The sequence below is a fragment of the Cimex lectularius genome, unplaced genomic scaffold, assembly GCF_000648675.2.
Source record: "Cimex lectularius strain Harlan isolate CLEC.00 unplaced genomic scaffold, Clec_2.1 scaffold47, whole genome shotgun sequence".
NCBI lineage: Eukaryota > Metazoa > Arthropoda > Insecta > Hemiptera > Cimicidae > Cimex > Cimex lectularius.
The window spans coordinates 1,691,028-1,835,206 of record NW_019392686.1 but is presented as its reverse complement, the minus strand read 5'-3'; the positions used below and the strand labels follow the sequence as shown (position 1 = coordinate 1,835,206).

The window sequence follows — 144,179 nt, the reverse complement described above, 5'->3', positions numbered from 1 at the left end:
TGAACCATTTTTAATCCAGGATGTATAGGGCAAGCACGCAATCTCAGAATTATCCCTTGAACTGAGAGGTCAGGATGGCATTCGCCTTCTTCAGCGATTGAACAATAATTCTCACCTCTTTCATCCACCCAGAGGGACTGAAACTCAATACTTTGGGAATCATGGTACCAAAGGGTTGTACATTATGCACGGGGCAAGGGGTGCAACCTGAAAAGGTGAGCCTCGAGGATTTCCTTTTCTCAATCCAGATCCCATGGCATATTTCCTTAAGACATTTCCTAACCTTTGGATGCAAGGGGGTTCCAGACAAAGCTTAATGGTATAGCCTTGAGAGCATGGTGAACTCTCTTAAGCACAAGATGTATTCGTTGGCTATATATCAGCAGGCGGGCAGCAGGTGCTCTATCAGTTAGGGTACCAGATCATGTCTGTAACGACAAAGGAGGTGAATAACCAACTGAACTGAAGTAGCACTCAGTTCCAAGTTCCAAGCCTGGTAGCACACTACATGGGATTGGTATCATGGCCCACTGGCAGGTACTTAGAGTAGAGCCTGTTGTCCAATGATATCCTTATCAGCTTCCTTTACCGAAGGCAGTGTTCCTCTAGGGGCTGGTTAGAAATTCACTACACACAAAACCACAGCCAGAGCGTATCCAGTAGTTCCGACACCTCCTCAGAATGAGCAAGTGGGAGGTCACCTGAGTCTAAGGATAAGTGGCTTCTACATCAAAACTCACAGGATTAACACGAACCACTTGTGAGCATGTTGTTGCTCCTATCATAAGAATCTAAACATATGATAAGGCCATGTGCCAGGTGCGCACGCAAAACCCCATTGTCCTTCTGATGACATTGTGACCCCAAATGGGAAATAGTGTCAGAGCTTGGTCTCATTTGTCCCATGGCCAAAGTTGGGTAACTTGGCTACCAACAGCTGTCATTTCAGCCCCAAAAATAATTTTTTTAATCCAAACTCACACACTCATTCCTAAATATCCTGTCACCATTTACATATATAACTAACCTAATTGAGGGTCAATGGAGTAGTCAATATTTCGCCACTGACCCTCTCACACCACCTATTCACACCCAATACTCTCAACACATACTAGGTGACACAAAACAATACATCTATCAGTAGTATATACATAAAATAACTATCACTCAACCATAGCTCTCATGGAGGTATTCCTACACACTCTTTATATGGAACCAAGGAATGAACTCTTTAATTAAGAGGGACATATCAAGTTTTTTTTTTACATGGGCTTTGGCACAAAAAAAGTGGCCGTGGTCAACCTCGCATGGCCTATTCTTAATCGAGTAAGGTTGGTCCCACTTTTACAGTTCAGCTCCTCCGAGGACCATCTATTGACAGTGCACTTGGTATATGAGTTTTCCTGCCAATCCAGCACAAAAAAAGTGGCCGTGGTCAACCTCGCATGGCCTATTCTTAATCGAGTAAGGTTGGTCCCACTTTTACATTTCAGCTCCTCCAAGGACCATCTATTGACAGTGCACTTGGTATATGAGAGTTTCCCTGCCAATCCAGCACAAAATTACTTTACGTAATATAAAAAATTTGATTATTTATGTATATTCTACTAACTTAAGCCTAATTTTTGGGTAAAGTAAAACAACAATCAAATTGAACAGACTACTTTATTACTATTAAAACATAAATATACAATTAAGACTAGGTAACAAACACAATTTGCTGCATTGTAAAGTTTAGTCTAAACATAAATGTACAATTAAGACTAGGGAACAAAAAATGATGATAGTTTAAAGTTTGATGGTTTAGATTCAGCCTTAGAAACATAGCAGTCCGATGGTTATCCATACATTAAGATGATAATTTGTTGTTAATAAATAAATCGTTTATACCATTGTAGACGACTATTTCATTGTCCTCTTGAGTTTCTTTCCAGTCTGTTTCGGGCAGTTTCAATCCAAGAGGGTCTTCAGAACCAAATAGATCCATCAGCCTCGAAGGATACGGTATATTGTCGTACATCAAAAAATCTTTTAATAATTCAATTTCTGACTTCGAATCCGATTCATCTGTAGAGGGCACAAGAATGGACATTGGCTCTTCTGTCTCTTCTTCTTTGATATCCCACGGCCTTTTCAAACCTTGTCGCCTTTCTTTATGAACGGCGTTGAGACTTTCTTCAATACAATTTTCTATAGGATTGCTTATTTCATCTTGAGAAGTGGAGGTGAAAAACATTTGTTTGTCACCAGGCGAAATCGTTTCTTCGATTAAGGCATCAGAAATGTTATCTTGAGCTGTGTGGTTGTTTTCCTGGGCTTTTTGTTGTACTTCTTTTATCTTAGCACATAGGTTTATATCGTTCCTCTCCGTGTCTTTGAGCATGAGTGGCACAGAGCGTCTAACATTGTTGTTAGGACGTATGAGAGAAATGAGAAACTGTATGAGGCTGTTTATGAGCTGGGATTGCTGTTGCTGCTTCTGGCGTAGGATGGAGTGCTCTCTCCATAACGCGTCCCTTTCGATCTTGTTGGCGGAAAGCTGCGTCTCGACCTCCTCCTGACGAGCACGCATCTGACGGATTTGCGCTTCGAGACTGGAATCGTTGGACCCTTGAGGGTCGTCCTCCTTCTCCTCTACGGACCTGCATTTCGAACTGATTTTCCTCCTTATCTGGAGCATAGAGCTATAGTCGCCCTTGACGAACGAAGGGTGTTCGAAAGCCAAATAGACGAAGAAGGATTCTGGGTTAGACACCCTCCTGAAGCCGTACTTATTCAGCTGCCTGGTGAAACTGGAAAGATTGTTGTGCTTGTAGTACTTTGGAAGTAGCTCGGATGTAAACACGATTTGATCCTTGATGATGAAGCACTTTCCGTTTTCAGACCACGAAATTACTTCTTCGGTCTTTTCATCGCAAACCATGTGCCACAATTTCTTCAAGAACGCAGTAACAGACATTTTTACGAGCGGATTATTAAAGATTAAACTTACTCCAAATTCCTAGAGAGTAGATTAAAGAGAGGAGGTTACTAACTGGCCAAACAAAGGTAGAACAATTTAACAAAAAGGCAACTAACTTGCTACCTGACAACTTTTCTTACAAAATAGACGAATAATAAACGAAAAAATATCACTATATACTTAACAGCCCTGAATATTTTAAAAAATATTACCGGTTTCGGTTTTGTGTTATTAATTGGCCTGAATTATAAAAAAAAAATAACTCCTTTCCAAGATCACTATAATCGACAGATTTTATGGTTCAAACATATTTTTCCACGGGCCTTAATTTTTCTCCAATGCTATTTCAACGGCAAATGGTTAATTAATAATAAAATCATATTTACTGTCTTCCTGCTTTTATCAATAAAACAATGATTATCCATTCTATAGCACTTCATAAATCATATGACAATACTGTTAATTTTTTTTTTAAATTATAATAATGAGAAGTGTTGACGATATTAAAACCAATTTTAATATTTTATTTTTGTTCTGGTATAAATAACAAGTAAATGTCAAGTCTGATAAGTCAGCTCCTGTTTCCAAGCATACCCAAGATTTCATCAGAAATTGATTGACAAAAAAAACATTCACATCTTTTACTTGTACAATAATTAGTAGTTTTTATTTTTAATTTGATATTCTATATTGTCCTATTGGGAATAAATAAGCTCTTTTCCAAAGAATACTCAAGGATCAAAAATTTTTTTGGCTTTGTGAAAATCACATCTGCTGTATGAAGAATCTGACATTAGAACGCTTAAAAAACAAACATTCGTGTTTTTATGTTGTTCAGTAATTAGAAGCTTTGTTTTGTTGTTAATTTGAAATAGTTATAATTAGGGTAAACAGCAAGTAATTGTCAGGTCTGAGAAATCTGCTGTTCCCAAAATTTTATCCAGAATTATTTTGCAACATTTTTATCTTGTGCAGTAATTAGTAGTTTTTCTTTTATAGTTAATTTGAAATAGTTATAATTGGTGTAAACAGCAAGTAATTGTCAGGTCTGAGAAATCTACTGTTCCCTAAGATTTCATCCAAAATTATTTTGCAACATTTTTATGTTGTTCAGTAATTAGTAGTTTGTCAGGTCTGAGAAGTCTGCTGTTCCCTAAGATTTCATCCAAAATTATTTTGCAACATTTTTATGTTGTTCTGTAATTAGAAGCTTTTGTTTTGTTGGTAATTTGAAATAGCTATAATTGGGGTAAACAACTAGTAATTGTCAGATCTGAGAAGTCTGCTGTTCCCAAAATTTTATCCAAAATTATTTTGCAACATTTTTATGTTGTTCAGTAATTAGAAGCTTTTGTTTTGTTGTTAATTTGAAGTAGTTGTATTTGGGGTAAACAACTAGTAATTGTCAGGTCTGAGAAGTCTGCTGTTCCCTAAGATTTCATCCAAAATTATTTTGAAACATTTTTATGTTGTTCGGAAATTAGTAGTTTTTCTTTTATTGTTAATTTGAAGTAGTTGTATTTGGGGTAAACAACAAGTAATTGTCAGGTCTGAGAAATCTGCTGTTCCCAAGATTTCATCCAAAATTGGTTTACAAAAATACAAACCTTCACATCTTTTTCTTTTTCAATAATGGTAGTGTTTTAATATGAAGTACATAGTTGTGTTCTATATATTTTTATTCTATCTGAGGTTAATAACAAGTAATTGTCAGGTCTGATGAATCTACTGTTCCCTACAAGTTCATCCAAAATTAGTTTTCAAAAATACAAACCTTCACATCTTTTTCATTCATGTTGATTGTTATTTTGAAGTAGTCATATTCTCTCCATTTTCTTGTGATTCAAGTAAACAATATGCAATTAATTGTCAGGTAGAAGAAGTCTGCTGTTCCTTATAATTTCAACCAAAACTAGTTTATAAAAATACAAACCTTCACATCTTTTTCTTTCACAGTGATTGGACATTTGTTAATGTGATGTAATAATGTTCTATCCATATTCTTCTAATTTGAGTAAACTTACTACATGCAATGAATTGTCAGATCTCAGAAGTCTGCTGTTCTTCAAGATTTCTTCTAGAATTAGTGTGCCGGAAAACAAATCTTCCTAACTTATTCTTCTTAAATAATTGATAATTTTGTAAATATAAGTCGTCATATTTTATTGTCAAAGTAGATGATAATGTGGACTCTCTAATTTTGTTCTATTTAGTGTAAACCATGGGCACTTGTCAAGTCTGAGGAACCTGCTCATCCCAAGCTTAAGGGAAAAAATGTTTCCCACAAAGCAAAGATTCGCATATTTTTCTTGTTCAATAATTAGTATTTTTTAATATGAAATAGCCCTATTCTATCCACAGTTGTTCGTATACCATAGCGGAGCTCCAGGTTTATCTTGTTTTGTTTTATTTTTCCAATCAGCTTTCTTCAAAAATAATGATGATGCTGATGATGGAAATCTAAGAAGTGGAGCTTTCTGGCTTATTGTAGTTTTCCTAGTTTAATTGACTTGATTCTTCTTTTCAGAAGTATTAGGTTATTGACTGTCTTTGCTACAATTTATTTTCCTGTGTTTTCTTTGTATCCTAAGTTCTGTTGCTTTGCATTCATTGGTGGCTTTTTTTTCTATACTCATTGCATAACCTACAAATGAGATCATCATTGCCTATACCCATGTTATATAGATGCCAGTGACCAGTACATAGTCCTAACACTCTTCTGAGAGGTTTCTTTCTAACTGTAGAAATTAGTGTGCCAGTTTTGGTGAGGGATGTTTTAACATAAGCTTACTTTATCCTGCACCTGTTATCCACTTCTCCTTTTGTCTTTTTTATATCCAATCTGAGATGGTTTGTGTTTTTCATCCCAAATATAGATTCAGGGCCTTATATATGATCTTGCAAATCCTCCTTTTGTCAATTTGTCTGCCTTTTCATTACCCAAAATTCCTTTGTATTCCAGTACTCTTGATATCATGGTTGTTGCGTTTTGTAGATTTTGAATGCATTCACTGACTAATTTTGATGTGATTTTTTTACAGGTTAATGCTTTAATTGCCATTAATGCTTGGCTATCTGATCTTATGAGGATTTTTTTATTAGTATGACTTCTTTTAAAATCTTCTGCACAAGTGTTGTTGGGATGTATTTCATTTTGAAAAGCTGAGGTATACTTCCCTAATGAGTTCAATCGCTCATATTTTGAGCTTGTACAGAAAATGCCTGATCCTTTGTTTTGCATCTGTATACCATATTATTGTATCTGATTCCCTCCTGAATTTTTCTTCTTTGTAGTAGTCTGTTGAGACTTTATAAGATGTTGTAAAGAATTGAAATAACTAAGGTGGGGGTGAGCAACTCAATGCTTGAAATCTGAACAGCTGTTAACATCAGTTTATGAAGAGAACAGCCTTTCAACAAAGTTTTATCAAGAATGTTTCCAAGATCATGTAGCATGGTACCCATTTTTAAGAATATATGATAGTTTTTACGGCTAATACTTGTTTGACGTTTTCTTAACATTGTTCGATGAATTCTCAGTTATTTGATCACCACCATCCTTTTCACACATACAGGCAAACGTGGTATCTTGAGTTTACATTTTAGCATGCTATTATTATTATTTAATTTTTAAAGGCGTAACGGCTAAGGTCATTTTCATGCTCTATCATCCAAACCTTCTATCTTAGTGGTCCACTTGACCAATTAATATCATTCAATTAATTAAGGTTTTTAGTTGAAAAATGGCAAAAAGGAGGGAAAATTCAAAAGGTGGGGTTGAGATGGGAATTTGGTGTCCGAGTGGATCGAGGTGACGATAGCTCAGGTGGTAGAGTAGCGGTGTATCTAGCCAAAGGTTGTGGGTTCGAATCCCGCTCGTGACACTGACTTTTTTTTCTCAACTAAAAACCTTAATTAATTGAACTTCTATCTTAGGTAAGCTACATCCCTTCTGAGTGCTACAAAGCCCTGATCCAAACATTAAAAAAAGCTCCAAAAAACTGACTTCACAGGTAACATCATTAGAAAACCAAGAAAAAATTAAAGTTGTAAGAGATATAATTTCACGAATGTTTAACTCTCTCTTGTCGATTTCTAATATTTTTTTTATATACACAACGATGCTACTTTGTATCCAGGAAAATTGCTGCATTTTCTTGTATCTAAAAGGTTGTAAGAGGGTATAAATAGGTAGGGGTTTGGAACAGAAAAACATTCTTGGTCCATGTCAGAGATTTTGGGCCTTTCGTCCCACTGTGCGTCGGTGGCTGCAAGGTTTAGTCTTTGTCACGGCACTCATCACTGTAAGGTAAAGGTCCCGGGTTCAAATCCAGCGGCCCTGCATTTGAACCCGACATACTTACAAATGGTTTTTTTTTCAAAGACACTGGCACCCTGAGGGTTTATATGACCTCTGCTGTCGCGAACGCTCGTAAAAAAAAAAAAAAAAAAAAAAAAAAAAAAAAAAAAAANAACCTAAAATATGCTTCCCGTAACCAAAAAAAAAGGTTTGTTTAAAGAAATTATAACAAACAAAAAAATTGAAATTTTTGGGCTGGATCAGCCAGAGGTATTTTTTCCCTGACTATGTGGGGTGTTTCCACATAAAAACTTGCACATCCGCTGGATTTTATCCAAAGTTAACATTATTACAACTATTATAAAGGGTCGCCTCTCTTCTTTCCTATGTCATCAATATTTAGGGTATTTGTTGTTACAAGAGAGAAAAATAAGGTTGAAAAAGAAAATTCGCTTGTAAAGGTAACATCCGTAGATGGAATTTTTTGCTAAAGTTATCACAGTTTTTGTAGTTTTGCTTAAAAAAATACCAATCATTTATGGCAAAAATTTGAATTTATTTTTTTGATTTTCTCAAAAATTTGTATTCACAGGTTTTGCGGTCGAAAATATAAACGATATCCAGCACATTTTTCTCATAATGTACAAAATGAAAAAAAGAAAGAAATCTTGCACACACAATTCTCATTCAAACACCAGCAGACAAACATTCAATGGTATAACAATTTGGGAAAAGGCCTAAATTTATAAATAACTTTATAAAACTTTATAAATAGCATGCTATTCTTTAGATTTTTTTTTTTTTTTTTTGTACAGTTTCCTCTGTCTATTTTTGGCCACTATGTAACTTGATCGTGGGGTCTGACAAAAGGTATAACCATAAGGTCTAAGATTTAGTCGCCAAGTTTTTCTAGTATTTGGCATACCCATTGTGCCTTTAAAACATGGTTCCCTTATGTTGCATTCCATGTTAACCTAGGCAAGAACTACTCCCAGATAAGTAACTTCTTTGGTATTCTTTTTTTTTTGTTTTGCAAGATTAAAGCTGTAATATTTTGCTTCTTTTTCCTGGAGAATGGCAGAATTGTTGCCTTAGAGGGATTTATATTTAGACCCTTTTCCTGGCGCCATTTCAATGTTAAGTTTAAGACTTTTTGCAATAATTCGAGAAGAGTCTGGTCGATTTGCTTTTGATTATTATGACAATGTCGTCTGTGTATCCTTGTATGTAAAAGCTCGTTATGGTTAGCTTATGTAGGAGGATAAGGAAGGCTGGAAAAGCCATATACAAAAAATAACAATGAAAGCTTATCGGATGTGCAATATCCTCCATTGTATCTCTCATCCCAGAATGGGCTCGGATATAAAAGTCAGCTTAATGTTTTATAAAGCGAACATAAGATTAGTTCTCGACTTTGGCTCCATTTTCTTTGGAGAAGTACCCAAAACGACACTAAATAAACTGGATATCGTCCAAAATAAGGCCCTCCGGATATGCTTAGGAGTGTTGCCAAGTACCCCAGTGGATGCAATGAGGGTGTTATCCAATGAACCCCCCTTGAATCTACGACGCAAACTTTTGGCGGGAAGGCTTCTGACCAACCTGATGGCGAGAAAATCAGAACTGGTTGGGAGAATATCCACCTTAACTCTCCTCACTTTAACACAAAAATACTGGGGGAAAAAGTCAATGCCTTTGTTAGCAGAGGTATTTACGGATATGGCACCAATACAAGAGAAGGTGGAGAAAAACAGTGTTCTGCCGGCATTCCAAGCGGAATATGTCACAAAATTTAAAAGTCCCGATGTTAAATTATGCAACAAAAATAGCCAACACCCAGCTAGCATAGCAAACCAACTGTGTTGGTCCGAATTAAAGACCAGTTTTCCAAATGGACACTACATATTCACGGATGGTTCGGTTACAACAAAGGGAGTAGGTTGTGCTTTTTACGATCCCAAAGCAAATCTGAAACCAATGTTTCGACTGCCAGATAATCTGTCAATGAACTCTGCAGAATTGGTCGCAAGATTAAAGGCACTAGAATATGCGAAACAAAAACAAATTAGACACACGGTGGTCTGCTCAGATAGTAAGAGCGTAGTGGATAAACTAAAAGGGAATGAGAAGGGTTTTATCACGGAGCATTTACTAATGAGAATTCTCCAGTGTATCCAAGAAATACAGTCGGATGGGCTGGAAGTTTCATTAGTGTGGATACAAGCGCAAATGGGGATAAAAGGTAATAAAATAGCTGACAAATTACCCAAAAAAGCAACGGAGTCTGGACTCACATTGGCCATACCAGTTCCAAAAAAAGACATAAAAAGATCCCTACATTTGACTCTTCTCGTGGACTGGCAATTGACCTATTCATCCGCAGGAGCAGGCCAATTTTTCAAAAGAATTTTCCCCTTAGTAGGACGAGAGCCTTGGTACCGTGGAGATTACTACGACAGGGCACAGACCACGACCATAAATAGACTGCTGAATCATGGGCTATGTGGCAACTATCTCAATAAATAGGGAAAAAGGATTCACCTCAATGCCAAGTGTGCGGTTGCGTTGAAGATCTCCAGCACATCATAATGAGATGCAAGAAGCAAAGAAGAAAGAAGTAGCATCTTAGGAGAAGATATTAACTACGAAATTCTTCTTTCCTCATTCACCAAAACGACATACAATAAACTGTATGATTTCTTGTGCAGTGCAAAAATAAAAATATAACAAGGGAAAATAAGTTTTGTACATAAAGTTAATGTTAAAGTTATAATACTTTTATGGTTTGATATTTGACATTTGCTTTTAAATTCAACCAAACTAGAAATTATTCTACAAGACTTTTAATTATGTTTATTTTTGGTTTTTCTTGACTTTTTATATTTTCTCCATAATCAATTCACGCGAATAAATACAGCACGTGTCTATTTGATTTTGTGCAACTGAATTTCCCTATTTGCTAAACTTGGGCTCTAACGAACGGTACAAAACGAAAATAAAAACTGGAAAGTGTGTCAGCAAGAAGCAAGAAAGGGAAGGAAGTCCCCTCCAAACTGAGGCCCTCGAGTTCAGTATTTCATGCACCTCCACGGAGATGGTACGTATTTCTTATTTTCTTTCGACTTGCCGTAATTTCAAACAGGGAATTTCCTCCGGATCTGGACAAATTCAACAAGAGTCTTCTTAAGAATTCGAGGCCGAGATTATTCAGAAGTTAAATATTCAATTTGAGCAGTTCCCGGCGCCTTAACATTTACTTACTTGATTTGGCACTTATTTTATTTATCTGTCAAGTACTACTTCATGTCAGCTACGAAAGCTTTTTTCCTGTCTCAGGTTTTGCTTAAGTTAAGTGCTCATATCCGGATTCTTTTGGAAATTTTCACTCTTTCGGCCCTTCAAGGAATCCCGTCGAAACAATTTCTGTTTTCCATTATCCGATCGGCAACGTTAAACGTTATTTATTCTCACAAAATTTATTAAATATTATTATTTATTTATTCAATAGGGAGTCGTTGCAGTGGTGTCTGATGATCCGATCGGCAGAACAAATCACTGGAAAAATTTCAGTCGGGGTCCCTCACACAAACGACATATGTCCAGGCTCAAGACGTTTAAAATAATTCGATCTATATTCAAAGAAAGTATATTTTTATTTAATTCAGAAACACTTTCGCTTCAATAATCTAGGGATTGTACACAAACAATATTATATAAAAACAATTGTCTTGAAACCGGATTAAGAGCTATTACGAAAATGGAAAAACCAAGTTTTATAACGGATCATTGTTCAGAAAGCCAAAATATATCCAGTTGTAAAATTTTCGTTTTGAAATCTCTTGTGCAACCAGCTTATATGACACAATTGCCTATAAACGTCTAAATTCCAAAATCTATTCTAGAGAGAAAGTTATGATTCAAGTTTCTGAAAAAGTCACTAGTTTTCGTGATCCGCTTGACCAATTAATATCATTCAATTAATGAAGGTTTTTAGTTGAGATAAAAAAATCAGTGTTACGAGCGGGATTCGAACCCACGACCTTCGGCTTGATACTCCGCTACTCTACCGCTTGAGCTAGAATTCACGATAGCTGCTCATGACACTGACTTTATCTCATTTAAAAACCTTCATTAATTGAATTTCTGTCAAATATTATAATTTCCATTGTAAAACTTCTATATTTTTAATGACGCTTTAAGTTGAATTTTGAGCAGTTTCAAGTTGGTCAAGAATTTACAATTTGTCGAAAAATTCTATGTACGACTTCTTCTTATATATTGTTGCATAACATGGCCATAATAATGATAATCGTCTTGAGAATGGGGATAACCTGCGAGTCGTAGCCGGAACGGGCCGAGATCTCACATCCGGAGTGAAAATTTTTTCTCGAAGACAATTTTCATCACCCGCCTTCGCTTTCTTCCGTGTTTTTCGTAATAATTAGAATTATATTCCAAAAAATGTATCGTTTTGGATGTCTTGTACTTTGTAATATAAACTGACGAACAGATCGCAAGCACAAAAACTACTAAGGACCACAAAACTCTCGATTAGGGTTTTACTTTTTAACATTGACCCCAAAATTTTTGACTAAATCATTTTTCATTGACCGGAACAGATAATAATCTAAAGAGGTAAATCCGGCGGATAGCCTGCACACTATTATTAATTAATAGCTTTTAATCTAATCAGTCAAATTAAACATTAATAGTTTCAAATTAACCCTTTTTAATTTTAAAATAATTCGTTTGATATGGTAGATGTAAATCCCTATTAAAAAAAAAAAAAAAATAAAATAATTGTGCTCTTTGAATACCATTAAATAATATAATTAAAATTAAAAATACGAAATTGATCATAAAAACAAATTATTCTTTTTGTAATTCGAGAATTTTTAAATATAAAAAATTAGCCTCTAATAAACCATTAACCATAACTCACATTTCTCAATTAAAAAAACAACCGTTTTCGTTAAAATTTTATTTCATATAATTTGTGATGTTAATTGTAAATAATTTTCATGTGGTTTCTAAGCGTCCAATTATTTTGTAAAAATCTCAATTTAAATGAAGAAATATTTTCTTTTATATTTAATTTTATATGTTTTTAATTTTTAATTTTAATTAATATTCACAAGATTTTCTAAAAGTCAAATTATTTTATATTAAAAAAAATTCAAATATACAGGAATTTTACGTTTCTTGTTTATATTTCATACCATCCAGGTTTTTTAATGTTTTAAACAAAGGGTTAATTTCAATCTTAAAGCATTAATATGAAATTAAAAGAATTGAAAACAAGTTAAAAAAAGATTAAGTTGAAATGAACATAATGTTAATTTGAAGTTTAAAAGGATTAATTTAAAAAAGTTAAATTAACATTACACGATAAATTTAAAAAAGTTAAATTAACATTAAAAATGGTTCATTTGGTTTAATTTGTAAGGGTTAATTTTTGGTTCAAAAGAGATAGTTTGATATTAAAAGTGCTTAATTTGATGAAAAAAAGCTATATATTTAATTGTACATAATTTTTAATGTTAATTGTGTGTGTTGTCAAATTATTTTATATTTAAAAAAATTCAAATATACAGGAATTTTACGTTTCATGTTTATATTTCATCAAGGTTTTTTAATGCTTTAAAGAAAGGATTAATTTCAATCTTAAAGCATTAATTTGATATTAATAGAATTGAAAAGAAGTTAAAAAGGGTTAATTTGAAATTAAAATAAGGTTAATTTGAAGTTTAAAAGGGTTAATTTAAAATTTAAAAAAGTTAAATTAACATTAAAAATGGTTCATTTGGAATTAAAAAGGGTTAATTTTTGCTTTAAACGATGGATTAGTTAGAAATTAAAATAATTTGGATTTAAAAATGATATTTGGATGCGAAAAGGGTTACTTTAGTGGAAAAAAGAATTGATTTAAAATTAACGTTGTTGACTATAAAAAGGGAATATTTTTCGGAAAAAACCTATGGGGTATGTATTTAATTTTATACAAATTTAAATTTTAATAGTAATTAATTTTCATATAATCTTCTAATAATTGTTATTAATTTATAATAAAACAAAATTCTTAAATATACAGGAATTTTACTTTACATGCATTTCATACCATAGTCTAAGTCTATTATGCTTTAAAGAAAAGGTCAATTTGGAAATTAAAAAAAAAGTTATTTGAAATCAAAAACGGTTAATTTGAAATTAAAATATGTTGATTAGAAGGTAAAAATAAAATAAATAAAATAATCATCTCAACCACATATATAAAAATTATAAATCAAGCTTAAAAAAAGGTTAATTTGAAATTAAAACTGGTTTTGGTGCGAAAAAATGGTTCATTTTGAATTTAAAAAGGTCAAATTTAATACTAAAAAGAATTGATTTAAAATTAGTTGACTATAAAAAGGGAATATTTTTCGGAAAAACCTATGGGTGTATGCATTTAATTTTGTGCAATTTCAAATTTCAATTGTAATTAATTTTCATATAATTTTATAATAATTATTATTAATTTATAATAAAACAAAATTCTTAAATATACAGGAATTTTACTTTACAGGCATTTCATACCATGGTGTAAGTTTGTTACTATATGGTATTAAAGGAAATGTTAATTTGGAAATTTTAAAAAAAGTTTATTTGAAATCGTGTTGATTAGAAGGTAAAAATAAAAAAAATTCATTTCAACCACACTATGTGAAAATTATAAATCAAGGTAAAAAAGGTTAATGAAATTAAAAATGGTTTTGATGCGAAAAAATTGTTCGTTTTGAAATTAAAAAGGGCTAATTTAATGGCTAAAAGCTCGTCCTTGCCTGAAGTTCATTTTTTTCTCTTCACCATCGAATTAAAAGTGTTTATATTTTTGAACTTTTTATTATGTTTCGTGGTTCGCTTGATCAAATAAATTCTTTTCAATTAATTAAGGTTTTGGTTGAGATAAATATTTCTGCTGTATATTTTTAAACGTTGTACTATGTCTGATTAAGTCAATATGTATTTTTAATTAAAAAATAATATACTATATGTGTTCAGTTTACAAAAATAAATTACTATTTTTGTATAGTTATGTAGTATACATTCACTAGTTTTCGTGGTCCGCTTGACCAATTAATATCTTTCAATTAATTAAGGTTTTTAGTTGAGATAAAAAATCAGTGTCACGAGCGGGATTCGAACCCACGATATCAGTGTCTCGATCCACACGGACACTAACTTCCCAATCCTTTTTAAAAAGATAGTTCCTACTCACAGTAAGTTGTTTTGCAACGACCGGATTTCGAGCCTTTTAGCTCATCATCAGTTTGAAGGACTTCTACTGAAGAACTAGATTGGTTTGAGAAATTTGAAATTAAAAAATGTAAAATTGAACATGGTGATAAATGCATTAATAATATAACAGATTTTTATCTACCTCCCATTTTAAATATGTACATAAATAATATCAAACATCCAAATAATTAAACTAATTATTTTAATTGTTATTATTATTATAGTAATTTAATAATATTAAGTATTTACTAAAAAAAACTTTCTAAAACCTTTCTATTAAAAAAAAAAGTATTTACTAGTATAATATTTATTTGTGTTATAATTTCCGCGTATCGCACGTTCAAATTGAGCGCCATTAAAAAAATCAGCTGCTAATTGGAACGTCGCGTTGGCGGAGGTATCAGCGGTTCACTTTGGCAATTCATGTCGAGAGACGTGGTTGTAGAAGTCCTTCAACCTGATGATGAGCTAAAAGGCTCGAAATCCGGATCGTTCCAAAACAACTTACTGTGAGTAGGAACTAACCTTTTAAAAAGGATTGAACACCACACTGACTCCATCATTTATCATTTCTACTAACTTCCCATCTCAACCCCACCTTTTGAATTTTCCCTCCTTTTCCCTGCTTTTTTATATAGTATACTTTTCAAAATTTTACATTTTTCTTTCCATTTGATTTCTGCCAAACTTCCTGGCACTACCCTTGTACATAACGTATCGCATTATCAAGGATCTTTACCCTTTTAAAATCAAACCCCAAACAAACACCCAATTCTAGTTTGACCATTTTTCTGAAAATTTGGCACATAATAATTTAAAATTACAGTAGGGATGTACATACATTTGACATTTCAGTAATATTGGCCGTCAGTTCAGCTGCACTTAACAGGAAGCCGTCCCAAAATAAAAATACATACAAAATTAATAAATAACATTTTTTTTTAAAGCTCAAAAGTAAAGAACTTCGGTAATAGTCGTTGAAAGCCAGTATTTTTCTTTTTTTTAGGTTCAATGTATTTCAAGTCTAATGAAATAACCACCCTGCTCGTGTACTACTTTCTAGTAATTACTGTACTGAAAAAAAAACCTCGGCACTATTTAACCGACGCTTTTATCAATCTTTCTTCCAAGTTGATTCTGTTTATATAATTTTTTTTTTAAGGTTTGTTAAGATGGAGAAAGAAATGCTGGTTGTGACATACCGGCCGGTCTACGACGATTACACTTTCATTAGCATATTTCCAAGCCCGTACGTTGTTTAACAAAGGGAGGAGCCGATGCGAACCTTGCTAAATCGTTGAATAATGAATAAGTGTTTACCGTTGCGCAATACGGGCCGAAGAAAGTTGAAGGGCGTTGTGCTCAAGGTTCTGCGACCCTCTGGCAGCTAAGAAGCCTTTCTTTAGTCCCGGATGCTTTCACTTTCGCTTTCAGACACGCCCGCGTCCAACAACATTTCACCAGGTTTTATGCCTAGTTTGAAAGGATAACGACCTTTTTGTATTGCTTCATTTTGGTATACTGAGTGATGAACCTCTATTTGGTAGTTTCCGGTCATTTTAGTCTGCCTACCGTTGGTTTGATTTGTCATCGTATATTTTGTTCATTTCTTTCAGCCTCAATAGACGATTCAAACATTAAATTAATGTTGGAAGAACCTTACCAATATCACCCAAAGCACGTGCATATAGACATCTAATTAATATATGAAAAGGGGATGGTTGAGTTCCAGCTTAATATCCAATCTTGACTAAAGCCTTTATTTCCATACTTTGAAAAGTGCATTCCCCTTGAATTTGAACGCTTTCTTAGGTTTTAAATTATTGTGGTTGGTCTGTTGATGTTGTCTAATGATTGAACTTGCAGCTTGTTGTCTAGATCCCCCATAGGAGAGGGTGAAATGTTGAAATCAGTCTTACAAACAAAACCATCGGGAGTACTCACTAGATTTTGGAAGATTAAGTAACTTTTCTCGGTTAAGCTTAACAGTAATGTACGACCTATTATGAAGCTAGGAGTTTTGGTAAGAAAAAATTTGCTCCTTTTAACCTTTTTTTGGCCGGCGAACAGCTAGGTCATAGCCGGCACCCAACATTTTTTCTCTCTGCATTTTTCACTTGAAATTGCTCCAATCTAATGCTCACCTTATGGTTGCAATGACTTGGGACATATTTACATCACATGCCAGCATATACCAACACTCGATGTTCATTCACTCACCAATAATTACTTGCAACACGCAAATAAATACACTCATTCATCTACTAACATGCCATATTCCGCCGACGATCACTCCTTTCAGTCATTCCATAAGATTATTCTAATAAATTCTGCCTAGCCAGTGTTATGCACTGTCTTTTAATCTGGGGGTAGGCCACACCTTAATGTTTTAGTTTCTCACACTCCACCAGTATGTTACGTACTGCCATCACACTGTGGGCATCGTCTCTGTCGACTGCTTGGTGAGATGCATGTGGTCTTTGACTCTACTCCTTTTTCCATTTTGGATCTATTGGTATACCATATTAGGCCCTAGGAGGCCCTTTTTTACCTGTTCCCGTAATGATTACAGACAGGTCGTCCTAACCATTTACAGTTTAGTTACATTAAGGTCTACAAATTCAGTACGACTTTTTCTACCAGCTTTGCACATAACGCTTTTTGATTAGGGCATATGTCCAAATTGTGGAACTATGTGGTATCGTAAGCAGGCTGCATCCGGGCCGATGTTTCATCTACATAGATTCGGATTTACCCATGGTTTCTTAGCGTTTATGACCCATTTAAACTGGGTCGCAGCATAATATTCGCCCTTCCTCCTACTCAACCACACTGTTTTTGTTGTGGCTTTTTTGTACTTATTTAGCAGGATTGAACCCACGACCGCCGACTGTAGTACCACTAGGGTGCTCTACTAATCGAGCTATCGAGACTTTAGTCAACGAAACACCAATTCTTCCTCTCATAGCTGTTTTTGTGCTGTGAACATTACTGCATCCAGGAACCTCTTTTGCTGCACCGTTTTTCGTTTTCCAGAATCTTGATTCATGCTTGTTCCTTCTCAATGCTTATCTTCCTTCTCACGCATTGATTTTATTTAGTTTCTGAGAACTGTGAGTTTCTTTCTTTACTGTTTAGAAGTATGCCCAGAGATATTCGACTCTCCGTCTTTGAGTGAAAGCTATTGAAGTGCCTTTAGGATAGTAAGCATTTCAGCTCGGAAACACCTCAGTAAATATTTCTTTGAGTGTCAATAGAAGACCCAAGCATTAAGCTAATTTTGGAATATCACCCAAAGCACGTGCAAATAGATATCCGATTTACTTTTTAAAAGTGGATGGTTGAGCTCCAGCATAATATTCGACAATTTAGACTTAGCCTTACTTTTATTTACATAACTCGAAAAATGCACTCTCCTTAATGAATTTAAACGCTTTCTTAGGTTTGAAATTATTGTGGTGGGTCTTTTTAAGTGTTGAAGTGACTTCAGATATCCTGGAAATGGTGAAATGTTGAAATCTGACACACATCGACGATGAGCTTACTAGGATGATTAAGTTTTTAGACGTTATGATTTAATTTCTCCTTCCCGAGTGGATCGAGGTCACGATAGCTCAAGTGGTAGAGCAGCGGCGTATCTAGCCGAAGATCGTGGGTTCGAATCCCGCTCGTGACACTGACTTTTTTATCTCAACTAAAAACCTTAATTAATTGAAAGTTATGATTTAATATTAACAGTAATATCTGACGTATTCTTAAGCCAGGAGTTTTGACTCTCGCTACTTTTTTTAATTTTGCATCTATTTGTGTACCATATTAGAACTCTAGGAGGAGTTTTATTTTGTACCTGCTGCCATATTGATTACTTGTATTCTTAATCATTTTAGTTATAATAACACGTCAACAAATTCTTATATCGTGGTGGATCTGTTGATATCTGTGACTGAACTTGCAACTTGTTCTTCAGAGACCAACCACAGGGAATGGCGAAATGATGATGTCTGATAGACAAAACCATCGAGAATGACTAAGGTATCTTTGTATGATGGCTGGGAATATTGAATAGGTTCTGAAGTTCAAAGTAATCTATAAATTATGTCTTGTGAGTTATAAATGCTAAGAGTCTAAGAAATGTTCTTTGAACAGAGCCAAGAAAATGAGAACATTTGTGGTGGAAGAGATTCCAGAGATTTCTTAGACCCCTAGCATTTATAACTCATAATTTAGACATTACTTCGAACTTCAGAACCTATTCAAAGAACAGACTCAAGAAAGTAAGAATATTTGTGGTAGAAGGGATTCCAGAGGATAGAAGCATACGCTAGTGTACGCAAAACTAACAGCTTATAGAGAGTGACAGTGGATTCTTGATTGGTGATGCCTCGGGTATTTCGATTAATTAAAACTAAGGCTTTAAACGATTTGTTTTTTTATGAAAGGGATGTGATTACAGAAGGCCAACTTTTCGTCGAAGTTATGGAACAACTAAACGCCCCTCAGACCAACACGTCAGCAAAGTTTAGCGGTAGCGGGTCCAGACGGCCGCCCAACGTCTAATCAGCATTTCTTTAAACTAGTATAAAAACCCTAACCCCAAATATCCTTGCCTTACTCTTACGATAGCCTTTTGCCCGTCACTCTGTCGGTTTAAAATTAAACATTGTACAGTTTTGACAATAAAGTTTCTTCTTTTTTAAAAAAAAGTCTTCTTCGAGCGATTACTTAACTTCCATCATAACCCAACGATCTCTTACATATGAGACTCTAGACGGAAAGAGTGTAATTATAAGTATGAAGAAGAGTATGGAATGTCGAGAATAGGAAGAGCATTTGGAAATATTCAAATCCAAATGATTTTGGTCAACTCACTTAAGACATGAAAAGTTTCTTGAAGAAGGGAAATGTCATCAACTCTACGGATAGATAAATTTAGATAAATTTTGAGGTTATCTGTGAATAGGAGGAACTTTAGTAAAGGAGAGAATTTGATATCGTTAATAAAAATATTAAAAAGAAATGACCCTAAATGAGATTCTCGAGTAACTTCCGAATTGATCGAAATGTCTTTCGGTTCATGTAGTTGAGGACCTACCAGTTCAGTCATAGTAGGTTACCATGAACACCATAGGACTCAAGTTTAGCCAAGAAAGCATGATCAAAGTCCTTAGATAAGTGTAGATGCAGACAACTTGAAGGCCTTTATCGAAAGACTAAGTGCAATGCTGGAGTGTTAACAGATTTGTGATGTTAGGCCTATGAAGAAACCTTTTTCCTCAATAAAGGTAATATTTCGAAAATCAAAAGTCAGATGATGGATTCAGATATCTCGGGAAAAGGAGCAAGAGAGCCATTGAAGTGCCTTAGATTGGCATACATGTCAATATCACCCAAATCACATGGAAATACACACTTTTAACAAAATATGACGTGTGTTATATTTTGCATATTTTTAATTTTTTTAAATAAAAGGTGTCAACGTTTTATATGTCTGTTTCAGTGGTTAGCTCTCGTTTTACTATGGCTCGCAGCCAATTCGAGGGGAAATGTGATCGACAACAATCTGGACGTCGAGGCTGTGAAGGAAGTCGAATCTCTCCTCGCCAAAGACCCGAACTTGCCTCGGCTGACCAGGGGCGAAATTCTCTCTCTCATTTCTGAAATACGCCAGGGAAAGGACGTGATGATCGTCCTTCCTCAGAACGTGACGACCACGACGACGACGCCGAAACCGACGAGGAAAACTATCAAAAGGAGAAGAAAGCCTGTCAGGCCGGTCTATCGTCAGTCCACTACCACCACGACTACCAGCACGACGGAAAATCCGACTCAGCCTAGTTTCAAAGCAGCATCGGATAATGTTCGACCAATTTTTGTCACACCCGAATTGACGTTTGAGACTTCATCGACTGTCAAATTATCTTCGACGACTGTCAGACCTACTGAAACGACACCCGGCTTCTCGACGACGACAAAAGTCGGTTCCAATCCGGACGTCTTTGTAGCGGCGGAGTCTCTCGGACCGGACATGAAGGAGCTCCTGAGTAGCTTCGGTCTTCTTGGCCCAGTTGCCACGACGGAAAAGATCACATACCAAGGAGACGTGTCCCCCACAGTGGACCCTTCGTCCTATTCTAGGTTCAAACCGCTATCTTTTGAGTCGGAAGGCATGTCCCCAGATATGAAATCTTTCCTCTCGTCGTACGGCCTCTTAGACAACAGAAAGTCCAAATCTGTCAACATAGACCCAGTCGAACAACTCCCAGGCAAAGATGTCCTACAAGACCTCGGCGTCGCCCCTACCAAGAACAACTTCATCTTCAACCCTCGAAAACTGAGCAAGAACAATACCGAGGAACTGCAGAAGGTCAACGAGATCCTTACCAGATTGCGGGAAATTTCCGAAGGGAATGCCACCGATCTGAACAGCGAGGAGGTGAAGGAATTGCTAGCCTTGGAGAACGGTACGAGGCTGGCCGAGCAGGATAACATCGATCCTTTATCGGACAACTTCACCCTTTCTGAGTTGAAGAACGAGATAAAAAGACAGCAGCCGAACTCGACAACGGCCGAACCGACCGAACCGCCCAAGACGACTCCTCTTGACGACGACCCTGAACTCTTGTCCGGCGACACGGGTGCCGTCTTGGGAGATTCCTTCGGAGGAACCGGTGACACGACCACCGCCAAACCCAACGGTTTCTATTTTCTTTTCGACTGGAACAGCTTCATCGACGTCGGGACTGAGGACGAACCGCGGAAGGTCAACATCAATTTTTCACCGAAAGTGGGTGATCCCAGAAATTTCATCAGCGTAAAAATACCTTAGTGGAGCGATGCCGAACCGTCTTCCCGTTACTGAACTTTGGTCTGGGTTCACCCGTTATCTTCGAAATTGGGTGATCAAGTCCAGAACCGTTAAACGGATCTAAGATCAATATTTTGGTTTAGATTTAAACCTTTTGTAAATAATTGTAGATTTTATAATGTTATATGTATTTATTTGTAAAAAAAATAAAGTATTTCCTAGTTTTTCCTATTTATTAGCTTAATTTATTATGCAAAAACTTTTCCCATTCAATTTATTTCCTTTTAAATAAAACTGTTTTACCAGACAACGTCATATCTTCTTGCGCTGTTTCGAACTTTTAGCCTGTAAGACAAAAAAATTAGAAAGGACATCGACCAGGACTATAATCGTGATAAAGTAGTCATTTATTTTGACCCAGTTACCACATCAATGGGAAAATTGTAAAAATGACAATTTATGCTGCCTTGGTCGTACGCTTGCTGGAAAGTTTCTTCGATATATCGAACAAAGGCCTGCCAAACTAGAAATTAATAATTTACTATTTACCTTTGCACTGTCATTACATTGCATTTATCTATTATCTCAGAATTGTGGCCTGTTTTGGTTAGGAAGAATGTCCTTTGTTTAAAAATCATTTTTCAATATTTTAGTTGCTTGGGGAGAGGTCTGACCATTGACAACTATCATTGATCAAAAACATATTGAACTGGCACTAGGTCCGTCTAAACTCTCGGGTTTCGATGTCGCATAAACAGTTTCTCACTGAAGATGGCGCAAAGGCGTACGTTCTTCGATATGGCAAACAGAAAGCCTGTCGAATTAGAAAATAATAATTTAGTAGTTATTTTGGCATTGTCACTTCTTTGAATTTCTCTTTTATATCAGCGTTGTGATCTGTTTTGGTTTGAAAGAATTTCGATGTCATTCAACAGTTCCTCACTGAAGATGGCGCAAAAGCGAAGGTTCTTCGATATGACTACCAGAAAAGGCCTGTCAAACTCGAAAATAATGATTATTTCTTTTCTCAGATCTCAGATTTGTGGCTTTTTTGGTTGAGGTTAAATGAGTCCGCTTTTTCCATATTTTACTTGTTTGGGAAGAGATGTGACCATTGAAAACTATCAACAATGATGAAAAACTTTTGAAGTAGCACTGGGTCCGTCCAAAGCGCGGGTTTCGATGTCGCTTAAACAGTTTCTCACTGAAGATGGCGCAAAAGCGAAGGTTCTTCGATATGACTACCCGAAAAGGCCTGTCAAACTCGAATATGATTATTTCTTTTCTCAGATCTCAGATTTGTGATTTTTTTAGTTGAGGTAAAATGAGTCCGCTTTTTCCATATTTTACTTGTTTGGAAAGAGATGTGACCATTGACAACTATCAACAATGATGGAAAACTTTTGAAGTAGCACTGGGTCCGTCCAAAGCGCGGGTTTCGATGTCGCTTAAACAGTTCCTCACTGAAGATGGCGCAGAAGCGAAGCTGAAAAGGCCTGTCAAACTCAAAAATAATGATTATTTCTTTTAGTACTGTCACTAAAATAAACATATCTCAGATTTATGGTTTATTTTGGTTGGGGGGAATGACCTTTATTAACGCGAGTCCGCTTTTTCCCATATTTTTCTTGTTTGAGAAGAGTTGTGACCATCGAAAACTATCGATAATAACAATTCCTTCTTCCTCTTCCTTTGTACTATCTTTTCTTTTTAAAACCAGGGTTGATGTTGAAAAGTCGAACTGTTAAAAACACTGTTAAAAAACATCAGCCAACCAAAGATCAAACTTTAACTATCATTAACGATAAATGCTCGTCTAAACCCACGGGTTTTGATGTCCCTCAACCATCTCATTGAAGATGGCGCAAAGATGGAGTTTAGGCCGACCCAGTGTCACGTGGTTCACCGACTCGCAAAACCAACATCCACGATCACGATCAAAAACATCCAAAAAGATTGTATTTCGTCCAATACGGTTTTATAAAACAATCATCGTCGGTATGTCTTTCGACTGATTTTCAAAGCAATAATTTTTTAAAATTGGCGTTTGCCGTTTGTTTCTTTTAGCCCGGCTCGGCCATCTGGACATTTCGATCTAAGGATAAATTCTTCAGGCGTCTGCAGATTCTGTTTTTGAACGGTCGCGTCGCGTTTCGAAACCACTTTCGCCCTCGGTGAAAATAGGTCCAAGGTCGTATACACGATCTTAGCTCCTGACCGGTTTGTCGAGCGATCTTTTGAAAATAAAAATTATGTGATTGGATGGTTTGTCTTAGAATTACAACTTTTTCGTAAGATATCAAAACCTGCCAATGTCTATTAAAGCCTGGTAAGCAAATCTCTTGAAGTTATCTATAAACGAGCAATTATTTCTATGTAGGCTATATCGCACCTATATGCCTTAGAACTCAACAAATTACGAATTGTAAAAAAAATATCACTAATAAGGATATTAAAGGGATATAAAACTATGCCGCTCCAACCAGCTTGCCGTTTTGCAAGCCCAATACACTTGAAAATCAGCAAAACAGCTAAGATTTTCACATTATTAAAAGAAATGCTGCAACCAGAACTACCTAATTTTAGCTACCAATCCTTTTTAAAAAGATAGTTCCTACTCACAGTAAGTTATTTTGCAACGATCCGGATTTCGAGCCTTTTAGCTCATCATCAGGTTGAAGGACTTCTACAACCACGTCTCGACATGAATTGTCAAAGTGAACCGCTGATACCTCCGCCAACGCGACGTTCCAATTTTTTATTTTTTTTTATTTATGTTATTTTTTATTTATGTACATATTTAAAATGGGAGGTAGATCAAAATCTGTTATATTATTAATGCATTTATCACCATGTTCAATTTTACATTTTTTAATTTCAAATTTCTCAAACCAATCTAGTTCTTTCCCTTTGTTGAAACTATGTAACACTCTTGTATTTAAATTTGAATTGAAATTATGTTTTGTTTCTTTTAGATGGTCCTTAAATTCCGAAAATTTGCTCGATTTAGGCAAGTGTTCTTTTACTCTTGTTTTTATTTCTCTACCGCTTTGTCCTATATATTTAATATCACAATCATTACAATTGAGTTGGTAAACCCCGCTTTTTGCCAAGTTGTCTACTTTGTCTTTAGGTTTTGAGAGGATGTTTTTAAGTGAACCCGTACTTCTAAAAGCTATTCTAAAACCTTCTTGTTTAAAAATTTTACTAACTTTTTCCGATAATTCACCAATGTATGGCAAACAACGGAAACCTAATGATTCATTTGTGGTGGGGTGGCTGAGTCCTATTGTTGATTCGTTTAAAGTTAATTTTTTTATTCTTTTAACTAGCAACCTATCAATAAATATTTCTTGATACCCGTTGTTTTTTGCTAAGGTTTTAATAGTTTTTAATTCTTTTTTATAGTTATCAGGTGTTAGCGGAAGTTTTAACATCCGGTCTATGAGCCAAATGAAACCAGCAGCCTTTTGAGACCATGGGTGGGAAGAATCCGCTGGTATCATAGTGTCTGTAGTTGTGGGTTTTCTATATAAATCTATTTCAACTAGGTTGTTTATTATGGACAGTTTTAGGTCTAAAAAGTTCAAACAGCCATCTTTGCCAATTTCCAATGTAAAATTTATATTATGGTGTAGAGAATTAATTAGTTGTAGGAATTCTTTGAGAGCCTCTAATGTTCCCGACCATATGCATAAAATTTGGACCATTTTTTTTCTTGATAAAAATTTGGTAATTAAATACCTAAATATATTTATTTCTCCTTTTCCTCACTTTTAAATTAATAAAATTTATTCTTTTAAAATAATTGTATACATTTTTTAGATTTTATACAAAATACATTGATATTTATTGAAGTACTAATTCTTCAACTTATGCATTAAATGAAATAAAAGTGGTGGGTGTTTTTTCCAGTGAGAGCTACCCCAAACGCCTGGGAGTTTGTTGATGAACAATGTTAATTATTTAATCATTATTTTTTATATATAATAGTGCTAATTTTAATATGTAGTGAAATTTTGTTTATGGTTAGAAGTACATATTTAAATTTATTTATTTATATATAAGACACAGTTGCTTGTTTCATTTAGAATGTTTAGTTTGAAAAGATTTATGTTTTAGAAATCAATATTTCTTAGAAAATGTATTAGTTCTTTATGCAGATCTATCGGAATGCAGATCAGAATCAGAACACTGATATTGTTAGGTTAGAAAATGGACAGGAGGTGTTCTACAAGAAGAACAAAAGGTATGAAGTAGAAGGGATCTCTGCTGATTGAGGTTAAGACAATAGAATATTTTGTTTCCAAGTTTATCTGTTGTAGAGGCCTGTTCGATATGCGCTATTTTTTCCTTGTCCACTCAACGGCTGATTTGGAAGTTGTATTACAGGAGAGGACTTGACATCAGCTTGACTGGCTTCTTCTTTGTTGTACTGGCAAGGGTCACTCACTGAGTCTCTTTACTCATGGTTTTTTTTTTACTTTGAGTTCCTGACTGAAGATGGCGCAATGCCGGCCCAGTAAGTGATCCTGTGCCGGTTTAACATGAGTTCACCGATTCGCAGACTAATGACCATCATCAACTCTGTCTAATTCTTTGTCTGGCTCGCATTTTCAATTTCCTTCAGCTGGATTCTCAATTCGCTCTTTAATTATAGCAAGGCTTTGAAATACGATTTAGGCAGTTTCATTTCCTGGCAATGGGACGACTGCTCTTGTCAGAAACTTGCTTCATCCGCAGTTTCATTTCCCTTTAAGCCAATGTTTGATTGAACCCAGCAAAAACGAATCTGCGTTCCACAGTCTGTTTTTAAGTTGTCAATTAATTGTCTAGCGGCCTCTATAAAGGGTTATTTTTTGTTTTTTATGCAGTCCAAACTTATTTTGCTGTCAGTAAATATTGTAATTGTATTTATATCGCTGTTTCACTTCGTCCGTGAATATTCAGCTGCCCATTGGAACACTTTTGTTCTCAAAAGTTAATATCCGTACATATAGCTATTTTGTAAAATAATTAAAATAATATTTATTAACAGAGATTTATAAAAGGGTTTGTTAATAAATACTCTTAACTTTAGCAGATATTTATTTTTATTTTCATCACATCACAATTATATTGTTATTTTTTTTATTCTTTCAAAATTTACATTATCTTCTCTACTAGACTCTACGCTTTACACATACATATTTATTTCCTTCTTTCGCATTTTAATACAAAAAATTACTAAAAACAAATAGAAACATACAAATATGTACAAAATTACAAACTTTTCTTTTATATTTAAAAAATTGAAATGTAATTCCCTTAAACTATACAAATTGTCTTTAAAAAGAAAAATTTTCTTCTTTTTTTTTCAACAATTTGTATTTTCTTTTTTCAGTCACAACTTACAATTTTCGTTTTAATTTTGCGTAATAAAGGTTAACGTTAAGTTTATCAATATGAACTACGCTCTAATTACTCGATCCTTTTTATCTCATGGTAGTGTTGTATATTTAAAGAAATTCTGATAGTTTTTATTTTCTATATACAACAATAACTACATTATATGAAGATGAGTTAGTTAAAAGACTCTAGTGATAATCATTCTTTCATAAATGTCATCCTAAATAAATTGTAAATCTTTAATAATGGATAAATTGACCAGGTAATACTTGCGTTTTGTTTTCTCCTCTCCGCAATTGTTGAAACACGCTAGGAATTTGAGCTTTCAAGTATTTTACCCTTGATGCTTAACAGACAACATGGAACGTTTCATTCAAAAAATAAACGACATCGTTAATTATCTTTTTATAGTTTTTTTTTTTAATAAATAGACTAGACATTTTTTTCAATTCTTCCAAACTAGACGAAATTAAAAATATATTCAATTTACCTTGGTCCCCCTCCAGAATAAAAAACTTCATTTTTTATTAAAATTTATCCGTTCTGAAAATTGAGTTAAAGCTCAAAAAAACAATTAGGCATAAATTCAAAAACGAAATGTTAAAATTTTGTTTAAGGTTTTCTTTAAATAACAAAGTTAATTTTTAAGAACCTTTCCATGGTCAAATCATTTCTGTATGGAATTTTCAACAATAAATTTTTAAAAAAGATTTTTTAAGGTTGAATCGCATTTTCTTTCCATTTTCAACAGTAATCTTCTGTTTTATAAACTTTTATACAAAGATATTTTAAAAAACAGAGCCAATAAAAAGAAAAGTTAATAAAAATAACTTTATTTGAGAAAATCAATTTTGTAAAACCTCTTTGGTTGTTTGAATAAAATAAATTTGACGACTAGCATCTTGTGTTAAAAATATTGGATAAAATCTCGGTAAGGTTTGATTGCATAAATTAACTCTGGATTCTGGAAATCACTCGTTCGCGTGAATCTTCTCGGTTAAGGGAGTTGCGTCGTGGTGGCGATGCGTTGAAACGTGATTTGCGACTTCTTTTAATCTTATCTTCTCCAAATACGTCGCCAGTCCTCAGAGCCGATATGAGATCATCGAATTCACCCTTAGCACCGTTCTGGCCTTTTCCATTCTGAACGCCGTTGTGCATTCCGTTGTGTAATGCAGCTCCAAGCTGTGACTTTTCAACAGTCCTTGAATTCTTTCTTTCCATAGTCCTTTTCTTCATCTATAAAAACAATTTTATTAAAAACAAGAAAACTAATAAAAAGACATCATGCGGTGTTGAAACAAACATTCCAAATTGTGCCAATTTATTACAAAAACATTATAAAAATTCCTCTGCCCCCAAAAACATTCCAGTGATTCCTTTTCCAGTATAGTGCTTAGTCCTCATTTTATTTATTTTTTAAAAATCAATGTTTACCATTAAAGCACTAAAAACATCCGTTTTGACTCAATTTTGACTAGAGCAATTTCAATTTGAGTATTTTTAAAAGATGACATCCCATTGATCAATTTTGCCAGATCCAACTTTCTTCTTCGGGAGTGCGTGTGTCGCTGCAGCAGCCACTACGCTGTGGTTCCTCTTGCGTAACTTTATCAGCTCCCTCATCTGTCGAGCCCATTGCCCACACAGTGGTCAAAACAACAACTTATGGTACACGAATTGTCTTATATATGCATAGTCAATAAGGTAATTATGGCTAATATCTCAATGGAGGAGTATTTACCTCGGCTTCCTGCCTGGCTCGTTTCTCCTCCTCCTCCTTACGCTTTCTCCAGTTCTCATTATCAGTCCGTGCATCAGCGAAAGATATTAGGAAGGCATCAAAGATACCAAAAAAGTCGTCAGGCTGTATCGAAGAGTTGTCTTCACCAAATGTCCGAACAGCACGGTCAAACTAACCAGAATAATATCATTATTATTAATTATTTTTAAAATTAAAAAATGTGAAAGCAAGTTTACCCTTGTTTTCATATCATGAAACATGTCTTCCAACTCAGTCAACCTGCACGTTGCAACAGCGACAAAATCTTTCATCACAGGGAGGAACCTGTCACCAGGAACAACCGGTTGAACTCTCTGGAATTCCAGTTCTCTTTCAGCTTCCTTCAAGTTCACTTTGAGTTGTGACATATCCTTTTCTAACTCCTGCAGACTGTAAGCAAACAAAAAGATACATGATTGTTTCAATGATCCGATAAAAATCTCTAAACAGTTGGGCAAATTATGGTTATCATAGGCGATTATGAAACACCACTGACATAACCTTGCGGCAAGTTGAACATAACCTAGAAAATGTAGTAAGTTGTTCCTGTGATGAAAAGTGACTAGCACAATATAAAATCTGCCATTATTTTTTTTTAAACTGAGATTCAGTGTTCTACAGCACACTTCCCAAAATATAAAGCAAAAACAGTCAAAATAAGTAAATCAGGCTTCCAGCACACCCATACTAAAGCTCCTTCAGACTTCATCAACCAGAGCACACTTAGCACTTAGGGTGCTCTAGGAAATTGTTTCACACATTAAAGGACATGAAAAAAAAAAAAAAAAAAAAAAAAAAAAAAAAAAAAAAAAAAAACTATAAGACTGCAGTGGCCTTGTATTTGCCACACTAACAATTGTGGGTTTGAATCTTGACATAGCACATGAACTTTTAATTGTGAATAATATGGAGAAAATATTTATTGTAAAGTGATTTAACCCCTCGCCCGCAACACACAACAGATAGATGGACCCCCCCCCCTATTGTGTTATTACTTCATTTACTTCTTTACATGAACAAACCAGGGGTACAAAACTTATTGAAATCAAATACCAAGCAGTGTGAATTATGTAATAGTTTCTTGATCATGTATTATAAAATAAACAAAGAGATGCCATTGTCGATAGTAAGGTTAGTGACGTAGTAAGAAGCTTGACAATTTGTCTGAGGACTTTTGGTTGGAAGGATTGGATATGTTGGATGTTGGATCCTGCAACTGCCATAACTTGGCAGTTCCAGTCTGTCCAAAATAAAGTTAGCATAGCTTTGATGGTCAAGACAGATTGGGTCCTAGAAGTCCATGTCTTCTATTAACTTGTCTTTTAAGTCTTGTGGGGGGGATTCCATGTCAGTCTGCTGTTTATGTATACTCCTAAGTATTCAACTTGACTGGAAATGCAAGACTGTTTTTTCAAGGTGAACGTACACTGAGTATATTTTTCATTCAGTCTTGTCTTGGACATTTTGCACCAGTCTTCCATATGCTCAAGGTGTTCTTAGTTGAGGTTGCTTGTTAGAAGAAATAGTCGAGTCATCTGCTACGTGGATGATATTGGGATGTATAAGTAGGTCAGCAGGGTAAATGATTGGACCAAGAATGCTCCCTTGTGAGACACTGGCTTGTATCTGACTAGGTTAGGTAGGATTTCAGGATAAGCAATAAGGACTGGGAAGCGTTTAAGTGCCTGGATGCTAGACCCTATTAAAAGCATAGCTACATCTAGGAATACACCCAAGCGATACTAATTGTTCTCTAGTGCAGAGAAGATGGCGTCAACAACTCTGAAACAGCTGGATTGTGGAATGATGGAGACGGAAGACAAATTGGTGAAAGTGAATGATTTTATGAGTATCTAAGATGGGTATTAAGCACACAAAATGATTTTGAGGAGTTTGGAAATTGTTGGAAAAAAAGCTGATGGGTCTGTTGGAGAATACGTGGTTGAGAGGTTTGTAAGCATTACTATATTTTTAAAATTGATGTATTTTAGATCTGTGGCCAACATCAAAAGAAAAGTTCAATGACCTGCAAAAGTTGGGCAAATATTGCTCAAGAAAAATGGGAAATTTCTACATAATCTACCCATATTCATAAATACAAATGTTACCATAAAAGTGTTTTATGAAATTGTGTTTATTTAATATTTGTGGTATGTTGTCAATTAGGCATACACAACAAAATATTTTTCCTAAGCATTTTTTTTATTATGGATTATTACAAAAAATGACAACATGATTTTCCCCTGAAATCTTCAAAATATTTTAACTCTTGGAGGTGGCTCACAGCCATTTATTCCCTTTAAAAGAGTTAATTTCAGTCAATAAAAGCTATGTGACTCAGTAATTTGGTCATTACTGATCATTTTGGTCTGCTTTGCTCCAGCAGTACTTGGCAGACCAAAATGATCAATAACCAAATTACAGGTTCGCCACCCTGAAGACCACACAGAGAAATCATATAATGTTCGATTGAGGATATTAATAAAAAATAAAACCTAAAATATTGCCAGACTAATAATTGTGACAACAAAAAAGACTTACCTGACTTTTGCTGCTTCTTTAACATGTGGCATGTCTTCTTCAAGTTTCAGTGCATCCTTGAACTACAAAAGAAATCCAGATTTTTTGTTTTGTTTGATTTTTGTGTTATAATAAAAAAAGGCATTAAAACTTACTTTATTTTGTAAAACTTCAACTAAGTAGTGCAAAAGGGTGGTTCCTTTACATTGACTTGACTTTGTGTCAGCTAGTCGATTGAGCGATCCAAGTCTGAAGCCGCAAGCATTTCCCCTCGCACCCCTGTTCATATAGTTTCCAAGGGCGAGGACAACCTCAAGCACTTTGCGTAGTCGGCGTGAACGAGTCGTCTCCCTCGATGCTTCCATAACGGCCTTGATCCGCGGTTGGACCTCACCCGTCCAGTGGTAGAACCGTTTTTTAAAGTGGAGACATCTAAGGCGCTGTTCGTAATGAGGGATCTTTGATATTTCATAGAGAAACCTATCGGCACGTGCGAGGTTGTCGATTTCCTCAGAGTGTTCTTCAAGCAGAGCGGCTTCTTCAGAGCTTGGCGTGAACTTGAGTAGCTGTTCAACCATATCTGGTGGCAGTTCGTCCCTCGAATCCATGCTCATGATCACCCTGCGACAAATTAATTTTATATAAATCTGCATTTAATTATTTTACACTAAATCAAATCATACTTTGTGATTTCTTCATCGGAGAGTTTCAGCTTCGAAAGTAAAATGGTGCAATTTTGAGCCCTTCGTCCGTCTATTACACTAAGAATTTTGGTTTTGTTTTTTCCCAGTTGACGTAAATCTTCAATTGAACCTTCATTCTGGAAAAAAATTAAAAGCTTAGAATTTAAACATTTGACAATGAAATGACTTTCTTCAAAACAATAAAAAAAAGGGGTTAAATAATATTAAATACACGGACAAAGTCGTTATTTACCGTTAAATTTCAAATAAAATTTTTTGTTTTTCTTGGTTTACTCAATGTTGCTACAAGTAAAATTAATTCTGTATTCAAAATTTGGATAAATGAGATAAGTTTTCTACAACTAATTCAACCGTTACTTTTTTTCGTGTATTCTAATTCATTCAACAGAATAAAAATTAAGTTGAAAAAAATTTACATTTAAAATTGTATCATAAATTGGATAAAAATGGGATAGAAAATTTGAAAGATTTGAAAAGATATCGTGTTAAAAAAAAGAATGATCGTTAAATGTTTGCCATAGATCATCTATGATCATCCTGGTTTACCATTAGAACCTTAAAAAGGGAAAAGTATACACATACAGAAAAACTAACAGTTTGACCACTAAATTTGGTTAAAATGACAAAGAAAGTGAAGATGATGAGCCAGGATGAATAGAAACGATCAGTACAATATTTTCTTTAAACAGTACTCTTTCCCCTTTTTAACCATCATAAAATTAAAATGGGATCACTATGGTTTATCAACTTATAGTTATAGTGCTATATAACAGAAAAACAAAAATAAACGCTAATTTTGTTTCTTTGTCAAATCTATCTATAATTGCTATCTATAAAAATATATTATTCTATATTTAAAGAAATAAAATATGAAACTGCAAAATTATTGCAAATGATAGGTTTTGATGGTTGATAGGCAGTGGAAAATAAATCTTAGAACTTACAACCTTCTGAGATTCACAATTTTCTAAATCGTCTTCTTGACTTTTACGTTTAAACCCCTAGAAATTTTAATTATATAACATCTTCAAATATATCGATGACTTGATAAGGAATATATATGATGAGAAAAAAATCCATTTTTTTATATGTAATTTTAGATACTCACAGCAACACCGTTTTTCTGGTAGGCGCAGAAAAGGCGATCGATGCTTTCAAGGTCCATACAGTTGTAGAGCTTGGTGTCGTCCAGTTCGGTCCATACAGTACCGGAAAGTTTTGTGTCAGGGAGCTTGGACCAGTTGAACGACTTCAGTGGGTTCGACGGCTTTGGCACGTTCTTGGCTGGTCTCACTGTCTGCTGAGGCGGTGGTGGGTTAGCTGAAAGGACAGGAGGGCCGGGTGGTGCCAACGCCGTTGGAGGAGGTGGCGGCGGTGGCAATGGCGCAGCAGGAGGTGGAGGTGGAGGTGGTGGTAAATGATGATGACCATTGACCATGTTCAACCCTTCAGCCTATTTAGAACAATTCAAACAATTTAAAATATGGAAAGTTTCAAAAACCACTTATTTATTTATTTATTTATTTTTTTAATTATACCTTGGTATCATCAGGCAGGCTTCCTTCACTCAGCAACACTTCAAGTCGCCTTCTTTCCCTCTCTTCAAGCTCCAATCTATGTTGAAGTTCTGCTGCAGAGTCTTCAAGTGCCGATACTTTCTGCCTTGTTTCTAAATGTGCAGCTGTCTCTTTTTCAAGCCTCTCTTTAGTCCTTACCATACTAGCTTCTAAGTCTTCCTACAATTAATTTAAAAATTGTTTAAAGACTTACACTATTATTAACCAATGGATTTTATGATAAAATAACAAAATTTATTTTTGTACGTTTGAGTAAAAATATATTGCATACTTTTTCTTGTATCTTTTGGTCCAGCTCCTGCTCTTTCTTAGCGAGTTTGCTTGCCATTTCAGTATTTTCTTTCTCAAGCTCTTCTGCTTTTGTTCTTGCAGCAATCAATTCTTCTTCTTTCACCAACCTGGGCAAAATATACGTTTAGGATCTAAATTACAAAAAATGCAATAAAAATAATTACAATTGAACAATCTCTTTGACATTTATGTCTACGATTGACACGTCGTGGTTCGTTCCGTTGTCAGTCTGTGTCACGATTTGCTGTACAATCCTATCAAAGAGGAGCCAATGCTGGGGCTGGCTTCCGTAATCCACTAAACAAACAAATAACCATTAATATGGAAAATTTCATTTTAAAAATGGTAAATACGGACATGGAAGTAAAAGAAAATGCTGGAGTAGTGAGAGCAAATGTGGATACGCAGCGGTATGGCTAAGTTTCCTTCTTACCACTTCAAACATCGAGGTCGCACTGGTCAGATCAAAATCTTTGTCCTAAAAAAAGAAACCATTTTTTTAAATTCTAGTCTCAATTCAAATATCTAAAAGCAAAATAATTTGAAAAATTTAGCTCTATTACCACATTGAATTTTCTCTCTAGCTCTTTCTCATCTTCTTTTCTGAGCATCTCAAAAAAATCTATGTGCCTGTCAAGGTTTTGATTGTCGTGCTTTCTCAGTTTTTCAATGACGTGCTGTATCCCAAGCATCATGAACTCATAGCGAAGGTGTAAACGAAACTCGAGATTCTCCTGACCTGGCCCATAGCTAAGTACTGCATTTACAAAAGACATTATTGCCGTTTTGAGATTCACCTCATCTCGGTATAGACCAGTCCATCGGTCTAGATCATTGATGATGCCCTTAAAAAAGTAACAAATCAAATATTAATCTATAGGATGCAAATTTTGAATAAATTGTTAAATTCAAGTAGATTAAGTATTTAAAAATTAAACATTGTTAAATTATAAACATTTTCATACTTGAAATCTGCATCGCTCAGAAGTGAAAGCCTGGTAGTGAGTCATGGCATCAAGGACCTTTTTATGCCCTCCTGGCACGAGACATACAGCTCCTAAAATTTCTAACGCGGCAATTTTAGTTTTGATGTTTTCTGAACTTAGGCTTCTTGCAATAGTTTGGATTGCGGTGGGATGAGCGAGGACATGTGAACGCCCGGTTGAGTTGTTCATAAGCGCTTTCACACATCCAATGAGCGAGGTGTGTACGGTCGACTGCGATGTCGTGTAGTCCATTCCATCGAGAAGTGCCAGAAGGGACGTGAGACCGCCGGATTCAAGAAAACCCTGTACAAAACTGTGAGGCTGAGTCCTCAATGCAGTCTTCACGCCATCTAGGGTCCTCGTTGCCGTCGCCAATTGTAAATCATCAAGCGCATCGCACTCATTGGCCGGAGTAAGTGACAAGTTCTTCATTGCTTCGATGTAATTTTCTGGCAACTGTGATAAATCTGTTTGTTGTCCTTCGATATCCTAAAGAAAAATATTATTATAATTTTATAATCATTATTGTGACACTATTATAATACTTTTTTCTGACTGCAGTAGATTTGCCATTTTTTCTCCTTGGGCAATGCCAGCATCGCAGCTTTGTTTGGTGCTGTGAGGTCGAGCTCGTCAACCAGCTCAGAAAATTTGAGGTTGAGTTCATCCTCAGGAGGAATCGGCTGAGTAGGGGTGAGAGTCTGGAGGGAAAGGGTACCGGTTTGGTCGACGACGCAGTATGTAATTTCGGGCGGCTCATCGTCCTAACAACAAAAAAATAAAATAGCAAAATTTGTTTTTTTAACGAACACATTTTTAAATTAGCAGAGAAAACATAAAAAACGTTCTTTTTTTGTTTTAAATTTATCTTAGCTAACACTTATACCCAAAGTATAACCTGAAAGTTTATATGTATGGCTTTTTTGGAATACAAAAAGGTGTTTAGCTCTTTTCCTACAACACATTTATTTAACCCTGAGGAAGCAAAATACACCTCAAAAATCCTGAGAATAATTAAAGAAATGTGCAAATACTCTAAATTAATTATTGGAGAATATTTTGACATCAAACATGGACAAGGGGTATAAAACAAAGTGTAAGACTCAGCAAGATGGAACTATACAGGGAAGGAGAGAAGACACGCTTCTTCATTTTGTACATGACATCATAATATTTACAGAAACTCCTGAAACTTCACGAAACATACATGATTGGAAAAAGAAAGTCTTCAAACACCTGCAAAATGAACCAAAATAAAAAGACAACCAGACAGAGGGAAGAAAACTACAATACTTTATGGAAACCAATTATTTAGGATAGATTGAGTTTCAAGAATAGAACAGGAAAGGATTTAGCAAGAAGACCAACCATATCTTGAAAGAAATACTGGGACTTAAAAGAAATTATTAAAATAATAATATATCCTATAAAATGAAAGGTGCTGGACAAGTGAAATGTCTTATCTACAGATCAAATTACTGGCACAGAAGAGACCCTAGAAACGACTCAAAGAGCTTTAAAAGAGCCTCAGAAAGGAACTTCACAGGTACAAAGATAAAAAACTAAAGAAAAGCACAAAAATACAGCAACAGACAAAAGTGCAAGACATAAGAACACTGAGTTCAATCAGTGAAATGAAAATGGGTAGGGCATATTATGAGAGATGATAAAGATAAATGGGTAAAAGCTGCAGATGCCTAGAAATCATAACTTAGAAAGAGATAAAAGGAACAATCAAAGAAAAGATGAAAAGAAAACTATTATAACTGAATAGAGGTCCGAAGATTGTCCCCTGAGCAACACCGATAGTTATTTGTATAGATAGTTATTCAAGCTGGGAGAATTTAATGTGAAGATATCAATTTTGTTATAAGCTCAATCTTATAAAATTGTTTCTTTTTGCTAGCTCCTTCAATAGCAAAAAGTGTCAAGAATCCTCTGATTTAAAGGCAAATCGTTTATGAAAATGAAGAACAGAAGAGGTCCCAAGATTGACCCCTGACCAACAGTAATAGTTATTTCTTCAAGCTGGGAGAATTTAATATGAAGATATCAATTTTGTTATAAGCTCAACCTTATTAAATTGTTTCTTTTTCTAGCTGCTTCAATAGCAAAAAGTGTCAAGAATCCTCTGATTTAAAGGCAAATCGTTTATGAAAATGATGAACAGTAGAGGTCCAAAGATTGACCCCTGAGCAACAACAATAGTTATTTCTTCAAGCTGGGAGAATTTCTTGGATAACTCGACTGCCTGCTTGCTATTGTGTAAATATTTAAATATCAGTTTGTGGTAAGCTCAAGCCTTAATAAAATTGTCTCTTTTGTTAGCAAAATGTGACAAAAACAATCAGATTTAAAGACCACTGGCTTATAAAAATGGTGAACAGTAAAGGTCCAAAGATTGACTCCCAAGCAACACTGACAATTATTTATTCAAGCTGAAAGAATTTATTGGATAATTTCACTTCTTGTTTTCTATTGTGTAAATATGAAGATATCAGTTTTGTTATAAGCTAAAGTTTTAATTAAATGTTTCTTTTGCTAGGCGCTTCAATAGCAAAAACTGTCAAGGATCCTCTGATTTAAAGGCAAATCGTTTAAACGTATAAAAATGGTGAACAGTAGAGATCCAAAGATTGACCCTCGAGGAATAACAATAGTTATGTCTGCAAGCTGGGAGAATTTATTGGATAATTTGACAACCTGCTTTCTATTGTGTAAATATTTAAGGTATCCGTTTGTTGTGAACTCAAGCCTTAATTAAATTGTCACTTTTGTTAGCAAAAAGTTACAAAAAGAAGAAGAAGAATAAGAAATCTTATGAAAATGATGAACAGTAGCAGAAGTCCCAAGATTGCCCTGTGAGCAACACTGTTAATTATTTATTCAAGCTGGGAGAATTTATTGGATAAATATGAAGATATCAGTTTTGTTATAAATTCAAGCTTTCATTAAATTGTTTCTTTTGCTAGCCGCTTCAATAGCAAAAAGTGTCAAGAATCCTCTGATTTAAAGGCAAACTGTTTAAGAAATGACTAACAGTAGTAGAAGTCCCAAGATTGAACCCCGAGCAACACCGATAGTTATTTCTTCATGCTGGGAGAATTTATTGGATATCTCGACTGCCTGTTTTTTTATTGTGTAGAATATGAAGATATTAATTTTGTTGTAAGCTTAAGCTTTAGTTAAATTGTTTCTTTTGCTAGCTGCTTCAATAGCAAAAAGGGTCAAGAATCCTCTGATTTAAAGGCGAATCGTTTATGAAAATGATGAACAATAGTAGAGGTCCCAAGATTGACTCTTGAGCAACACTAATATTTATTTATTATTATAAGCTGGGAGAATTTATTGGATAATTTTACTGCCTGTTTGTGTAAATATTTAGATATCAGTCTGTTGTAAGTTCAAGCCTTAATTAAATTGTCTCTTTTGTTAGCAAAAGACAATGACAATGACAAGAACTCTCTGATTTAAAAACAAATTGTTTATAAAAATAGTGAACTGTAGAGGCCCAAAGATTGACCCCTGAGCAACAATAATAGGTATTTCTTCAAGCTGGGAGAATTGATTGGAAAAATCGACTGTCTGCTTGCTACTGTGTAAATATTTAAATGTCAGTTTGTTGTAAGCTCAAGCCTTTATTAAATTGTCTCTTTTCTGATTTAAAGACAACTCGTTTATAAAAATGGTGAACACTAGAGGTCCAAAGATTGACCCTCGAGGAATAACGATAATTTATTTATTGTGCTTATGTTGTAAGCTCAAGCCTTAATTAAATTGTCTCTTTTGTTAGCAAAAAGTTACAAGAAGAAGAAGAAGAAGAAGAAGAAGAAGAAAGACAAATCTTATGAAAATGATAAACAGAAGTAGCAGTAACAAGATTGCCCTGTGAGCAACACTGTTAATTATTTATTCAAGCTGGGAAAATTTATTGGAAAATTTTTCTGCCTGTTTTCTATTGTATAAATATGAAGATATCAGTTTTGTTATAAATTCAAGCTTTCATTAAATTGTTTCTTTTGCTAGCTGCTTCAATAGCAAAAAGGGTCAAGAATCCTCTGATTTAAAGGCAAATCGTTTATGAAAATGATGAACAATAGTAGAGGTCCCAAGATTGACCCTTGAGCAACACTAATATTTATTTATTATTATAAGCTGGGAGAATTTATTGGATAATTTTACTGCCTGTTTGTGTAAATATTTAGTTATCAGTTTATTGTAAACTCAAGCCTTAATTAATTTTTTTTTGTTAGTGGCAAAAAGGCTCTGATTTACAGACAAATCGTTTATAAAAGTTTCAAACTGGGAGAATTTATTGGATAATTTAACTGCTTGGTTTCTCTTGTGTAAATAGGAAGATATCAAGAAGGATATACAATTCATTACAGCATCAGTGGTATTTTTTGTTTGAAAATGCAAACTGTTCAGGCTTTATTAAATTATTTCCTGCTACGAAACTTTGAATCTTATCTAATTAAATTGAAGAGGTTCGTAAGGAGGTCAATTGACTTGATTTTTTTTTTTTTTTAAAGAAGTGGCCCCATGATGTTTAAATACTAGTATGAGTAAATTTCAGGCTTTCATGAAATTCTAGCCAAAATGGCCGCACGAATATTAAAAAGTAGTGTTAAATGAGTCAGTAATAATTAACCCCGTTTGGCCTTATTTTGATTTTTATTTTGAAGAAGAGCGAAAGTCAAATTGCAAATGGATAGTTCAGTAAATGAGAAATCATCCGCGGATGATTTTCTAAAAAGGGACATCTAGGATGGAATGCCTATGAAATTAGGTAACTAATACCAATGTTGGAAGCTCAAGGCTAATTTTTCAATCGGTTGTGTTTAGCATAATTTTTAGGTTTCTCTTTCTTTCTTATAGTTTTTCTTTGAAGTCTCCTACACTATTATTAACCCATTTAACTCTTCGCCTTTCGCTTGAAAAAAGTATCATATTTTGCCTAAGGCATAGAAACAACAGTTACTGATTAAATCAAACCTAACCCGCGTAAATAAGAAATTTTGACGTAATTTGACGACCTTTAGAATATCCGCAAATTATGGGAAATAAAGGAGAAAATTGGCCCGTGTGTCACCTTGTACAAAATCCATCGTAAACGCCCAATTCGGGCTTTCTTTACAAAAAGGCATAATGAGATAACTTGCACTTATATCCAATTATCAAATTAATGGATAATAATTAGACGGAAAATTGGTTCTGAAAAGACTCGACCGTTTCCGACCTTGGTGGTAGATCTCGCATAATAACCCCCGATTAAAGCTCGTTAACAAAAAAAGAACTTCAGTTACAAACACGTAAGCTCGGCTATAAACGCGTGTTTGGAACCAGTCCGGGCGGTAGTCTGTTGCAAATTAGAGTCTACCGATGTGTAATGAGACTGTTCCCGGTCCTGATGCTGACCTTTTTTAGTTTTTACGATGAAAAAAACTGACGCCTGACGCCGTCACAGTCACAGATTTCCTAGAAGACAATGCCCAAAAGGCACGCTCGAGACCACAAACCTCCTCCCCGGAAGTTCCGATGGTCAATGGTCAATGGTCCGATCCGACCAGTGCTGAAAACCGCCGATCCGTGTTTAATTTTTAATCCTTTATTACTTTCCATTACATGCACTACAACATCCATTCGGTTTACTATCTTTATGCTAATCAAGTAATATATGCAGAACACGTAGCAACATGAACTTAATCACTTTATATAAGTACCAGGAGTTTTTTTTATTATTTACTTGTTAGAGTCATTTAAATGTAACGGAATAAATAACGGAACTTTATCTCTAAAGTTAAAAGTTTTAATCGATAACTTATGTTCTCAATATTGTCAATTATTCTACTGTTTAATTATCTGCCTATTGAAAATTATTTCCCTGTCTCGTAAATGATTCTGTTTTTTTATCTTGTACGCCCTCAATTTATATTTTATTTTTAATAGACGATTCTCCTTGAAAAACTACCAGCCTGAGAGGAAGTAATAAAATAAATTAAAAAAAACGTTAAAAAACAGCCTCTTTAGTGAGGATCAATAAAATCAAGGATGTAAAGCCGGTCCCGAGAGTGATTTCAACGCCATAAAGACGAATGTTCTAATTACGCTAGAAGGCTCGATAAATTAAAAGAAAACGTCTATTCTATTCATCCAGCGATATCCTAGACAGAAGAAGAAATGCACTTGTAAAAGAAATTAATTATGGTCTGTGCGTTTTCCCGTGTTTATGCCCTTGGTTTATGACGGAAGTGCCTAATAAACCTCCATTGCCAGGGGAAAGTAATAAATAGGTGCCAAGATGTTTATTAGAGGATTGGAGAAATTTGCACACAAAGAAAGATAGCAGTATTTATCGAGTCAATACTATCATTAAAAACGCCGGAAAGTATAAAAAAAATTTTGAACAAATACAAAGAAAAAAGCTTACTTGTTCTAAAACAAGCAGAGACCTGATTGAGAAGTCTTGGCTTAAAATACTGCATCTTGGAGAGCCAAAGAATTAGCGAGGTAACAAGGAAACTGCTATTTTTAAAGGGGTGTTTATTTTCCATGGTAGTTGGCAACAAGGTATCTAGGTAGGGTTAAATCACAAAGGTTTACAGAATTTAAGGTTCAATGCTATGAGGTATCTAGGTAGGGATGAATCACAGAATTTAAGGATCAATAAAGGTATGGTTAAATCACAAAGGAATACATAATTGAAGGGTAGGTACAGTATTAGGTAGGGTGGGTTGTCACAAAGGGCCAAAGAATTTAATGTTAAATGCAGTGGCTTACCTCTAAGTAGGGTTAAATCACAAACGACCACACAATTTAAGTATAAATTTAGGGTAGTAACTAAGTAAGGTTAAATCACAAAGGACGACGGAATTTAAAGATAAATTTAGGGAGGTTACTAGGTAAGGACAAATCACAAAGAACCACACAATTTAAGGATAAATCTTGGGAGGTAACTAGGTAAGGTTAAATCACAAACGACCACATAAATTAAGGATAAAATTAGGGAAGTATAAGGTAGGGTTGAATCATATAGGACCACATAATTTAAGACTACATGCAGAACAGTATCTAGGCAGGGTTAAATCATAGAAGGACACAGAATTTAAGGCTACATTTCGGGAGGTAACTAGGTAAGGTTAAAACACAAAGGATTTAAACTTGTTAAAGATAAATTTAAGGAGGTATCTATGTAGGGTTAAATCACATAGGAACACAGAATTTAAAGATAAACTTAGGGAGGTAACTGGGTAAGGTTAAATCACAAAGGAACAAAGAATTTAAGGATAAATCTCGGGAGGTAACTAGGTAAGGTTAAATCACAAACGACACAGAATTTAAGAATACAATTAGGGAAGTATCTAGGTAGGGTTAAATCACATAGGAACAAATAACTTAACACTAAATGCAGAACGGTAACTAGTAGGTAAGGTTAAATCACAAAGGACCACAGAATTTAAAGATGAATTTAAGGAGGTATCTATGTAGGGTTAAATAACAAAGGAATACAGAATTTAAAGATGAATTTGGGGAGGTAACCGAGTAAGGTTAAATCACAAAGGAACAAAGAATTTAAGGATAAATCTCGGGAAGTAACTAGGTATCGTTAAATCACAAACGACCACAGAATTTAAGAATAAAATTAGGGAAATATCTAGTTAGTATCAAATAGGGACACATAACTTAAGACTAAATGCAGAACGGTAACTCGATAAGGTTAAATCACAAAGGTCCACAGAATTTAAAGATAAATTTAAGGATGTATCTATGTAGGGTTAAATCACAAAGGAATACAGAATTAAAGGAATACAGAATTCAAGGATAAATCTCGGGAGGTATCTAGGTTGGGTTAAAACAGAGGACCACGCAATTTAACGCTAAATGTACCCCAAAATAGTATGAATCAAATCCGAAAGATAGCAGCGTTAAATTCAAATTTACTTGACCTATCATTTCTGTACCATACTTTCAAATTTTTACGTTCTGTATATGGTTTTGTTACCCCTAACATAATAGAACTCTTGTTAAATTGTTTACAAAACCTGTTAACTACAAACAAATATATGAAAATATGTTCCGACTTTTCTAATTGGAATCGAAGACATTAGAATAGCTAATCGCTTTGTGTCATGGAATATATGAATGTGTGTCATATCGCATTTCGTTAGGTTCATTTATTCGTACACATATTCCGCCCCCTCGAAACAATAGGTCAACCGTTCGAGACCGCCCTCCTTTTTTCATATTCAGCCCGCAAGACATATACGCAAACGAGGTTTCTCGACGAAATCATGTGTGTCATCCCCGCCCTAAATACAGGTGCGTACAGGGAAATACACCCGGAGATCTCGTGTTGATAATATGCAATAGGAAAAGACGTACTGAGAAAAACACGCCTGAATTAATTAAATTGGATCGGACTCGTAAAGCAGGAAATAGGCTAACGGCTAAGGTATGTGAGGGTCAAGGTAAACATGCACCTACGAGATGCACCTAACTGTTATTCTAAGGTGGAATCCTGCTTTTAAATCTATTCATTAAAAATTTACCACTTATAATTCACCATCATAATCCGAACAATTTTCAACAATATATATATTACATTGGAAAACTAGAAATTAAGATATTTGGCAATAAAGTGCATTATAAATTAGAGTTTGATTTTTTTTTCTATTGTGTAAAGTTGTTTTGTTTTGTAATTCTTGTTTAGCTTAAAGGGCGAGAAATTCCTAAACCTCCTCTCACTGGACGCCTCTTGTTTATGGGAAGAGACCCTAAGGCACTTTCTCCCAGGCCTACACGTCCCCGATTATCGAATCCGTTGGGAAAAATACCGATTTGTTTTATGTTCATTGGTTTTGACAGTTGTCGTTGGGTTCGACTTGGAAATTAAGTCCTTGACGAGAACGGAATTTATTGTCCGGCGAAAATGAGATCATGGTGTCCTTACCATACTTGTTCGCGTTATTATCTTTTTTATTTTATTTAAGTGAGCTTTTAAACTTCCGCGATTGTCTTCGAGTTGAAAATAATAATAATAATTATTATTATTAATGGCCACTAAAACTAGTGAATTTAATAAATAAAAATGAAGTATTCCTTAACTAAAGTTCTCTGTGGCCGTTTCATTTGTCGCGAGAATCGAATCCTGATTACACGACATTAAAAAATGGCAAAAAGGAGGGAAAATTCAAAAAGGTGGGGGTTGAGATGGGAAGTTGGTGTCCGAGTGGATCGAGGTCACGATAGCTCAAGTGGTAGAGCAGCGGCGTATCTAGCCGAAGATCGTGGGTTCGAATCCCGCTCATGCCATTAACGTTTTTTCATCTCAACTAAAAACCTTAATTAATTGTCAGTAAATATTGTTCAATAACAGAAATATCGGTCCTTCGCAAGGAAATGAGTTCAGATTGGCATCACAAATTTAAAAAAATAGGTACATGCGTCGTACCTAATTTTTTAAATTTGTGATGCCAATCTGAACTCATTTCCTTGTTGGCGAAGGATCGATATTTCTGTTATTGAACAATATTTACTGATTTTTTTATTGGATGAATTCTCATTGGCATATTTTTTTATCGTGGCTCTAATCTGTACCGGTTTTTCTGTTCGTTAAGTATAGTAAGTAAAATTTTTTTACGAGAGTTCGCAGGTATACACCATAGTTATATCAACCCTCAAAACAAAAAAACAGGTTTTTGAAACAAAGCGCAGGGCCGCCGGATTCGAACCCGGGACCTTTACCTTACAGAGATGAGCACCGTGTCAACGACTAAACCGTTGCGGACACCGACGCCTCCCGATATTTCTGTTATTGATCGATTTATTTACTATAACCACATTATATTTTAGGGCTGAGGATGGTCAAATATAAGCCGAAATTTTGGCAATCGATAAATACCTAATCGACCTCATACCTTACCACTATCCATGCTAAATTGTAAAGATTTGCTGGTCAGTAACATCGATCTTATTAATCAACATAAACTGATTTTTCTATTTGTGATGATCCTTCTTTCATGATTCTACATTTCTGATTTCGAAAAATTGAAAGGTTCACTTTTCCTTATAAAATTAACATAACCGATTTCAATTTCAATCATGAAGTATACCTCACTAAAGCTCTCCGTGGCCATTTCAGTTGTCGTCGAGAATCCAATCCGATTACACGACATTTGAAAAATGCCAAAAAGGAGGGAAAATTCAAAAGGTGTGGTTGAGATGGGAAGTTAGTGTCCGAGTGAATCGAGGTCACGAAAGCTCAAGTGGTAGAGCAGCGGCGTATCTAGCCGAAGATCGTGGGTTCGAATCCCGCTCGTGACACTGACTTTTTATCTCATCTAAAAACCTTAATTAATTGATATATATTAATTGGTCGAGAGGACCACTAAAACTATTGAATTTGAATTATTTTCGCAAACTGTAGGAAAAAGGACACACAACGCACAAACTGACAAAATAGCAGAACATAGACGATCTTTAAATTATTTGAAACCCTAATAAAAAAATTGCCCTAGATTTTACAGCTCCTAGTTTACTTTAAACCACTTATAATAATTTAAATTTCTCAAACTTCTTTATACATTTTCCGTATATTGGGTTATCTGCTGACTAGAACAATCACAAATAAAAACTGACCAATATTTTCACTTATTCCATACAAATTAATATATTATAAAAATATACAAACGAACTTCTTCAGATAATATGTCGACCATTAATTGAAAATTTAGAAGTAAATAATTAACAGAATGTTACAGAACGTCCTGATTTTCCAAGGGGCTATTGTCACGTTGATATCACGGTCTCTGTATCCTGGTGATACAGCCTATCTAATCGTTTTGTCATAGACGAAAATAACTATGAATAATTACTGTTTCAATTTAAAAATATAATTAATAAGGTTTTAATAAAATACATTGTTTCAATTTTGTATGAATATGATTTGTAGTTTGGCGGCTACTTGTGAAATTTTGATAAGGAACGTTTTGTACGTTGTATAAAATATATTGTGTTGTTTGATTGGTATAGCTGTTGATTTATTTACGGATTCTTAAAAGGTTCATTGATAAATGCAGGGCTTCCTCTCGTGGGAGTCAAATTTTGTGAAATACGATCTTCAAATTATAATCCTACGATCAGTTATTTCACGAGAATATTCATGAGGATACTTTTCGCATGGGCCCCTCGCAGAAAGCCGGCCGATCCTAGTTCAATATGGATTCGGGGTTATTACTTTCACTGGTAGTTCACTTTCGAGCTGGAGGGAAAGCAACGGCCATGAAAACGGGCCCCGTGTATCTTTTCGTGTATCATTCGGACAAACGGATACGTCTGGGGATTTGGATTTGATCAATTTACAAAAAGGAAATCCGGTAAAAGTAGTAAACGCCTTAATTGGCCAGAAGCGATTGTGGACACGAAACAATTTCATATCCTTTCGCTTCGATTGTTGAAATTGTTTTTTAAAATAATTTATTGCGCGCAGTACGGATTAAAAACCCTTTTTCTCAGAATTCTCACAAGTTTTTAAACTGGTTTATTTGTTGTGAGTAAAACTAGATCAATGTCTTGTTTAATGCAGGTATGTGCCCTTGGTCCTCGGTTTTCCAACGCCTATAAAATCTATTCTACCCTGGCTTTATTAATAATTTTTATTACAACTGCACAACCTATTTCTTTTCTCACGGTTCAGTTCATAATCAAATAGGATGAATATAAAAAATAAAACGGATCGAGCTGTTTTTTGGAATCTGATTGAAGAGAAACCACCTTTCATTATGCCAAATTAGAAAAAAAAGTAAAAATTTTAAAAGAGAAAGTAATGCAAAGTGTGAATTCAAATGTTGGACGTGAAATCCATATAAATATGAAGATTTATTGAGGGAATTATTCACGGATATCATCAGGTTGGTAAACTTTGTATGAAAAGAAGGGACATGTCCTCAGTGATCGTTTGGAACTATTATTTTTTAGTGGACTTTAAGGACACAATTAAACCCTTTCCAATAGTTTTTACAGTTCGCAGATGTCAAATACAGAAAAAAATCAATTTTTCATTTTTTAATTTATAGTCTATACATATTACAATTGTGATCATAGCAGGGTTTTTTTTCACGCGGTCGCAGCACTAACACTAATATCAGCGCTGCATCCAGAGAACACATGCCATGAGAAACCACGCTGACAGTGTGATGATAAGAGGTAAGGATGTCTGAAGTCCATTGTCGATTGGGTTCCTCGGGATGGGAATGTGTAGAGAGGGCTCGAGCATTAATGGTTAGGACGGTCCGCGAGGTTGGTGTGAAACTTTCGGAATCGGGAATTGATCAGTTTACAAAAGGAATCACCAGTTGTGGATAGTAAGGTTAGTGACGTAGAAAGGAGCTTTGACGATTTGTCTGAGGTTTGTTGATTGGAACGATTGGATGAGCTGGATGTTAGATGGTTTCGCAGAACACCGGAGTTCCACTTCGTATGTCCAAAGTGGTCTCAGTAGTTTTTTATAAGGTTAGTTTACTGTTGACGGTCAAGACGGATTTTGGTCCTAGACGTCTAATTTTGTGTGGAGATTCTACGTCAATTTGCTGAATAGGTATCGTATTAAGTATTTGACTTGAGTGGAAATGCAAGGCTGTTTTCAATATGAATGTACACTGAGTACATTTGTCTGCAGTCTTGGATGTTGGAGTTAGCTTGTATAGGCTTCGAGTTAGAGGATAAAATTGCTATATCGACCGCGTAGGTCGTGATGACGGCATTGGGGTGTGAGGGTATATCAGCACAATATAAAGAATGGGACCAAGAATGCTCCCGTATGGGACGCCGGCTTGTAGCGAACTCTGAAGCAGGTGGAGTGAGTAGGAAGCGTTTAAGCACATAAAGCATGCCCGGGTGCCAGACCATATCAAAAGTCTGTGCTACATTATTCACCCAAGCAATACTATTTGTTCTATGGAGGAGAGGAGGTGGTATCGACAACTCTGAATCTTTGTTCGAACGCATAATTATGTGGACGAAAGATTGGCGAGAGGGAATTATTTTCTGACTGTCTAGGATGGTTTTTTTAAAACAATGGATACCAGGAACTGGAAGGGTTCTCCCTGAGCACTGCAGCTGTTCAGCTTATTGTACTTTATCCCTGGCTCCATTTTTGGGGGCTCGCAACACGTGTGAATTTGAGCCCCCGGTGTTCCTCCGTGGAAGAAACTCATGTTTGAAGTGAATAGGGACCAAATTCAGGGTCACTGAGATCTGATCCCGCCCATTCCATTGATGAGTGCCGTGTCAATTTCTTTCAACTGTGGTCACCGGCCCCCTTAGGCGTCAGAAAAAAGTCCAGAGGAGACGGTGGGGATCGAACCCACGACCGCGGGATCTATGAGCCTTAACCACTCGGCTACCGCGGCCTAGAATGGGGATTAATCGCTTTAAAATAAGTCTTTCGTGGGTTTTGGACATTGCAAGAAGAATGCTGATGGATCTGTAGGATGAATGTTCATAATGTTCGAATGTTCGCAATAGCTGAGGTCATATCAATCCTCGGGGGAAAAAAGCCCATTTGTAAGAATGTCGGGTTCAAATGCAGGTCCGCTGGATTCGAACCCGGGACCTTTACCTCACAGTGACGAACGACTAAACTGTTGCGACCACCGACGACGCAAGTTTGTGAGCTTTAGGAATGAGAACAACGACGAAATATTTCCACAAGAGTGGATAGAGTGGTGACATTTATATTGTAGTTAAGAAAACTTTTGTGATAGGTTTCGAAGGTGGAGGTAGTTAGATCATGCCCAGGCGATTTTCCACTAGTGCATTTGAGAAAACGATTAAAAGGTTTGAGGGAGATAGACGAAGAGAAAGTAGTATGCTAAGGTTATGCATTACCTGTTTGCGTGAGGGGCATCATTTATTGCCTTGATGCGGAGTAAATGTGGATTCTAAATGGGTTGCAAGGGTGGAAATAAAATCATTGTTAACGAGCGAGTTTGCCATGTAGAGAAGTATATTTTTCTCCCTGGATGGTAAGACAACGCTCCGGAAGGTCGACGGAGGCCAATTTAAAACTTTAATAGAAAAAAAAAGAGTAAAAAGTATAGTTTTATAAAAACTTAGGTACTTTTATCAGTGATCCTTTAATGTTGGAATCCTTTCAAGTTAACGCTCTATTTCTCAGAAGATTATTAAGGTATCATCATCTTTACATCAAGTCTCATCCGGGATTATCCTTGAAGAGCCAAAACCTTCATTAACTTCATCAAAGACATCACGGAATTCTCCACTAAGAGCACCTTCCTGAGAACCGATTTCCACACATTGTTACCGACGAGTCCAGCCCGGAATGCGGTTCCTACCGAAATAAACCGACAAAATGAATAAAGTATGAGACGGAAGCATAAATAACTTTCTTCTCTTCCCTGGGCCGGGCCCACCTCATAAAGGGTTTACTACCGCAAGAGGCCTGCGCGGCGTCAGTAAATTAATTTCACTTGGGCTCACGAACGAGTCAACTGTACCGTCTAAGTGCTTTTTACTTTCGCTATGATCTCATCCGAAGCTTTCTCGGGCTTCTCGTGTCCGCTAACTAGCAACCAAGCAAAAAGAAGTTTGTTTCTAAAAATAAATTTCTAATGACGGAACCGAGAAATTATATATCGCTTCTCTAACAGATATCTCACAATTTATTTTATATAGCGTGCATACATTAAAGGAAAAGATTCTTCAATTCTTCGAAGAATTCTTAAAGGATGAGAACGTTCTTTAACCCGGGGAGTGGTTAGTCATAATTTAGAGAGAAAAAATGTAACATTGTGGTCTGCGAGGTGATGAACCTGTTGTTTGACCGTCTCCAATCATCCGAGTCTGCTCTTATCCCCTCTGCCTTAGTCTTGCGGCATTTCGCCAACCTTTAGAAACGGGGCAAGCCGACGTGAAAAAGGCGAGATGAAATTTTGGAGAAACATTATGCTGAAATATGCAAAAAGAGATATTCATGAGGAAACAGACCCATCACTCGGTGTTAAATTTATTTTGTGAAGCCTACATGGTGCAATAACTGAAGCTTGATCAACATGGCTAGCTTACATTGTTGTGACAGTCAAACCGGTATTTAGCCTAACATATAAAAGAACATACAAACGAGGAAAAGCATAAATAATTATTGCAAAATATGGGATAACAAAAACAAACATAGAATCCTCCATCGCAGAATGGATCCAAACAAAACAAAGAGAGAAGTAGATAAACTCTAACGGTGCTAGACATAGTAAACTTATGATGAAACAACCCTCACCAAAACTGGCAAAAACACTGGTGCAATCGGAAAGGGCAAAACTCAGAGGAGTGGTGGGACTACTAACCGGTCACTGGTATCTGAGAAAACATCTACACAACATGGGTATATACAGCGATGACCCCATTTGCAGATTATGTAATGAGGAGGAGGAAACAGCCACTCATATCATCTTCGAATGCGAAGCAACAGCTCAATGGAGGTTAAACCTAACGTACGAAAAAGACTCAGGGAACCGAATTGCAGCAATAACAGTCAATGACCTGATACTTCTGAGAAGAAGGATTGAGTCTATTGACTAAACTAGAGAACTGGGAAGGTACAATAAGCCAGAAGGCTGCAGTGCCTGGGGAATACAAGCCCCGCTTCCCAGTATCCTTTCTACCATACCATACCATTGCAAAATAAAAATTATTAGCACAATCGTACCTTGATCAATCTGATCTAAACAGGCTCGCTAGTTGTGACAGACAAACGGAATTTTGCCGATTAATATAACCTACTAAAAGGACGTATACAAGAGGAAAAGAACAGACCAACCATTCGGTTCAAAAAAATTTAAAATTTTGTGATATAATTCAAGTTTGATCAACATGGCGAGCTAATCGCTAGTTTTGAGTCAAAACGGTATTTTGCCAATTAATATAACCTTCAGCAAGGACTGAAACACGAGGAAACGCATAGACCAGACAGGTGAAAAAGTATTCTCAGATATTGCCGTGGAGATTTCTGATCGGACTGATTTGTCCATGCTCGCTAGTTTTCTCAGTCAAAGGGTAATTATAACAGTTCATAAAAAGGACATACGAACGAGAAAACGCAAAGACGAAAAAATTATTGCCAAATCAAAAATTATTACCCAAATAGAAATTCCACCATCATGACTAGTATATGCTGAATAGTTTTGACAGCCAAAAGTTATTTTACCGATTGAATAGCCCATAAAAAGGTCATAGGTATTCGGAAACGCACAGACCAAACTGTTATTGTAAAATCAAAAATGATTAGCAAATAGGAGCTTGACGATACAGACCAACAAGGTACTACAGTAGCTAGTTGTTTCTGTCAAACGGTATTTTTTACAATTTCCATAGCCTATAAAAAGGACATACGCATAAGGAAATGTACAAACTAAACAATTATTGCATACTAAAAAATTATTAGCAAAATAATAGATTGACCATCCCTGAACGACGCCGTCTATATACACTCGCAAGTTGTGTAATTAAACAGTATCTTGCCAAGTAATATAACATATGTATGTGTGTAACATATGTAACATACATAAGAGCTCAATAGACTTGATAGAGGAATTGTTATGAGGCCTAGATAGTGATATAAGTGAAGCTTGCTTATGAATGAATGAATGAAAAAGTACTTTATTAGATAAACAAAAGAGAGTAAAAGAAAAAAAATTGTACATAACCAAAAGGCACATAACGGCAATGGCTATCAACCGTCTGCCGGAGTCGAACTATACATTTTTAATAAACAAGAAACACATTTCTTCTTAAGGAATAAACAAAAGAAAGAGAAAAAAAACTATATAAGTAAACTAAAATAACAACATATCTATTTATGCACATATAAATAACCAGGGTGTCTCTGATATATACACAGTAAAGATTTAATAATTGAAATAAAAAACAAGCATTTTCCTGTAGTTCCAGGCTTCCATCGCAAACTTTATCAGATTTAAAGACTCGGGGTTATTTAATAAAAAGATAGGTGCTCTCTCGTCAACGTGGGCAAGCCTATATGCCGTGCTCGGAATTCCGCTAAAACTGGGCATTCTGCTAGAAAATGAAAACAATCTTGTCGAGCCTGCCTGTTGCGGAGAGAGCATCTATCGGAACTATTGACTCTTGTGGAGTTATAATTAAGGTACAGTAACTCGCACCTAATTTTGAAAAATCAGCGAGCTAGCTTAATGGACGGAATTTTAGAATTTTGCGCTATGTTCAAGAAAGGTTGACTGATATTAAGGTCCTTACGCAGCAAAAACCTAGAAGAATTTTGAGCATGAAGGAGACGGATATTGTTAATTAATTTTGAGTGTAAAAGTGGCCACTCTTTGAAATTGTCCAGGGAAAAATTGTCATTCAGCTGAAATTGTTGAGCCAAGTTATTCCAGGAAGAGAACCATGATATTTTGTACTTTATGATTTCCAGCGCTGTGTTCTTAGGAAGGCGGTAGTTAGGAAGGTTTAGAACCCTGAAGACATAGGAAGTATGTAAATGTAATGTAAATTGAAACAAAAGTTCAGCTGAGGTCTCGAGATAGATCATGTAGTTAGGCGTGAAAGAAGGGAGGTGATAAATTTTACGGATAAAATAGCGCTGTAGGGATTCAATTGTTTCATAGCGCTGGAAACCCCAAGCCTGGGAAGCGTAGGACACAATCGAGCGGCAAACAGCCAAAAACAGCTTGTATTTAGCCCAAATTGAATTCAATGCATATTTTGCAATATGAGTTTTTCGCTTGAGATGACCATTGAGAGAAAGTTTAGGGGTGAGAATTAGGCCCAAATATTTATACTGACTGTTTCAATGCGAGAGCCCTTGAAGCTTGCTTATACTTGATCAATATGGTCAGCCTCTCTCTGTTTATGTCAATCAAACGGTATTTTGCCGATTGTTCGAGCCCATAAAAAGGGCATACGCTCGAGTAGCACAGACCATCCATTTGATTCAAAATTAGTGTCAGCTATTATTGCCAGGCCTAGGGAACGTTGAGATTGTAGATTGTGTTAACTCTGGCAACCTGATATCGCTAGTTTTGTCTTTCGGACGTGACAAAACTACTATTTTGACAATCGCTATAGCCAACAAAAAGGGAGTCGCGCATATCGATCATTTGGCGTAAAATTTCTGACAGATATTGTTGTGAGGCTTAGGAGGTGATCGGTAAGAAATTGCGAAATGTTTGCTTTGGAAAATTGCAGAGTTGCGAAATAAGATTCCTTGTAAGAAAAGTAATAGTCAAATTTGCGTAGGGTTTTTCCAAATTCGATATCGCTTGGAAGAATTTAAGGAAATAAATTGAACAAATATAAACAGCTTTGTATAAATTTTGGATGGCTAGTCTTTGCAGTCTATTTTGCAATACAAACCGGTCGTTTCTTCTTTCGTATCAAATGCCCTGTCTCGAGCATTGCCTATTTATTTACGCCGTTTTAGCCTATTCACAATCGGCCAGTTTAATTGAAAATCGTCGTGAAAAAAATCATTCAAATCGTAACTATAACGGAATTGCGCTACAGAGATTGTCAAGCTCTCACAAAAATGTCTTCTTTTGATAAGCTTTCCAATATCGAATGATGCATGATTACACCTTTTGGCGGAGGAGAAATAGGCCAATCAAAAAGAGAGCTGGATAAAAACCGTAGAACACATTTCGAACACTTCACTACCACGGTTGTTATGGCCAATTCTGTGTGGGAACGACGGTATTTTCCCTTTAGAAGAAAAAGAAGGAAAAAGTGTACAATGCACCTGAATTTACTTGAATTTCTTCTTGTCTTGAATCTTTTTCTCACCTGAACAGAACATTATAATAATGTCTTTTTGCTTGGTGCTAGTTACACTTATTTACAACGTAAAACGTTTGGTGTTTGAGATAGAGAGATTGATTGATCAACTCAAGATTTGGTCTTCAGGACCAATTTCAATGACTCTACTCTACTTAATCCTAACAAAACAATTTCTTTTCAGAGAGAGAGAAAGAAAAAGAGAGAGAGAGAGAGAGAGAGAGAGAGAGAGAGAGAGAGAGAGAGAGAGAGAGAGGGAGGGAGGGAGAGAGAGAGAGAGGGTGAGGGTGAGGGAGAGGAATGAAGTCGAGATTGATTGATTGATTAATGTTCAACGGTAAAGAAGGAGGAAGATATATATAAATAGAAGGAATACATAGAAAGACAGACGAAGGAGAGAGGGGGGTAGAGAGGGAGAGGGAGAGGGGAGAGAGAGGGTGTGAGAGAGAGAGGGAGGGAGGGAGGGTGAAAGAGAGTGAGAGAGAGAGATGGAGAGAGTGGGAGGGAGAGAGAGAGGGAGAAGGAGTGGGAGGGAGAGAGATAGAGAGGGAGATAGAGAGGGAGAGAGAGGGTGAGAGGGAGGGAGAGGGAGAGAGAGGGTGAGAGGGAGGGAGAGAGAGAGAGAGGGAGGGAGGGTGAAATAGAGAGAGATAGTGAGAGGGAGAGAGAGAGGGAGGGAGGGAGGGTGAAAGAGAGAGAAGGGGAGAGAGAGGATGAGAGAGAGAGATGAGGGAGAGAGAGAGGGTGAGAGGGAGAGAGATAGAGAGGGTGAGAGAGGGGGTGGGAGGGAGAGAGAGATGGTGAGAGGGAGAGAGAGAGGGACAGGGGTGAGAGAGGGGGAGAGGGAGAGAGAGGGTGAGAGGGAGAGAGGGTGNAGAGAGAGAGAGAGAGAGAGAGAGAGAGGGAGGGAGAGAGAGGGAGAGAGAGGGGGAAATAGAAGGAGAGAGAGAAAGAGGGTGAGAGAAATGGGTGGATGAACCTGTATGCCAACCGAAAAACAATTTGCAATAATCGTGTAATAATTTATTTTTTAGCAATCGCCTATTCTTAATTTTCCTAGATGCTTCGGCCCAGTACTGATAAACGAAGGATGAATTGTGATGACGTTATTTCACTGTGTGTGCATCCACCGTTAATTTATGTATTATGCAACAGAGTTTGTGTAGTACAAAATTAATTTTAAAAACCTTCAGGCAAGCACTTCTTTTAGGCATTCTTTAACCCTCGTTTTCAATATTTTTCCATCAGGAACGTCAAAATTACAAAACCCGCCTATCTTCACATAAAATCAAAGAGTTGTGGCAATCGACAAAACATGAAAGAGAGAAAATTAATGACAGCGTTGCGCGATTAATCACGTCAAAATGACGGGTATTTCTGTCCCCCAAAAGTTCTCTGCAGACGTGTATTTCTTAAAATATCTTTTCATGCATATACCTGCGTAGTATATTGGTAGTAGTATTAATTTTAAGCTCAAGTTTGACGTAATTCGTCCACTATTCAATGTTAACGTGTAAAAAAACGTGATAAGAGGATAAATCTCTCATAAAATATTGACCACGGGGGAAAGATCTGTATAAATCAGTCTTAAGCCCGCGCCGGAAAGGGGACATGGGCGAGGGACGGTGAAAAAAAGGAAAGTCGCGGATTACGTCCCCGCGGACACAAGAGTCGAAGAGAATGTGCTCCTTTGACTCCCAGCTTTCATCGGCACCAACATTCCAAAGGCGGATATCTCTCCAAGTTCAACCCATTGTAGCATGACAGAATTTAAGTACGCACCTGCAAGCAGCCGCACCAACCCCGCTTTGCTCTGACAGCAGGCATCTTGGGGCAGAGACCGCTAAGCCTTTCTGCGAGCGCTCCTACAAAAGAGGCGCCGCACCAACCACCGTCCTGAAACACAAAAAATATGATTTTTTAGTTAAGACATTTTCCTTAAGGATATATACTTTCTTTGAAGTAGTATAATTAAAGGAGGGTCAATCTATGGAGTCCATATCACTTTTGAATCGGCCTTAATGATGATCTACAATGACTGTTATGACATTTCCACAGAGAAAAGTGACAACTTGAGCAATCGTCTTCAGGGAGGAAGAAAAGGATTCAAAAGCAGCCAGCTTATGAGCCATGGAATCTTTTCTTTTTCCTTAATTGAAACGACGCGTTCGTGCGTCGATAACATCACAAAAAAAATTGAATTGTATATATCAGAACAGAATGGGACGATGGTGTATGGGATTCGAAGATCGTGTACGTGATCCGGCGTTACAAAATTGTTGCCCAAGACGACACCGGGGCTTGCGTTGTACCTAGGAGAGGAAAAAAGCCGGGCCAGGCGGCCCCGAAGAATGTCAGGACATTTAGATTTGGTCACGAACTCAGCTCGGACCCGATAATACCACGGAATCTCACACGCGTCTCCGACGAGAAAGCCCTCATTGATGTCTTGATCGAAAATTATTTCCCCGTTGACGTCCACCCACTCCGCAGGTTGGGCACAAAAACAACTTTTACCCATAATAAAAATTGAAAGTTTTATCGTCCGGGTGGATAAAGTGACGAAATCCTTTAAAAAAATCTTAGCAAGACGCGCAAGTATCATTCAATACACCCTTTCCAACCATAGCCATTAATAGCAAACCACATAGACCCAACACTGACATGTAAGTGTTAAAATGTGATTTTTTATTTTATTTATTGTGTATTACGACTACCTTCATTTTGATATCTAGTAACAGTGTATGAATAAGGAAACAAGAGTGTAGAATCTACCCACTGGTAGTACTCCTAAGTATTCTTTATTAAATTGTTGTCACTGGATAGAAGATCCCGTAGCCATCGTCTTTTTAGTCGACGAGGAGGGTTGGAAGGAATCCGTCGGGATGAGAGGATTTGGATTTGAAGATTTATAGTGGTTGGGAGGTCTGTGTAAAATTGTCGGTAACGGGGTGGATTACATCTTAGACAAAAGGAATATTTAGGTTATATGGGTAGTTTCGTTGGAAACTTAAAAGGTAGCATTAAGGATTTTCTGAGGATTATGGATTGGGCTCTTTGGATGCGTAGGATATTGGAATATTTGTCTGAACCCCACACTTCCAGTCCATAGGTCCATATCGGCTTCACTAGGGTGATATAAAGTAATGTTTTGTTTAAGTGAGGTAGGTTAGAACGTCTAGAAGTACTCTGTAACGTTTCATAACTTCTTGTCGTTTCAGTCGTGTGTGAGGATTCCACGTCAGACGTTTGTCAATGTAAAATCGTAAGTACCGCACCTTGTCCGCAGTTGGGAGGAGTATTTGACTGAAGTAGACTGGAGGAGGGATCTTTTCGCGGAGGGTGAAGGTTATGCGGATGGACCTTTTTTTTACACCATGATTCCAGTAGTGTGAGGTGTTCTTGAAGATTTCTAGCGGAAATTACTGGATCAGAATTGCTTGTATCGTCTGCAAAGGTTAGGGTGGTAGTTTGAGGATGGGATGGAAGGTCTGCTATGTACACTTGGTACAGTACGGGCGCCAGAACACTGCCCTGCAGTACACGAGCAAGGAGAAGGTGGTTTGGGGAAGACGCCGACCCTTCAATGACTCGGAAGTGCCGGTGAGGTAGCTTCGAAGGATAAGGTAGTAGGTTGAGGGAAGGATGTCCTTGAGCGAGAACAGCAAGCCCGGGTGCCATATTCGATCGAAGGCCTGGGCCATATCAAGGAAGGCCCCCGAACAATACAGTCCCAACTGTTAAAATGAGTAAAAAGATAAAAACATTTATTTACACCAAAACCGACAGAGAAAGAAGTTGTTAAAGATGGTTTGTTCGACTGATTCACAGGACAAAGCAACTTAACCAGGGGAAAAAACGAACCCAGTCAAGTAATCAGTGTTGATCAGTAGTTCATCCCCAAACGCCGACCGAGCAAACAATCAATGAAAATCGGATAAACATCTTATGCTTCTGGACTTTTCCAGTGATCCACAAATTTCAGTACAAAGGGTACCAACCGAATCAACCAGCAAGGAATAGACAACCTGATATTGCTAGGAATAGACATTGCTGCAACCTATCCTGTTTTTTTTTTCGATTTTTTAAAAAAAGGCCATTTTTAAGTATGTCGGCTTCGCATGTAGGGTCGCTGGATTCGAACCCGGAACCTTCACCTAACAATGATGAGCGCCATGTCAACGCCTAAACCATTGCGGCCACCTACGCCCCACCTATCCTGTTCCTTGTATAATTTAACAAAATACCTCGCCCAAATGTAAAAATTGCTCTTTAAGCCTAGTATACTTGGACTCAAATTTGCGAATCCTTGTTGCGGGCTGAATCTCCTTTGAATCTGGTTCTGGAGTGTTGAGATCCAGCCCTGCAACATGTCCCCCTGTATCTGGAGTGTATTGCGGGTCTACGTGATACAAGATTTTGAGTCCCATCAAAACGGGATTCAGCTTCGGTGCAACCATTGGCAAAAAAATTTCAAAATCTTGGTGTCTCCAAAAGATCGCGGTGTATCATCGTTGTTACTAAACCATTTTCGGACCCAACGGCTTTGATTTCTTTTATTTCTATTTTTAAATAATAATAACTTGTGAATTCGTAAAGGAGCGGTCAAAGATGAGGTAGTTTAGAACACATCCAGGATCACAACACTCATACAAAACCAATATGGCACCACAAGAATAGCACCACACTTTATGCCCTGTAGATGATCCGAATAAAGTTCGAAACGTCTGTAAAAATATGAAAAATGTGTTTTTGTAAACTACCTCATTCTGACCACCCTCATTTCAACAAATGAGACAACAGGTCACTAAGAAACAGACATTAATCATAACATTGACACAGAAACACCCGCAGCTTAATTCCTGAGACATTTTCTAGGGAATTGCCTATGTAGTGTAGTCGTGACATGTTTTTGCAGGGCATCCCCCAAAAGACGCGCAACAGTGTTGTTACTAAACCATTTTCGGACCCAACGTCTTTGATTTCTTCAAAGTGGTGCTGATCCCAACAAAGACGCGCCACTTTGCCCCTAGTGTAGACTAAGCTTTACGCTGACGATCTCTCTCTATATCGAACTGGTTAAACAACGCAGTACGCACCGTAGGAAGTTGCAGCCATTAGGAAAACCAATCGTAATAGAACAGAGGCAACTGTACAAATCCAAATTGAAGACGTGACCTTCCTGCGATGGTCCTGAATACGTCCCCACCTGAAGTCTCACATGCAGGATTAATATCGCCAGATTGCAGGTTATGTAGACCACCTATCTTATGACTTGTGACCAACTCCCTTCCCGCTAAATGCGCATATAGGAAGTGCACAATGGGACAAACATTTGGATGCTGCTGGAATACATAAAGGATGTAACCACCTTCCTACAATTTGGCCTCGATAGCTGTGGTTTTGGGGCTAATCGTAACAAGTAAACAGTATTGAGGGGATATTACATTTCAACTATAATCGTTATGGTTTTTATGTTGAGTTCTGACATTGCGGTATAGAGTACGATCGATTATGATGTCCGAAATTGTGACATGAGACATTCGACATGGTTTTTTTCGAGGAGGAAACTATGAGTGAGACGGGAGTGACCAATTCAAAGCCGGGATAGAATGGTTTCTTCTTTTCGGGAAGATCTGAAGGATTCCTACTGTTTTATATATTTTTTTTATTGCAAGGAGATTATTTCCCGTGGAGAGCACCTTCTCCAGACCTCTCAGACGGCCGAAAGTGACAGCAGAGGTCACTCTTTCCATTTTGTCCGCATTTTCGTTTTCGATTATGCCGTCGTGGCAAGAAAGCTATGTGAATAATGCTTTTAGATTATAGTCTTGATATTCTTGTAATTTTAGAAGAATATCCGGGTGTCGGGATTTTATGGAGATGTTCTTTATCGTGGGGAGTGGTGAGAATCATAACAGATTATTAAAGTTGCACGGGGGACGAAACAATCAAAGAAAATTTGTAAAAAAAAACACTATTTTGTTAAGGAAAAGAAATAAGTTTTCACGTCGGGCAAAATCAAAACGTTTCAATCTATATTGAATTCATAAAAAAGTCTGAACTTTACCAACTGGTCCACAAATTTCGAGTAAAATTTATAACGAGATCATAACTATTCAGTGGTGGCAATGGAAGAATAGCGTCTCTTTTTGTATTGGCGCGGTTCAAAGGTCAAAAAATATACACCTTTATAACATTTGAAATATGCCTAATGTAAGCAAGACATATGTTGAGCAATCGATGTGCTAAATGGAACTCCAAGGGGTGCAGTAGGCCATAAGTTACCTCAGCTTAGAGACAATTTGAAATATTATTTTAATTTGATTAGTAAAATAACTTCTAAGATATTCACGAGTTTCAAAAATCTTTAAAAAACTAAATAAATCATATTTTCCAATCGATAGTTACAACAGAAACTAAAGAGGCTTCATTTGAATAAACTTGGATATTTACGGTATGCCCTATCGGGTATAAAACGCCTTAAGGCAAAAGAGTTTTGTTTTGACCTGTTTTGTACACGCTTGCTCTTTGCTTTTGATTAATTACTCAAATTATTCATTTGTTAGGTTAAAACAACAAAAATATTCAAATAATCCCAGATCCATTATGAGTTTCCAGCATCCGTCCAAAAAGCACAACTATAAACAATCACCCTCGTCTTTCATCATTCTGACTTCTGTGCGACTATGCAATCTGAATGAGGATGGCAAAACGTCCAAGAAGAAAGTAGGGAAGTAAAGCAGGCTTGCACGTCCACCTACACGCTAATTAATATTCCATTTGTGTCTCGATTATGCCGAATTGTTAATTATTTATTGCAACACCTTATTAGCGATAAACTATGAAATAATCCTTACCGGCGTTTAGAATTTTATATTAATTGTAATACACAATGACACTAGTTTAAAAAGAAAGAATGTTGTCCATTGACGTTGAGTTTTATTCGTTGTATTACTTAATAATAGACGGATAGTTGGTCCGTGCATCCCCTCGGTTTTATGTCCTTCTCAAAAGTTTCTAATGATTAGCAAAACGGAACGAGAGATTAACAGATAAAATCAGCGAAATATGTTCGTCTATAGGACGCGTTTTTAGTTATTTCCCTACTTTCAGTATTTTACCTGTTTATTTCTCTGATTTTATGTCCTTCGCATAGATTCTAATGATTGGCTAAGCGAACAAAAGTTTAATTGACCACACCAATGAGAATGGTTTCGTGTCACAATCATACCAATACATTTCCTTATTTTCCAATTAATGTTCTGTGCGTTTCCCTGTGTTTGTCCTTGTCCTAGGTTCAATTTGTGGCTAAGGTGAACAAGCGTTTAACAGATAAAATTAACGAGAATGGTTTTTTTTTTTTCATATAAGTGCTCTTACTTATCTGGTAATTTTCAGTGGTTGGTCAGTGCGTTTCACTGTTTTTTGTCTTTTACATGGATTCTAATTAATGGTAAATACTCGTTTAATAGACAACTAACGAGAATGTTTTTTTGTTTTTTCATCCAAATGCTTTTATTCGTTTTGTAGTTTTCAGTGGTTAGTAAGTGCGTTTCCCTTTTTTTTGTCCTTTATATGGGTTCTAATGAATGGAAAATACTCGCTTAATAGACAACTAACGAGAATATTTTTTTGTTTTTTTCATACAAATGCTCTTATTCATTTTGTAATTTTCAATGTTGGTCAGGGCGTTTCCCCGTTTTTTTGTCCTTTACATGGGTTCTAATGAATGGAAAATATTCGCTTAATAGATAACGAGAATGTTTTTTTTTCCATACAAATGCTTTTATTTATTTTGTCAATTTCAGTGGTTGATCAGTGCGTTTCCCTATTTTTTGGCCTTTACAGGTTCTAATGAATGGTAAATACTCGTTTAACAGATAAAATGAGTTTTTTTTTTTCAAACAAATGCTTTTATTTATTTTGTGCGTGTAACAGTTAAAACCAACAAAAAAAAGTGTATAAGAATTTTACCTATTCCCCTATTTTCATTAGTTGGTCTGTGTATTTCTCTGTTTTTATGTCTTTTTTTATAGGTTCTAATGGTGAGCAAAAATGTACAAGCATGTGACAGTTAAAACCAGCAAAAAAAGTTTCTAAGAATCAGCGATTTTACCTATTCTCCTATTTTCATTAGTTGGTCCGTGTATTTCTCTGTTTTTATGTCTTTTTTTATAGGTTCTAATGGTGAGCAAAAATAGACAAGCGTGTAACAGTTAAAACCATAAAAAAAAAGTGTCTAAGAAACAGCGATTTTACCTATTCCCCTATTTTCATTAGTTGGTTTATGTATTTCTCTGTTTTTATGTCCTGTTGGTTTTAATAGTTGGCGAAAGGAGGAAGCTTGCCAAACAGACAAAACCCAAAAGAATGGATTTGCCACACACGCGTCTGTAGTTATTTCTCAATTTCACTAGCTAGTCTGTGCATTTCCCTGTTTTTAGGTCCTTTTCTTAGGTCCTAACGATTTACTAAGTGAATAAACGTTTTATTTGCCTAACCAATGAGAATGGTAGGTAGGTATTTCTCATTTTCAAGTTGTTCTATGTCCTTGTCATAGGATCTATTTTTGGCTAAGGTGAACAAGCGTTTAACAGGCAGAAGTAACGAGAATATTTTTGTTTTTTGTCATAGACGCGTTCTTCATTTCGTAATTTTCAGTAGTTGGTTGGTGCCGTTTCCCAGTTTATGATTTCTAATTAATGATGATCAGATAAAACCAGCAAGAATGGGTTGTCTCACAAACGCGTCTTTAAATCATTCTCATCATTCTCCATATTCAATAGTTAGTCTAAACATTTATCTGTTTTTAGGTCCTTTTCTTAGGTTCAGAATGGTCATCAAAGGTGGTCAAGCGTCTAACATATAAAACCATATAAAGGTTTTTGAGTACCGGACGCGTTTTTAGGTATTTCTCAATCTTCAGAAGTTGATCTCAGTATTTACGTTTTAATGACCTTTTTATAGGAAATTATCAAGAAAGTTGTTGTCTATTGTCTTATATAAATTTTTTGTGGGTTTGTGGGTTAGTTAGTTTGTAGGTTTTTTTTCATCTTTGTTTCTCTTGGTATAGAAAATTACCACACAGGTAAAAAAAAACACTTTGACTCTCGTTATATAATTTCTCGCAAGAAATACTTTTATAAAAGAAACAATTTGTTCCTGGCTGATTCCGCTCCGTGAAATTTCCCCTGCAAAAAGCAAAATGCTATTTTGTGGAATTTAGCAACAAAAGCCGGCTATTTCTCAAAGCTTCCTCTGATTGTTTCAACCTTAAGGTTAATTATAAATGTTGAAATATCTTTTTAGAAGAGATAGGTGGCTTTTATAACTCTCTTAACAGTACGACTTAAAAAAAGTACCATGGACTTGATTTAAAAGCCCCACTTTCAGACAAATCTTCCAAATCTATACAGAATTGAAAGGGAAAGGAATGTTGTTTTGTTGGAAGGAAAGTTTAGCCTTAAAATGCTCTAGTTTGGCATTTCCGATGTCCAATTGATGGTTTCAATTGGGATGTTGAGTTTGTCGAGACATGTTCTTCATACCAACATTTCTATAATTTTAAAAGACCCACCAACCATGGAGTAGAAATTTAAAAAAATACTGTAAACTATGGAAGATGTGTACGGAAATATAAATTAAACTTACCAAATAAATTTTCCCCATTTTCAAAATATAAATAATCGGACGCGTACAACCATAACGGAGAGGGAAACCGAAGTGGACCGTTCGAGAGCCGACGAGGTACTGAAGTCCGAAGTCTTCGAGGGCCACTCGGCAGGTGGAGAGAACAGGTGGGGAGTCCGGGGGCTTAAGTACTACTTTCAAGTAATAGTTAATAACTAGGCCTTATCGTTTGAGTACGTTACTTTTGAATAGAAAAAGCTCAGCATCATTAGGCTGCTGCGGACATCGACCCGAAATCAGCGCCTCGTCTTCCTCTCCCTCCAAAAAAACTCCTAAAACAATATCTTTAGTTTAAAAAATACGCAGGACGAGAAATTCTTAAAAACTACGGAACGAGAGGGTCAAGATTATATTGTGAGCTGTAACAACTAACCAACATCGAGATCGTTAATATAAAAAAACGTGAATTTTTATCAATTTCCTCAAACCTGAGAGCAAACCAAGAGTTTCTCTATCGCGTTAATAATGGATTGATCCTTGAGATCACACATTCGAGTAAATACTGGAAGACGCATCACGTCTGATCAGCATCATATAGACAAAAATTGTTCTCCTTCGTCTACCCAAAGATTTTAGCACGGAAAATCATAAACTGCCCCTGGACCCTGAAGATTCATCTCCGATCTCCTGGCTTTCCTACTGTCACATGTTCGGGATGTGAAACGCGTTTCGGTCGATGCATTTCCCTTTTTTTATGTCCTTTTTCAAGTTCTAATGGTCAGTGAAAGGCGAGTTGCCATCTAACAAGCAAATCCTACGAGAATGCTTCGACTATCACACGCGTCTTTAGGCATTTCTTAACTTTCAAAGGTTGATCTGTGCGTCTTCCTGTTTCTACGTCCTTTTAATAGGTTCTAACTGTTGAGCAGCTAAACAGGCGTTTAAGAGACAAAACTAACGAAATTTTTTATTGTTAACACGTTCTTATCCATTTCGTAATTTTCAGTGGTTAATCTGTGCTTTCCCTCTTTTTATAGCTTATAATGACTGGCGAATTGCGGATATCATGGTTTGGTCTGTGAGTCGACTTTAGACATTTGTTAATTTCAGTAGTTGGTCTGTGCATTTTCCTGTTTGTGGTCCCTTTCACAGGTTCGAATAATTGGACTAGGTTAACAAGCGTTTAACGGACAAAATTAACAAGAATTTTTTTGTGTTTTGTCATAGACTCGTTCATATGCATTTCTTTTTAGAGGTTAGTCTGTGCGTTTCCCAGTTTTTATGTCCTTTCCATACGTTCTAATGGTTGTCGAAGGTAAACAACTGTTAATAAATAAAACTAGCAAAAAATGTTTGTGCTTTGTTATAGATTCGTTCTTATGCATTTCTTAATTTTCAGTGGTTGGTCTGTGCGTTTCCCAGTTTTTATGTCCTTTTCGTACATTCTAATGGTTGGCGAAGGTAAACAACCGTTAATAGACAAAATTAGCAAAAATTTTTTTGTGTTTTGTCATAGACTCGTTCTTATGCATTTCTTAATTTTCAATGGTTGGTCTGTGCGTTTTCCAGTTTTTATGTCCTTTTCATACGTTCTAATGGTTGACGAAGGTAAACAACCGTTTAATAGACAAACTAGCAAAAATTTTTTTGTGTTTTGTCAAAGAGTTGTTCTTATGGATTTCTTAATTTTCAGAGGTTGGTCTGTGCGTTTCCCAGTTGTTATGTGCTTTTCATACGTTCTAATGGTTGACGAAGGTAAACAACCGTTTAATAGACAAAACTAGCAAAAATTTGTTTGTGTTTTGTCAAAGAGTCGTTCTTATGTCTTTCTTAATTTTCAGAGGTTGGTCTGTGCGTTTCCCAGTTTTTATGTCCTTTTCATACGTTCTAATGGTTGACGAAGGTAAACAACCGTTTAATAGACAAAACTAGCAAAAATTTTTTTGTGTTTTGTCAAAGAGTCGTTCTTATGTCTTTCTTAATTTTCAGAGGTTGGTCTGTGCGTTTCCCAGTTTTTATGTCCTTTTCATACGTTCTAATGGTTGGCGAAGGTAAACAACCGTTTAATAGACGGAAACTAGCACAAATTTTTTGTGTTTTGTCAAATACTTGTTCTTATGTCTTTCTTAATTTTCAGAGGTTGGTCTGTGCGTTTCCCAGTTTTTATGTTTCAGTGTTTGCCGAAATGTGGAAAACGTCAACATACAATACTAGCTAGTAGCTCGTCTATACAACAATAGTAACTGAGTCCGTTAGACGCGTTCAGCCATTTCTTAAAAATAAGAACCACGGTTCTGGTTGGACTCCTGACAGGGCCCTGCCACTTAAGAAAGCATGCACTGGATAGGAGTACAGACAGAAGAACCATTGTGCAGATACTGCCAAGAACAGGAAAACAGAACACGTTTTATTTTCTGTGAATGTCTAAGTAAGTGCAGGTTCTTGCAACTAGGACAAGAAAAACGACAAGATCCTACACCAAGGAACCGCTGGGAAAGCTATGGAGGATTAATAACCTGAAGCTGGCCAGTGCGTTATAAATAACGGGGAGCACAATAGTTCTATTCAGGTCGAGGTACAGTAGGCTTTGTGGCCACCTCTTTCATCCCTATCCCCCTAAGTAACCTTGATTTTTAGTGGTGCTGCTTTTGTGACTGTTTCATTGGCTTGGTGAACAAACTTTTAACAGTTAAAACAAACGATAATGGTTTGGTCACAGAGGGATCTATAAGTACCTCATTTTCCATTGGTTGTTCTATGCGTTTCCTGGTTCTTATGTCCTGACAAGCCACCAGAATGATCGAGCGACAGGTTCATCGCCTACTGGACCTCACTACAAAAATACCACAACCCAAAATGAAATTTTAATTTTTTTTTTCAATAAATAAATACTGAGGTTAAAGTTACTCAATGAGGAACGTACTAAATCCAAACAATAAAAATGAACGTCCTAATAGTAAACTTGTAACGACGTTTGTTGATTAGTTCCCTTTCATGGTTAAATGGTTGAACGAATTTTACTATTTTATGTTTATTTGTAATTGGCAGGACGGAAATTTCGTTTTTACTTTAGCCGTGTGTACTTTCTACCTGGGTTAATATAAATTGCTGCAAGGGAAGTTTTGATAGATGTTAGGGGTTTTTTCTTGTCCAGTAAGCATTTTCGGACAAGCAAATGAGTCATGGCCATTGCTCACACAACCTTAAAGGGAAGCCTATTAATGTCGAGTGTTTCACCCTGAGGACAATCGACGCTGTTTAAATTTTTGGTCGGAGAAGACGGCAAAACAGGACCGAGGTTGAACCCGGGTGGCGAATTGGTAGGTCAACGTACTCCCGGGTGCGGTCGATAAAGCACGAGATCTTACTCGACCTTTGCCCGGACCCGCGACTCGGTGGACTCGTCCGCCGGCCCAATTCTCATCGCGTACCCATCGGTAACGGACGTCTGGTTCATTTGTAAATCCGGCGTGTGACGACCACCTGACCCTCTTACGCCGGAGGACTGTTTGCCTAATGCACTTAACGGGACATAGGAAAACAGTCGAACCTGACGCTGTCCCTCGCACGCATAATTGTCAACCGGGCATACGTTTTAAAGAGAAAGTTGATCACACAGAAAACCACATTCAATAAAATCACTATGAGAAAATGAACTGACAGTCATGTTTGAATTGTACTCTGTTGTCAAGACCTAGAAAATTCCAATTGTCACTCTCTGGAAACCCTACATCGGCCACTCCAGAAAAATAAACCGCAACTATACTTCACGAGAAAATATAAGGACCATTCGTCCGAAGGGTTCAGCTTGTCATCCTCCAGAACCCCTTGTAATGAAATATTACGTAAAGTATGCGAACAGGAAATGAATTATCGATTTCCTCCGGTATGGGTTTTAAATAGGCACGCCGCAAAATTGAAATACTTAAAACCATGGACTTTTTAAAGGCTGTCAGCTGAAACAAAGGAAAAGGATGTGAAGGGAGGGCGTCAGCCGAGCAGATGTTCACCAATTTCCTCTCGACCAGATGTTCCTTAGTGTTAGTCGTCAAACCGTACCAGCTTCCAGCCGATTGTTATCATTACGACCTTTTTTTACCCCGGATCGGTCACGCTCGCGTGACGATTCAAGGGCAATGCGACAACGAAAGGGACTTTTTTTTAAAAACTAAGTCATCCCATTAAATTGAAAATCTACGAGGAAAAGGCATAAATGGAAAACTGGAAGAAAAAACTTACGTGAAATCGGTCCCGCTACACCTTTGGACAATATAAATAATATAACGATAAAGAAGGAAAAAAATAACGCAAATAGAAAATAAGAAACAAAAAACTTTAATTCAAATACCAAAACACATGATCAAATGTGGAAATTAAAAAAAAAACATCCCAAAATGAAAGTACTTTATCCATCATAATGCAAATAAAAGAAGATCGACTGTGATACTACTACACCACATATCAACTAACCGAAACATTTTCTATCTAAAAATTTTCCTGTTTTAATATTCTTACAATTCGGCCTTTTATCCAGCCTGAGACGTGTCGTTTTTAAAGCATTACCCACGCATTTTCCCACTCGAGAAGTCGGGTTAACTGTTTTATATTTATGACCCCTAAAAGAGGATTGAAATGTTATGGGGCTTTCACTAACTTGACAAATAAATAAATTTATATTCAATTTTTCTCCCCAGTACAATTAATAGATGAAGTAACCTACAATCGAGGTCACACGCAGACAAACACACACTTTAGCAAATATGAACAATATACATTAAATTAAATGACAATATACATTTAACGAGATATATCCGGAAAATGTGTACGTATTTACTGACGGCTCTTCCATCGATGGCAAAACAGGTTATGCCCTTTTTGACCCTAAACATCAATAAAGGAACAACATTCGTTTTCAACTTCAATGTCTGTTTATACAGCAAAACTAATTGTGATAGATAGCGCTCTCGATTACATACGAAAATTGGGTGATTCTAAATTTTGTATCTTCACAGACTGTCGAAGCATTGTAGAAAGGATAAATAACATTACCCCAGAATATAAATGCAGAAATTATATTTTTGCCCAAATCCGTAGGAAAATGCTTGAGACAAAAATTATGGGAAAAAGGGTGGCATTGTGTTGGGTGAAAGGGCATGCAGGTTTATGGCAAAATGAAACGGTAGACGCACTTGCAAAGGAGGCTGCAACATCAGGTCCAACCCTTGATATTAAAATTCCTAAACTTTTTGGAAAAGTTTTGTAGAAATTTTGTAGGCAAGAAAAATACAACGCATCAAATGTTGGCAATTATTACAGGTCACTCTTCCCTGAGCTTGGTTAAAACCACGAACTGTAACGGATTATTAAAAAAATATGGTGTGGCCATCATACGTCTTTTTCCGTAAATCTCACCTCTTGTTACCAAAAAGTAATTGTGAAGTTACACGGGAAAATAATAAATTAAATACCTTAAATATAATTTCAAATTAGATATTTAACTAATAATCCATTATTTTATTTTCATTATTTTCAGTGGTCTAGGGAAAAATGGCCCAAATTTAATATAATTTAACTCCAGCAGTTATTAAGAAACAAAAACATTTGACTATTTTTTTTTAATCGTATTGCAATATGTTTATGATGTTACGTTTTGTATAAAATAGTTTTTTTACGAGGGTTTGCAACAGCAGAGATCGTATAAAACCCTTAGGATGCAGGTGTTTTTGAAAAAAAGACCATTTGTATGTCGGGTTTGAATGCAGGGCTGCTGGATTGTTGGATTCGAACCCTGGACCTTTACCTTTTTTTTTCTTTTTTTTTCGTTTGTTACCATGTTGTTGTAGCATGATTCTTATATTGGACATGTCCTAGTGCTTTCCTGATTTCTTCCTCTTATTTTCTTATTCGATCTCTTGCTGTGATAACGTCTAAGTTTGTATTTTTTTTTAATATTCGTTAATGTTGGTGACTAAAAACATTTACATTACAGACTATGACGGAAAAACATTTTGAAAATTTATGAAAATGATGTGCCTTTTTGAAATTAAACTATCAGAACATTTGAACTAAGTGATTTTTTTTTCAGTTTTTCCCTTTGAAGGAGGAGACATTGTGTTACAGTTCGGACGAAAAACGATGTGTAGTTTTCTCTCAATTTGCACTTTTTTAAGTCCCCTGTGTAAAAAAGAAAATCGAAATTTTTTACCCCCACCCCCTGATGAACCTTATGAACCCTGGATCCGCCCTTGATTTTAAGTAAATGATTCGCTGAATTGAGTACGATTGTTTCGATCTTTTTTTATCGCCTGGAACACGTGTTTAGTTTCGTTTAACTTGAAGTACGGAACAGGCAAGACATTCAAATATGGACTTTCTTATCCCAAACATAGGCTACAAATGAATTCATAGTAAAACAATAACGACACCGCTAAATTATTCAAGGGACGTCGGCCGAAGCTCCCTCCTCGCCGAGATTGTTTAATATTTATCGACACGATTCCAGAACGACACGTGCGACCCGGCCAAATGGGCCCAGGGTTCGACCCGCTGCAGGAAGACTCGCGTTTGACTCCTTTGACGTCTTGTCTTGATCTTAGCCCAATTGACCGACGGAAAAGGACGATTATTGTTTATTGCATCGTAAATCAATCCTTGAGGGCCACGCCCGACCTTTTACGCAATCGGAGGTTGAAATTATCCCGCCTAGAAATGGTCTCTTATCACCCCCTTTGTTTTACAATTAAAAGTAAAACAAACAATACTTGTCTTTAAAATACCTCTCTAAGAAACAAACTATTTAAAACGTTATAGACTAGAATGCACAACAAGAATACAAATCGCATATGATATCGCGTTCCTTGGCTAATATAAAGCTACATAAAGCTGGCGATAGATCTAATGTTTTCAATTACAGACCAATGTATTCAATCCGAGATATTTGATTCTATTATTTGTAATAAACTTAAAAACGACATTAAATCTATTATACCTCAGCAACACGGTTTATGCTCTAATAGTTCAACTGTTACTAACCCGCTCACATTTCAAAATTACATCTTAGATGCAATAAACTCTGGACACCAAGTAGACTCACTGTATACTGATTTTTCTAAAGCTTTTGAAAAAGTAAATCACACAATACTGTTAAGGAAACTAATGGATTATGGTTTCACCGGAACTATCTTGAATTGGTTATCCAGCTTTCTCTCGGACAGAAAACAAATAGTCAAAATAAAATCATTTAAATCATGTCCCTTTGCGGCTTCCTCGGGAGTCCCGCAAGGGTCTCATCTTGGACCAGTTTTGTTTCTCTTATTTATTAATGATATCCATCTTGCTCTTCCNATACGTCCTTATTCTTTTTATATATATTATTTGTATTTTTACATATATTATTTATATTTTTTGTTATTGTAAAATGTCTTTTTTTATAGTGGATTTCGATCCGTAAATAAATAAATAAATATGCCAAGTTCAAAACACCATTAAAAAAAAGACTGCAACACACCATCTAAGTCATTTACACTAACGTTTAACTACGCTTTATGAAGAGAAATTATTACTTAAATTTTTAAGAATTAACAGCAATTTATTGTCCGGGACGACCAATTTTTCAAAGTCTGCTCTTTCATAAACTGAATATTAAAAAAAAAATTGAAAACTGAAAATTAATTATAAATCTATTATGTATCGTAGTCCGATTGACCAAATAACTCCTTTCAATTAATTAATCTTTATGTAAGGTATTGGTTGAAATGAAAAAGTGAGTGTCACGAGCGGGATTCGAACCAACGACCTTCGACTAAATACGCTGCTGCTCTACCACTTGAGCTATAGTGATCTCGATCCATTCGGACACCAACTTCCCATCTCAACCTACCTTTCGAATTTTCCCTCCTTTTTGCCAGAGATAGATGAAAAGGTAAGGAAATCTCTTAGGTTCCTGAATGATAGAGGATGGAAAGTAAACCTGATGTGGATCAAAGCACAAGTGGGGGAGAAAAGAATGAAGAAGTCGATAACTAGCAAAGGAAGCAACGTTTAGTCCGAAACTCCTTTTCAAATCAGCATTACAGAAAATCATCATCGAAGAAAAATGGAAGGAAAACTGAAAAAATACGCAAAAAGGAAGACAAACTAAACTCTTCTTTCCAACGATTAACAGCTTATTGCACCTAACTTAGATGAATGATTTTAAACTGACCCAGGTCATACGAGGTAGGTGAAACTCGAAAAACCGGTAAAAATACATACTTTGTCGAAGTTTTTGGTGATTTTTGATATTTCGTTATTTTCAGAAAGTATTTCTACATATTTTGACCAATTTTGGTCCCGATTGGCTCACGAGATTAAGTTGAACTAATCGAATACCTCCATTCCCCAGACATGACTGCAACCTAGAATATTTAGCACGGACTTGGAATTATAGACAGCCCAGCGTGTCTCTGCAATAACCAGGACACCCAAGTACCACTCTCAACACGACACACAAGAATGGCACAATTACGCAGAAAACGAACACACAACAACCTGAAGATGATCTCAATAAAGATCGAAACGTTGGCACTATACAGAAAATGTTTTTCTGAAACCTACATAACACCAGACCGCATCCATTTCCGAATAATCAACGACTAACGGTCACAATCACCACACATAACCAGGACCTTGGGTTCCCGATTACTCATCGTCAACAAGACAAGAGGATCTTTAACGTCCGCACCTAGCCTATACGGCCTTATCGGACGTTTTGATTCTCAAGATAAGAGCTGACGCACCTCCGCATACGACGGAAAAGTGTTACCGCCGCAACATTGGTGTATTGGTGTCCCGGCCCCTAAGGGTCAGTAGCCACGCTCTCCGCTTGTCCACTCCGAATGGTCGGGCCTGCATTGTGCGTCAGGTCGTACGCCGCACGCAAGGGGCTAACGGGCCGAAATACATCAGCCCGTCCCCCCCCTCGCGTACTCCCTAGATAGAGAAGGCGACTCTATCTCTCTGAGTGTAGAGGCTCCTCCAGCGTAGAAACTTTCGGGAACGCCCCGACAGCGGTTTCGGATTATAAAGTGGGATTGCTACCCACCCCCTAGATGAGCACTGTCTACGGACAAAGGTCTCTTATCGAGCTCAGCCTACACCTGCTGCACGTAATCGAGGGACGCCATAGGTCTAGCCTAGGTGGTCCGATCCTTCGCTTCCCCAAGGGTACCACGCCGGTCATACGCACAACAATGCAAAGCATACTCGAGTCAAAGACCGCCGATATCACTACCCTTTTCCAATCGCTTACTTACGCATTCGAGGGACTGTAGCATGATCATGACGTCCTCAACGCTTACATGCTGTCGTCCGGTCGCAACGTCTCCCGTGAGGACCAGGTTTAATACATTGACCATGCGCAAGCTTCACGAAAGGTCCCAGATAGAAGACAGCCTCTGTCTAAGTTACCGCCAGGGGCGTCACAACAAGCCACCACGAGTCCATCCCAATGTGACTCTGGGCTGGTTTTTGAAACGTTGAGTCACCCCGTGGTACAGATGGCCATACAACCCTCCCCCGTCTTTGTAGACAGGATCTGGTGCACTGGCCATCGTGTGACTCTGCTAAGGCACCCGCCGCCCCTGCCGATCCTGAGGCCGACATAAGACGGCTTGTGCTATAGAGAGGTTGCCACGCCCTCTGGGCTGCACCAATATTTTGTGCCCGGATACCCCCCTTGTAACCAAGGGTTAGGAGGGGTCACAGGATAGAATGAAGGAATTCGGATTGAGAAACAGGGCCGTGGAAGAAAACACGAGGTGAGCCGTTTCGGGGTCTCGAGTCTCAACCACTATTGAGGTGGTTACTAACCAATTATACCACCCTTTGTCGCCGTGGTTCCACATAGAGTAGGCCATGACTCCCAGGGTGGGTACACAACCAGGACAGTCAAACATGGAATCACCTCTCTACCATTGGGAAAAACATGAACAGCGCAGATCAGCATTAATAAAAGACGTTCTACTCCCAGGAACCGATGGACCCAAAATGAAGCAACGTTAATAAAAGAACTTATAATAATTGACGTGACTGTGACTTTTTTCTTTCAACAAATACCTTATATAACGATTAATTAATTAATAATTGCGTTTATTTTTTGAAATTTCAAGTTTATTAATTTAGCGGCATGATGCTGCATAGATTTGATGCGTGAATGATCAATTTTGGTGTTAAATTTTATGAATTTTTTATTGTTTATGAATGTTCATTATAAGCCGTTCTTAGGTTTTGACCCAATGATTATTGAATATTTAGTCGATTTAACTAACTAACTAATAATCTAATAAAGTTTATTAACTGTAAAACTGGGCAAAAACCGGCTTGCAACGAGAATCTAGAACGCCCTGTAAAATTTTCAAACGTTTTTGTATCAATTTCCCACGGGTCGTGTCCGGTCGTTGAATTTTATTTTTATGTATTTTTTTTCCAAAAATTTTTTTGGAATTTTTTGAAGTGCATTTCCCACGGTGAGACCGATTGGCGAGAGGCCGAGGAAAATCGGATACAAAGCCCCGTGGATGTTTATTTGTCCGTCGGCATCCTGGATTTACGTCGATATCATGTCGGCCCATTTTACTATAAATTTATAATTTGGTCCAGCCGATAAAACCAAATTTCCCTCTTAAAAAGCTAAAACAATTTCTCAATGTTTTATACTACGATCCATAAATTTTATATAAAAATAATAAACATTATTTTTCCATTTTCCTTCCTAGAATAGTCTAACATTTTTTTTCAAATTAAAGAAGGGACTTAAAAATCTCTGTATAGAAGATCTAGAGTTGAACATTCAAATTCTTCAGTAATTGTGTACAGAAATGCCTTGTACAAAAGAGTGAGAACTACGAACACTGAATTGAAAATTTTTAAGCGCATTCTCTTCATTTTTACTTCGATTTCATATTCCTCTAATACAAAGAAAAAACTTTCAAGTAGTCTCAGGTAAAGAAAAGAAGATAGAGTACAAAAATGCAACAAATTTTGGTTGAACCTGGTCTGGCTAATAATAAAGCCAATATTAGCTATTAGCTAATAATAAATATTTTGCGATTTAAAAAAATTGTTCGTTTCTGTTTAAAGTATTTGGTTTGTCTTAATATCTGAATCTATCTGAATCATACATAGAATGATGGTATAATCATTAGCGATAAAAAAAACTATAACGCCAGCTTAATCGACCATGCTGGTCTGCTCATTCTCGCCTATTTACTCTGCTATTAGTCTGTGCGTTTCCCCCGCTTATATGTCATTTCGTGTGTTCTTACTGTAAACGAAATACCGAAACGCGTATGAAAGGGCTAAACGCGATGCGATTGAAAACAAGAAGTAAGAGATCGAGTGTTTATGAAGATAATCCTGTCAAGAAAAACAGAAAGAGAGTGAGAAAGAGAGAGAGAGAGAGAGAGAGAGAGAGAGAGAGAGAGAGAGAGAGACAGAGACAGATAGATATTATTGGTAGCTTGAAAAATATAGGAAGAGAAAGAAAGAGAGATAGAGTGGGAGAGATAGAGAGAGAGAGACACACACAAACACACAGAATAAGAAACAAACAACCGACAGACAGGCAGAAAGAGAGAGAGTTACAGGGACAAACAGGCAAATAAGATAGAGAGCCACAGAAAATAAAGAGAGAATGAGTGAGATACAGACATACATTACTAATAGATTGAAAAATATAGTCAGAGAGAGAGAGAGAGAAAGAAAGAGAGAGAGAGAGAGAGAGAGAGAGAGAGAGTGAGAGGGAGGGAGAATAAGAAACAGAACAACCGGCAGAAAGAGAGAGTTTCAGGGACAAACAGGCAAATAAGATAGAGAGCCACAGAAAATAAAGAGAGAATGAGTGAGATACAGACAGACAGACATTACTAATAGATTGAAAAATATAGTCAGAGAGAGAGAGAGGGAGGGAGAGGGAGAGAGAGAGAGAGAGAGAGAGAGAGTGAGAGAGTGAGAGGGAGGGAGAATAAGAAACAGAACAACCGACAGACAGGCAGAAAGAGAGAGTTACAGGGACAAACAGGCAAATAAGATAGAGAGCCACAGAAAATAAAGAGAGAATGAGTGAGATACAGACATACATTACTAATAGAAAGATAGTTTGAGGGAGCGAGAATAAGAAACAGAACAACCGACAGACAGGCAGAAAGAGTCTCTCTCTTTACAGGGACAAACAGGTATAGGAAGAGAACGAAAGAAAGAGAGGCCAGACAGAGTATAAGAAACAGAATAACCGACAGACAGACAGAGAGATAGGTAGATAAGATAAAAAGACACAGAAAATAAAGAGAGAAAGAGAAAAAGTGAGATAGAGAAAGAGAGAGAGAGAGGGAGAGAGAGAAAATAAAGTGAAAAAATAGATTTTTTTTTAAATTTAAATGATGTTAATGATGTTTCGTGGTGCTATTATCAATCAAGATCCTTCTGTATAGTGGGTCGACCGAGATTGCCCCTTCATCGAGTTTTTCGTGTTATTCGACATGCTATTGCTCAAGCACAGGCATTTTAGTGATTTTTGTCTGTAGGAGCGTTATACGGATAGAAAGAAAGATAGAGGCATATAGAAACAGGTTAGATAAAAATGAAGATAGCTGGATATCTATCTATGTAGACATACAGGATATGAAATCTCCGGTACAATAGTACCATTTTGCTATTTCGAATTGTTTTAATCATTAAATACAATAAAAATTATATTTTCATATTATTATTATTAATAAAAGGCTTTATTGACATATAGAGAACAGAAATATACGTTTGTTTGTTTACTATTCATATTAATTTAGGCCGTCGCATGGTTAGATAATTTAACAAATAATTCTGTTGCAATAAAAAACAATTATCTCGAAGATGAAAGACGCAAACGATCTTTATTTAAACAATGAAGATCGTCGAACAAAGGAGACCGTTTTGGAATTGTTATTGTGAACCAGAAATCCAAGAAAATGCCTTCTATGTAAATTAACCATTCGGTTTAACAGTCATTTAACTGGATTGTCGGAATTTTTTAAAAGTCTATTCGGCTCGAACACAAAGAAAGATAAAGAAATCGTGTCGATAAATTTACACTAGAGTGACGTAATGTTTTCCAATGTTCCGGTCACAATCGATATTATTGACTTAGGTCATTTATTAAGGGAAGTGATAAATTTTTAAACCAATTTTTAGCATGATTTACCATTTGAAGTTCGACTTGAAATTCTCGGATTTATGTACAAATTTGTATTGATAATAATTTTAATGATATGGTGGGTTTTGAACCTGTTGTTTGTAGATTTTTATATTTTTATTTTTATTTAAATGATGTTAATGATGTTTCGTGGTGCTATTATCAATCAAGATCCTTCTGTATAGTGGGTCGACCGAGATTGCCCCTTCATCGAGTTTTTCGACATGCTATTGCTCAAGCACAGGCATTTTAGTGATTTTTGTCTGTAGGAGCGTTATACGGATTTTTGAACCAGAAAAGCTATAAATCGACTGCCACTTCAATCAATTTATTTATAGATCACGGTGCGTTTAACTACCACGAACGACGGCACGAGAACTTCGTTAAGCCCTCCGGTCAACGCCTGTTAATTTCCGTCGTTTTTGACGAGCCTGTTTACAATGGGGCAAAGATTTCGTCACGGATTTTTAAACTCGGCTCTTTTCTAAGGATAATACGTCTTTCGTGCCTTCGGCAGAATTCAGCGGATCGGCCTCCCGATTTTGTGGGATCCTTGTGCAAAATCGGTACAAAAGGACCGTTAGCGAAATTCTACCCTTTTTAAATAGGATAATAGGCCTTTGATTGTTGCCTGGATAAAAATTCAAAATTATTAAATATGAAATTCTCAGAATGCAAGTAAAGAATAGAGAGACGATTGATTGATTAAACAAATAGAGAAAAAGTGAAAGTGAGAATGTGGGAGTAAATGAGAAAGAAAAAGGAAGACAGGGAGATGGATGGAGATGTAGAGAGAGGAATAGTGTAGGAAAACAGCATAAATCAAATATTTTCAATATTTTCCATACTGCTAGGAATGAAAACGGATCGCGTTGTAAACAGTTGGATTGAATAATTTGTTGACACGACTTTTTTTTAAATTAAATATCGATAGTTGTACATACTGCTTGTCTATGTTCTCTTGTTTGTGGATATTTAACACAATACACCAATACTTCCTTAAGAGAAAGAATGATGGTTATAGATAAATAGAGAGAGACAAAAAATATTAGAGATTGTTAGAAATTAAGACGAACACAGCCGTAGAATGAGGCCTTTCAAAAAGGCAGAAACAGACAGACAGTCAAAAAGGCAGAAACATACAGAGAGACTGAGAGATACAGGACGGAGAGAGAAGAAAAAGAGAAAGATTGAGTGAGAGAGTGAGAAATTGTGAGATGGGAAGCAGTAGACAACACACATTTTCAATATTTTTAATTTGTCTCGTAAAAAAGTGTAGTGACAAAGAGACAGTGAGTGTGTGAGTGAGAGAGAGAAAGAGAGACATAGAGAGAAAAGAAATAGAGAGAGAGAGAGAGAGAGAGAGAGAGAGACATAGAGAGCGAAGAAAGAGAGAGATCGAGAGTGAGTGAGTGAGAGAGTGAGAAATTGTGAGATGGGAAGCAGTAGACAACAAACACGTTCAATCAATATTTTTAATTTGTGTCGTAAAAAAGCGTAGTGACAAAGAGACAGAAAGTGAGGGGGAGAAAGAGTGAGAGGGAGATGGAGATGGAGATGGAGAGGGAGAGGGAGAGGGAGAGGGAGGGAGAGAGAGAGAGAAAGAGAAAGAGAGAGAGTGTGATAGGGAGCAAAAGGATGAAAGATGGGGAAGCAGTAGAAACGAAAGATTTTCAATATTTTCAATTTTTGTCTTAAAAAAGCGTATAAAATAATTTATTGTTTTTCAGCCATCACCAAAATTTGTGGATACTGTTTTTGTACGTTGTGTAGTTGTATATATTTTTAACACTTTTTATAATTTTTTAACCATTACTTTCATAAGACAAAAAAGGTATACAGAGATTTTAAAAAAAGGGAAAGAAAGACAGAAAGAGTGAATGAGTGACTGAGAAAGGGTGAGATATGGGAAAGCAGTAGACAACAAACATTTTCAATATTTTTAATTTGTTTCGTAAAAAAGTGTAGTGACAAAGAGACAGTGAGTGAGTGTGTGAGTGAGAGAGAGAAAGAGAGACATAGAGAGAAAAGAAAGAGAGAAAGAGAGGGAGAGTCATAGAGAGAGGGAGAGAGGGAGAGAGAAGAAAGAGAAAGTGTGAGAGAGACATAGAGGGCGAAGAAAGAGAGAGATCGAGAGTGAGTGAGTCAGAGAGTGAGAAATTGTGAGATGGGAAGCAGTAGACAAAAAACTCTTTCAATATTTTTAATTTGTGTCGTAAAAAAAGTGCAGTGACAAAGAGACCGAGAGAGAGGGGGGAGAGAGCCATAGAAACCAAAGATTTTCAATATTTTCAATTTGTGTCGTAAAAAATAATTGATTAAATCTTGTTTTTTAGCCTATTACCAAAATTTGTGGATACTGTTTTTGTACGGTGTGTTGATTGTATATATTTTTAACACTTTATAACCATTACTTTCGTAAGATAAAAAAGATACACAGAGATAAAAAAACGGAAAGAGAGAGAGAGAGAGAGAGAGAGAGAGAGAGAGAGAGAGAGAGAGAGAGAGAGAGAGTGAGTGAATGAGTGACTGAGAAAGGGTGAGATATGGGAAAGCAGTAGACAACAAACATTTTCAATATTTTAAAGTATTGGTAAAAAAAAGGTACATAGAGATAGAGAAAGGGAAAGAAAGAGAGAAGGAGAAAGAGAGTGAGAGAAGGAGAAGGGAAGAGAGAGTGTGTGTGTGAAAGGGTGAGAGATGGGATGCATAGATATCAAAGATTTTCAATATTTTCAATTTTTGTCCTAAAAAAGTATATTAAATGATTTATTAACTCTTGTTTTTCAGTCTACTACCCAAATTTTTGTACACTATTGTTGTGCGTTCTGTTGCTTGTATATATTTTTAACTCTTACCATTACTTTAGTAAGATAAAAAAGGTACAAAGAGATAGAGAAAGGGAAAGAAAAAGAGAAGGAGAAAGAGAGTGAGAGAAGGAGAAGGGAAGAGAGAGAGAGAGAGTGTGTGTGAAAGGGTGAGAGATGGGGTGCATAGATATCAAAGATTTTCAATATTTTCAATTTGTGTCCTAAAAAAGTATATTAAATGATTTATTAACCCTTGTTTTTCAGTCTACTACCCAAATTTTTGGACGCTATTTTTGTACGTTCTGTTGCTTGTATATATTTTTAACTCTTAGCCATTACTTTCGTAAGATAAAAAAGGTAAAGAGAGATTGAGAAAGGGAAAGAAAGAGAGAAGGAGAAAGGATGAGATAGAGAGAGTGAGAGAAAGAAAGAAAAAAGAAAGAGAGAAAGAGAGGAGACAGAGATTTGATGTGTTGTCTATGTGTTTGATGTGTTGCGTGTGGTTGTATTGTTTATGTGTATGATAGAAGCAGAATTTTTTTTTTTTGCCTAACCTTTCGGTTCGGCCTAACCGTATTTGTTCACTCATTTATTTATAATTGTTAGTTTAGTACGGTTTTTTTTAATAGTATGCAGATCAGTCTCTTAGATAGTTATTTATTAGGTAAATGAAGCATAAATTGTTTTTTCCGTTTCACCAATCTTATTTAGAATTACAAAAATCCTTTATTTTTTATTATGAAACAGGGTAAACTTTACTTAGGGGGAGGCGAAATGTAAACAAGAATTTGTGGATATTGTGTAGCCAAGATAATTAACCTTTGAGAGTAGGTTAAGAAGGTCAAGGATTAAGTTGACATTTTAGGATTTACCTTATACCTCCGTACGAAACGTTCCGTTTATCATTTTTTTCTAATAACACTTTCACCACTCGTAGACGGGACGCGGGATGGCCGGGGTTTGACTTAACTATAGCGCCGTCCTAGAGAGGATTTGAAACTGGTATTTCACGATACGGCCTACGGTACGGTACGCGAACAGGGTTTAGGGTTGTGGCTGGAACTCTGGAAGAAAGTGAGAGTGGGGGGCCGGGTGGAGTTTCCCTTTCCGTTGAGCGTGAGCCAGTTTGGCCATTTGGGGTTGCTGTGTGCGATCCGTCGGCCGGAGAGGGGGTTATCGCACTCTGTTGTGTGTGTGTGTGTGTGTGTTGTGTGTGGTCACAAGGTCGACTGTTTAAGTGCTGAACTGCCGCGACTGATGACCACCGGGTGAAACTGCTTTAATGAATGGGCCGGCCGTTGACCCTGACCCTTTGATTCCGTTTCGGGGTTGCGCCGTGCTTAGGTGCTTGATTTTTATACACATGGGTAAAAATTTCTCGACCTTGTTCGTTCCCCATACCTGGGAGGATGTACCTGCAGCTTGGACGTTTCCAACATCAAACAAACGGACCAAATTCGCAAAACCAAGTTTTAATCTCATATAGAATCTACCATTACTGCAACTGGAGCCTCAATTTTCTGTCTCTACCTTAAATTAATTTCTACCATTAATAATGCAATCTAGAGATAATCCCGATCTTTAAAAAAAAATTACACCAATCATAACATAATTTATAAAAAATACCATATCCCTTTTCACAGTACAATGTTGTAATTTTCCTTTCTGTAATGAACGTTTTAATTGTAATAATCTACCAGTTGCCCAGAGTGCTTATAGGCACCAAGGGCTAATTTTTAAATTAACATATTACAAATTACTTAAATATTTAATTAATTTAATAAGCAATTATTTATATTATTTATCGAATAAACTTACAACGAAAATATTCCACCCAATTTATTTTTTTTCTCTGTACACGAAACCTATTCTTAATTTGTCTCATTTTTTTTACAAATAAATATTTGTTTATGCTGTTTTAAATTGTGAATATCAATTAGAGGTAAACACACTTAATCCTTAATCCAGAATAAGGATAAAGGATTTTTCGATTTTACTTTTTACGGAATTTAAAATGTTTATTCAGTCTCACCTGAATTCTGAAGCAATAAACTGTTTAGTTTTCATCTTTGTTTTCTTAATTTCAATTTTTAAACTTAAAAATGCCACTTTGTGCTGAAGATGGGGTGCGCGGTGTGGCACTTATTGATGATGGACGTACCATCAGGGGTGCGGCTATTGCCGTCAGAGTTACCTACGAAACACTGCGAGACGCCGTTAGACGTTTTCGAGAAACTGGGTCCTACCATAGAAGGCCCGGTTCAGGACGATCTAGGGTAACAGAAACATATGATGATCGTTTTTTGACTTTGAGAATGACGCAAATGCGAAACCGGCATGTTGTTCAAGCGATTCATCAGCTCCAGGAAGTTCGAGGTGTCCAAATTTCCGGACGCACTGCTCGAAGAAGATTGAATCAGTATGTATGATGGCTTTTAGGAGGACCAGTACACACATAGTTGCGCGGCTCGCATTTGTTCGAGACAGCCATTGGTATTTGGCCGATTGGACTGCTGTACTTTTTGCAGGTGAGTGTAGATTTGGTCTACGATCTCCATATGGAAGAGGGTGGAGAAGGCGAAATGAATGATACGAAGACTGTAATTTTCCCAGAGCCTTTTCAACGTAGCTCAGTGGTAGTGTGGGCGGGAATTTCAATGGAGAGTCGCACAGAGTTGGCTGTTGTTCACGGAGGGTCTTTGATGACCACTTGCTATGCGGATGAAATTTTGGAACATCATGCGTTGAATATCCTCGATGAAATCAGCGAGAATCCTATGTCGCTCGTATAGTACAAACGTACCTTCAACAGCATAAAATCAGGGTCTTAGCCTAGCCAGACATGAACCCCCATCGAATATTTATGGGATAACCTCAAAAGACGAATAAGAGCACGTCCATCACTTCCTGATACCCTCCACGATCTTGAAAGGACTCTTCGTGAAGAATGGGCTAACCTCCAGCAAAGAGGCATTTCCAGACTGGCAGAAAATATGCCGAGGCGTCTTCGAGTTGTAATTAACGCGATATTGAAAAGTTAATTAAAAAGCTAATTAAAACAAATTTTATCTGGCCGTCTTTTTTTAATTTTTCTTTGCAATTTACATTTTTTTTCTCTTTTATACAAATACTCAATTATTAAACGTTAAAAAACATGAAACTTTAATTAACAAATAAAAATATATACAAATCAAGTTATATTACAAGTGGAATCTTTGCCTGTCAGTATAGAAAGTTTCTGTTCAAATATACGAAAACAAACCATCACTAAGAATCATAAGAACTGGAGGTCCCCCAAGGGTCGGTATTGAGGCTGACCTTGTTTAATATTTATATCAACGATTTGTGCAAACTCCAGACAAAATCTGACAAAAGAAAAAAAAAGAGCTTGCGCTCAATAAATAAAATCAGACACCTAGATTCCTTATAAGCAAAACTAACAATAGAAAACTTCAAGTGTCTAACTCATAAGTCTTCAAAGGTGTTTTGACTGATTAGCCCTACCATTCCGACTAAATATAAATAATCTGGCAGTGGACCATATACCAAAACACTACTGTACAATAGATCAAAGAAATATAATTTTAAAAGTGCAGAAGTTACTTGGTTCCATATAGAGAGCGTATAGGTATGCCACCCAGTATGAGAATTGTGCATGGGCAAGGCAGCGACTGTTTGTTCCACTGTTCCAATTCTTGGACAAAACAAGGCTGCTTACTATAGTACTAGTAATAGTCTAAATAACTTCTTGGATTTCTTTGTGTATTTATTAGCGTGAATGGTGTAATATTGAGTACCTCATCTACTCACAAGTAGATTAATATATGTGTGAGGGTGATGGAGGAATATCAAGTTTAAAATCTAGCAACTGATTCTGTTGAGACTAAAATGACCTATCTGTTGATAATCTCGGGAAAAAACGTGAAAAAGTATGAACATAAATTTTATATGACAATTAATTAAGGATTTTAGTTGAGATGAAAAAAAGTTAATGGCACGAGAGGGATTCGAACCCACGACCTTCGGCTAGATACGCCGCTGCTCTACCACCTGAGCTATAGTGACCTCGATCCACTCGGACATCAACTCTCCATCTCAACCCCACCTTATGGGTTTCCCTCCTTCGAATCCCTCTCGTGCCATTAACTTTTTTTCATCTCAACTAAAATCCTTAATTAATTGTCATGTATAAATTGGTCAAGCGGACCACGAAATTAGTGAATAAATTTTATAGTTTTCGATCCACGTTCGTCGAACATCGATAAATTATTAAAAACAGGCCTTAATTATATGAAAGCTATATTCAAAAGCGTTCTTCTACTTTTTTGTTTAAAAACGCAAGGAAACGAAAGATCCGTCTCGGATGAGCTAAAGGGGAAGAAGGAAACACTGTAGGAAACTACTTTATGTACATAATAAATATCCTGTTCCTGGCGAAAAAGTAAAAGTAGACAGGCTTTTACCCAGTTCCGCTGAAATCCGAGTGAAATATACGATAATTCAATATCTAAACAACGCAATTAACGGTAAAATCATTTTCAATTATTTTTATAATGATTCGGATCGAAGGTCAAATAATAAATTAACAAATGACTTATAAAACGAGATAAGCGTAACAAACAACCCAGATCATTTACGATAGCAGATGATTAATCAAATTAAAGAATATATTTCAGATTATTTTTCAATATATATACGGTAAAAATAAAAATTAATCCATTTATGTTTAGTGGATTGACCAAATTACTTATTTCAATTAATTATTCTTTTTTAAGGTCTTAGTCGAGATGAAAAAGTTAGTGTCACGAGCGGGATTCGAAGCAACGACCTTCGGCTCAATACGCCGCTGCTCTACCACTTGAGCTATCGTGACTTCACGTGAAGTATTGAACTGAAGATGGTGGGTTCGAATCCCGCTCGTGACAATAACTTTTTCATCACGGCCAAAACCTTACATAAAAAGGACAATTAATTGAAAGAAGTAAAAATATAATATAAATACAGTAATATATTTTTTTAGATTGAATATTTACTGTGCGATATTCTTGTGAGGATTATATGTATCAGGTCGTTGTAGACGCTAGTAAAAACGTACAAAAAGTACAGGCCCACCAATTAAATGCCATCTACAGAATAATTTATAGGGTTTTCTTTTTCAGAATATAGATTAAACTGTGCGAAAAATTAATGAAAAATTGAACGATCTTAAGTCTCTGTTTATCTCTATTGTCTAAGAATTGAATAAAAGATTCGGGAATGGCATGATATCATCAATAACAATAAATAAAAGGATTTTAAATAAACAAGAAGATTAAACACAATGCTTATTTGATAACAATAAATACAATGGTGTACTGTTTCTTAAATGAATGATGAGTCAACTTTTTCTCACATCAGAAGGGTATGCTGTGCTCTCTCTGTCTCTGTCTCTATCTGTCTGTCTGTCTGTCTGTCTGNTCCCCCTCTCTCTTTCTCTCTCTCTCCCTCTCTCTCTTTCTCTCTTTCCCTCTCTTTCTCCCCCTCTCTCTCTCCCTCTCTCTCACCCTCTCATTCCCTTTCTCTCTCACTCTCTCTCTCACTCTCTTTCTCTTTCTCACTCTCTCTCTCTTTCTCTCTCTCCCGTGTGTGTATGTGCTCGCGTGAGTAGTATACATCCTCGTTGAAAACGAATATTACGGTTGATTAACTATTATCATTTTTTTCACTTCCTACTACTTTCTTTTTACTTCTATTGTAACTTATTTTTTTACATCAGTCGTAATGAAATTAACCGGTGATTGTACATCCTGAAAATAGTCCTACCTCCGGCACACGGTTGTAATCCTTTGCCGTAATGTGCTTTGTAACACCTAGCTATGTTGTGCAAGATTATTTTAATTTGCTTGTTTAATAAAGTATTTTTTTATTCATTCATTATATATCCTGAATGAGGTAGTGACTATTTGATTTTTGATATTGTAGTATTAATACACTATAATATATTTAGATTGAAGCCGATGTTTATTTATGTTTTTGTTATATTGTGAAAGTAAATTAACTTTATTGTCCGGCTGTAAACGCCTGGATAACTCATTTTTAATTATCCAAGCATTACAACTGTGATGAATTCAACCCGATAAATCATTTTAAAAGCACAAAAGTACGTCTCCTTTTTATTCAACGCTTATATAATTTATTCTAAAGGGGAATTCTCCGAAGTTGGGACAATTTGTGACATTAAATATTTTAAAGTGGTTTTGTTCTTTGTACGCTTTCACCTCAACGGCAAATCAATTGTTCTGAACCAAAATGGGATTCGGATCGGGTCCAACGAGGCGTGGACGTGTCACAGGTTGAAATGTCCACGAATTCTTTCTGGAGTATAAAATAAAACCTGTGATAAAGTGCGACCTGGTCGAATAAGGACAGCTAACAATGGACAGTTTAAGGCCAATGGCTTAAATTGATTTTTATCTCGATTAAATCAAAATCGGGCAAAATGAACGCAAATAGGCTAATCTAAAAATCCAATTTGAGGCTCGACTTTCACTTAAATGAGATTTCCTCGTCTTCTTTCTTTTACTTGACAAATGGCCAATTGAGTTTCTACGTCTTCCTTTTATCTAAAAATCCCCGTGGCTGAGTTATAGTGTGATGATATTTTTTTTCTAAAATAAATGTTCAGATTAAAAATGAATAAATTTTGTTTGCAAGGCACACAATAAACACAATTAGGCCTGGAAATAGAATGAAAATAATCAATGGACAATATTCAAAAGACATAATCTAATCAGAGAAAACATCCGTCAATGTCACATCCAGTTCAGAAGAACTATTAACAATTAGGAGAAGGATTTAATAGATTCTGGCCCGTTATGAAAGGTCAATAGTGAACAGATAAAATTAACGCCAATGGTCAAAATTACGTGCCGCAGCCGTCGTATTTAATTATGGTCTGTGTAATTTGTATCAATTGGCTTAACGAGGAAAGTACGCGATATTTGTCAAGATTGTGCCATTGAATGGACAAGGATCCAGGGATGCGGAAAGTGGACATGAAACATTTAATTAAAGAATTAAAGTATAATTGATCAATTATGATTTGAACGCGGAAACGGTGGAAAATCTTTCACCCAAACCTCTCCTTCAGAAAATTATGGCAATTAGGATAACTGCCGTAATCCAGAATATGACAAAGCCATTCGGGATTTTTTCGTCACTCTGTGCAATTAGAGATCCTTTGTGGTAAAATAAAAATCTGTGGATCTAAAAATATGTGAAAAGTATCAGCTGAAACTTGGGGATCAAATTGGACAAAAGACTTACTTTGAGGAAACACGTGTCAAACGTAGTCGAAGCATAAAAAGCTTGGAGCCAATACTCACCTATCAATCCATCACCCTTGACACTAATACCAGATTTGTCCTTATACAAAATATGGTCGTCAAACAAAAAGGTGAAAAGTCCAGACCCTCTAGAAAAATGTATTGAGAATGATCGACTCGGTCCGCAATCGACCACTGTACAGCGACCTCAACCTCGAGGCTGATGATGGATTGTACGACGCAGGGATTAGTATTACCCAAGCACGCCAACCTTCTGGCTTGTACTTTTCCTAGTTCCTTAGTTCTGTTAAATTGATTCCATACTTCTCTTAAGGAGAGCTCTTTAAGAGGTCATTGACTGTCATTTCTGAATTTTTTCCTTGGGTCTTCTTGATATCTTAAGTTATGTCTGCATTGGGTGGTTGCTTCGCATTTGAAGATGATATGATTATTCCTCTCATTGCATAACCTACAAATGGGGTAATCATTGAATATACATGTTGTGGACGTGTTTTTATTAGATGTCAGATCGATAGTCATATCATTCCCCTAAGTTTAATCAGTTTTGGTAAGGTTTCTTTAATTATAAATGTACTATGTATGACACCTCTGGAGTACGTCCACTTCTTTGGTTTTTGTGAATACATTCTGAGATGGATCTTCCTTTGGCCAGTCTGTCGGCTTTTTTATAACCCTGAACGTTTTTATGTCCTGGCTAACAAGAAATTGTCAAGCTATTGTGTTTTCTCAGATTTTGAACGTTTTTCATGCATTCACTGACTATTTTTGAAGCGCGTACTTTCATGGCTCCTTGGCTGTTTGATCTCATGAGGATTTTTTGTGAGTGTTACCTCTAAAGCCAGTACCATGAGGTTACGAAAGGATTTCTCACTATGATCATGTCTGGTAACATTCCTTTTACATATTACCAATCTTTCGGTGTTAGCGAGGGGACTATTCAGGCCTGATGCCATCCCATAACAGTTGGAGTTCTTCAAGGTAGGTTCTAGCTTTCCTTTATATGGTGGAACCCCATATATACCCATATTTACCAGTCTCCTACATATAGAATTGTCATCCCGGCTATCCTGATTCTATTCTACCTTTGTTGATGACACAGCGATCCTGCGATTTACAGATCCTGTTAATTCTCCTTGTAACCTGCACCTAATCGAGCAATGGTGAAAATAAAACATATATTGATTAATATTACCTTCACCTCCTTAGAATAAAAACCGGCCCTTCCAACCAGGTGCGAACTGATATGACTATGCAATGTCCTTTTAAGGTTACTTGACAAAAGGTCAAAGATGACCGGCAAACGATTTATTTACAACACAATACTAAAACCTACTTGGACTAATGGACTGGAACTTTGGGATTTGGCCAAACGTTCCAACATTTAACGAATTCAAACAGCCCAGACAAAATCCTCAGAAATGCGCTATTCTGCCTGTCAACAATGATCCAACAACAAATTGTATATGAGATAATCCTGACCAAACACCGTAAATTCTATAAAAACCCTCACTGTCATTCACAATCCACTCATCCAAACCCCCTAAGAAGATAAAAACGGCAATGTCCCAGAGATCACCTGATGAGCAAAGACAGCAACATAATGTGCATAATTTAAGTAAAAAATATGAAGTGCTACCAGTAGGTAGCTTATCGACTCTTTGTTCCTCCAGTTCCTTTTTTTTTAAATCTCTGTACACTACTGCTCGTTACCCGCATTTGGGCAGTTGTAATATTCACTAAAAGAAACAAAATAATGGTGTGGATCGCGTGCGTATACTAGGAGAAATATTTCTTAACATTTTAAATATGCGTTTGCGCGACTCGCGTGCATGATTTCGCATGATTATCTTCTGATTTGGGCGATAATCCCTTAGCTTTACAAAATAAGCCATACTTGAGCAGATAAAAACCAGCTTTAAACAGCACAAACCAAACCTTACGATCATTTAACGAACGGAAATGCGAACTTCTCCCTTATGCTCATTCCACAGCCACCGGACCTCGCTCCTTCGGACTCCGCCTTTTCCCGTTCACTTGTGGTGTAAGCATTAACAACCATGTAAAAACAATATGATCCATGTTTTTTGCCTCTTAAGACTACAAAATAATCACAATTAATTACGAAGCATTATTTATATATAACATTTCCAAAGCTTGATCATAAATAATTGAACCCGGTCCGCCCATCTTCGCTTTTGTCTTTAGTGCATTCTGCTGTCATGAGATTGAAAACCACTTAACTCTGATATATTCAGTCGACATACAAATTGCTCAGCCAGGTGTAAACAGTAGATGAAAGTATAATTTCACTTTTAGTTTTATTATGTTATTAGCATAATTGGTCTTTCTGATAATTTAAAATTTTAAAAAGGTAATTTTATAAATTCAGTTTTGCTAATGGAGCGTTCTTTTTTTCCTAGACACGATAGGTCTGTAATATCACGATATGATGATCAATATGAACGTACTGGCTCCATTCTTGCCGTTTCTGCCTGGGAGGAGCGTTTCCCGTTTTCATCGGTTAGTCTGTTCTTTTCCCAGTAATTCTGTCCTTTCTAATATAAATATTCGATGGGAAAGGATCAAGGTGCAGGTTCATCAATTTTTCACAAATTTGAAATTTAAAGCAGAGATAAAATCAATCAATGGATACAAGATTGGCGATAATTATTAATAAACTCGTCACCACCGATTTGAAAATACGACAACACAATAAAGCCACTCAGATAAGATAACCAAAGGCCAAAATGGCGCAATAAACCAATAAAAAAAACCCCGAGATAAAATGAATTTTCGCACAGTGTGAAAATGTTCGCTTAAAAAGCAATCCTGTATTTATTTATTCCGCAATCGACAGGCAATTTTTTTTCTCTTATTTCATATTTTCTTGAGCACGAAGGCATATTACATTCTTGATTCTATCAAATTTTATCAATTAAACTCTTATTTTGGATCGTACAGCTTAAAGCGTAAACAAAATTTGTTTTTATTTTGGTAAAAGTCTGTTATTATAATAAAAATTGATATTTCCTGCTTTAAGTAGAATCATAAATTAAATTTATGTTTACTATCAATTATATTAATAGGTCATTTAATTCACCTTTGTGTACTCTCCGACGTAATTAATCATGTCACTGTTCTCCCCCAAAACATAAATAATTGTCAACCGACAGGAATAATGTTGTATAAATTATTTATAGTCAATTTTATTAAAAACTTTTACTTAATAATTTTTAGTTATTTTTTTAAAAATAACTTTTACGTTTTAATTAATTATGGGTCTATTTTAGTGGCACTATTTTATGAGTGGAATATCACTAAAGCCACAGGCACAGAAAAAATTTGTGCACTAGAAAAATACAAATAATTTTTTTTAACGTTATTTATTCATTTTTATCGTTCAATTTGGAAACGGTATCCTATTAGTTAATTAATTAGGAAGAGTTCTCCTAGAAAATTGAACAATTCTAAAACGTCTAAAATATACCACTCAATCTCTAAGTATCGACATGTTTATTGTAAACAATTGATTTTTGTCAATCCCAAGGATAATAAATATTAAATGTAATCTTAACAGCAGAAAAATCAATCATAGTTGTAACACAACGAAGACAAACAAAGCTTCTCTTAACTTTTCGAAAATAAGCTTAGTGAAGTGGTTGATGGGTTTATAGTACAATTTAAAAAAAAAAAGATCTTTCCTATATTTTGTTTTATATAAAACTTACTAGGTTTGGGGAGCTTAGCAACAACGGGCACTGTGTAAAACTTGTCACTTTCTGAACACGCCCTTTAAAAATATATCACATTATCCAACTTCACATTCATATTTGTAAGTTATTCATTTGGTCTCCAAATTAATATTGTAAATATATTTATTAAAAAATAAATAAAAATAAAAACCTTTCTCTTCTTCTAGGTGTAAACAAAAACAAATAAGCCATCCGGTGACTTAACTGGCCGACCACCCAAAATCTAAACGGCACCGTGTAATTGCACGTTGTCCGGTCGGATCCTTTTGTCCATCCGCCGGTTTATCATTATATTGCTTACCCTGCTTGAAGCAAGATGCCAAATCCCTCTTTGGCCTCACCCAGCAATCCTGCCTTGCTTTAAGTCACATGCACAACTGAGGAACCGAGACGAGGAGCATTTTAACAAATCCTGATCAATATTTGCTACCGGGGCGCAAGCGCTTGTACTTTGGCACCCCCGTTGCTTCGGCATCGGAGTTTTTCTCTTCTTCGCACCTTCTTCTTTTATCGTCATTGATAATTTTATAAGGTGGTCAAATTGATTCTTACAGGGGATGAGTACAATGGGCAAGTCGGCGCATAAGTCGCAGAGACTGGAAAGACGAAGTTCGATATGACGGCCAGCAAAAAACCGGAAGATGAAGCACGTTTTTTCAATTTTTTTAAAAGCCGTTAACCCCCAAAATTTATAAACTAAAAGGCTACCAAAGCTGTATGTCGATATTATCAGTTCCTACCTAACTGACAGACTAGAGTCAAACAAGAAGATCAATATTCAAAATTAAAAACAATAAATGCAGGAGTGCTACAAGGTAGCATATTAGGTCCACTGCTTTAATTGTTATACACCAGTGATTTTCCGAAAATAGATGGAGTAAAAATCGCAACGTTTGCAGATGACAGCAGTGATATCACTAGGACCGACTATCATCCATTCAACCAAAAGCCTCCAAAATGCATGTAATAAGATAAATGAATGGCCAAAAAAATTGAAAATCAAACTAAATCAGCACAAATCAGTTCATCTAATCAGCTCACAATCGATGGAACTACTATACCATACAGTGATACAGCTAGATAATATCTGGGAATGACATTAGATGCCAGCTGAGATGGAAAGAACACGTGAAGAATAAAAAGGACAGAAATGGGTTTAAAGTATATACATGGTTGATAGGATGTGGCTCCAACCTTGCTATACAAAATAAAATATTATATAAACAAGTCATAAAGCCTATGGACATATGGTATTCAACTATGGGTTGTACCAAACACCAAATATCAAAATCATACATACACTCCAAAATAAAATCTTACGTAACATGGTCAATGCACCTTGGTACATAAGGAATAAGGACTTACATAGGGATCTTAAGATGCCTGAAGTCACGGCGGAAATACAAAGATTTGCCGCCAAACACCAGGCTCGCCTCAGCCAGCACGAGAATGTGGAAGCGACCAAACTCTTACATAACCGAAACATGGTCAGAAGATTAAAAAGAACAAAGCCATATGAACTTGTGTAGTTAAAAATGAATAGTGAAATGTAAATCTTATTGTACCAATATTGGTTTATAAGAATGTAAACATTTATTTATTCTATAATATTATTGTAAAATTAATGGTTGGTCTAATAAGAACAGCTTTAATAAATAAATTTAATTATTTTAAAAAATCCCAAAATTTAAATTCGACTTGCAATTCATCACTAGAACAAATTAATAAACAATTTTAAAAAGAAATCTTCATTTATTGTCCACCGCTATGAATATTGCACTATACTTCTCTATGCCAATGTAAACAAATTTTGATAGATTAATAAACAGATATTATCTTCAATAAATATAATAAATAACACGTTTTTCATTATTTTCCGAAAAAACAAGTCAAAAACTTCGGAAAATCCAAGTTGCTTGATTTTCTTTATGACAGTAAGACAGAAAAGTTCGTTGAAACTAAAATAAATCACCCAAAAGTTAGAGAAAAACTAAATTATTTACATACTTTTTAATCTGCATTTATTCAAATACAGTTTGTTTTTACTATGTTCATGCTAAAGATTGACCTTTGATCTTTCATATTTTAAGAATAAGCAGCTCTTCTGGTCAGATTTGTATCCAAATTGTTCCTGTTCGTATATTTCAAATCGCGATGATATTTTTAAATGTATTAATTGTATTGTGCATCGTCCAACCGATTTGTTATGTCAGTATACGATTATTTATTTTATATTAACAAAAAAGTATTTATTTTTTATATAATAATTATAGGGGGAAGAGAATGACCTTTCTCAAAACCGATTTTATAAGAACTCACTTGCAATAATGGAAGGTAAAATCAATTATTTACATTGCACTAAAATACCCTTATTATTTAAATAAGATACATTAAAAATATTAAACAATGGAATATCTATATCAGAGCTGATTTGAGAGAGAGGGATGAACAGCTTGAATATTGAAACTATTAAATCCATTATATTTAGTGGTCTATTGACCAAATAACTTCTTTCAATTGAATAATCTTTTTATGTTTTGGTTGAAATGAAAAAATGAAAAAGCTAGTCGTAGCTAACGAGCGGGATTCGAACACACGATCTTCGGCTCAATATGCCGATGCTCTACCACTTGAGCGATCGTGACTTTGATCCACTCGGACACCAACTCCCATCTCAACCTACTTACATAAATAGATTAATTAATTGATTGAAATTAAAACAACTAGTATTGTTGTTATTGACATTAATATTAAAAGTTTACTCTTATCTTGTTTGTTTTTTAATATTGTATTTTATTTTTGTTTTTATTTTTATTTATTTATTTATTTTTTATGGGCATCTGACAGCTTAGTCATTTCAGCCCCGAGCTCATGTGAAATACAACAACACACATTCAATATGCATTCACACAAATAAATACATTCACACCTGTATACATTGCATTCGTTCTATTTAGTAGATGGAGTACTCGATATTCCTCTATCAATCTGCATACAATAACAAACTAATCTAATTGGGGTCAGATGTTCCCATCTTTACTCATGGGTGTTGAGACCCATGAGGATCTTTAACGTCTGGACTTATCCCCAAGGGGACTTCTCAGATGCCTAGTGTTCTCGAAAGAACACCAGGAAGATTTTATGGACTTGTCACATCCCTTGGCTAGCAAGGTGGTAACCAAGTTCAGAAGTGCCCTAAAAAGGGCATACATGTTCCTTGAAAAAGGCAGTTTTGTGGTTTCCAGCACAGCCTTTCACCACCCCCGGAGAGATAGAGAAGGCACTCTATCTCCGGCTCCGGTTGGCTGGTACACTCCAGCTACGGTAAATTTGTTTACAAACCATGAGTCCAACCTCAATTAGTAGAGCCGCTTGGATACTCCACTCCCATGGATTAGTATTATTTTTAAGTCGGACTGATCGCCCACCTTGGAGGTTATACGAATCCCCTACTGATGCACCCGTTGCCTGAGGGGTGGGTTCAGTAACCCTCTAATTGGGGTCAATGGGGTACTTTTATAAATATTCCTCCATCGATCCAAGTCACATACACAGCTCAAGAGGTGATGGGGATGCTATTTCACCATCAGCCCCTCCCCATTCACTCTAATAAATACACTCATACAAAACAAAGAAACACAAATTTTAGATTGACGGCTATATACAATAAAAAATTCCCAATTCCCCTAAAAAGCTTAAAAAGCCCTAGGGAGCTTAAATCTCGCTACCGTATGTGAGAACCATTCTTAAATCCGGAGCCAAGGCACGGCACACCTCTATTATGTGGGACACATTGATCATCTTTCTACATGGCTCAAAAGCACGTGCCTGAGTATTTTCATTTTTCACCTATTTAAAAATAATTTATTAATTAATTTAAAAAACCTGAAATTTCTCATTGATTATTCTTTTATAACATAGTGTAAATAACAATATAAACAATTTATTGAAGCTAAACCGTCCTGGGGAAATGTGTAACTGCCAGGACCCTGATTTCTGCTGCTGAGGGGATTCCTGGGCTGCGGCCTATTCACTTCCCAGCCAGGCAGCTTTTTAAGGCGGAAAATTTCCCAAAGCAGTTGATCGCCTTTATAATTTACATATATTGAAAATCAATTTAAAAATTAAAAACTAAACCATTATCAATAAATGATTTGATTTTGTCTAGAATTGGTGATAGATGAGGTAGTAGAGGATGCAAACTTCATCGCACCAATCGGCATTAAAAAGTGGTACAAGTTGGGCTTGGCGCACCACAACTTAATTCTCGGCATCCAGGATAAGGAAATCAATCTGTTCACGCTATATAAGGGCGAGTCTAACACGGTGCATACCAATCAAAAGAGCCTTAGTAAGTAAATAATTTATTTTTAACATTTATTAGTTATTAAAACAGCTTGTTAATTAATACACGATAATCGATAAAAAGTAGAGCATTTTTTAAAATAATTACCTATATTAAATTGGGTTTTTAATTAAAAATATGTACTGAGTCATCATAACACGCATCAATTAATGTTGTTTGATCATCTCTAGTTATTCTCGTCTGCCTTTTTGTCTGTTTGATGTGTTTCAGCATTTAACCAAACTTTTGGAACCTGTAATAAGGCCGTACCAATTGGGAAACGTATAAAATGACAGAAAAAATGTTAAATTTGAAAATTTGTATAACAGACAAAGATAATTAAATAAGAGATAATACCGTACGTTCCTCACCTCACAGACCTTGACACAATATCTCATAACTAGAGTTGGATTTATATGCAATAAAAATCTTCAAATATGCCATATAACATAAACCATTAAAACCACAACCATGCAATACTATATGCACTTAATAAACTCTCAAATATGGCATATAATTTGCACGAAAAATATTAAAGCATGCCACATTTTTTTTTTTTTTTTTTTTTTTTTTAAGTCAACCTGCTATTTTAGAAAGAGATGGCATTCCATACATACCGCATGTTGTTTTTTTTTGTTTTTTTGACTAGGTTTACTAGGCTGATATGAAGATATGATATGAAGATACGATAGAGGACTGAGATTGATTTGATGAACTTGAGTCATAAAAGTTATTTTTCAGGAAAGGCAGAAAAATTCACATATAAGTTGAAAATACTGATTATTTTAATAGAATTCTATTGTGCCAGTTTGTTTACATTTTTGTTTCTGGAAAATCAAGTAGAATCAAATTTTAGGATCTTGTTTTGTTTTTGTTTTTTACCCCATCTCATGTTCTTAGTTGCCAAATTTATTTGTTTAAAGCAAACAAAAATGTTTCAAATTTGCAATATACTTATAGAATATCACTTATATAATATTCTTAAAATATGCAGAATAAATATTGAACAGAGGTACGATTTTGATAAATATCCATGATCATAAGGGTTAGCAAAAAGAATATGCAATTGCACATAAATACAGGCTTTACCCCCAGATTAATACCCGAATTAGGGGGGTATCGGTGGCCACAATGGTTTAAGCATTGACACGGCGCTCATCACCGTAAGGTGAAGGTCCCGGGTTCAAATCCAGCGGCCCTGGAACCCGACATACTTACAAACGTTTTTTTTTTCCAAAAACACCTACACCCTGAGGGTTTATACTTCTACTGTTACAAACCCTTATAAAAATTTAAAAAAAAAATTAACCAACTGTTAAAAATTATATTTCAGAATTTAAGGATAGTATTGTTGCGGCAGATATGTTCAAAATTAAGAATCACAACTTTCCTGATTTAGAGGGTTACATCTTGCTTTGCTTCAACAACCCTCGTCATGTGATACAGTGGTACAGAATCACAAATTTTCAACTTGTAAGTCCACAAGTTACTTTACAGAATTTTCATTTTTCCTTGTCCTGTCAGCTTTTTATAAACCAACTCGTTGGTTTGTAATTTTAGTTTTTAATGTGGGAATGGGAAAGGGAGAAAGAAATTGAGGATATTTTGTACTTTTCCACAACCGGCGTTGACAATAAACTACTGATTGCCGATAAAGGAGGGAATGGTGTGAATATATACCAGTTTGAAGTCACCTTCGACAGCCCACATGTCTGGTATTTTGAATATTATGATGATCACTATGCAAATGAGTGAATGAACACTGTTTTAGGTTTGTTGAAAACCTGCCGTTGCAAGGTCCTGTGAAAAAGCCGAGTATGAGTACAGGTAGTGATGTCTTCCTTTCTCTCTTTGAGGTAATATGCTCAAATCAATTTCAAGAAAGGAAAAACTAAACCGCCTTCGTTTTTCTATACAGAACGGTAAACTGGCCATTTTTACCCACGAGCTTTCCTGCTCGTCTAGCTCGGTCGGTAAATTTGTAAGAGTTCCAGTTAACCTGAGCATTCAATTGTCGAAACAGGCCGAATGGTTCACATCGAGGGGTACTACCTATCTGGCCACAAGTGGAGAAATTGCCACTATCTATTCCTTTGACAAGAATGGAACTGTGAAAATAGTCAGCACTTTAGGTAAACAAAATGTTTTTAATTATACATATTTAATTATAACAAAAGTCCAAGAAAAACACTGTATATACTAAAAAAATATATATATATTCTGCAATTTGATCATCTCAATTATATCATAAGATTATTATTAAAAAATAAATTTCAATCTTACACTATTTCTATATTTGTTGAACTGTCTTTAAACAAATTAATTTACTACACTCTCTTTATTTTTCTTATTTATTTACATAATATATTCAATAAACAGGCAGAGGACTTGAGCTGTTGATAATAAGAGTAAACAACAGAAAGAACGATGTGCTAATTTTGGGAAAATCCAAAGACGGAGAGGTGTCAGTTTTTGGATTTAGGGAAACCATGGATCAGAAATGGATTAAAATGGAGAGTCCTCGATGCCAAAAGATAGTGAATATAACAGAGATAAAGAAAAGTATTTTCAAATATTATAAGTCCTTGAGAATGACTGTTTTTTAAACAATTTTAAATCTTTTCCCCAGGAGAAGATTTACTTTCAGGTTGCATCGGAGGATTGAAATCATGGGATGGGGCGATTTATTTAGACACTTCTTACATACACGCTTTACTCTTTGCCAACCGAGCATACGAAGGCGAGCTTTTCTTCCTGCAGTTTTCCCTCCGCCCTGTTACAATTAGCCAGCTTGACACTGTATACAGGCTTGAGAAATATGGAAAGGATTTAGAGGTAATCAGTAACAAGTTCACATTTTGAATAATTTAATGTAAAAAGTTTCCTAAGAGCTAGAAGCTAAATAATAAACTTTTTATTAGATTGTAATAATTTAATTAATTGAAATAATAAAATGTCTAAAGGCAACTTGGTCAACATTGAAAATGTCGATAGACAAAACGATATTATCCGCGAGGAATTCTAGTTTGAATCAATTCTGTGAAGTTTCCAACGCTTTGGCCGATTTTGCCTTCAAAGTCACAGATTTCAAGTTGAGAATGGAAGCCTTTGACTGTACTTCAAAAGTTGACGGCCTAGCTATGGAAAGTGCTATACTGCCTGAAACAGAAAAGTAAATGCATATTACATTACATTTTAGAACTGTTTAATTATTAAATTTCATTTTCATTTCAATTTCAGATCCCAATCTATGATTCAATACGAAGACAATATTAGCGTGAATGTACAAGAAATTGAAATAGAAACTTACAAACCAGATTTCAAAGAAATCGTTAGAGATAGAATGCCAGGAAGTGTCAGTAAAATTTATCTATATGTCGTTATAATTGTTATTTTTGTAATTTTAACTGTTGTTCTCTTGTATTATGTTCTATGTAACAATAAGATAGAAAGTTTGTTTTTATAGTTTTGTCATAATTCTATGTTTACAGGAATTGACTGACTCTATAGCAGATATTTACAAAAGCCCCTTCAGTCCTAAACGAAGATATTAATTAATATCTTTATCAAAATTAAAATGAATTCAATAATCTACCAGTTATTAATACAATTGTTATTTCTGAAATGTATTAAAAAGATATGTTAAATATTTTCCTTATTTTTTTATTGCTTTATGAATTACCATAATCCTCCCACATAAACTTAAAAACATGAAATTGTATATAACGCAGACAATACAATCAACAAGAAAATATATTATAAAAAAAATTAAACATAGAAATTCACTCATCTAAGCATTACTATCATTATTTTGAGGTTATGAAAAATTTGGTTTTAGAATTAAGTTATAAGTTACATAAATTTGGATATATGTCATTTTAAAACTTAATTTGGGGCGTTGGTGGCCACAATGGTGGCAGACATACATTTTTTTTTTAAAACACTGGTGCCCCAAAGGTTTATATAACCTTGTAGTTGAAATACCCTCATAAAAAAAATACAAAAACCTATGAATTTTTAAAAGTTTGTTATTGGAACAGTTTCACTAGGTCTCAGTATTTTCTGCAGTGCTAAAACTCAATTCGTCCGTTTTGCTTATGGTCATTCAAGTACAAAGTACATATAGGCTAAAGAAGTCGAAATATATACATTAAAACACACACACACATGGAGAGAGAGAGAGAGAGAGAGAGAGAGAGAGAGAGAGAGAGAGAGAGAGAGAGAGAGAGTGAAAATGAGAGCATTTGTGAGAGAGAGGGAGATTTTTAGACAAAGACGAGACTGGGCAGAAATGAATGAATAGTGTTTTATTTAAAAATTATCTTACAAAATACCACTTGACTGGCATGTGTAGGTTGACCATTGATCAGGTATGATGAATCTTCAGTCATATCACCATCTAGGCCTCACAACAATATTTGACAATAATTTCACACCAGTTGGTAAATATGTTCTGTTCTACCTGTCTCTTCTAGACATTATCGACATTGGTTATTTGTTGATAGTTACATTTTTTTAAGTTGGTTACTGATGTATGACCTGTAAATATACCAGTTAGAGTTTTTAATTCCGTTTTGTTAGGGAATTTTCTCTTTTTCATACTGGGTTGTTTTTACTCAGAAGAGGAAACTTGATCACATGAGGCAAATAACACTCAATAACACCATGATAGAAATAAAAAAAGAAGTCAAAATCTGGGCATCCCATTAGATAAAACACTACCATTTAAGGAACACATCAGCTCTACCAATCGAAGGTGACGCGAGCTTTGATGGTGTGCAGAAGAATAGCGGGAAGGAACTGGGGATGCAGACCAGAAACCCTGCTATGGATGTACACATACAGAGCTATAGCCAGTGCTGATAAAGCAGCACAAGTAACTAAAAGAAAAGAACTCACAAAACTACAGAGACTTGCATGCATCTGTATAACGGGAGCAATGAGAACATGTCCTACAATTAGCATGGAAAAAGGAACTGGGATTAATCCCCCTACACCACGTGGTAAGGACAGCGCAGAAAACTATCATTAATTTTACCAAAGAGAAACCTCCAACAGGAATAAAACTAAAATGGAAAGATAGCAACAAACTATGGAAATGCCATCCAATACTCATGGCCCCAAAGAAAACATGAACAGGAAAATGGGAATGAGAGGAAAAGACCTCTTTTAAGAATGGCACCATCCTTTGGTACACAGATGAATATAAAACACAAGAAGGTATAGAGGCAGGAATATTTGGACCTGGAACCAAATACTTGAACCCATGGAAAAATACACCAGTATCTTCCAAGCTGAGATTCATGCAATCGAAAGATGTACCCAACTCAACCTAAGTGAAGGGTACAAAAACAAGGATATAGCTATCAGTCAGATAGCCAAGCGGCCATCAAAGCACTAAGCTCAAATATCATTAGTTCTAGGATGGTGCTGAACTGCAAAACCAAACTAAACATATTAGGTATGCAGAACAAAGTCAAGCTCTGCTGGGTCCCATGATGCATGGGAGTAGAAATCAACGAGAAAGCAGATATCCTTGCTGGGCTACACCGCTGACAGGACCTGAACCCTTCTGTGACATAGGAATCCACACTATTAACAAGTATCTCAGACAGAAGGACAAAAAGAAAATCAAGGAACAATGGAATTCACTCATTGGACACAGGCAATCCAAGAATCTTCTAACCAATTTCAGAAGGAAAGAAATTACAGAATGTGTCAAGGGAAGCAGGAACAAACTGCGAATCCTAATAGGATTCCTAACAGGGCACTGCAAGTTAAACAGACACTTAAAGAAGATTGGAATAATCCAAAATGGCACATGCAGATTCTGCAAAGAGGCAGAAGAGACACAAACACATTTACTAACAAACTGTGGAGCTACACTGGCCCACAGGAGGAAATGTTTTGGAATGTATAATGTGACCATAGAAGAGCTTCAACCATTGAAACCGGGCCTTCTAATCAAGTTTCTTGATGAAATAGGACTCACCAATGTGCTTTAGGCAGAGCACGGGGATACAATAACTCTTACAGGGCGCAGTATACTATACCCTGAAATTATATCTTCATCTACATCTAGGGAATTCTCTCATTTTCATGCTGGGTTGTTTATGCGAGTAGTCTTTCTGCTTGCCTCATGCCTGTTTTGCATGGTTTTTTAGTTACCCAAGATTCAAATTTTTTTTGGATACAAGAAGTTACAGTTTTTGTTCCCCTAGTACTGCATAGTTACTTTATTTTAGTTGATCATTGATCATAATTAGTTTTCTTGTACATCCTTTTTATGAGGTATAACAACTGACAAAATACCATTTGACTGATACATGTAGGTTGACCATTGATCAGATATGATTCTTCAGTCATATCACACTTTAGGCCTCATAACAATATCTGACAATTTTACTCCAAATCATAGATATGTTCTGTGGTTCCTGTCTCTTCTAGGCATAATCGACATTGTTGTTTTTTGAAGTTGGTTACTTTAGTATGACCTGTAAATATACCAGTTAGTTTTTAATTCCTTTCTGTTAGGGAATTCTCTCTTTTTCGAGTAGTGCTTGCCTCATGCCTGTTTTGCATGGTTCTTTAGTTATCCAAGATTCTGTTCTTTTTTTCATGTGATAATGATGAATATGGATAGTAGAAGTTTGGGTTTTTGTTCCCCAAAGCAGCCTGTTATATTAATAGTTAATTCTTAAGTTTATTTGATCATTGGTCATAATGTCTATAACGGTTCTGGAGGGCGATTGTTATAAATCGATATGGAAAGGCAGGTTCCTTTGTTATCTGCTCAAGTTTTTTGTTTTTTTAATTTGATATATCGATAAGTTTTTAAATATTGCTGTTTGCTAACAATAGTTGTGACTTTTGACCCGGTATGCCGCAAACGGCCCTCCTACTGCAGGTACCAGTACCGTACTACCGTTACTGTATAGTTCAGCTTGTCTGGACAGATGTCACCGCGGTTTGTGATGACCTCTGAGATCAGAAGCTAGGACTTCAGGCATAGATTTTGCCGCGCGGAGGTTAAAAAGTGAAATAGTTTTAAATCTCTCTCTCTTTGATTTGAAGCGATTGTTTGTATAAATGTCGTGAAACGTTCGATGAGCGAGGATCTGCCGGAGGAGATTTCGCGTCTGGACAGGGAGCTGGACGATTTCGAGGCGAAAATGGGAAAGGAGAAGGTGCACAACTGCGAGTTCCCCGTCCACAGGTGCTACTGCGCCGGGGAAGACGAAGAGGTCTGCAAGACTCTCGTCCGGAGGGCCCAGCCGGTCAAAGATCCTACGCCGAGGAGGAAGCAGAAGAGTCCCGAACGACCTCGGACGCAGCGGCCCATCCGGAAGGACTCTGCGTCAGTCCTGAAGACGGACATCTCGCCCAGGAAGAAGCCCAAGGAGGTCTACGACGTAGAAAACGCAAGAGTCACCGTGGAAGTCAACCGAGAGAAGTATTTCCTTTTTTTTCTGCCTAGTTTTAAATTATGATCAATCTGATTGATCTGTCTACAACATTATTAACAATAAGATCAGAGTGTGATGGTGATGTTTGGAGACTAGGAAGTGGGGTTTTTGCTCCACAGGTACTGCAGCCTTTGGTTTATTTACCTTAAGGGCACGGCAGCAGGAGTCTTCGGGGTGAACCCAAAGACCGAACTGACGGTAAACCTTGGTAAATATCCTACAGTTCTCCAATCTGAAATCATAGTGATTGATTACAACGCGCCAGAAAAATAATAAAGCTGGGCATACATTCCCGGAAGATGGGCATTTTATCTGACAGAGGCAGCACTAAAGGCAATAGCCTCATGCGAGGTGAAGGCAAAGAGGTTTGGAACTGCACAGAAGTGATGCTAGTGACCTGACCGTGGCATGGGTTCCTGGGCACCAGTGTTGGGCAAAAATTAGTCATGTCTAATGATTAATGATTGGTCACTCAGACCATTAGTCATGATTGGTAGTAAGCGACTAATTTAGTCATTAGTCACCATATGTGATTGATGGGTAAATTAGTCATGACTAGTAATTAAATACGAGGCATGACTAATTTAGTCACAATATAGTTAGTCATGACTAAATTTCGATAAATCTTCTTTAAATGGGTGCTCAAAAATTGAAAAATACACAACTTCACTTTAAAAAAAATTTCTAACAGAAATTAATTTTATCAAAACGAAAATCTTCAACACCTTATTTAACAAAAATCAATCTTCTAATTATAGGTAAAACTACGTCGTTATGAAAAGCCAAAAAATAATGATAATAATAATAATAATAAAAAAATAAAAAAAAAATTTTTTAGAACAAGCTACGCTTTGAAAAGTAAATATGTTTACATAACCGATCAATGGAAAAAATATTTCTTTTAATTAAAATTTATTCCACTTGAAAGGAGTGATTTCTACATTATTTGGAAAATACACCATCTGGGGTCTTGATTGTAATAAAATAGATATGTAGAATGTAACTTTTCGTTTATGATAACACTTTTTGAAGGTTGTCCTTCTACGACTCTAATCTCAAAATTTTTATCCGGAGTCTGTTGGATTGTGGTAAGTTGTTCATTGTAGACAGAGTGGGGCAAAATCTAACTAATTGAATCATGATTAAGAATTTTTATTGAAGTTTAATCATGATTGAATTAGTCATGAGTAAATTAATCATTGTATGATTTAGTCATACCTCTTGATAGAATTAATCATGGCTAAATCATATAATGATTAATTTACTCATGACTAATTCAATCATGATAAAACTTCAATCAAAATTCTTAATCATGATTGAATTAGTTAGATTTTGCCCAACTCTGCTGGGCACTGGGGGTATAGAGGCAAGGGAAAAAGTTGACATGTTGGCCAAAAAGGGGGCCAACATGGACTCTCTGGGTCCTGAACGTGCCTTAGCATCCTGCCATAAAAGAAGATACGTCTTAAAATGGATCCTTCATGAGTACAAAACCTGGTGGAACAACACCACAGGTATTAGGCATGCAAAGAAAATCATGGAAGAACCTACGGCAAAAGTTACAAAAGAATTACTGGAAGGAAACCGCAACCGAACCAGAATTCTTCCTGACGGATATTGCCACTTAAGAAAGCACATGCACTAGATAGAACAGGCAGAAGAAACACAGTGCAGATACTGCCAGGAACAGGAAGAGACCACAGAACACATTTTATGTTTCTGTGAAGGTCTAAATAAGTGCAGGTTCTTGCAACTAGGAAAAGAAAAACAACAAGCAAGATCCTACTCTAAGAAGCCGCTGGCAAAGCTATGGAGGCTGATTAACAACCTGAAGCTGGTCAGTGAGTTATAAATAATGGGGAGAACAATAGATCTATTCAGGTTGAGATACAGTACGTCTTGTGGCCACCTCTTTTCTCCCTATTCCTATCCTTATCCTTAAGATGGACAAGTGGAATTCGCTTAATGCTGAGCAAAGGTTCGGCTTATCCGGTTATTCACCGAGCAACAATATTCGGTGCTTGCCTCGCTCAGCTTATTTTCGGTTTGTCTGCGTCAAAGTGCACGAATATTTGTGAAGTAGCCAAACTCAAAGCATCCACCTGGTGATACCAGCTCAGGCTTGGTTCTGAGGATAAATATGCCTCCGGAGTCTGCAGTGACTAGTTAGCAGTCTAACTATTATTCTAATCCTGACATGTCCTAGATTTAGTAGTTCTGCTTAGTTCCTGTGATGGTGCTTTAATAAACTTTTCGCATTCCTCTCTCCTGGTGTACAGTCCCTTTAAACCAAAAGCCCATGTTTGATGGATCAACGTTTGCCACAAAAAGGTTCAGGGCCAATAGGTGTCTTCAACAAACTTTCCTTGACTAATTTATCATCTTCATTGTCCCCCTACCTTGCGTGCCCTGCTAATCAGACATTTTTGTTGTTTTCCCAATCTGACAGGGCTCTACGCAATCCCAAATGACTCTGGACTTTACCGCTGATGCGGTAATTGTCCTCAGGTTTTAATCTCCTTGGCACAGTGTTCAAAAGCCACAGTATCCACTCGAATGACAGTGGCATATTGGCCAAGGCTTATATGAATTTTAGTCCTTGGTTTATTTCCATAAATGCCAGCTTCTGACCCCTTGGTTTTGTATCCATCTGTATACTAGATATGGGCACCATCAACTGTGTGCCCTGGGACCCAAACAGTAGTATTATGTTGTCCCCAATGTCTGTCAGGGAGGAATGACCTGAGTATGGTGCCTAGACTAACTAAATATTTTACCATCAGCCCTTCCGTACTTTACATTCACTTTAATAAATATGCTCAATCTCATGTAATACAAAAACATTGCTGACAATAACTATATCAAATAGAGCAATCTCCAAAAATTGGAACAGAACACAAAGAGTCACTGCCATGCTCAAGTACAATTCTCATATTAGCTCTAGATGGAGCAATGAACTAACATCCATCGGTACATGTCATGCATTAAGCAGCCTTTTTCTGTATATTGAACAAAAATATGGACTTTTGCCCAAAAGTAAATGTCACTGTGAACCTCACTTGGCCTTAACTGGATGAGAACGATCATTCTTCTATGATTCAGATCTTATTTTATATATTACCAGCTCCAGGTTCATATCTTCTCTATTGATAGGTTGAAAAATTTCAAGATCTCCGTAGTTGAAACCTTTATTCAATTTAGTAAAGTACATTGACCTTTCGGGCTCCTGGTCCATCATCAGAAACCAAACATAGAGAAATCCTTCAGATTAGGAATAATACCATGAAATTTCTCTATTTTTAGTTTCTGATGATGGGCCAGGAGCCCGAAACGTCCATGTAATTTACTAAATTGAATAAAGGTTTTCAACCACGAAGATCTTGGAATTTTTCAACCTATCAATAGATTCAGATCTTTTGAAAGGCCACCCATCAAGCGCTCTTGATATTTAAGAGCTTTTCTGCTTATCTGGCCTATAGATTTTCTTTAGATAATATTTTTTCCATGCCCTTGTGTAAAATAAAAGCTTTAATGAAACTTTTACACATTTTTTTAAAATTTTTGTGAGATTTTAGATGAGATGTACTTCTTACCCTGCATTTTTGCCATTAGCAATAGAAAGAAAATTATGGCCTGGCTGAAAAACTTTCGATCTGGAAAATACAGTGATCTAATGGAACAATTCCAATAACATACTTTTAAAAATTCATGGATTTTATTTTATTTATTTATTTTTTCATACAACATTGTGGTGAATTTATGAACCTGTAACTCGATTGTATATTATTTTTTAAAAACGCTTTGGGTATTTTTTCAGATCCCACTCGCCTCCGATCCGTTTGGACAAACGTAATACACAAAAGGACGATGTTCGAGATGATTGTTCAGAAGGGCGGGATAAATCAAAGAAAAAACGCTGGGCTGAAATCCTCAAGGAGCAGAACGCCATTGGTAAACGGCGGCTGTCCAACAAAGGCACACAGGCGGATGAAAACACAAACAGGGACGTCATACAACAACACAACTGTCCTTTTACCGTTGAAGCTACTTCAATTCTCAATGAGCTAAAAAAGAAGTCAAGCATAAATGGTATTTTTAATTTTGTCTTGTATACAAGATAACAAACATGATAGATAACAGAAACATATTTGTTTGTTGCTTATTACAGAAAAACACGAGCTGCAATTTCTTCTGAGCGACTTAGAAAAAATAGTTAAAAAGTTGGAGAAGAGAATCCCTACAAAAAGCAAAGTGGTATTATTTTTATTTGCACTATTTTAAACAGTATGACATTTTGTTTTAAACCTTTATGTTTTATTAATTAAATCTAAGGATACTCATCAGAGGCGAGAAGAGGATTTTAATAAGCACATTGAGAAGTCTTACCACAATTTGGAAGCGTCTTGCAAGCAGCTGGAAGAATCTTGCATGAGGTTGAAAGGAGAGCGAGACACTCTCAAAGAGTAAGTATTTATAATTTGCAAGTTTCATATAGAGCAGGGTGGCGTATCTCATTCAATTATTTAAAATTAGATAGGTAGTATGTAGTAAATACTGAACATTTTATTTCCTTTTTGTGAAACATGCAACATACGAAATCGTTAACACAGCTGTAATATGAGCTGCCTGTGCCATTCGATAACTTATCAAATAAAACACTTTCTGTGAGTTTTCATTAATTGCATTTTAATGAAGGTTTGAGAAGCAACCAGTTCAATGCGCTTCCTCATGAAAAATCAGTCTGTTTCCCCCGGCGTCTGTCAGCCTCTACAAATCCCAAATCTAAGTATCTGTGGTACACTTAGCCGTTTTAGATATTCCACTTACACTGGCTGTTTGACGTGCACCTATTCTGAGATTTATAAAATTCGAGCATGCTGGATCCTGCTTAGGTGCTTCTTCATCTGAAGGTAGTTCTTCATTCGGCTTGTCTTCAGTAATGTCCTCATCGGAAGGTTATCCTTCTGCCTCATCAATTTTGGAGCATTACGACTGTGTACGTGATGGAAACACGGCGAGCTTCGTCAGAGATCATGATTGGAGTAAATAACCGATCAATGAAACTGACACAAATAGATAGTTCACTCACGAGAGTTTGAGCTTGAATCACATTTGCTAGAAATAGATAGATAGATAAATGTCTTTATTATTTACAATCTTGTTAAATAATGTTATTATGCTCTACAAAAGTAGACATTCAGTGCCACTGGTTGTGCAAACCGTTGTGGGTGAGTTGACCTTGCGACCTATTACATTTCTTTTATTTCATAATTAAAAAATTCTCTTTTAAACTAATAGCATTACATTACAGTTAAAGTTTCATTGACAGAATAATAATATCAAACTAAAGACTTTAGGGCTAATTTACAATTGTACATAAATCATATTCCTTTTTAAACAATTACTAAATTCTTTTACACTTCATACCAATGTAAAACCATAATTTAAATAATATAGTGAAGATAAAGTAAATCAAACCAAAATAAAACAAAAGTTAATAACAATTATCTCTTTTTTTTTTACATAATTCATTTTTGACATAATTTTTCCAATCCGAATTTGCAGATTCCGTTTTCATTCCATGTATGTTATAAGCCAGAATATCCAGCATTCTGTGTTTTAGCTGCTATCTTGCCCCTCTATGGTCCGAGCTTGTGGAGTTCGCCTTGCGTGAGAGTTGCTCGTTCTCTTGTGGTCCTGACTCATAAGCAAATCGTTTGAGAGACTCTTTAATACTTGTACTATCTACTGACAACTCGTTTTCCTGTGTGGTCTCTGGTGCCCTTCGATAGGGAAACTTTTTTCTGGTGGAGAGTTCATAGGCGTTTAAATTCAAAAAATTCTAATTCATTTAAATTTGCCTATGAGCCTATGCCTAAAAAACGTGCCTATGAGCCTTTTACATTGCAAAACACAATAAAAAATTTTTCTATTTTTTGGGTTTTTTTTTGCATTTTTTTTAATACATTAAAAACGTGCCTACGAGCCTTTTTTATGTTTATTTCCTCCTTAAAGCTGCTGTTTACATGATTCCTTAGTTGTTTCTGATATTGGCTCTCTAATTATCAGCTTATCGTATCTGATTACCACATATTTGCTATCCGCCAGTGCTTTTAAAAGTTGGGAGCGCAGCATTTTTCTTTTTTCCCTTACCAGCTTTGGGTAATCTTCGGAAATAAAAATATTAGTCCCTTTCAATTTAGCCGATGGCCTTAGGATTGATATTTTTGTTTTGTATTTGACCATCCCAATTAGGATTGGTTGCCAGTTGTCTTCTTTGGAGTTTCCCAGTCTCCTCACAAAATCGAAATCATCTGGTGTGATATTCAAGTCCATTTTTTCATTTAGTATGTTTCATACAAAAAATTCTACTTCATTTAAATCTGCCTATGCGCCTATGCTTAAAAAAAAACATGCCTATGAGCCTTTTACATCGAAAAAGGCAACAAAAAAATTTTATATTTTTTTTTTTGCATTTTGTTTGATAAATACGTAAAAAAACGTGCCTACGAGCCTTTTACATTGAAAAAGACAAATTTTATTTTGATTGGCCTTAGGATTAATATTTTTATTTTGTATTTGACCAGCCCAATTAGGATTGGTAGCCAGTTGTCTTCTTTGGAGTTTCCCAGTCTCCTCACAAAATCGAAATCATCTGGTGTGATATTCAAGTTCATTTTTTTTTCATTTATTATGTTGCATACAAAAAATTCTACTTCATTTAAATCTGCCTATGCACCTATGCCTAAAAAAACATGCCTATGAGCCTTTTACATTGAAAAGGACAATAAAATTTTTTTCTATTTTTTTTTTTTTTTGCATTTTGCTTGATAAATACGTAAAAAACGTGCCTACGAGCCTTTTACATTGAAAAAAAAAAACAATACAATTTTTTCCAATTTTTTTGGGGTGTTTTGCATTTTTCTTGAAAAATACGTTAAAAAAACGTGATATACAAGCCTTTTACATCGAAAAAGACAATAAATTTTTTAATTAATAAATAAATAGACAATAAATTTTTTGCTGTTTGCATGATTCCTTAGTTGTTTCTGATATTGGCTCTCTAATTATCAGCTGGTGGCACAGCATTTTTCTTTTTTCCCTTACCAGCTTTGGGTAATCTTTGGAAATAAAAATATTAGTTCCTTTCAATTTAGCCGATGGCCTTAGGATCAATATTTTTATTTTGTATTTGACCAGCCCAATTAGGATTGGTTGCCTGTTGTCTTCTTTGGAGTTTCCCAGTCTCCTCACAAAATCGAAATCGTCTGGTGTGATATTCAAGTCCATTTTTTCGTTTATTATGTTTCATACAAAAAATTCTACTTCATTTAAATCTGCTTATGCGCCTATGCCTAAAAAAACATGCCTATGAGCCTTTTACATCGAAAAAGACAAAAAATTTTTTGATTTTTTAGGTTTTTTTTGGCTTTTTCTTGAAAAATACGTAAAAGAAACGTGACCTACAAGCCTTTTACAGTAAAAAAGACAATAAAATTTTTTTCAATTTTTTTTCCCCCATTTTCTTGAAAAATACGTAAAAAAACATGACCTACAAGCCTTTTACATCGAAAAAGACAATAAATTTTTTGGGGTGTTTTTTGCATTTTTTTTTAAATATGTAAAAAAATTGCCTACGAACCTTTTTTTAATGTTTATTTCCTCCTGAAAGCTGCTGTTTACATGATTCCTTAGTTGTTTCTGATATTGGCTCACTAATTATCAGCTTATCGTATCTGATTACTGCATATTTGCCGTCCGCCCGTGCTTTTACAAGTTGGGGGTGCAGCATTTTTCTTTTTTCCCGTACCAGCTTTGGGTAATCTTCGGAAATAAAAATATTAGTTCCTTTCAATTTAGCCGATGGCCTTAGGATCAATATTTTTTTTTTGTATTTGACCAGCCCAATTAGGATTGGTTGCCTGTTGTCTTCTTTGGAGTTTCCAAGTCTCCTCACAAAATCGAAATCATCTGGTGTGGTATTCAAGTCCATTTTTTTTTCATTTATTATGTTGCATACAAAAAATTCTAATTCATTTAAATTTGCAAATGTATGCGATAACCCAAGAAGGATTATGTTTTTTTTTACTTCCCTTTCCACGGCGCATACTCGCTGATCAATGTAGTTCATTTTTTTTTCTATTTCATTTATTATTATTATTTCATTTTTTCTATTTCATTTATTATATTATATTTATTTCATTTACCAGCAATGGACTGCAGAATCAGCAATGAAATTCCTAAAAATCTATCGTCTAATCCCCATCTCCCTGTGCAAAAAATAAACCTAGAATGAATAAATTAAAAAAAAAATTTTTGTTTACAGTAATCATTATTATTAGTATTTTAATTTTATTCATTCATTCTATTTTTATTTGTGTAATTATTAATATTTCTTGAATTTCCTCACAGACCCTTCCGGTTAGCTAGAGAATTACTATTTTGTCTCTTGTTTACAGAGAACTTCTCAAGAAGAATACAGAATTGCAAAAAGCACTCCTGAGGGAGATTGAGTTTAAAAATAAGCTCAATGAGGCCAACAATTCGGCTGAAGCGATGTCGCAGAAAATTGAAAAGTGAGGATCTGATATTAACTTCTGTTAGAATGCGTCTCATTGCTGTTTTTCAGATATTCAGATTCTATGAGGGAGCTGACAAATAAGTTTTCACAGCTGCAAGAGGAGACTAAAGTATTTTAATAATTGATAACAACCTGGGGTTTATTTTTAATCTAATATATTTTTGTTAAATAGGAATTAGGGAAGTTACAAAGGCAGGTCTTTGAGATGTCATCAGAGCTAAAGACAGCTTCGCAAGAACGTGAATCGCTTAGAACTGAGCTTGAATTGATAAAACTTGAAAGAGACAAGATGAAAGTCCTTCTCAACCTTAAGGACCAAGAGCTAGCCCAGTTGAAAAATGATGTCCTGTATGTTGAGGTTATTATAGTGTGAACATATTTTATTATTTGGTCTGTTGTAGATTGGTGGGAGATAATGTGACAGGTCAGGCAAAAGTCGATTTCCCTCAAAATGAGCTGACTGACGTGAACACAACCGGGGGAAGCAAAGCTTCAAGATTCTTCTGTTCATCACCGAACACAACATCATCAGAAGATAGCCCACTTACTAAGTAAATCTATATTGTATTAACATTTTTAATACTAAAGAGGTGTACCATGATTCTATCCTTGTCTATGCATGCTTTCTGGTTGTTTTGATATTTTTTAAAATATTAAAGAAATTTAGGGACACAAGAACACTGCAAAATACCGAAAAGCAAGTAGCAGACAAAACTTCAAAATGTAAACCATGACAGTTCATATGCTGTTTGCTCAATGTATATTTATTTTTGTTGACTAGATGACAATTGTGATTCAAATTCTTTTGAAGTTTGGGATGCTTGGTCAGGTAGATGTGGAAAGTAAAAGAAAAACTTCGTTTTTAAGTATGCCAATGTTTCGTCAAATTTATTGACATCTTCAAGGCAGGCTAAGGGCAGAAAGACAGATTTGATTCTAGTATAAAAAACGTTTAGAATTATTGCAGTAAGGGTGCCAATGTGTCATACCTAGATTATATTCCTTAAATATTTTTGACTTTTACAAAATTTTAAAATGTTATGTCGAGTATATTTCATTTAAGCCATTAATATATTTTTACATTTTTATGTACATTGTAGAGGGGTAGCACAAAACTCATCACACTCTGATGAGGACTGTTTCTGCGACTGGTTCTGTTGTAGAAAGGTTTAAAATGATAAAGAACATAAAGAAATCCTATCTTTTTTGCTGGGGAAAACAAAAGTTGTCCTTTAAGAGAGGTGGTCGCTATAGAGGGATGAGTGCCTGTTAAACGGGGTTTCACTATTTTTTTTATTTTTTTTTCAACACAATTTGATCAAAACAAATATGTTCTTGTTTTTGTTTTATTCTCCTTCTTTACTCCATTATGGATTATTTTAGCTAAATTGTTTTTAATCCAAGCTAATAAGATTTGTTCGGCAGGTCTTGGCAAAAGCTCAGTTGTATCGCCCCGAGTGGAGGAGGGGACAACAGGACGGTAATGCCAGTTCGAAAAGAGATCAAGACGAAGAAGAAGACAAGGGAGAAAAAGCCGGAAGAATTATCTCACGTCGTCACTCAGGTCTTCTCACTCCACCAGACATCCCCTGAAAGGCTCAGCTCGCTTAAAAACGAGCTCAAGGAGCTCTTTGCTGAGATGAAGCACCAGGCGGAGCTTGCTGTCGACCAAGAGGATATGACGAGTACCAGCGAGATTTTCAAGCTTACACACGGCTCTTCTTGGACACAGCTCTCCGACACGTCTCATTCTCATAGCATCTCAGCAGACTCGAGCGATGTCTCCTGATAGCAATGTTTTTATTTGTTTGTTACAAATAAAAAAGGGTTTTTTAGTCACCCATAATGTTTATTTTTAATATCTGATTATACATATATTATTATTACTGCATTTAGATTTTTATATATTTTTGTAAATTATACTTGTCTAAAAGACATATGTATGTATTGTAAAATTTAAATAATTTAGGGAATCAATTGTTTCACAATGGATCAATTTTACTGTTACCTCTTCTTTCTTTTTTTTTTAAATTTTTGTTTGATCCATGAATGCACAAAAATATTTTAACAATTTAATTTGTACAAAATTGTGCTTATGAAATTAATATTTATGTATCAAGTTTGATGTATCTTAAAAAAAAATTATGGAATCAATTGTTTCTACCTTTGTTTTTAATTTTTGTTGGATCCATGAATGCATAGAAATTATTGTAACAGTTTAATTTGTATGAAATTGTCCTCCGGAATTAATATTTATGTATCAAGTTTGATGTATGTATTAAAAAAAACCTTGCTAAGAATAAAAATTAAAGTCAAACTATATATTTTTTGTTTTTAAAAGTAATTTTTCTATAAAATTAATAGGTGAAGACAAATATAATTGTACATTATATTATATTTTCAATGGTTGGTCTGTGCGTTTTCCTCTTATTGGATGGTGCTAAGGGTTGGTGAAATACTAAAAAGCAAAAAGCATGACAAAACCAAAAGCTGATAATCATTGGTTAGTAGTATATTTAATAGCTTTATAGAAATTTTAATTAAAGTAAAAATTACATGTTAGCGAATGTACGAAAAGAAATTGACCCATTTAACCAATGAATGTACTTATGAAAAAAAAAAAAATGTTTCCATAGAAACTTTTCCAGTCTCAAGGATAAATTAAAAAAACCCCAAAATGTACACTTGTTAAAACAAATGGTATTTCACTGAGAAATACTTCGGCATCTGTTTTCATTCCGTTGTGCTCCTTTAGAATAATAATGGTTGAAAAATCGCCAGCTCAAACACTATTCGTATTAGTTGCATCGCTGGTGACGGGTGTGATGGCATTCGCTTTGCGCTTTACTCAACTGGAAACAAGAGGGGAAAAGGACGATGTCCAGGAAAAATATCAGGAATGGAGGTCTGTATCGTGATAACGTATGACAAAATCACCTCTGGTTCAAATATCAAAAACTCTTTTTTATATACTTAAAGCTCATCACACTTTTTTTTTCTCACAGGGATGCCCTCAGCTTCTATGGCTCTTTATTTCGCTAAGCTACTACACTCTGTTGCTATGCGTAAATGATACAATGATGACTGAGCAGACTAAATTAAACAGACACGGGATAATGAAAAACAATTGGTGCTTTGTTCTAAGGTAAAATTCATAAAAATCAATTACAGTTTTCTTTAATTACAAATAAACTATCTACAACTATTTTTAGCACTTGAGTGACATTAGATGCCATATACCCAAATTCGTTTAATTTTAATTGTTTTTTAAAGATCTTTAAAATTTCTTGAGCTTCTTATTTCATTGTGAGCTTTGATACATAGAATAATTTCACCTTATGTAAAGTCATTTCATTAAATGTTAAAATGTGTGATTTTCCCTGATAATCTTGACCTATCTTTACCCTCTGGTTTTGTCTGTTGGACACAATTCAGCAAAAATTACATACAGTTTGAGGAAGTTCACTGAGCATTGTAAAATGAGTCAGTTACAAATATAGAAATAATAACATGTAATAGTATAAAGGAGGCTGTTTGTCACCTCTTTTATGACTAATTACAGTAAACAGCTTAATAGAACTTCTGAATAATTCAGGCTTCTACAGTCAATTATTTTCAGATGATGGTACCACAATGCTCACAGGTAGGGATCCCCAGACTCTTTCACTACTGATGGAAAACGCCATGGGATTACTTTATGGGTGGTGTAGTGACAAAGGTTTATCAATTAAACCTGCTAAACTAGAATTGATAATGTTTAGCAGGAGAAGAACATTAGGTAATTTTAAAAACCGTAAATGTCAGGGCATAGAATTAAAGTTAGTGGATTCAATCAAATTCCTTGACACATGACAGGAAACTTGATTGGAAAGGTCATATTAATAACATATACAGGAAAGGCACTATATCAATGGTACAATGTAGGAGAATTATCGGTAAAACATGGGGCATCAAACCATGGGTTGCCAAATGGCTATATACTGCAATTATTCTACCTAGATTCTTTTTCGCAGCTTTAGTGTGGTGGAAAGGTCTAGAATGTAAAGGGAATAAATAATAAATTAAGGTCATTTCAAAGACTAGGTTGTTTGATGATGACAGGAGCATTTTCAACTACACCCACCCTAGCATTTGAAATCATAACCAATATCACACCACTTCACATTGAGGTTAAGGTCAGAGCACTAATCAGCTGCTACAGATTAATTAGCGAGGGCAGCTGGAATCATAAGTGCAATAACATAGGTCACTCTAAAATCTCTTAACTATTGAGTAAGGTTAACGGTCAATTATTAAGCATTAGTGATAAAAATATTAAAATCCCTTCAAAAAGCACTTTCAGGTCACCCCTTGTGATTATGATTATAGTCTGGATGATGACCATCGTAACATAGACTGCTACACAGATGGTTCACTTATCAAAGGTAGAGGGAGTGGTGCAGGAATCTTGCAAAATTAGGAATCAGCATCTCCTCCCCTCTTGGCAATAACACCTCCTTTTCAGGCGGAAATCTGGGCCATCAATGTGTGTTGTAGAACACTTATGGAAAATAAAATTATGGGAAAAGATATTAAAATCTTTTCTGACAGTCAGGCTAGTCTTAGGGCATTGCAAAAAGATTTGTCAACCTCACGACTGGTGGAGGAAACTATAGATCTTATCAATAGGATCTCTTTCAGGTTTGAGAGCAAGGAAACCCTTATTTGGATACCAGCACATAAAGGACACCATGGCAATGAAAAGGCAGATGGCCTAGCCAAAGAAGGTTCTAATACTGCGTTTGTCGGGCCACGACCGGTATTACCTCACTCTATGAGCACAGCGAAAGAGAGTATCAATAACTGGGGCATGAAACAATTCCTTAGGGAGTGGAATTTATCCCCCGAACACGGGCAATCGAAAGAGTTTGTTAAGGCGATCAAACCAGCTGAATCGAAATGGCTATTCTCTATCTCAAGGAAGGGAATTAGGAGGCTGATAGGTATTCTGACGGGCCACTGCCCACTGAGAAGACACCTCTTCGTAATGGGTATCCTACCAGATCCCTTTTGCCGCTTCTGCGAAATAAAAGAAGAAACGGCAAAGCACTACCTCGCAGAATGTGATAGGTATGCTAGGTCTAGATTTGAAATCTTTGAAGGAGAAGACATCACCAGATCACTCCCCGAGATTAAATGGTCCAAAATCTTGGGGTTTGTGAACAAGTCCAAGAGGTTTATGCAGGATACGTGAGCCGACCAAGTCCCGGACCTTTTAGGGATGGGGTACGAGTCTACCCAGGCTTTTAACCCCTTGGGTCGTCGTCGCCCACCATGCATAATATATATAAAATATAATAGTGTGTCAAGAGTATGACCGAACAGTGTCCCCCTTGAGAGTCTGAAAAAAAAGAAGGGATCGTGCTACCCGTTTGAGGTTGTCAGCCTCTGCTGGGTCCCAGGACACATAGTTGTAGAAGGCAACGAGAAAGCGGACACCGCTGACAGTACCAGAACCCTTCTGTGGCCTAGGAACCCACACTATTAACGAGTATCTTAGACAGAAGGACAAAAAGAAAATCAAGGAATAATGGAATTCACTCATTGGACGCAGGCAATCCAAGAATCTCCTAACAAATTTTGGAAGAAAAAAAATTACAGAATGTGTCAAGGGAAGCAGGAATAAACTGCGAATCCTAATAGGATTCCTACCAGGACACTGCAAGTTAAACGGACACTTAAAGAAGATTGGAATAATCCAAAATGGCACATGCAGATTCTGCAAAGAGGCAGAAGAGACACAAACATATCTACTAACAAACTGCGGAGCTACACTGGCCCACAGGAGGAAATGTTTTGGAATGTATAATGTGACCGTAGAAGAGCTTCAACCATTGAAACTGAATCTATTAATCAAGTTTCTTGGTGAAATAGGACTCACCGATGTGCTTTAGGCAGAGCACGGGGGATACAAAAGCTCTTAAAGGGCGCAGTACACTATACCCTGAAATTATTTCTACATCTACATCTACCCGTTTTGGGGCAAAACCCCCTTGTAAAAAAAGGCTCCGTGAGTCACTTGGTTGAGCAGTGCCAAGCCTTGGTCCCTTATAGGGAGCGAGTAGACATTGTATACAATACAAAAACAGTCTTTGGGCCTGAAATTAGGTTGTTGGGTCCTTCGTTCCGATTTTCAAGGGAAAAGGGAGTAGCCCATTCTGTAATATGGGTGTGCGTTTGTATGAATAAGTATGTGAAGTAAGTGTGAGGGCCGAGTTTGGGGGGGTGGAGTTTGAGTACCTCATTGGCCCTCACAGTGCATTGGAGGCTGATATGACTCCATTGTCAGTAGCCTCCATTGAAAAAAGACAATAATTAAAATAACCAAATAAAACTTAAATATGTAATAATTTATTTAACTTTAATAATAATTTTTATGTTTACAGGAAGAGAAGCAAGGAGTAAAACGAAAATGTCCATTAAAAACAATTTGTACAAAGGATTTTAAATATTCGGAAACTATTGCGAATTTTTTCTTTCGATACTTCTGCTGCAATTCAGCATAGAGGCGTAAAATATCAAGTGGCAAACTCAGAACAGAAACAAATTTTTATAATAAACTTAATTCATAACAGTGTACTAGTTGACAATTTGCGTTTTAAATAGGTTAAACTTCTTTTTTTAGGTCGTATGCAAAAAAAGTTGTTAAATTAAAAAATTCACAAGCAGGCTGTCAAATATATAATTAAAAAAACAGTGTACTGAAAATATGTAAAGTTAAAGTTACGGAAGTTGAAAAATTCCAGGATATTGTGTTGTTTTGTTTCTTTTTGGAAAGATTGATCCAAGTTACAGATTTGCCCTAAATTAAAGCAGGTGTACCACAAGGTTATATCATAGGCCCCGTACTGCATTTGCTATACATAATTGACATACCACATATGGAAAACATAACCATCAAAACCATGAATCAGGTGAAAAATGGCAGTCACCATCTATGACTGTACAGGCTTGGAAGAACAAAATAAATCACCACAAATTGGTATATGTTAACTTCACAAATAGAAAATTAGTACACAAACCCATTTTCCTTAGTAATATAGTACGATCCCAAAATTCTGTAAAATATTTAGGCTGACACTAGTTAAAATATTAAATTGGAAAGAACTTGATTTCAAATACCATCATCATTATTGATTGATATATATTAATTTCGATTTTTTGGGTTTTTTATGAAAAATACGTAAATAAAATGTGCTTATGAGCCTTTTACATCGAAAAAGACAATAACAATTTTTTTTTTTGCTTTTTTCTTGAAAAATACGTAAAAAATGTGCCTACGAGTCTTTTACATTGAAAAAGACAAATTTTATTTTGATTTTTTTTTGCGTTNATTAAAATGGTTGATAAGTCGTTTTTTCTTAAAGTGGCTGGACTAATTGGGGGCACTGGTCTGCTTGCATATTCAGGCTATAGGTTATATAAATACATTCAGTGGCGTAGAGAACTTGCTGAGTTCCGCTTGAGACAGAAATTAGATGAGGAGCGTGGGATCGATCGTACATGGAGTGAGGAAGTAGAGTTTTTAGTAGCACAAGGTCATGACCGCAAAAACATTCATAGTCATATGGCATAATGTAAGAAAAACAATCATTTACAATTATTTAATTTCTATAGCCTATTTATTATATAATATATACTGATGATTGTCTACCTTGCATCTTTTAACATAGGTATTACATGACAACATAGATCAAATAATATATTTTCAGGTATTCATTCAATTCAGGGGGGGACAATAAAAATGAAGGGCATAATTGCAGGGTTTTAGCATAGTCTAGAAGTGGAAGTAGAACATAGAAATTGTAAGTAATGTTATAATTATGCTTTTCATTTAACATGTGAACCGTGCTTCTGTTTATAACAGCAATTGTTTTCAGGTAGATAGAGTTTGTAGAATCCATAGCCCAACTCGGCACAATCGATTCCACTCGACTCATCTAAATTCTGCCTTTTTCTTCAATCAGCAAGTTGTCACGTCTCTGAATGTTCCTTTCTGTAATCTATGGCACAGGAGCAATCAGGTTTGGTCCCTCCAGTTAGTCCTAAAAGTAGAAGAAGAGGAGTGAGTAAGGTTTTTTTTAATTTGTAACAGTTTTTATCAATCTTAGTTTTGCAAATATAATAATGTTTTTGTTTCAGTTTTAATTCTTTGTCTCAGTGCTATTTCATTTTGCTTGTATATTCATTTGATTTCTAATTATATTACAATTTGTTTGTAGGTTACGTTTTCTGATCCCAATAGGGGGTCAGAAAAAAATAAATAAATAAAAAAAATAAGACCTGAAAAGAAATTGAATGGTTTCATTCACACTGTATGTGAAAACTATGCCCAAAAGTTCAAGAAAGGAAGAAACTAGGAACAAAGGGCTGGTGATGAGCTTAGTTTTCTTGTCATCATCATATTAATTTAAAAAGAATTGAAATTGAACAATCATGTAAGTTGAAGAGAAACTGCAAATCACAAAAATGTTGTAAGCATTTTTTTAATAAGCCTTTCTTTTTGAAAAATGCTAAGTGATTCTGGTTCTTTTGTATTAAATTGATTGATAGTTCAAACAAAATTACTTTCACTTTTTGATCTGTACAAATCGAATGAGTCATCAAAGAAACTAAATGATTGAAAATGGAAAATCAATAAATTATTGTCATTAGGTAGCAAGTTAAAAAATTTAAATTGTAAGCCAGTTTTTGTAAGTTAGACATTTTGAAAATCTTTAGTTTTTAACTAATCTGACCATTAAGAATTCTACAGCAATGTTCTGAAATTTTGGCATAAGAATGCTTATTTCTATTCAACATTAAGTACAAATATAAAAGGAAAATGTGTGTGATAGCTGGCAATGCTTTGCCAAGAGCTACGGTTTAGGGGAGGCGACGTGGTCATCACTGTAAGTATACAGGTCCCGGTTCAAATCCAGCGGCCCAGCATTCTAACCCAACATACTTTTTTAAAAAAATTTGAAACCTCAAGGGCTCTCTGCTATTGCGACACATCCTAAAAATAATTAAAAAAATAGTTTGTTTTTTAGCATTACAGCATTTTTCGAAATGACTCAATTTTTTTCAGCTTAGTTTTCTCAATAAAATAAACTATTTATTTTATTCCCTATTCTTTGAACATTTTACAGCTCTTTCAAAATTATGTAAATAATTGAAATAATAATTTCAAAATTAGACTTTGTTAATCATGTTCATGCTGATAATTGATACTGATCCTAGGGTATGGAGATGGCAAGCAAATTATGACATTATTACATCTACCAGAATTTCTACATCATGAAGATTTGTTAATACTTGTGGCCAACTTAATCAATTATACATTTAAATTCATGATATTCTTCATATTTCATTCATGATTTTGATTCTAGGATGGTGATTTGGATGTCATTTTACAAAATTAACAATACCATTTTCTGCCTATTACCAAAAAATAGCAAAAAGTAATTATGTTCAGTTATACATAATGAATAAATACAAATAAATATTAATAATAAATTCATGATTTAATCAGTTTTCAGTATATTTAGAACTGCTGAATTGTAAGTAATCATTTCACAATTACACTCAATAAATCATATCCTTTTGCATGTGTGATAAATGATTTTGCTTCTAGGACATGGAGCTGGCAGATGGCAGACAGATTACAGCAAAATTAAATGTACATTCTGGTATTAACCAATGCAAATAGTATATTTATAAAAATTATAACATGCAAGTGTAAAAACATTTTAGAACAATTTCATAATTGGATTTATATATAACAATTTTGGTATTATTCTCAATAGTCCTAATTCTTAATCAATTTATTTTCCATATTTGTTCACTTATTCTTTTTCTAGGATATGGACTTGGCCGATAGATCAGCTCACCATTTCCTGCTGTCCCAAAAAAATCACATATTAATGAAAATTTACACTAATACTATGTCATTATGGAGAAGAAAATTTTAAAAGTCAATATAATTTATTATTTTCAATGTTGTTTTTCATTTATGATGTCTACATTAATACAGAAAACACCAAATTGTCAATTAATCAGTTTGCTCTTTGAATATAATAATTTAATTTTCAATTAATTAAGGTTTTGGCAGAGATAAAAAGGTTAGTGTTGGCGGGATTCGAACCCACGACCTTCGGCTCAGTACACCGCTGCTCTACCACTTGAGAGTTCAAATCCCGCTTCTGACAATGAGTTTTTTATCTCCAACAAAACCTTAATCAATTGAAAAGAATTTAATTGGTCAAGCAGACCATGAAACCTAATAAATGTAATAATTTAAGTTGAAATACACTTTAAATTGTATGTTAAGTTGGTTTGATTCTTCTTGTCCTTTAAACTTTTATTCATTATTAATACAATATCCTTTTTTCCAGAAATAAAGTTTTTCTATTAATTAACTGCCATGAAATAAAACCCCCCATCAAGCCTTTACAGAAATGCCTTCATAATGAAGATTATTGACCTTTTTTCTCAGTTTTTCAATTAACAATTTAAATCATATATTTATTGTTTTAATCGTTGCACTCTTGAGATGTTTAATATTAGCCTCATCTGCACATCGTTCTCTGTTATTAATTTGGCTTGAAATATGGTTGTGGTGGAGCCCAGTGTCGTGTGATGCTCAACTTCTCAAAGATACCCATTATGTCTGATCCCATACAGTTTACTACCTTTGAGGCATCATTATACCATGTAAGAGTTCTAGGTTTTTCAATTTTCAATCTGCTATAATTTTATTTTGAATTTTGGGTTTTAAACATTAGTATTTTTTCCGAATTTTTGAATTGGTTTTGGCTATGACATTTATCAAAGTTCTCAAAATGTTTATATGTCCGGCATTTGATTTTTCACTGTTTTCAGATGAAATCATAGTACCTCAGTCTTTACCATACGTAAATATAAGGGCGGAAGTAGTGGGTAGTGGATAGAATGTGTCTGGCTAGGTCATTCCAAATCACTGCAGGCTAGATCTGGGGCCCTTGTGTTTCATAATTCAAAGGATAAATATGTAATGCAGGAGGAATAAATTTTTCTTATTTTATATATTACCAACTCCACAGTTCATATCTTCTCTATTGATAGGTTGAAAAATTCCAAGATCTCCGTGGTTGAAAACTTTTATTCAATTTAGTAAATTACATGATGTTACGGGCTCCTGGCCCATCATCAAAACTAAACATAGAGAAATATGGTACAATTCACAATCTGAAGAAATTTAAAATTTAAATAATTGGAAATTACTGATGGGTGTGCCTTCAGATTGTGAATTGTACCATGAGATTTCTCTAAGTTTAGTTTCTGATGATAAGCCAGGAGCCCGAAACGTACATGTAATTAACTAAATTGAATAAAAGTTTTCAACCACGGAGATCTTGGAATTTTTCAACCTATCAATAGGGAATAAATTTTGTCAAGCTCTGTGACAATGTGGACTATTAATTATTAAAATGAATTGAAATGTGAACTATTAAATGCTCATTTGCCTAGATATAAAGAAAGCGAATGTACAATCACTGAGAAGATGAGTAAATCAGTAACCTTTGTTGTTGGTCTATTGTTTAAATTTTGATGACTGTAGTTTTTCAAGTTCTCCCTGCAATTTATTCAAAACATGTACCTATTGGTTTCAGTATTTCCTTCAAAGTTACAGAATCCCTTCATATTTATCTTTGTCTAAATTTTTTAAATTGAACAATTTAAATCATGTAATAATTGCCTTTATCGTTGCACTCTTGTTGCTTAATGTTATGGCACATGGTTTTATGTCTAGTAATTCGACTTGAAATATGATTGTGGTGGATCCCAGTGCCATGTGATTCTTCTTCTTAGTCAGACAGTAACTTCTCATAGTCAGACCGTTATGCCTGATTTCATACAGTTTACTATCTTTAAGACATCTTTGTATCATAGAAGAGCTCTAGGTTTTTCACTTTTCATTTTATCTTTACATTCTGCTCTGTTACAATTTTATTTTGAGTTTTGGGTTTTAAACATTAGTATTTTTTCTGAAATTTTAGAATTGATTTTCGCTGTCATTTGTCCAAGTTTCCAATAAATTTATATGGCCAGCATTAGATTAATGCTTTTCATTCTTCGATGAAATCTTAGTACCTCAGTATATACCATCTTTTTTTATATAAATGTATCTTTATATTATGTGAATGTAAGGGCTGAAGTGAAAGGTTTGTGCATGTAATGTGTCTGGCTACGACATTCCGTAAAGTGTAGAAAGTTTAATTAAATAAAGACTAACAAATAAAAAATAAAGCATAAATGATTGCTTTTTATAATACAGCATAATTGTTTTTCCGATCTCACTCCTCAGAGATGTTCTCCCCATCTCTTTGGTGTTTTTTATTTTAAAATCTGGGATGTTTTTCTTTACTACACAGCATGAGGATCTACAAGGATATTTTCACCAGTGATGAAATGTTCTCTGTCACCTACAAAATGAAAATTGATGATGTGTATATTTATGGGAAATTAGTAAGTTGAGTATTTTTTTTTCCCATCCACCTCCCTGCCGTACCTAAGGGAGACCCCATACCGGCGGACCACGATCACTAAACTAATTCAAATGGGATGCAAGTTTAGGGGATCTTATTGTGCTTAATGTCTTCCTTCGGCCTTGCCCTGAAAGGGAATACGGGCAGTGGATTCTTAAATCAATGTACTCAACCACAGACTATTTTATGACAGTGTCCAACACAGACTGTTCAACACTGTGGTAGAGATCAACCTCGACCAAGTTATCTTTCAAAATGAATATGAACATGAAGGTTACCAGGTTAAGTTCTTTACAGGAGAATCTATGGATGTTGAGGGGATGATTGATATTTTGGAATGCAGGGATGTTGACAATGAGAGCATCTACTGGTAGAAAAGTTTTACAATTCCATTAAACAAATAAGAAAAGCAAAAACAACCAATAATCTTTTGAGTGCAAATTATTAAAATAAAATGTGCTGGGATTTTTCGGTAGCCAATTCAATCATAAAGGGACAAACAGAAGCTAACACTATTGAGAGAAGACAAAAGCTATTAAGAAATTTATTAGTGTCCATATGCTATGGTAGGTTAGCATATTTTGGGTTGGTTTGTTGGATATGGAATTTATTGGAAAGTTTTCGAGGAAATTCTCTTTGGGCTGCAATGTTTTAGTTTTATATTAACATCTAGAGACTGTTTCAGTGAAAATGATGGGACGGAGTCTTGCATCAAAATATTGGTTGTTTATAAATAGATTATTCATAAACAGAGCCTTCTTCTTCACTTCTCTATCGATTACCTTTAATCAAGAATATTTCTTCCAAAGTTTTCTTGAGACTTGAGATTAATATTAATTTTGTTTTTAAAATGTAAGGTGTATTGAAATTTATTTAACAGAATCTTTTAATTTTAGAATTTTTTTTATTGTTGTTTATGAATAAAACTTTAAAGAATATGTACAATCAAATCAACTTAAAGTACAATTAAAACTGTATTTCAACTTAAATTATTACATGACAATTAATTAAGGTTTTTAGTTGAAATGAAAAAAAGTTAATGGCACGAGAGGGATTCGTACCCACGACCTTTGGCTAGATACGCCGCTGCTCTACCACCTGAGCTATCGTGACCTCGATCCACTCAGACATCAACTCCCCATCTAAACCCCACCGAAAAACCTAGAACTCTTACATGGTATAATGATGCCTCAAAGGTAGTAAACTGTATGGGATCAGACATAATAGGTATCTTTGAGAAGTTGAGCATCACATGACACTGGGCTCCACCACAACCATATTTCAAGCCAAATTAATAACAGAGAACGATGTGCAGATGAGGCTAATATTAAACATCTCAAGAGTGCAACGATTAAAACAATAAATATATAATTTAAATTGTTAATTGAAAAACTGAGAAAAAAGGTCAATAATCTTCATTATGAAGGCATTTCTGTAAAGGCTTGATGGGGGGTTTTATTTCATGGCAGTTAATTAATAGAAAAACTTTATTTCTGGAAAAAAGGATATTGTATTAATAATGAATAAAAGTTTAAAGAACAAGAACAATCAAACCAACTTAACATACAATTTAAAGTGTATTTCAACTTAAATTATTACATTTATTAGGTTTCATGGTCTGCTTGACCAATTAAATTCTTTTCAATTGATTAAGGTTTTGTTGGAGATAAAAAACTCATTGTCACAAGCGCGATTTGAACTCTCAAGTGGTAGAGCAGCGGTGTACTGAGCCGAAGGTCGTGGGTTCGAATCCCGCCAACACTAACCTTTTTATCTCTGCCAAAACCTTAATTAATTGAAAATTAAATTATTATATTCAAAGAGCAAACTGATTAAATGACAATTTGGTGTTTTCTGTATTAATGTAGACATCATAAATGAAAAACAACATTGAAAATAATAAATTATATTGACTTTTAAAATTTTCTTCTCCATAATGGACATAGTATTAGTGTAAATTTTCATTAATATGTGATTTTTTTGGGACAGCAGGAAATGGTGAGCTGATCTATCGACCAAGTCCATATCCTAGAAAAAGAATAAGTGAACAAATATGGAAAATAAATTGGTAAAGAATTAGGACTATTGAGAATAATACCAAAATTGTTATATATAAATCCAATTATGAAATTGTTCTAAAATGTTTTTACACTTGCACGTTATAATTTTTATAAATATACTATTTGCATTGGTTAATACCAGAATGTACATTTAATTTTGTTATACTCTGTCTGCCATCTGCCAGCTCTATGTCCTAGAAGCAAAATCATTTATCACACATGCAAAAGGATATGATTTATTGAGTGTAATTGTGAAATGATTACTTACAATTCAGCAGTTCTAAATATACTGAAAACTGATTAAATCATGAATTTATTATTAATATTTATTTGTATTTATTCATTATGTATAACTGAACATAATTACTTTTTGCTATTTTTTGGTAATAGGCAGAAAATGGTATTGTTAATTTTGTAAAATGACATCCAAATCACCATCCTAGAATCAAAATCATGAATGAAATATGAAGAATATCATGAATTTAAATGTGTAATTGATTAAGTTGGCCACAAGTATTAACAATCTTCATGATGTAGAAATTCTGGTAGATGTAATAATGTCATAATTCGCTTGCCATCTCCATACCCTAGGATCAGTATCAATTATCAGCATGAACATGATTAACAAAGTGTAATTTTGAAATTATTATTTCAATTATTTACATAATTTTGAAAGAGCTGTAAAATGTGCAAAGAATAGGGAATAAAATAAATAGTTTATTTTATTGAGAAAACTAAGCTGAAAAAAATTGAGTCATTTCGAAAAATGCTGTAATGCTAAAAAACAAACTATTTTTTTAATTATTTTTAGGATGTGTCGCAATAGCAGAGAGCCCTTGAGGTTTCAAATTTTTTTAAAAAAGTATGTTGGGTTAGAATGCTGGGCCGCTGGATTTGAACCGGGACCTGTATACTTACAGTGATGACCACGTCGCCTCCCCTAAACCGTAGCTCTTGGCAAAGCATTGCCAGCTATCACACACATTTTCCTTTTATATTTGTACTTAATGTTGAATAGAAATAAGCATTCTTATGCCAAAATTTCAGAACATTGCTGTAGAATTCTTAATGGTCAGATTAGTTAAAAACTAAAGATTTTCAAAATGTCTAACTTACAAAAACTGGCTTACAATTTAAATTTTTTAACAAGCTACCTAATGACAAAATTTATTTAATTAATAATTTATAGATTTTCTGTTTTCATTCATTTAGTTTCTTTGATGACTCATTCGATTTGTACAGATCAAAAAGTGAAAGTAATTTTGTTTGAACTATCAATCAATTTAATACAAAAGAACCAGAATCACTTAGCATTTTTCAAAAAGAAAGGCTAATTAAAAAATTGCTTATAAAATTTTTGTGATTTGCAGTTTCTCTTCAACTTACATGATTGTTCAATTTCAATTCTTTTTAAATTAATATGATGATGACAAGAAAACTAAGTTCATCACCAGCCCTTTGTTCCTAGTTTCTTCCTTTCTTGAACTTTTGGGCATAGTTTTCACATACAGTCTGAATGAAACCATTCAATTTCTTTTCAGGTCTTATTTTTTTTATTTATTTATTTTTTCTGACCCCCTATTGGGATCAGAAAACGTAACCTACAAACAAATTGTAATATAATTAGAAATCAAATGAATATACAAGCAAAATGAAATAGCACTGAGACAAAGAATTAAAACTGAAACAAAAAAATTATTATATTTGCAAAACTAAGATTGATAAAAACTGTTACAAATTAAAAAAACTTTACTCACTCCTCTTCCACTTTTAGGACTAACTGGAGGGACCAAACCTGATTGCTCCTGTGCCATAGATTACAGAAACGAACATTCAGAGACGTGACAACTTGCTGATTGAAGAAAAAGGCAGAATTTAGACGAGTCGAGTGGAATCGATTGTGCCGAGTTGGGCTATGGATTCTACAAACTATATCTACCTGAAAACAATTGATGTTATAAACAGAAGCACGGTTCACATGTTAAATGAAAAGCATAATTATAACATTACTTACAATTTCTATGTTCTACGTCCACTTCTAGTCTATGCTACAACCCTGCAATTTTGCCCTTCATTTTTGTTGTCCCCCCAGAATTGAATGAATACCTGAAAATATATTATTTGATATATGTTGTCATGTAATACCTATGTTAAAAGATGCAAGGTAGACAATCATCTGTATATATTATGTAATAAATAGACTATAGAAATTAAATAATTGTTTTTCTTACATTATGCCATATGACTATGAATGTTTTTGCGGTCATGACCTTGTGCTACTAAAAACTCTACTTCCTCACTCCATGTACGATCGATCCCACGCTCCTCATCTAATTTCTGTCTCAAGCGGAACTCAGCAAGTTCTCTACGCCACTGAATGTATTTATATAACCTATAGCCTGAATATGCAAGCAGACCAGTGCCCCCAATTAGTCCAGCCACTTTAAGAAAAAACGACTTATCAACCATTTTAATCTGGTCAATATTATTAAATATTGTAAAATGTCATTACCATGGTGAAATTTTATTCCAATTTCATATTAAGTTACAACAGATGGTCATTAGTGAGGATAAAATTACTGGTGTTATTTGTTTTAATATTTCAAGATTTTCCAGTATGTTGATTTTTCGTTTGTTTTGTGCGTTGTATATTAATATAATGCTTGTTTCATTTTGTTTGGTTCGAGGTTGTGATGTATTAAGTGTGTGGTGTAATTTGATTTTCCCTCATTGTCTCTGAAGGATCTAATTAGATCTCTTAAATTCCTTCCAGTTTGTCCAATGTATTATTCCTTAATGTAGTTTTCAGTCCGAGTTTATTGAACAAGTTGGACAGTTTGTAGGTTTTTTCCCTATGTATGTGCATGTTGCCCATCTGTTATTTATTTGCTTTTCACTTTTTAGAAGCTTCTCGATGGTGTTTGTTTTGTAACCGTTTTTTTTTTTTTTTTTTTTCAGCGTTGAGTGGGATTGTTTTTATTCTGTGTATCATGTGTCATAATGCTGAAAGTTTGTGATGGTGTGGGTGGTTGAATTGTGCGTTTATGATTGTCAGTTGCATAGGGTTTTTGTGTAGATTTGGAAGTCGATTTTATTGTTGGTCCTGGTGAGTGTTAAGTCTAAGAAGTTGACGATGTTATTGTTTTCAATTTCTATGGTGAATGTGATGTTTTTGTGTATTCTGTTAATGTCCCTAAGTATGTTCTCAGGGAGGAGTTTTCTGTTATGGCGATGTATCTAAATACACGGAGTATTCTGTTCTAAGCTATTATTCTTGGGAAATGGTCCTCTTCTTTTGGAGAAACACATCTTCAAGAATGGCGGATTTTAGGTTCCCCATCCCTAGACCGTCTTTTGGGATGCATATGTCTTTGTTGAATTTGAAGTAGTTTTCTTCAATGGTTGTTTTTGTAAGTTGTGTTAGTTGTGTCGTATATTCTTTGTCATAGTTTATGAGTAGTGTGTGTGTAAGTTTGTCGTTAGACTCTTCAAGTCGGATGGATGGATACAGGTTTGTTATGTCAAAGGAGACTAGTTTGGCAGTTGGAGGTATTGTTAAGTTGTTTAGTTTGTTTACTAGATCTTTTGTGTTTTTTAAATTTTAAGTTGGATTTTATACAAGAAGTGTCCGATATTTTGGAGTATAGGATTACCAAAAAAAGTTTGATCCAAATCCTTGACACCAACCTGGTCATCCCCTTGTAAGTTTGAAATCCGGTGCTGGCCCAGACCACTTCACCACCCTTCATACATTTTTTTTTTAATTATAAAAGGCGATCAACCGCTTTGGGTCATTTTCTGCCTTAAAAAACTTTCAAGCTGGGTGGTGAGTGGGCCACAGCTCAGGAACCCCCCAATAGCGGAAACCAGGGCCCAGGCAGCATAACACGCCCCAGACACCCTTTCACAACCACCACCAGACGGGCACCCAAACCGCACTCTAAGACACCTCCCAACATTGAGTGAAATACAGATTATTGCATAAAATGAATGTTCTTTTGTATTAAATTATTATATCAATTTATCTTCATATTTCCGAAATTAGTTTAGTTTTTTAAGGAAAGTTACTAATTTGTCTATTTGGTCGGAGTCATCACCAAGCGAGTCTGTTGGTTGGAATTTCCAGCCGATGTCTTTCTCCTTCATATTTTTTGCAATTTGTCAAAATGTGTTTAACTGTTATTCTTTCTGTGCAAACATCACAAAGCAGTCTCTTTTTTTGCCATGAGATAAAAATGAGTAAGCCTACAATGACCAATTCTGAGCCAAGCAAGGACAACTTCTTCGTGCCTTGAACCTCTATGAGATGAGGCCCAAGGTTTTACACTGTTTTTTATTTCCCTAGGTTTGACATTAGAAGTCGTTTCCCATTCTGTTTGCCTTAACTGCCAAGACTTTCTTTTATGCCAAGCTGTCACATCGTATTTTGGTGTTTTTATAATTTTAACTCCATTAAGGACCTGCTTTGCCAAATATTCTGCAGTGTCCAGGAATCCACATGAATACTACTCTATTTCCTTGATTTTGCAGAGATTCAATGGTAAATAAGATGTCTTGTATCAATGCATGTACAGAAAAGTTGTTTTTAAGAGCCAATAGCGCCGACAAAGAGTCAGTACAGATGACAATCATTTTCCCTGGATGGGGCTAATGTAGTTAAGCACTTTGTTATTGCTATAATCTCAGCAGTGTAGCTGTTAGTTGTTACATATAGGTGGTAGGGTAAACATATATTGTGCATTATTATTATATCCATAATGATATCCATCTTACTCTCCCTTCTGCTCAATTTTTATTATTTGCTGATGATCTGAAAATCTATTCCATAATCACTTCTCCATCCGATTGCTTACAATTACAAAATTCTATCAATAATGTGCTAACCTGGTGCTCTAATAACAAACTTGCTCTTAATGTTTCCTAATGCTACACAATTACATTCTCTCATAGGAAACAACCTTTTATTTATCTCTATACTCTCCATGATGCTCTTTTAACACGAGGTCGTAAAGGATCTTGGTGTACTTTTTGATCAAAAGCTCAAGTTTAAAGAACATATTTCTTCAATAAAAAATAGATCTATGAAGATGGTAGGTTTCATCGTCCGGAACACCTATGAATTCAAAAATCCTGTTTTGTCCATCTTTATAAAGCTTTTGTATAACCCATACTAGAATATGCTACACCTGTTTGGAACCCATTCTATCTAAATTATCAAAAAATTCTTCAATCTGTACAAAACAAATTTTTAAAAAAACTTTCCTACAAACTCAATCTTCCTCCGAATTCTGCCTACCCTGGAATCCGCTCTGAATTTAAACTTTTCGAACTGGCACTAAGAAGGGATTACTTTGATATTGTTTTTGTATTTAAATTATTAAACAATCTCATTGATAGTCCTTCTCGCCTCTCTCAACTACAGCTACATGTCCCTTTGTACTCTCTTAAAACCTATAAATTATTTTATATTGAATTCCAAAACTCTAACTACATGCTTTCTTCTCCTCTACACAGAATGATGATCAAGAGTAACAACATCTGCAATAGCATTGACTTCTTCAATAGTTCTGTGCAATCTGTGAAAAACCATATCCTACAACCTTAGTTGAATGCTTTTATATTTCATCCTGTACAAAATTATTACAATTTATTTCATTTACTGGTTCAACTAATTCTCGCACTCTAGTCTTATTATATATTTACAAAGAGCATTATTTTAATTAAATATGTACCTAATTATTGTAGTTTCAATTGTCTTTCAGCTTCATTTTGTTTCCTCTGTCTTATTTGGTTAGTTATTATGTCTTTCATTTTTGTTGTTCAGTTTTTACTCTTTAATTGTATTTTTATATTTATCATTTATATTATTACCATGTATATACGTCCTTATTCTTTTTATATATATTATTTTTACATATATTATTTATATATTTTGTTATTGTAAAATGTCTTTTTTTATAGTGGATTTCGATCCGTAAATAAATAAATAAATAAGTGAAAAAAGCAGCACCTGTCCCTATATAATTTTTTGAGCCATCTGTAAAATCTGTAAAACCCTTCATACATTAAATACTTATTTAGCGTCCTAACATTTATCCTCGTAATAATTTATACTTTTGAAATTTTTCTGAATAAATTTGAAGTCAGAGCTTTTTTAAAGTGTTTAAACAATTAAGAACTAAAATAGGTGGAACGGTTCGGCCGTAATTTTGATCTACGTTTCGGGCGTTCACAACTATATAATAAAGAAGATAAAGATAATTATCTTATCCGACTCGAAGAACTATTTTGTTGTAATTCTGAAAACAATAAACTTCTCGAATATAAATAATTTGATACAAGTCTTTCCACCCTATTGCATTATACGTTTCCTCGGATCGGTTATGACTGCATTTTGAGCATCCATAAAATTTACGTTGCGTAATAAAGTCATATTCCTTTTTTTGTGTCTTGAAGTCGAATTATAATTCTGACGAAAAGTATAAGCCTTATAACAAATTTGTTTTTGAATATTTCGATATTTCCAGATTTTGAAAGAACACAGTTACTTGTGACACCATGACTTGTTCAGTTGGTTTTATGTGTACAGTTGTCCTCTTTTACCGTTCTGAAGACAAAGCAAAAGACTGTTTATACACATTATCAAATATTTGCGGTTTTCTTTATATAGAAGTTTTTAAAAATAGTTATGCGTCAAGGTTATGGTTTAACGGCTAATAACAGGGCAAAAATATTTACTTTTATTTAATTTATCTTGTACTCTTCTTAATATTTGGTCGTTAACGTACATTATCATAAAAAATCTAATTTTTTCTGGAATATTGTCTTATAGTAAAATCTATATGTAGCCAAGACTCAAGAATAAAATTTTTATATCTAATTGAATATTACAGAAATGTTTTAACATACGGCTGTAATAAATGTACACAAATTAGAAGGTCATAAATAAAACAAAAAAATATGTGCAATATATTTTATTCTTTAGCACACTTGCAATATATCATGTTTTTTTTATACCTTTTAATTTGATACCAGCCAGAAAAAAAATACAGAAAATTAGAGGTTAAATAAATTTGTGCTCATTTTGGTATCCCATGTGGTGACAGATAAACGTACTAAAGAAGCTATGTGGCTAGGTACATTAGCAAGCATTGCTTGGCTAGGGTGGGCATCGAACCGATCGATGTTTGACATCGGTAGTGATTAGAATGTAAAACATCGATGGCAAAAAAACATTAATGTTTGGCTATCATTGAAGTTAAGTAATTGCTCGGGATGGTTACTGGTTAGGGTTATAAAAGAAAGTCTTGGCAGTTATGGCAAACAGAGTGGGAAACGACTTCTAATGTCAAACTTAGGGAGATAAAAAAACAGTGTAAAACTCAACAGAACTCAAAATGGCAAAAAGGAGGGAAAACTCATAAGGTGGGGTTGAGATAGGAAGTTGATGTCTCAAGTGGTAGAGCAGCGGCGTATCAAGCCGAAGATCCTGGGTTCGAATCCCGCTCGTGCCATTGACTTTTTTATCTCAACTAAAAACCTTAATTAATTGTAATATATTAATTGGTCAAGCGGACCACGAAATTAGTGAATTTTACTTCTTGTGAAGTTTGGCTTACTTCTAAAAAAGAGTTCTGATCGGGGTTTGACTGTTTTCCCGTGTTTTCACCCTGAATTGGGATTTTGGGAAGTGTTTCTTGTTGATATGCTCATTGGTGTTACTGGGGGTAGTGATGGCTTTTTGTTATATTGCAAAGGTTGTCGGTTTTGGTGTGAGTGCTGGTTTGATTGTAAAGTGGCGGTTTTGAGAAAATTGTTGACGGTTTTGATAGTTTTGAGGGAAAGGTTGACGATTTTGAGGGAAATGTGGGCGGTTTTGGTGATTGAATTTGTTTAGTGTTATTGTTTGGTTAGTTTTTAAGTATTGAAAGTCATTTCGAAATAATAATGTCCATCAGTGTTTGTGGGTTTCTGGTGGCCAAATTATTTCGCCAGGGATCTCTGAGACCAGATATTACATGTAAAACTACTAGTTTTTCATTGTAATCTCCGATGGTATTAGCTTTAGCGTTTCCGTGTAAAGTTTGGATTTATAAGTTCCGAACTTTTCTATTATTTCTTTAATATAGTCTAATGGATCTTTTGTGCATTTAGAGTTTAATATTTCGAACAATGAACCATGAGAATTTTTTATTAGAAATTTTTTTAATGTATTACAATCTGCAAAATCTGAATCTTGGAGGATTTCTGCCGCTCTTCCGATCAATTTTCCTTTAATCGCGCGGAAAGCACTTCTTTTTGCAAGCTCGCTGATTGTGGGAACGATCGAATTCAAAATTGAAGTTACTTCTTCGACTTCTTTGATAAAATGTGCTAGTTTTTGTCGGATTTCCGTCATAGTTCGGAATAATATCAGTGAATACTTTTATTTCTAAATTTTTAATTATTTTATCAGCTTCTATTTAAATATACAAATACTCAATTAATTGTACATAAATTTTTTCGAAATGAAAAACCCGTGTCACAGGCGGGATTCGAACCCACGGCTTTTGGCTCAATACGCCGCTGCTCTATCGTGACTTCGATCGCCCATGCCACAAACTTCTCATTTCGACTTCCCGATTTCGAAAAAAAATTGTGAAAAAAAAGGAAAAAATTTTCCTCATTTCAAATCTCAAAAAAATTGTGTACAATTAATTGAGTACTTTTATTTCTGTTAGCGACCCCATATTAAGTAAACTAATGTCTGTTATAGAAAGTTGTTTAATTGTGTGATTAATTGCTCAATTGTGAATTAAACTTACAGAACGTAGATTGCAGAGTTGCACATCACAGTTTCTTCACAGCAAGAAGGATCTGGTAGGTCTTGTAGATCGCGGTAAAATGTGCACTGTTCCCGTGAATCTAGTCCAATTCGACTGCGCCAGTTATAAATTTGACTCAACGACACTCGTTTTTAAAATAGATTTATTTATTATATATTATGAAAGTTTACAATTAACTTTACATAAAAGTGAATAAATTGTAAAATAAAAATTATGACGAGGTCGTGATTAAGATGCGGTTCAACCCCGAGTCTGAGTCCGTGTATGAGTCTTTTGAAAAATGGTGGGAGAGGGTCTAACCTAGCCAGGTTTTCCGTTCTCTCGCTTTCTCATAAATAATAATTTACAATTAATTAAGGTTTTTAGTTGAGATGAAAAAAAGACAATGGCACGAGCGGGATTCGAACCCACGATCTTCGGCTAGATACGCCGCTGCTCTACAACTTGAGCTCGTGACCTCGATCAAAAAGGAGGGAAAACTCATAAGGTGGGGGTATGTCCGATGATAGGAAGTTGATGTCCGAGTGGATCGAGGTCACGTTAGCTCAAGTGGTAGAGCAGCGGCGTATATAGCCGAAGGTCGTGAGTTCGAATCCCGCTAGTGCCATTGACTTTTTTTCATCTCAACTAAAAACCTTAATTAATTGTAATGTATTAATTGGTCTAGCGGACCACGAAATTAGTGAATTATATATATAGTGTTCATACCTATGCCCCAAAAGGGCTCAGGACCTATCAGAGGAATTGTAGCAACTTTCCTTGCGAGGGCATCCGCTTCTTCGTTGAAGACCAGAAGACTGTAACCTTATATTGTATACCTAATATCTCTAAGTTAATTTTTTGGGCCCTCAAACATTCCTGTTCATGCCATCCTAGATGAATTTTCCCTGTTCCTACTCTTTTTTTAGTACTTAAAATTACGAAGAAGTTTTGTTTAAATCAATGTATCCTGCATAGGATTTAGTTTCCGTAAATTTATGATTGTTTAGAGATGGTGAACGCATCTCATCGACAGACCGCATCTCACGATCTATAAATAACTTATTCATCTATATTTCCATTTAAACTGTAATCCTTTTGGCGATTCATCTTTGGTAATGTTATTATTATTATTATTAATTTTTAAGGGCGTTTTAACGGCTGTCATTTCACGCCCTAACATCCCAAACCTTCTATCTTAGTTTAGCTATATTCCTTCTTTGTGCTATAAAGCTCTGACTCCAAAGATTCACTCGTAAACTAATTTATCCTATTGCCATCCAAGCTTTAATTTATCCTTTTAAAATTCTTAATTTGGAAGGCCAAATGTATGCAAAAAGCACATTTTTTTTGTTCCATAATTGTTGAATTCTGAATTTTTGTTCCATAATTTAAACATTTCCCGTAGGCTTGTATTGCTAATAATAATAATTCACTAATTTCGTGGTCCGCTTGACCAATTAATATATTACAATTAATTAAGGTTTTTAGTCGAGATAAAAAGTCAATGCACGAGCGGGATTTGAACCCACGATCTTCGGCTTGATACGCCGCTGCTCTACCACTTGAGCTATCGTGACCTCGATCCGCTCGGACATTAACTTCCTATCTCAACCACACCTTTTAATTGATTTCAAAAATGGCAAAAAGGATGGAAAATTCAAAAGGTGCGGTTGAGATAGGAAGTTAGTGTCCGAGTGGATCGAAGTCACGATAGCTCAAGTCGAAGAGCAGCGGCGTATCTAGCCGAAGATCGTGGGTTCGAATCCCGCTCGTGCGATTGACTTTTTTATCTCGACTAAAAACCTTAATTAATTGTAATAATAATAATAATAATGGAGTCAGTCTCAACATGAGTGTAGGCTCATCCTTATCCTTTTATTCTTCCATTCAAGTGTGATAAATAAACTAATTCTACATAACAATAATAAGAAACAAAACACAATAACACTTTTGTTTTTTTTGAGGCAGCTATCTTTCTTATTCAAATTGCGATTTTGGGCATTTCAGTTTTCCTGAAAAAAAAAAGAAATCTTGCACGCACAACTCTCATTCATACATTAGCAGGCAAACATTCAATGGTGTAACAATTTGGGAAAAGGCCTAAATCTCATAAATTCCAATAAATTTGAGAAAGCTGAAAATTGCTTTTCGAAAGAAACACTGGGGACCCAGTAACTCCTGTAAATCACTCGAAAGGTTGAGCCTTTGAAGGGTTGCAAAGTGGGACAGTCGACCAAAATATTTTTTACTGTCAGAATGATACGTTCTCCACTTTGAATACATCGAGTTGGAAGGTTGTTGCCTATTAAAAGCCTATTATGGATTAGCCTGATATGACCTATTCGCAATCTAGAGAGAATCACAAGTTCTTTTCTCTCAAGTTCCTCAGTTGGCCATTTATGTACAACTGGCTTAATTTCTTTCAAACTATCTCTACATACATTCCATCTTGTCCACGTTCGTTTGATAATGTTTCTAACATAAACGACTATATCATCTGGGCGGAGGGGAAATTGATCTGTTCTTTGTGGATGGTTTGCAGCGTTCCTTGCCTGTTGATCAGCTTTTTCATTTCCAGAAATGCCGACATGACTAGGAACCCAAACGAATACTACATGCTTCTTAAGTGTTCTGATTTTGTGATATTTGTGAATTTCTAAGATATACAGGTCAATGGAGAAATTATTTTTGATTGTTCGAGACCACTTTTCGAATCAGAGCAAATAATGGCATTACAGATTCCTTGCGATTCTTTTATAATGTTCAATGATCTTCTGATTGCATGAAGTTCATCCTCATTCAATAGAGACCAGCTGAGGTTGTACTCATCAGCAAATATCCCACACCCTACACCAATTTCATTTTTAGACATTTGGTAATGTTAATATTAGTTTTATTTTCTGTTCTTGTTATTATTGGGTTGTCCGGAAAATAATGCAGGATTTTAAGTTTTCATTAAAAAAAATCTATATAAAATATTCTGTTTACGTTTACAGGATTACTCATTTGTATGAATGTCAACACTTATTAATCCTCTTCCAAATGATATTGTTTGTTTACCTCTGTAGCATTCCGCTACTTGGAAATAATTCAGTCATCCTTATAATGTCAAAGCGAGAATTTCGTACGATTTTCTTTTACGAGTTTAAACTCGGCCGAAGCGGAGCCCAAACGGCTAGAAACATTAACCAAGTCTGGGGCGAGGGTTGTGTTAATGAGTGCACTGTGCAAAGGTGGTTTAAAAAATTTCGGGAGGGAGATTTCAGCCTTGAAGATGAAGAAGGTCGTGGAAGGCCTTCCTCTCTTAATGATGATGTTCTGCGATCAGTGGTGGAAGAAAACCCCAAAACAACTGTTCGAGAACTTGCAGAGCAACTCAAAGTCAGTAAAACGACCGTCGCTGACCACCTCAAGGCGATTGGAAAAGTGAAAAAACTCGAAAATTGGGTTCCACACTCATTAAACGATCGCCAAAAAAATCAGCGCTTTGATGTTTGTGCATCACTTCTTTGTCGAAACAAAAATGACCCATTTCTGGCCAGAATTGTTACATGTGACGAAAAGTGGATTCTGGACAGTGGCTCGACAAAGGAGAAGCTCCAATACATTTTCCAAAGCCCCCAACTCATCAAAAAAAGGTAATGGTTACGGTATGGTGGGCTTCATTTGGTTTAATACACTACAGCTTCTTAAATCCTGGCGAAACCATCAATGCTGAATCATACTGTAACCAAATTAATACCATGCATCAGAAATTGGCAGTAATGAAGCCCTCTTTGGTCAATCGGAAAGGGCCCATTTTGTTGCATGACAACGCTCGACCACATGTGTCACGTGTAACGTCACAAAAATTATTGGAGCTTGGCTATGAAACTTTGCCTCACCCACCCTACTCTCCGGACCTCTCGCCTACTGACTACCATTTTTTTAGACACCTGGACCACTACTTACAACACATAATATTCAAAAATCAAACGGAACTGGAAAATGCATTTATTGACTTTATCAATTCTAAAAATTCTGAATTCTACTCAGACGGAATTAATAAGTTACCAACACGTTGGGAGAAATGTATTGAGAGTATGGGAAATTATTTTGATTAAAGAACATTGCTTTAAAGTAACTAGTTTCTAAAATCCTGCATTATTTTCCGGACAACCCAATATTTGGTTAAGGGAAATCCTAATACAACAGCGGGACATGTTCTCATCGACACGTTTTACAAGAAAACTTATTATTTAACTATGCCAGCATTAAAAGTGAAATCAGGATTTGTTCATAAAACAACAAAATCGGTGTGATATATTTTATTCTACAAAATTGACTACACTTTTTTCTCTCAGGGTCATTACCATCACTTTTCTAAATGTTTTTTGAAATCGGACAGAGATACAAAATTCTGTTGACAAAGTAGGAACTGATTAGATTTTTATTTATTTGTGGGGTTTTAATTTAATGAGATATTATCATACCGTCTTGGCAACACCGTCAGCGCAGACAGTTAATTTGTACGCATATTCACAGTCATCTTTTCCCGTAGGGGTGTATTTTACTATGAACAATAATTAATGTGTATTAATTTTATATGCATTATAAATGTCACGTATTTACCGTTTTTGGGACATTGTTGAGAAATCTGTTTTGCGGTATTTAATAGCGTTGCATTAGTGCTAAGATAATAATCTGCTTTCGCATCACCATTTTCTTTGTTGAATGTACCATTGTCTTCAAGCTAAACATGACAATAATTATCCAACAGTATTCAATTGTTTTACACCGATATTAAATGAGCAGTACCTACCAAATGTGCATTATCTAACAGGCATTTAAGAAAGCACTGAAACACAAAACATCATGAATAACATGAGACCTGAGTGACAATGTGTCCTACTTACTTTGCCTTTTGCTGAGGAAGGGACGGTCCTATTCTGTTTATATGCTTCCTTTTCATCTGAAATTTTGATTATTAAATTAATGACAATTTTGTGCAGTTTATGACAAATTTATCCTCGGGGGATTATTTCATACACTGACAGGCAAAAACATTCCACCCACTTGTAATATAACTTGATTTTTATATATTAATCAAAGTTTCACGTTTTTTAACGTTTAATAAGTGCATATTTTTTTAAAATAATAAAATTTGTTTTAATTATCATTTCAATATCGCTTATTTTCTCCTCTTGCCTTAATTACATCTCGAAGACGCCTGAGCATACTTCATACAAGTCTGGAAATGTCTCTGTGCTGGAGGTTGGCCCATTCTTCACGAAGAGTCCTTTCAGGATCGTGGAGAGTATCAGGAAGTGATGGACGTGCTATTATTCGTCTTTTGAGGTTATCCCATAAATGTTCTACGGGGTTCAAGTCTGGAGAACGGGCTAGCCAGGCTGATTTTATGCTGTTGAAGGTACGTTTGTACTGTGGGCATTAGAGTAGGACCGCCACTGATTTCATCAAGGATAGGCAACGCATGATGTTCCAAAATTTCACCCACGTAGCGAGTGGCCGTTAGACCTTCCACGAACAACAACCAACTCCGTACCACCCTCCATTGAAATTCCAGCTCCCACCAACACTTGAAATGGTTGGCTCTGGGAAAAATTACAGATTTCATACCTTCCATTTCGCCTTGTCTCACGCCCATCTGGAGATCGTAGAGCAAATTTGCGCTCATCTGTACCAAGTACAGTAGACCAATCGTCCAAAGACTAATGTCTGTGTTCTCTAACAACATTGTGTGTCCTGGTCAATTCTGGTCCTCTTATGGGGTGAAAAGCCATCAGTCCAAACTGATTTAATCTTCGAGCAGTGCGTTCAGAAATTTGGACACCTCGAACTTCTTGGGGCTAATGAATCGCTTGGACAAAGTAAAGTGCCGATTTCGCAAAATTCTGAAAGTCAAAAAATGGTCATCCTGTGGTTCTTGTTACCCGAGGGCGTCCAGAACCGGGCCTTCTATGGTAGAACCCAGTTTCTCGAAAACATCTTACGGCGTCCGCAGTGTTTCTGCTCGGCTCTAAGTGACATTTTTAAGTTTAAAAATTGAAATTAAGAAAAAAAAGATAAAAACTAAACAGTTTATTGCTTTACAATTCAAATGAGACTGAATAAACATTGAAAATTTTTTTATTCTTGTTTTGGATTTTTGGATTAATGATTGTTACAATTAATTAAGGTTTTTAGTCGAGATAAAAAAGTCAATGGCACGAGCGGGATTCGAACCCACGATCTTCGGCTAGATACGCCGCTGCTCTACCACTTGAACTATCGTGACCTCGATCCGCTCGGACATTAACTTCCTATCTCAACCGTACCTTTTAATTGATTTGAAAAATGGCAAAAAGAATGGAAAATTCAAAATTCGAATCCCGCTCGTGCCATTGACTTTTTTATCTCGACTAAAAACCTTAATTAACTGTAATAATAATAATGGAGTCAGACTAGCAACAGTCAAGCGGACCACGAAATTAGTGAAATTAATGATTGTGTTTACCTCTAATTGATATTCCCAATTTAAAACAGTATAAACAAATATTTATTGGTAAACACAATGAGACAAATTAAGAGCAGAATTTTATTTTATCGAGAAAATGAAAAAAAAATCATTGGGTGGAATTTTTTGCCTTTTAGGGTATACTTGAGACCGTCAGAAGGTAGTAAACCTTCACCTTTAAAAACCTCCAGCTTTCCAAGCATTAAGAAAAATACTTGAGATCAAATAATAATGGTTGTAAATATTTATAAATTTGCCAATATATTCGGGCTTTTGCACAGACACCGTGACACGCTTGGAGATTAACAGATCGGTTGTGTAAATAATTACCATTTGTCAGACTGCTTTTTGATGAAATCTTGCAAGCAGCATACCCCGCTAGGAGCTTAGCTTTTTCGACAAAACTTCGCTGTAACAAAAACGATGATTAATATATATCAGCAATATTGTATAAATTAGCATAATTAAAACGTTTTTGACTCTGTAGAATGAACACTGGGATTGTTCAGTCACACAATTATGTTACTTTTTTGACGAAAAAAATACAAGTAGTTTAATACTTAGAAGCATGCACTATGGGGCTCCAAGCATTGCATAGCAATCAAGTTGTAAAACGATTGGCTCGGTTGAAACATGAGAAATTATCATTCACGACATTAATTTCTTTAAATTCAATTTTTCCGGATATATTTGGGTCGTGGTGAAAATAAGATTGAGACGTATTGAACAGGATTTATTATATATATCCGTAATAAAGGAAATAAAAACACAAACAAGTGTAATTAATACAAACAAATAATTATATTTACTTAAATACAACCACAAACATATTAGAAAAATTTTGATACGAAAAACAATATAATAAGATCACTTTCACTATGGAACACCGGCAAATCTGCCGAATGCCCAGCTGGTACAAGCCATCTTAATGGCCAGAGCAAACTTAATCAAGGTTGGGCAAAATCTAACTAATTGAATCATGATTAAGAATTTTGATTGAAGTTTAATCATGATTGAATTAGTCATGAGTAAATTAATCATTATATGATTTAGACATGATTAATTCAATCATGAGTTATGACTAAATCATACAATGATTAATTTACTCATGCCTAATTCAATCATGATTAAACTTCAATCAAAATTCTCAATCATGATTGAATTATTTAGATTTTGCCCAACTCTGGCTGGTACAAGCCATCTTAATGGCCAGAGCAAATTTAATTATACTTAACTAACTTAACAAATCGTAACATCAAATTGATTACAAATGTCGCTGTACGTACGTATTCATACTAATTTTAAATTTTGGAAATGCATGGTTAAATTGATAACTTACGATCTTGGATTTTGCACTGGCTTCGGCTGTGATAGCGAGGCAGCCGAAGAGGAAAAACGCCAAATATATTGTTTTTGACATTTGAAAGGACAGTGGTTTTCAGCATCAAATGATTATCGATGCCGGTGCTGTTGGTATTTAATGAAAATATTCATCCCCCTCCACGCATTTCTAGCTACGTTTTCACCTAGCATAGGCTCATTCCATTTACTCCTAATGTACACAATAAGTACATATTTGACATGTGCCCCTATTTAATTTTCATTTTATTTTATTTTTTTAAACAAAAATATACTATGAATTTTTATAAACGTACCTAGTTATAAGCTTTAAATTATAAACAAAAAGAAATATCCGAAAATAATTCAAAGTTTAAGAAAAGGAAGGCCAAGCAACCCCTGATATGGCTGGGGTGCTTTTAATATACGGGACAAATTTAAAGCTCACTCAATGTATTCAGCTTAAAATTTAATTAATAATTTTTCTATATTTAGTTACTGGCTATTAGGAGCTATCGTAGTCAAAATAAAGAGTAAATAATGCTTTGTTTACTTTTGTACTATTCGATTTGCACAAAACGTAGCATTATGTCTTTCCATTCCGCTATGCCTAAAGATAGCTTTCAAAGAATCTTTTACTTTCATTGATTTTCATTTGATATTAGTCTTATTCTTAAACATTTTTCGGCTGCCATCAGACATTTGAATGAGTGTGATAGTGTCAGGGCCATAATACTTTTAGAGGAAAGATACAGCGCTAAGTAGCCAAGAGAATGTCAATCACTCTACAATAGAAAGCGCTCTTTGGCGCTTCAGAGAAACAAGGTTTCACTAAAAGGCCAGGACAGGTTGCATCTAGGTCTACAGACGAGCGAGATGATCATCCGTCATCAGGCCGCAGAATTAGAACAAATCTGATAGTCTAAGTCCGATTTTTTTCCAGTTCTGTATGAAGAAGGCTCAATGAAAATAACCTCGGTTCGACATCTGCGACTACTCAGAAAACGGCCGGGCTTTAATTCGCACGGGAACATTGTGGACGAGTTCTTTTTACAGTTAAGGTGAGATTGGCCTCAAATCTCCAGATGAGTGTAATTTGATATGGAGTCGCGCAGGAGAAAGATACGCCTCATGCTGTATGGTCCTCAGGTGGCATTCTACAGTGGGTCATTGATGTTCTGGGAAGGCGTGTCCTTGGACGACCGCACCGAATTGGTTGTTGTGCGATGACAATCTCTAACTTCTCACAGGTACTAGTGCCATTTGCCCCCACATCGGTGGGTTTTCTAGCTAATGCAGGATAATACCAGGACTAGCTGAATTAGATTGGAATTAAGTGCTTGGTGTGGCCAGCTCGAAGTCCTGATTTGAACCCAATCTGACATATTCGTGGCCAACGATACCTGGTAGACATAAGAGCTACCATTTACGTTTACCCAGTAGAGCGGCGGAATTAAACAAAAATATCAGATTTTGTTTTGTACGCAGCAAATGGTTCCACTATTAAGACTTTCGGAGAAGTAAAAAAAACATTAAACATTGGGATCCGCAAAGCAATCAAATGGTCTTGCAGAGGTCAGCCATCCAATTACAGGGGCAGATTTAGTATACCATCACATATTCTTGTCGATATTCATGGTCAACAACTGTTGGATCAGGTGAGAGGTCTAACTTCTAGAGGGAAGAGGACAACAATTTCTGTGCCTACTGTTTATTCAGTATTATTAGATCATAGATACGCATCCTTATTACGAGCATATCCAGATCTTTTTAGACCATCTACCATGATTCAATAACCCAAACATCCTGTGAAACATCACATTGACATCAAAGGCGCACCAGTCACGTCCAAAGCCCGGCGTCCGTGTTCTGGTCAATTCTGGTCCTCTTACGGGGCGAAAAGCCATCAGTTCGTACTGATTTAATCTTCTTCGAGCAGTGCTTTCATAAATTTGGACACCTCGAAGTTCTTGGAGCTAATGAATCGCTTGAACAACAGTAAAGTGCCGGTTTCGTAAAATTTTCAATGTCAAAAAACGGTCATCCTATGGCTCTGTTACCCTAGGGCGTTCAGAAACTATTAACTATAAATTAACTATGGTAGGACCCATTTTCTGGAAAACGTCTAATGGCGTCTCGCAGAGTTTCATAGGGGACTCCCATGGCAATAGCCGCATACCTGATGGAACTTGTATCATCAATAGGTGCCACACCACGCGCAACATTCTTAAAAAAAAAAATAATAAAGTAAAAATATAATCTTTCTTTGGTTTTCTTAAAAATGAAATTCATGAACCAGATTTGTAAATCTAGCTCTGGTATACTCCAATTAGATCCATCGAACTTCAAATTTGAGTTGGTTCTTTGTTTTGCATATAATGGTGTAAGTTCGCAACCT

General features: G+C 35.6%; 6 protein-coding genes and 3 long non-coding RNA genes across 26 annotated transcripts; 5 read left to right on the top strand and 4 right to left on the bottom strand.

Moving 5' to 3' along the window:
• Nucleotides 1-1,646: 1,646 nt before the first annotated feature.
• LOC106661254 (heat shock factor protein 1-like) lies at nt 1,647-3,345 on the bottom strand. The gene has a single exon (XM_014384538.2). It carries the CDS (start codon nt 2,957-2,959, stop codon nt 1,850-1,852), a length of 1,110 nt encoding a protein of 369 aa, XP_014240024.1. The 5' UTR covers nt 2,960-3,345; the 3' UTR covers nt 1,647-1,849.
• Nucleotides 3,346-7,958: 4,613 nt separating this feature from the next.
• On the top strand, nt 7,959-21,561 carry LOC106661251 (location of vulva defective 1). Of its 2 annotated transcripts, none has more exons than XM_014384532.2 (2): nt 7,959-7,977; nt 20,038-21,561. In XM_014384532.2, exons 1-2 carry the CDS (start codon nt 7,975-7,977, stop codon nt 21,364-21,366), a joined length of 1,332 nt encoding a protein of 443 aa, XP_014240018.1. In that variant the 5' UTR covers nt 7,959-7,974; the 3' UTR covers nt 21,367-21,561. The 2 variants fall into 2 exon arrangements, with proteins under 2 accessions (XP_014240018.1, XP_014240017.1); XM_014384531.2 differs by lacking the exon at nt 7,959-7,977 and adding an exon at nt 10,196-10,359.
• Nucleotides 21,562-27,550: 5,989 nt separating this feature from the next.
• LOC106661115 (disheveled-associated activator of morphogenesis 1) lies at nt 27,551-90,524 on the bottom strand. Of its 7 annotated transcripts, none has more exons than XM_014384311.2 (18): nt 67,289-67,388; nt 63,292-63,381; nt 55,199-55,312; nt 35,140-35,358; nt 34,574-35,083; nt 34,172-34,453; nt 33,966-34,086; nt 33,773-33,905; nt 33,589-33,715; nt 33,279-33,476; nt 32,849-33,193; nt 32,688-32,741; nt 31,720-31,856; nt 31,192-31,657; nt 31,058-31,119; nt 28,714-28,906; nt 28,478-28,648; nt 27,551-27,972 (listed from the first exon to the last, which is right to left on the bottom strand). In XM_014384311.2, the coding sequence occupies exons 2-18, from the start codon at nt 63,316-63,318 to the stop codon at nt 27,685-27,687; spliced, it is 3,447 nt and encodes a 1,148-aa protein (XP_014239797.1). In that variant the 5' UTR covers nt 63,319-63,381; nt 67,289-67,388; the 3' UTR covers nt 27,551-27,684. The 7 variants fall into 7 exon arrangements, with proteins under 7 accessions (XP_014239797.1, XP_014239796.1, XP_014239803.1 ...); XM_014384310.2 differs by having other exon boundaries at nt 32,685-32,741; nt 67,289-67,387; XM_014384317.2 differs by lacking the exons at nt 63,292-63,381; nt 67,289-67,388 and adding an exon at nt 90,442-90,524 and having other exon boundaries at nt 32,685-32,741.
• A 1,702-nt stretch (nt 90,525-92,226) lies between these two features.
• On the top strand, nt 92,227-98,052 carry LOC106661116. The gene is made up of 12 exons (XM_014384319.2): nt 92,227-92,348; nt 92,414-92,474; nt 94,309-94,491; nt 95,819-95,958; nt 96,046-96,200; nt 96,257-96,341; nt 96,404-96,617; nt 96,865-97,047; nt 97,115-97,320; nt 97,449-97,657; nt 97,726-97,840; nt 97,977-98,052. Exons 1-12 carry the CDS (start codon nt 92,295-92,297, stop codon nt 98,037-98,039), a joined length of 1,668 nt encoding a protein of 555 aa, XP_014239805.1. The 5' UTR covers nt 92,227-92,294; the 3' UTR covers nt 98,040-98,052.
• A 3,279-nt stretch (nt 98,053-101,331) lies between these two features.
• LOC106661232 (centromere-associated protein E-like) lies at nt 101,332-112,592 on the top strand. 2 transcript variants are annotated; one of them, XM_014384500.2, is made up of 9 exons: nt 101,332-101,938; nt 105,769-106,040; nt 106,120-106,202; nt 106,284-106,414; nt 110,411-110,527; nt 110,581-110,641; nt 110,705-110,880; nt 110,934-111,083; nt 111,958-112,592. In XM_014384500.2, exons 1-9 carry the CDS (start codon nt 101,592-101,594, stop codon nt 112,319-112,321), a joined length of 1,701 nt encoding a protein of 566 aa, XP_014239986.1. In that variant the 5' UTR covers nt 101,332-101,591; the 3' UTR covers nt 112,322-112,592. The 2 variants fall into 2 exon arrangements, with proteins under 2 accessions (XP_014239986.1, XP_014239985.1); XM_014384499.2 differs by having other exon boundaries at nt 101,333-101,938; nt 106,120-106,205; nt 111,958-112,591.
• A 567-nt stretch (nt 112,593-113,159) lies between these two features.
• LOC106661216 lies at nt 113,160-117,150 on the top strand. Its single transcript, XR_001339644.2, has 3 exons — nt 113,160-113,437; nt 113,538-113,677; nt 116,958-117,150. It is a non-coding gene; the product is annotated as an uncharacterized LOC106661216 (long non-coding RNA).
• Nucleotides 117,151-117,913: 763 nt separating this feature from the next.
• On the top strand, nt 117,914-120,752 carry LOC106661217. Of its 8 annotated transcripts, none has more exons than XR_001339650.2 (8): nt 117,914-118,148; nt 118,284-118,376; nt 118,452-118,636; nt 118,853-119,009; nt 119,794-120,014; nt 120,086-120,113; nt 120,188-120,343; nt 120,414-120,752. It is a non-coding gene; the product is annotated as an uncharacterized LOC106661217 (long non-coding RNA). The 8 variants fall into 8 exon arrangements; XR_002910019.1 differs by having other exon boundaries at nt 118,794-119,009; nt 119,943-120,014; XR_001339647.2 differs by having other exon boundaries at nt 118,794-119,009.
• A 4,022-nt stretch (nt 120,753-124,774) lies between these two features.
• LOC106661219 lies at nt 124,775-127,628 on the bottom strand. 3 transcript variants are annotated; one of them, XR_001339654.2, is made up of 8 exons: nt 127,372-127,628; nt 127,155-127,246; nt 126,898-127,079; nt 126,527-126,741; nt 125,508-125,727; nt 125,409-125,436; nt 125,179-125,334; nt 124,775-125,108 (listed from the first exon to the last, which is right to left on the bottom strand). It is a non-coding gene; the product is annotated as an uncharacterized LOC106661219 (long non-coding RNA). The 3 variants fall into 3 exon arrangements; XR_002910016.1 differs by having other exon boundaries at nt 125,290-125,334; XR_002910017.1 differs by having other exon boundaries at nt 125,508-125,579.
• Nucleotides 127,629-138,239: 10,611 nt separating this feature from the next.
• Nucleotides 138,240-141,904, bottom strand: LOC106661019. The gene is made up of 7 exons (XM_014384117.2): nt 141,783-141,904; nt 140,774-140,852; nt 138,843-138,898; nt 138,749-138,784; nt 138,559-138,679; nt 138,420-138,499; nt 138,240-138,346 (listed from the first exon to the last, which is right to left on the bottom strand). The coding sequence occupies exons 1-7, from the start codon at nt 141,861-141,863 to the stop codon at nt 138,302-138,304; spliced, it is 498 nt and encodes a 165-aa protein (XP_014239603.1). The 5' UTR covers nt 141,864-141,904; the 3' UTR covers nt 138,240-138,301.
• Between the last annotated feature and the right edge of the window lie 2,275 nt (nt 141,905-144,179).

What these genes read in the sequence shown, in the direction of transcription:
- LOC106661254 (XM_014384538.2), bottom strand. Translation starts at nt 2,959, where the DNA reads ATGTCTGTTACTGCGTTCTTGAAGAAATTGTGGCACATGGTTTGCGAT.
- LOC106661115 (XM_014384310.2), bottom strand. Translation starts at nt 63,318, where the DNA reads ATGATGCTGAGCTTTTTCTATTCAAAA. An exon ending in TCTACTGCAGTCAGAAAAAA is followed by an intron (nt 35,084 to 35,139) that starts GTATTATAATAG and finishes ATTTTTCTTTAG; the next exon opens with GATATCGAAGGACAACAAAC. An exon ending in GCCTGCCTGATGATACCAAG is followed by an intron (nt 33,194 to 33,278) that starts GTATAATTAAAA and finishes TGTTCTAAATAG; the next exon opens with GCTGAAGGGTTGAACATGGT.
- LOC106661116 (XM_014384319.2), top strand. Translation starts at nt 92,295, where the DNA reads ATGATATTTTTAAATGTATTAATTGTATTGTGCATCGTCCAACCGATT. An exon ending in TATAACAGAGATAAAGAAAA is followed by an intron (nt 97,048 to 97,114) that starts GTATTTTCAAAT and finishes TCTTTTCCCCAG; the next exon opens with GAGAAGATTTACTTTCAGGT. An exon ending in GAGATAGAATGCCAGGAAGT is followed by an intron (nt 97,841 to 97,976) that starts GTCAGTAAAATT and finishes CTATGTTTACAG; the next exon opens with GAATTGACTGACTCTATAGC.
- LOC106661232 (XM_014384499.2), top strand. Translation starts at nt 101,592, where the DNA reads ATGAGCGAGGATCTGCCGGAGGAGATTTCGCGTCTGGACAGGGAGCTG. An exon ending in TCCCTACAAAAAGCAAAGTG is followed by an intron (nt 106,206 to 106,283) that starts GTATTATTTTTA and finishes ATTAAATCTAAG; the next exon opens with GATACTCATCAGAGGCGAGA. An exon ending in CAGTTGAAAAATGATGTCCT is followed by an intron (nt 110,881 to 110,933) that starts GTATGTTGAGGT and finishes GGTCTGTTGTAG; the next exon opens with ATTGGTGGGAGATAATGTGA.
- LOC106661019 (XM_014384117.2), bottom strand. Translation starts at nt 141,863, where the DNA reads ATGTCAAAAACAATATATTTGGCGTTTTTCCTCTTCGGCTGCCTCGCT. An exon ending in TGTTAGATAATGCACATTTG is followed by an intron (nt 138,680 to 138,748) that starts GTAGGTACTGCT and finishes TGTCATGTTTAG; the next exon opens with CTTGAAGACAATGGTACATT. An exon ending in TCAACAATGTCCCAAAAACG is followed by an intron (nt 138,500 to 138,558) that starts GTAAATACGTGA and finishes TATTGTTCATAG; the next exon opens with TAAAATACACCCCTACGGGA.